Below are 144,179 nucleotides of genomic sequence, written 5' to 3'. Positions count from 1 at the left end.
TTTAGGTTGATGGGCAGGCCTGCCACTAGGGGCTTAGCTCCTGGATGATTCCAGCTGCCAGAGCTGAGCCGACCTTTCCAATCGACATTGGCAGGTTCAGGACTCTTCAGATAGGGCTGCAGGTCTGAATGGCAGCTTTGAAAAAAAAAAAAAAAGAGGTAGAAGAGAAGAAATCAAAATGAAATAAATAAAATACAAGAAGAGAAAGGACATTTCAGCATCAAAAGAGATTAAGTACTATGAGAGATAGGGACTTTGCTGACTCTCAGCTCTCATTGGTTGCCCCCGTCGCCTTTCCCTTGAGACACTGTAGTCTGTGTTCTGGGGGAAACAGAGGGAAACAGTCTCACTGATTTTTGTCAAGTGCAAAATGCTTAATATGGTAATCAGTCCCTTCTGAGGAAGACGACTGTGGAAGCTCAGCCCAGCAGCAACGATTATACAGTCCCTAATTGTCTCTGGTGTCAGCCCAGACCAAAAAAGATGAAGGCAAGCGGGGAGGGACCACAGAAGAGGAACTTTTAATCACGCACTATGGGGCATTCCGGATTTCTCAAGTGTGGGGGGAGACGAGCTGATGAAGGGGATCTGTACACAGCTTGGTTGCCACCTTGACACTTAGCGAAAAATGATTTTTCATCTTTGCTTTTGTTTTTAATTTCCACAGCTTGATTCCTCCAGAAGGAATTGGGCATTTGTGCAGAAACCTGCACAGAATCCTAATCTGCTGGCTACCTCCTCTGCCCAGTGTGGCTCACCCTAAAGGACAGAAAGCACAGACCCCGGCCTGGAATGACCCTGAAACTTGGCACAGATGACCTTGGCAGTCAGTGCTATCTCCTCAGAGGCAATAAAGAGAAGTCTGTGCCTCAGATGTATTTTGAACTGATGCCTTTCATAGAAACATTGGTAAGGAAGCCTAGTATCCACTTGTCATCCGCTTGAACTGGAAGCAAATGAAATGCTAAAAAATATGAGCCCAAAAATGACCTGCTCTGTTACTGGCTCGTTGTATGACCTTGGAAGAGGGAGGGAGAAATTATCATCAAGAAGGTAGACATGGGGAATACATGCAACTAGTGGGTGTTAGTAGGTAGACACACGTGGAGAGAGAGAGAAAGAGAGAGAGAGAAATAGAAAGAGAGAGAGAGAGAGAGCTGAACTCAATGCTGGGCATATCCAGGATTCAATACAAGGTCATAGCATCCTGCCACACAGTGATTATGGGACCGAGACACTACGCTGGGTGCTGGGTTAGAAAAAGATGAAAAATAAACATTACATATAGAACTGATTGTGAATCAAAGATGATTTTAACTGCTTGCATTACCAAGTGTCACGCCACGTAGTCTTCTTTGGTAGGCTCTCAGCCATGTCTGTAAATTGCCATTACCATGCAGCAGCAGAAGCAGCCGGCATTTTGACATGTTAATGATATTTTCCTACCATCACTGCTTCGGTACACCTCTGGGCTGTTTCACATCACTGGTGATTAAGGAAAGGAACACATGGGCTTGCAGTAAACATCGTGAGCTGCCGCCGCCTTAGACTATTCGAAATGTCTTCTGGATGAGAAACAAAAGGGCTGAAGGATGCTCTACCTTTATGGATCCTAGAAGACTCGCAGATGAAGCACGAAGCTCACAAAACCAAGATTCTGTCACAACAATGATTTGCTGTCACAAATACTTTTCTATAAAAAAAAAAAGGCCAGTCTCAGCTGAGGAGTGCATACATTCTGTGCACCTACAATGAAGCTTATGGAAGGAGATGGTTTAGGGAGGAAAGGGAGTTATTGTCTTTAATATGTCCTGTGGATCAGTGCTTGGGAAGTGATCATGCATAAGGAACTCCCGGGAGCCTTGTTAAAAAAACGCTGATTTATATGTAGCCAATCTGGGGATGTTTTTAATAGCCGTCTCCACCCTACACCTAGGACACGCAGCACCCTCTCTGCTCGAACACTCAGCCTCTTCTTGGATAGCCTTTTATACCCCACTTGTCCTGCCTCATCTGAGACTCTCACTCAGATACAGCTGGTGGATTCTTCTCAGCCTCCTGGAGACACATCTCCCAAGAAGATGATGAACAATGGCCCTTCAAGGCATCCATCCTTCCACAGCGGGTGAGAGACTGCATGGCTTCCATGGATTTACCGGCAAGAATTCTCTCTCGGCTGGCTGCAGTGCATTCCATGTTCAAACAAAGATGATGAAAGACCTGCCTATTTCCAGCCCTGTGCTGGGGATTGGCTGGCGGGCTTGAAAACACCCGCTCTTCTAGAGGTCGACAAGCTTTGGGGAAATATTTTTCATGCTGAGCGGGACAACGCAAATTGCTCAGCATCTGGAACAAATCGCTGTATGGCTACCTGGATTGCAGAGGAGCAAGCAAAGACTGACAACAGGAAAATGAACAGAGAGTGTGGGAGGGGCAGTTGCAAGGCTGTGGGATGTTTGCTGCCTCCCTTTTCAGTACTGAGGAGCCTAATTCCCTGCACAGCTGAGAGGGCAGGATGGATTGAGAGGCTTACTATGGAGTCCTGGGTACAGTCATACATCTCTTAATTTTGGGACACATTCCAAGAAATGTGTCCTTAGGTTATTTCATCTTTGTGCAAATAGCATGGAGCTTGCTTACACTAACTTAGAAAGTATAGCTTAATTAGCATACAGACTATACTCTCTAGGCTATTCTCTAATCTTATAGACCCAGTGGCATGTATGTGGCCCCAAACTCTGCATGAATCATATTAAAGCTTCAATCCCCACTAGGAGACATTGATCAGAGGCATCTAGGCACAAAGACTGTACCTTTGTCCTTATATGGATAACACTATTGATTTTTTCAGAGCAACATTTTGGAGTGGGTGGGCTTTCTCTTAGTCTATTTGATTGGTCAGAAACTGAGGTCTGGAGAAGTGGAGTTGATGTGCTGAAGGATGCAGAGCAGTGTGAACAACCTGTGACTGCTGGGGCACTGGCATGCTGTGCAGTGTGCAGCTTGTGCGGAGCCTGAAGGCAGCTCAGGGAGGCACTAGTAGGTCTCTTCTTGTTGGGCGTGGCTCTCTCTCACCATGCTGACCAGCATCCCTGGGCAGGCAGCCTGTGAAGATTTCTGCAGCCTGTCTGCAGGCTCCTCTCAATGGCTCACCCTCTTTCTCCTCTTCCTAGGAGTGCCTCCTTCTTCCTACCTCCATGTACATGGCCCACTTTCATTGCCCCTGTGATGACAGATGTCCCTTTGGTGACGAAGGTGACAAGGGCTCTACTGCTGAAAGTGGGCTAGCTCTAGTGACTGACAGGCCTGTGAAAGTCTCTTCTGTGGCATGGGACATGTTACAAATTCAAGTCAGGCAACACTCCAATTAGCAAAGCCCGAGTCTTGATAGTTACTAATGCCCTGCCCCTGCTTCCATCCCAGGCCAACAACCAGATGGGAATCACAAGGGATGAAGCAGCAGTGAGGACTTGGGCTGTCCAGTCTTGGTGCCTCTCGTTAGTCTTTCGTGAGCTGGTCTGCATCTTCTTCTGATGTTGTTCAGCTCTAGCATTTTACTCTGTTATTTCACCCCAATTTATTTCATTAACGTCTTTCCCCTTTTTCATCTTCTCCTCTGCCTAGTTGCTCTCCTTTCCTGCTGTCCCTGTGTTGGACTTAAAAAATTTCTTCCCAAAGATATACTCACTTCATAATCCCCAGAAACCATGAGTATCTCTTTATATGGAGAAAGAGTGAATGTCACCTTTTATGGGAAAATATGTGATTAAGTTAAATTTTTTGAAAGGAAGAGTTTGTCCTGGGTTGTCAGAGTAGGTCATCTTAGATGACTTTTTATCAAGAAGTAGAGGAAGCTTTGAGATGAGCACAGAAAGAAAAGGAAGAGGGCTGACACTGAGCAGGGCAGCCCCAGCCTCCAGAAGGAGAAGGCAAGAGACAATTTTTCCCTTGGAATCTGCAGAGGCACTTGGCCCTGTTGAAACATTGATTTTAGACTTTCTAGGTCTCAGGGCTATGAAGAGTCTATTTCTGTTGCTTAAGGACACTGCAAATTTATGGTGGCAGTTCTTAGGGTATTAGCAGAATCTCGAAGCATAGACATCTTTTTTAGACAGTCTCTGCTCAATAGTATTGAGGTGCTAACCCTGATCCTACCCTGAGGCCATAGACAGGGAAGAGATAGTCTGTATTACCCAGGGTCTTACTCTAAAGTCATACAGTGGGAGGAGATAGTCTATATTAACCAGGATCAGAGCCCAAGGCCCTGTCAAGACAGTAGCTATTCTATAGCGACATCTGTGCCCTTCACTTCAGCTCTGAAACCTCCTCCCCTTTTGTTTCACTCATATAGACTTACATCGAAGAAATGGACTTACAAACAAGAAACTCTGCCAGGCCTAGAATTGGTGGGGAATCTTATAACCCACACATCCTGAGAGTCTGTTCTCATTCAGAAAATAAGAGATTATTTTTTAACCATTTAGTTTTATAATTGATTATTTTGAGAAGGTTGAATATGCATAGAATGCTTTTGATCATGTTTACTTCCTTTGTCTTCTCTTGGCCCATCCTGATCCTGTCGATCTTCTATTTCCAACTAACTCACCCCATCTCTACGTTTTTTAATCTTCCTTTCCTTTTTTTTTTTCTTGCTTTGTGATCAATTGAGTTTAATGAAAGTGGCTTACACGAACATGGGAAAATTGTTATTTGGTGGAACGTGGAGAACTTGCCAATGTCTACACCACCGTAGAAAGTATAACCTCCCTCTCCTCATATGAGCGATTCTTAAGACATTTTTCTTGGCCTCAACTTGAATTAAAAACTCTCTCAATGATAGAGAGAGGAGGCAAGCCAGAGCCCAGGTTCCTTTTTTTTCCCAGTTAGTACTGACATGTCCTTCTTAAAATTAAATTTACATCCATTCTAGCCTTGGTTTTAGAGAAATAAATTGTTGCCTAAATACAAACACACTAAACCCATTTTTAACGTGTACAACTACAAATAAACACGATGTTCTTTACTACTGAACTCTGTTTCCTGGGTGTGTTTCTAGACCTGTGTAAAGGAATATTTCTTTCTAATATTCATCTCCAAAGGTCTGAGTTCCTTTCCCACTTCTTTAAATTCCATCTGATCGACAATCCTTTGATCTGGTCACTATATCCTCTTAATGTTTCACCCTCAAGTAGGGCTTCCTTTCTCTCTGACATCAGCTTCACTGCTGATTGTCTCTTCCTCTGCCCATCTTTGAAAGTTGTCACTTTGCTGGTTTGCCGACTTCCTCATTGTGGTAGCATCCTCATAGTCTATACCCATGACTCTCCAGTTAGCCAGGAGCTCCACAGTCACCTGGGAAGAACCTGCTGGAGTCCTGGACAGGCAGCAATCCCTAACTCCTCTGTTCCCAACTTCTTCTGTGACCTAGGCCGACTTTTCCTTCTTTGCCTGGGTTAGAATAAAATGTTACAATCACACTTTGCCACTTACCAAGAAGCACATTAAATTTATCAGCAGTGGTTTTTGACACAGCGGGACTGCTACACACCACCTTTAATCAAGATTCTTGTCTTCAGCTGTCCTGTCTTTCAGACAGCCTGGGTTCTTCACTTTGCCATCACAGGCAGAGCAGGAAGCAGAGATGGGTCCTCAGTCATTTGATTTAGGGATCACCCCAGTCTTAATCAGCCTCTGTACTAGCTATTCCATCAGGATTTTTTTTTAAAGCTTGTTCATCGATTCTGAAAACGTGTTGTTCTGAAAACATCAGCAGGTACCCAGACACTATCCCTGGCTCATCTGAGCAGGCTGCCCACACTCTTTTCATTGTTTTAATGACTGCAGGTGAGAAGGCAAGGTCCACACGACTGGAACCTGGGAAATTAGGTTGTATTTTTAGTTATTTTCTGTCAAGATGGAGATCAGAATTACTTTCCCGACTGTCCTTGTATAGGCAAAGGGTAGAATATTGATATGTCACCATTCAAACAGGTTTTTGCTGACTGTGGCTGCTTTCAGGCATGTGTGGAAGATTCCCAGATCTTCACTGCTGAGAATGGCCCTAAGTTTTGGGTCATGGTCATTACCAAATCTATGAACTATAGATGCCCCAGGCTTAGGCTTTAAGTTAAAACCATGATGTTTCTTCCACTAGACATAAACTGTTTCCCTTGATGCATTTGGTAGCACTTTCCCCAGTTTCTGGTTGTTGCTGAACCCTAGGTGGAGGGGATGACTGTCTTTCTCCACTTCCCTCTTATTCTTTATTATACCCCTTGGCAATCATCTCCTTGGGTTTCCCCCATCTTTCTAGAATCCTTCCCCCTCTGTATCAGTGCTTCACATGGCCTGGCATGGAGTGTGACGCAAATTCATCTCTCTTCTATGACATAAGAATCTTTGCATGCATTCTTACAGAGATATTGTGGACACTAAATACTTAATACTTCTAAGGGATTCAAGGACTATCTGGTATATAACAAACACTGCAGAAATACTGGACCCATCACTATTGTTACTATTCCTCAAGGGCTTAGCATCCTCCCTATACAACACACTGTCTTGTTGACAACTGGGTTCTCTATCCTGCTCAAACCTGTTCTTGTTAGAGTTTCCAGAGAGAGGGATGTGTAACACCAAAAGCTAGCCACACTCTTCTTGAATCTCTTCAATGGCTCCTCATTTCTCACAGGATAAGGCAGAGAGAGTTTTGTTTGTGCAGTTCTGGGGCTAGAACCCGGTCCTTGCACATGCTACACAAACGCTACCACTGAGGTACAGTAACCCAACAGAGTATCTTATCAAGGTGAATGACGTGAGATATGGGTAATAACATTCCAGCTTTGCCTCAAATTTTATGATTTATATTTTATGTCCCACATCTACTAAGTCATACATTGATCACTGGAGGAGGGGGCAGCTAGGTGCCTGAGCTTCTGAGCTTTTCCTGCAATGCCACCTTCATCCTCAATGTATTTCTTCAGTCTTGTGGCTATCTGTAGTCAGTGTAAGGCTTGACTCAGGTACAGACCTTCTATTCCTCTCTCATAAAGTCTATCTGCTTGGCTAGGCACTCTGGACTTACTGATGTTGAAGTCAATCAATTGTGCATTGATTGTGTTTATTTCTCCTGTAATTGTTTCTACTCTGTGTATCTGTATAGAGAATAGATGATACCTAAGACATTCTTTTTTCCACTTAAAATTTTTGAAATTAAATTTAATTACAGCATTTCTCCTTTTCGTCTTCTCTCTCCAAACCATCCCATATATCTCTCTCCAATTTTCTTCAAATTAGTGGCCTTTTAATTTTATTAATTATTGTCACGAACGTCTATGTACAAATACATAAACATATATTTTTTCTAAATGTAAACTGTTCAGTCCATATAATGCTAAGTGTATTATGTTTTCAGAGCTGACCATTTGGCACGGGACAACAAATAGGTTTGCTCTTCCCTGGGGAAGACCACCTTTCCCTTTCCTGGCCTTCCTCAATTGTTTATAGTTCTTTGTGTAAGGCTGAAGTCTCGTGGGCTTCTCTCTATCTAATTTCACATGTTCATTGGTGTCGTTCTTTCAGCTCCCATTTGGACAGTCGTATTGGTAAGACTGTGGGTATAGCATCTGATATTACTAGGATACACAATTTCGTAGTCAACTCCTTGATCTCCTAGCTCTTATAGTTTTTCTCCACCCTCTTCTGCAGTGTTCCCTGAGCCTTAGGTTCAGAAGTATTTTGTAGATGGGTTTGTTGAGCCTGGGCTCCACAACTCTGCATTTTGATTGATTGTAGTTTTCTGCAGTGACTCCATTTGTTGCAATGAGAAGTTCCCTTGATGTAAGAGCAAAGACTACACTTGTCTGTGAGTATAAACCCAACTATTTACAGATTGTTGTTAGGGATTCTGTTAGTCCTTACTGCTGAAGACACCATGCAGAAACAGGGCACAGAGACCCTTGATCTGGAACTGATCTGAAAGCCCTTTGCTGAGAACTAACTTTCATGATTCCAAAAGGCACCATGCAAGATTCGAAAGGAGTGAGACAACCAAAAGTCCTACCCAAATATGACAGTCATGAACCATATCAATGACCAGCATGGCATGATAACACAAAGGGCATTGCAGTGGTGTGCATGCCTCGTTGGTAACCAACATATCTCTAGTTGGACTTAAGAGCAGCTCAACAAAGGGGAGAGAATTCCTGGTACTGAACACCTACCTAACTATCCAGTGCTAGTGATGTCATGGTTATTGGAGGAGAATCTATAGCCAGTGATTTACTATACCTGCATAAGTCTAACAACAATCCATAATATTCTTGTTAGTTGTCTCTTGTGTCCAGGATTAGAACTTGCTCACTCATAGGAGCTATTGTCCTGCAACCCTGCTGAACTTGGAAGTGAGAGAGCAAGGTCGTTATGTCTATTCATGGATGCTGAGGATGGCATAATTCCAGGGACAGAATGCAGTATGGACAGTATCTCTTTGAACTCTGAAATGAACATAAATTTTAGCATACAAATGCGTTGAACCCAACTTCATATAATATTTGAGGTTAACTAAGGATACAAGGGTGAAGTGTTGACCTGCTGGAAACAGAGTGGGAATTTGAAAACACTGGAATGAGACATGCTTTCAGGGACTCAAACAACTGTGACCATGCTCCCCAGGAGCAAGGTTATAAAAGGTGAATTTCATCACAAAAATAGTCCCTATTCTTCTGGGAAGGGGTTCATTGAGTTTCCTGCCATTCAAAGGAACACATCTGCTCCTGGACAGGGAGACAAGACTTCAGGTCCAAGGAGAAATATGCCCTGAGAAACAGGTAACTATGCCTTTGGTTGCTAGAGTATAAAAAGTCAGGAACTCAAGTCCTGACAGCCAAGATAGTCAAGTATAGCCAAAGAGAGCTTATTCAACTCTCAGTTATCTGAGCAATCATGGGCAGGAGTGGGAGAAGAGAGCATTGTGCCACAATGCAATGAGCACAGCCAACAGGGAAACGCAAGGAAAAACTATTAGGACTGATATAGTTATCAGGCCTCAAGGCTAGAAGTCCTGGCCAGAGATGTAACCGTTCCAAACCTCAGTGGACATTGCTAAGACTGTTGACACAGGGCTTTCTCATTCTTAGATACCATCAGTAACAGAATGCAGCCTTGTTTTCAAAGCAGCCTTCCAGGGAAATCAAGATACATCGCCCCCACCTCATGGAATGTGCGCCAAGATCATATAAGGTATCCAGATTTCAAAGATACTTAAATGTTGGGAATATTATTAATGTGCATGACTTTTGCTTATCTTGCATTTAACTCTGTGAAGTTGTAACACTTGGCCTGTCTAAAACACCTGATGGTCTAATAAAAGGCTGAATGGCCAGTAGCAAGGCAGGAGCAAGGATAGGTGGGGCTGGCAAGCAAGAGTATATAAATAGAAGGAGAAAACAAGGAATATAATAAACAAGATCAAGGAGAGGAGGACACCAGAGGCCAGTCACTCAGCCACCCAGTCACCAGTCACTCAGCCTCCCAACCACCCAGCTGTTGGATGGAGGGACTTCTTGTTGGTTTCCTGCTGCTCAGTTCCGATATCACACAGAAAACCATATTATTTAAAACACTGGTTGACCCATTAGCTCTAGCTTCTTATTTGCTAACTCTTATATCTTACATCTTAATTTAACCCATTTCTATTAATCTGTATATCACCACGAGGTCATGGCCTACCAGCAAGTTTCAGCACATCTATCTCCAGTGTCTCTCTCCACCTTCCTTCTCCCAGCATTCATTCCAGTTTTTCCTGCCTACCTAAGTCCTGCCCTATCAACAGGCCAAGGCAGTTTCTTTATTCATTACCAATAAGAGCAACACATAGACAGAAGGACCTACCACACCACCCAGGCACAGAGCAAGAGTGAAAATAAGATATACAGAAGTAAGAAAAGGAAAAAGGCCAGAGGCAAAAGGTAGATGGGATAATTTAAGTTTAGAAAAGCTAAGAAACCAAGTTTAAGGCTAGGCTTTCATAAATAATAATGAGCATCTAAGTGAGATTTATTTGGGAGCAGGATGGCTCATCCCCCCCAAAGACAAAAGAGTAAAAAAGAGTAAAACAAGCCACCTACAACACTTAAATGAGTGGTTCAGGAAGAGGGCAGACAATTCCACTTGAGAGAGAGATCAAGACATCAACCTTGAACGCTATAGTCATAGCAAGGCTGCAGAAGATTCTAGGAGTCCATGGTGGACAACAAGAGGCTGGGCATGGAGCTTTGCCATTTCCTCCCAGCTTCTACTCTGAAACTTTTATTTGTGAGTCTGCAAGACCCTAGAGTGACTCTGCTCTCCTTCTTCTCCAAGCAAATCTGTCCTGCTTGCTAAGTATAATCACCCAGGTTTCCCTCAAAGGGCTTATTCCGGGGCTTTGAGCCTTTCTTTGCTAAAGACAGATGTCCTCATTTTTCAGGACTGGAGGTTAGTGGCAGAACCCCAGTCTGTCTTTCTTTGGAGTTCTTTCATGCTGGCTCTCTATTCTCTCCTGGATTGATTGCTCCAGAGAACAGATATTCCAGAACATCCCCTTTCTCCTCTTGTGCTCGGTCAGGAGAGCAGTTTATCAATGCATTAAAAAAAATCCTCATTAAGGCAAATTAAGGCAGCAAAGCTAGCAACAGAGGGCTTTTTGGAAAAAAATAGTGTTCATGAAATATTTATTAAAACAGCCATTGTAATAAATATTTGAAAAGCAGTTATTAACGTTAAATCATATCAGTGTCAAGCATACGTTACATGCAGTCTGTTCTGCTAATTGAGTGTCAGGGTCAGGAGCTCCCTCTCCTGACAGGTCATCTAAAGCAATGAGTCCATGGGCTGGGAGAATTCCTCCAAGTGTCCATTGAACACCGTTCCAGAACTGGAAGCAGCACTGGGGAGTCCAGAGTTCCAGAAACACAGGTTCTCAGAGCCTCCTACCCAGCTAAGAACAGCAGGAAAAACCCCACAAGGCAGATGGAGGGCTCTGTGTTCCAGCAATTTGAAATCCGTTGGAGATGACATAATTCTAGAAAACACCAGAATCAGTCCGTATTTACCCAGACTAGTGTCTTAGTCTCTATACCTCACTGACTTCTGTTTCTGTTTTCTTCCCCATTTCTGATAAATGCAATACGTCTGTTCACAACCGCAGTATGCCATGGCACCTGCACGGCAGCCCACATCTGCTTATGGAGGCTCACAAAAGACCAATATTCAACCTGCCTGCCCAGTCACACACACACACACAATCTGAATGCCACTTTTCCTCCCCTCACAGTCACCTGCTGCTGTTCTGGCCACATATAACCTCATTTGCATCTTACCATCTTGGCTTGGATTTTTCAGCTTTCCTTTAATGCAGAGAAGTCATAAAACTGGTAACACAAATGATGCTCATGCGTCACTGAACACAAACATGGTCACTTGCCATCTTACTATGGTCAACTTCCCAACCTGCCACCTGGCTTTGTCATGGCCCTTGTGCTCTGTGTTCTCTCTTGGTGGCGACATCGCCATTTGTCAGCTGCTTGTATTTTGTACACTTCTGCCAGGTCAGGCTGTTGCCCATGCTATTTCTGTAGCCTGGATTGCTCTTTGATCAGCCTTCGCAACTGGCTAGCCCTCTTGCTTCTCCAAGACTTCAGCCCAGGTGCCAATTGCTAGGATGGCATCTTTGGTATGGGATTTCCCTTGAAGACGTCATTTCAGCTGCTGCCTAACACTGTCGGACCCTAGACCAGTGTACATTGATTTCAACTATGTGTAAAGTGCAAGAAAAATGTCCCCTTTTGTAATTCCAGCACCTCACACAAAGCCTGACATATAGCAGGTGCTTAGTGAAGTATTTGTTGTGTGAATAAGTGAGTGGATGGCTTTCTTGGATATTACGCTTATAGCTCTTACCATACAAATTCATATTTATATATGACTTTGCATTCATCAAGATTATTCGTGGTACTGCTTAACTCATGCACAAATCCAAAGACTATAACAACCTCACATTATTATTCCTCCTAAGATGGTCCTTTGGGGTTCAGAAAGCTTAAGTAATTTGCTTAGTGTAGGTTCAATCCCAACTCCATCGGCTTCTTCATTTATGCTCTTTGCAGGTATGTCTTGCAGCATCCTCTGACTGGACTATTTGTGACTCCACTGCAAAGTCATCAGGCATATACCAATCCAGCTGCCCCAGCATCCAGCAGCTGTAAGTCCAGGGTCTTCAGTGGCAGCTGAATTCGCAGATGCTCCTGAGTTCTGTGTATGCCGGGTTTTTTTTTTTTCTTTTTACTAACATACAGGCCTTGATAGAGTTTAATTTATTAACTAGGCGAAAAAGAGACTAACAGACATAACTAATAATCAAATCTGATTATTATACCAATGCATGGTGATAAAATCACCAGCATCACCACTCTTGTGCTTTGGAATCATTTTTACGTGAATCATTTCAGTTGACACCAATACTGGTACAACAGTACCCTATGCTCAGGACAGCTTCTGTCCATTGCATGAGTAGTATCCATGGTTTGGATATACTGCAGGCAGGATGGCTCGCCTCCTGCGAAGGAGGTGCAGGATGGCAGGTATTCCCTTCATGCTGTCCCATTTCAAATGTAAGAATTGTTTTTTGGGGGAATTTTCTGTTACAAATTTTCAGATCACAGTTGACTGTGGGTGACAGAAACTGCAGGGAAAAATGCAGCTGAAGCGGGACAAGTGTGTAAAAGGAGGAGTTCTATTGGGTCTGTTTCTTCATAGCCACTCCCCTGTTTATATTGTACAGACTGCCCTGATATACCTTAAATATAGATCTATGGCAAGCTCCTGTATCTACAAAATGGGCAAAATCCACGATAGAAACTGGGTCTGCAAAGCAGGCCACCTACGAGCTTTGTACGGTTCAGTCAAGGAAGTTCTGAGGTAGTTGAGAAGGAAGACCTGCGGCCGTGAGCTCAGGTTTCCTGGCCCCTAACAGTCCTAAAGCTGGCAAAGATGTTATCTCAACACACCAGCAAATATAAGGCTAATAAAGCTGTTCAAACCTGATGAGGGGCAAAGCCAATTATTATTTTTCAATACAACATAAGCTGAATGATTTGCCAATGGGGCAAGATAATTATCGCAGGAGCCTTCCCAAAAGAAGAGAATAAATGCGCCTTCTGTAAACTACAGTCTCACGCAGAGCAAATCTGGGAAATAAATCTTGATGTCAGGGCGATAACAGATCGCATAAAATCAATATTGATTATTTGGAGAAAAGGCAGTAAAAACGTTAAGTTCCAACGCTAAAATTATACTAAAAAGCTGGGGTTTAAACACAGAGCATGGCTCTGGAATGCATATAAAGCATTTCCTGAGCGCCAGTGTCGATGTTTTATTTCCAGTGTCAACCACTCTACTTTATGGGACAGAGTGCTGCGTTTAGAGGCCTCAGAAGCAGAAGGCGGCGATGGTCCCGACGGCTTCTATTAATTGGGATCTCACAGGGTCTATAAATCTCTTACCTTTGTTTTGGACCCTGTCATATTTCTTTGTGGCTGTGGAAACAAGGATGGAGATATTTTCATCCTTCACGCTGATCTAAATGAGAAGAAACAAAGAGCAGAAACTGGCAGAAAACCCAAAGGTAAACTCAGCCACTCTAGATGTCCAGCTCTCTTCTAAGAAATGGGGACACCTCTGGAACTAGGAAATAGGCCCGCTTTTCCACGAAGCCTCCCGGGGCCGAAAGACAAAGAAAACAGTGACCAAACGGGAGGATAACAGAAGACAATGCGTTTATTCTGAAAGAGAAAAACGACCTGAAACAGATGAGCACAAACATGCTAAGGAGGAGACACACCCGGGTTCAGGACTGAGTGTGGGGTCTAGAGTGTGTGTGGCATGCATTGCTTTCTGCTGCAGCTGAGGCAAAGGGAAGGAGAGAAAAAGGGGAGCTCACTGAGCGTGTACTGCACAGGAAGGGCAAGGCTGAGGGGGAAGAAAGAAGATGGTCACATAGGCAGTGACACAGGGAAGTATGCAGAAAGCCTGTCCAGCTCTTGCTGTCAACTTGTGTTGCCTTACGTTTTAAATTTTTAAATTTATTTAGCATTTATTTTCTGTGTGTGTGTGTGTGCACTCACGTGTGCATGTCATGGTGTACACGTGCAGGTTCGAGGACAACTTGCAATAGTTGATTTCTTCTTTTCACCATGTGGAATATTTACCCATTATGCCATCTCACTGGCTTCTATTCTAGTTTTAATCAACAAATAATAATTGTACATATGGCATAGAGTGTAAGATTTTGAGATGTGTGTTCATTCTGGAGAGCTCAAATCAAGTTAATTAACATATCTTGTGTTTTATCCGCTTAGACCTTTGTGACGGGCACATTTACCTTCCTCCCAGTTAGCAGATTCGAAAGGTACCGTGTGGTATTATTAAGTGTCACTGCAGTGCAGTGCCGCGGGATAACCAGGGCTTATCCCTCCTGTGTAATGAAATTTTACCCTCGGGAAAACATCTGTCTCTGTCCATCCCAGGCCCCTGGAAACGGTTATGATGCTCTGCTTCAGGAAGCAGCGTCTTGCTCTGTCTCGATCACGTCACTTTTTGTGATGATCTACAGGCTCTTCCTTGCTGTTGCAAATGACAGAATTTCTAGCTGGATGCTGTTGGGGAAGATTATTTTCACATGTGTGACTTTTGTTTACGCTGCATTTGTTTCACTCTGTGAAGCTGCGTTTCTGTGCCTGTCTAAAACACCTGATGGTCCTAAGAAAGAGATGAACAGCGAATAGCGAGGCAGGAGCAAGGACAGGTTGGGCTGGCAGGCAGAGAGTAGAAATAGAAGGAGAAATGAGGAAGAAGAGGAGCAACAAGAGAGCAAGGGGAGGAGGACATCAGGGACCAGCCACCCAGCTACACAGCAAGTCATGGAGAAAGAAGTGAAGAAAGGTATACAGAAATAGAGCAAGATGAAAGCCCAGAGGCGAAAGGTAGTGGGAATAATTTAAGGTAAGAACAGCTGGCTAGAAACAAGCCGAACTATGGCTGGGAATTTATAACTACGAATAAGCCTTTGTGTGTGATTTATTTGGGAACTGGGTGGTGGACCCCTCGAAAAACCAGACGAGTAAAACATCACACAATAGGATTCTGTGTAGTATTCCAGTGTGCGCATATTGCCGTTTCTCCGGTACCTAATGCCCCAGTTTTCGAAAACAACCTTGGAGTTTATAATACGCCCAAACTTCTCCCCACCTTAACCGTGTGACTCAGTGATGCTTCCAATTATCAGTTCTATCTATGGTTTTAAGACACATTCTACTCAAGATCTATCAGTTGGGTACAGTCACGTGGTATGAAGCAACTGATACAAGCTGCTGAATCCCTGAGCTCAATTCATATGATCTTCTAGCCCTAGGCAGCTTCATTTTCTTCAGGGAAGTGATTCTATCCTGATAGTACATTCCAGTCACCTCTAAAAAACCACACTACTGAGCCAGAGAGATGGCTGAAGGGGCAAAGACACTTGCCACTCATGCCTGGTGACTGGAATTGGAATTCGCATGAAGGCAGAAGGTGAAAAGCAACACCACAGAGTCAGAAGACTCTGACTTTTGCCTGTGTGCTGTGGCATGCATTGCTACCCTACGTCATGTGTACACATGCACAATAACAGCAAATAAAATTGAAAAGCATCAGTGTGCTGTAGGATCTTCCACAGTGAGTAATTAGAAACTTTGGGTGGGATGTCAACACCAGTGTTCTTAGAGCCCTTGAAGGTGCAGCCGAAACCGATACAATATTCTAATCTAGTGCCCAACTAGACAATTTACACTTAATATTTATTTGTTTCTTTATCAATTTTAGTCAATCTTAATATGAAGGGTTAGAAGGCAGCTTATTAGTGATCTTATTTCACACACACACACACACACACACACACACACACACACTCTCAATACTTGAACTTTTTTTTTTTTTAATACTTGAAAGTACCTGTTCATCTACTTCTTAAAACCATACCCTCAGCCGGGCGGTGGTGGCACACGTCTTTAATCCCAGCACTCGGGAGGCAGGGGCAGGCGGATCTCTGTGAGTTCGAGGCCAGCCTGGTCTACAAAGGGAGTTCCAGGACAGGCTCCAAAGCTATAGAGAAACCCTGTTTCGAAAAAAAAAAAAAAAAGAAAAATAAAAAACCATACCCTCACATATACTTAAGCCCTTACTTTTAAAGCATCAACCCTCAGTGGTATTTACTCATTTATTGACTTTTCTATAGATATGAGGAAACCATGAAAGCCCTAAGTCCTCACTCATCCCTTCTCCCCCTCTTCATACACAATGTTCTTTCTGCTCACATTGTCGAGGCTGATAAATCATGTACATTCTAGTCTGGAGCTACAAACAAGGCTCTGTTCTTTTTCTGCAGATCTTTGAAAGCCAGATGTTGATCAACAGTGTTCCCATGCTGTGGCCATAGAAGATATTTAGTCTCCAGCTGAGGGAGGCCAGGCCTGAGGCTATTTCCTTCTTTCTGGGAGTCCCCGTGGGACTAGTCCTGGAAACAGGCATTTGGCTCCTCTTTTTTCTCTTCCCTCTTCTCATAGTTCCCTTTTAGGGTGTAAATGTTCGATGACCCCCTCCCTCAGGAGAAACAGCTTCCATCCGCTGGCACACCTTGCCTTGCTTATGCCTGGAGTTCTTTCCTCCACTCCCACTTGTCCCATCTGTTCTCCGAGTCCCTCACTTTCCTGCCCACCTCACATTGGAGTTCTGCCCTCTTCCAGCCTCCATGCCTTCCACTCTGTAGGCATCACAGACATCAGTGCTGGTGGAATGCCATCTGTGGCCCACCTAGGAATCCACTGTTTCTTGGATCACACGTTTTTTCATTCAGGGTTTGACTTTGTGATAAAATCCTTCTCCAAACAAGTTTTCAAGAAAGAAGTCTTGTTAAATAAAACGTTTCACCCTAAGGATGTTTCTAACCTACTGGTAGGGTTGGTCAGTTTTCCACCTGAGCACAGAATTTGGGATTAAAATATTACTTTCAAACCTGAGTCTTGGCACCATCACTTAGCTATTTTCCTACATCCCATTGCAAATGGGTAATAGGTAAATTACAGGATTCATCCTCATTCTCTGGAAGTCATTTGTTTCCTACCCCATTGGAACCCTTCTGTAAAGATTTATTTATTTGTTTGCTCATTTTAATTCTACTTTTTGTGTCTTGGGGCCAACGTTTTGTTTATATGGTGTAGGCTGGCTAGCCTGGAACTCTTTACACAGCCCCAGCTTGTCTCAGTTTTGCAGAAGATTCTTCTGCCTTAGCTTTCCAAGTACTGGGATTGCAAATGTGCCTTCCACCCCCGGCTTGTGATGCTGTTTTGAAGGCATGAGTCTTTCTCTTTGGGTTATGCTGGTTACTTGGAGAGCTTTTTTTAAGTGTAAAGACTCATACCCTTTAGCACGGGACGTTCTAATACAGCTTCCTTTTGGATTCTATCCTGTTTCCTTCCCGTTCTTCTGGGATTTGCATGCTTTGGCTGGTAGAACTCTGGGGCCAATCTCTAGCTCTCAGGTCTCATCACAGTTTACTTCCCCTCTTTGGCTCTTTGCTTCCTAATCTGGGAGCATCTTTCATAGTGGTTCAACATTTCCATGTGTGTTTATTGTTTATGTACTGGCCACTCTTCTGTGGGTATCATCTTGAGTATCTGCTTACATCCCGCCCTGACACCAAAATGATATTGGCCACAAAATCTTTCCTTCTAGTCTCTAAGCCACGTATTTATCTTTCTAAGTCCCTCTGTCCCTTTTCTGGAAAAATTAATTTAACACTTTTTTCTTCCCTCTGTGTGGGTCTCATGAGCCTTATCATAGTTCAATAGAGGAAGGGGATGGGAAAGAACCAGAATGAAGGAAGAGCACCCTAGGCGTAAATAAAAACGTATACTTTCCACCTCTTGACTTATTTCCATTTTTGCTGCTATTCTCTCTCTGCCATGCCTTCTCCTCTCAGCTCAGAGCCTTCAAGGTACCACGGGGACACCCTGGGCCTCCCCTCACCTGCTGACCAATGTAGTTGATGGCACTGTATACTTGCTTCATTAGTCAGTTTTACTGACTGCTCCTTTAAATAAGATCCTTTATTTGTTGGTGGTGTCCATATATTGACACTCCTCTCTACTTTGCCATTAAGTACATGTTGGCTAATTCCCATTTGTATATCTATACTTTGATTTTGGTTGCTCCTTGGGAGATATCAGAGGCGAATGGGTGGTATTGCCCCATTCTACCCAGCTAAAACGCTGTTAGACAGACACTCTTCAGCTCTGATTTAATTTTATTTTCTTGAATATCTCTTCTAGACAGAATATCTGTCAACAAAGGAAACAATTTCAAGGGTCCATTGCTAGATCTAAGCCCAGTGAAACCCTATGGTGATGGGCAGTGCTCCTCCTCCTCCTCTTCTTCCTCTTCCTCCTCCTCCTCCTCCTCCTCCTCCTCCTCCTCCTCCTCCTCCTCCTCCTTCTTCTTCTCGTTTTTCGAGACAGGGTTCTCTGTGTAGCTTTGATGCCTGTCCAGGAACTAGTCTTGTAAATCAGGTTGGCCTCGAACTCACAGAGATCCAACCTCCTCTGCCTCCTGAGTGCTGAGATTAAAGGCATGTGCCACCACTGCCCAGTGAGGTGTTCTTCTTCTGAGGGGGTGATCCTGCCAACCAGCAAAAAGGACATAGACTCAGAATTCTAAAGTCAGGTGGAACTTGGCAAAAGTTTGTCATTTAAAAACAAGGGAACTATTTTCCATAAACCTCGAGTCCTCTTGCCCAAAACTTATCACCAACAGCTCTATTTTCTGACTTCCTGCTGTCTAGTATTTCCACTTAGAAGCCTTCATCAAGTTAAGTTACCATTGGTTGATTAAAATATAATTCCTGGGCTGGGAATCTGGCTCAGTGGGTAAAGGACTTGCCATGCAGTCATGAAGGCCTAGCGAAGATTCCCAGAACCCATGGAAAACTGGGTTATTAGAGTGTGCATGTAAACACAGTATTTCTATGGCAAGAGCAGAAGCAGGGACAAGGGAATCCCTCTGAAACTTCTGACTGACTATCCTGGCATATGCAGTAGTGAACAAGAGATCTCATCTCCAAAAGGAGGAAGGCAAGGACCAACATCCTAGGTTGTCCTTTAACATGCATGCTGAAAATGTACCTTATATACTTATACACATGAACTTATATAGACATCCAAAGGATTAAAATGCATACATATGTAAATATGTATTCCAGTGGGTAAAAGGGCTAAACTTGAGCAGACACAATTTACATTTAAGCATGATCCTATTTGAGAAGAGAATTGAAACTTTTTTTTTTTTAGACAAGGTTTCTCTGTGTAGCCCTGGCTATCCTGGACCTCACTCTTTAGACCAGGCTGGCCTCAAACTCAGAGATTAGTCTACCTCTGCCTCCTGAATGTCATGGTCAAAGACATGTGCCACTACTGCTTGGCTGAGAACTGAAATTCTCAATAATTAAAATAAAATCAGAACATGGTTAGTAGGGTTCTGTGGAGATCTCACAGAGGACTTCAGCTACAGACAATTAAACTCTTTCCTGTGGTATAAACACAGGCATTTTAGATACCTACCACGGCAGAGTCAAGGCCTTCCGATAGCCCTGCCAAGCACAGCACTGTGGGCCAGAGACTTCGGCATTATACAGAGCATGAAGACAGCCTAAGAAAGGTTACCTCCCCAAACCAAAGGCATCAACCATAGTAACAAATCCAAGTCCAAGGGTCCTAGACTTCCCAAGAGATTTCTTTGTGCACAAGCGAGCGCATGCTATTTACAAAGCGAATCAGCCGAGTTAGCTGGAGACTACTTATTATTATTTTTAGCTGAGAAGAAGAAAAGATAATGAAGCCCAGCCCAGGCCTGACTCACATAAAAGCTGATGTAAAACAGATTTACAGCAGAGCACTGCGGTGCTTTTATGTGAGGCTGAGCTCAGGGGGGCTCATCCATCTCTGAGGAAGCTGAGGTGAGTGAGATTTAAAAGGCGGCCTTTCTTTGTTCCATAATGGGTTGGACACTTCAGAGTAAAAAGAATCAAAAGGTGTTAAGGATGATATTTATAACAGCAACATCGCACACCTATTTTGGTAATAGGCTTTAAGTACTTAAGACGGGGGAATCATCTTATATTTCATGTGCTTGGCTGTGTCTCTCCTTTTGTAAATTTGTCACATAGGACTGATGACAACACAACCCACAAAGAAATGGTGGTTAAACCAGAGTTGATGTCCAGGCTTTAGCTGGCTTACCGATCTAAAGGTCTTAAATTCCTATGTGAGCTCAGGCGGCACTCGAATGCATTGTTTGGGCAGAGAGGGGCTAACCTACACAATGCAAAAACCCTGCCAAGTAATTGCAGCATTTATTCGACTCTTCATATGTTTAGTCTATTAATCATGAAGTACTGAGAAATTCGACACTCTCCACATAGCCCCTTCTCTGTATTGCCTAAGGATGCAGATGTAATTATCAACTTTCGCAGTAGCTTTTGCAAAATGGTCTTTGCGTTCTATGGTGGGACAGAGTCTACAGAATCTTACTGAAGTCTGGTCAAAGCTGTACCTAACATCTCGGTGATGGGGGAGGGGCAGTGGGGTGAGGAGAGGTCACCCAAAAGTTGTTCTAGGGAGATAAAGTTGGGGGAAGAGCTAGGCTGCTCACATCACAGAAGGAGCCAAGAACTTTCTCATTCCTGTGCTCTGAAGGAAGTGCTGCAGAAGTCAGAAGCAGGTCGCTCCCTGTCAGTGAGCATGGGCTCCTGAGTCATTTCAGGGCACCCAAGCTTTGTAGGAAAAGTTGAAATGAGAACAACGCCAGTCCAGGTTGAGTGTGCAGCAGTTAGGTGAGAAACAGAAGACAGAAGACACAGAGAGGGGAAAAGTTGACGCGTTTCCCCTGCTCTGGTGTGAAAAGTTCATCAGGTGAGAAGAAGCCGAGGGAGCATGCGAGTAATGAATGCATCTGGCTGTCACACTCGCTCCCTTAATTCATTCCTCCCCCACCTACCCCTCGCTCCTGTCTTAGGTTTATGATGTGAATGTACATATTTTAGTATCTGCTTGGATCTCCAATTCTTCTCATGAACTCTTCGCGAGGGTCCATAGCAAGTTTTCTTTGGAAGAGTGTTAAGAATGAAGCAGATTCTGAGATCAAGCTTTCCTGGACCTCTGATGCCCAAGAACCCGTGGAAACTCTTCTCAGGGTGTTAAGACCTCCATAGCTTTGGCAATCTCTTCACACCCAAAGAAGGATCATCAGTTAGGTTTTTCCCTTTTGCAGTAAGTGTTTCCATAAAATTTGATACACCGAGCTTTCAGCTTTTGATGCAGCCCCACAAGTGTGCATTAATAAATACATTTCACAGTTTGCAAATGCTTCATACCATCTTCCTTCATTGTCACTCATAGAGCCAATAATAGCAGCAAAAGAAGATAGGAATGACGTATGCATTCATACACAGTTCCATCCTCTTGTCTGGAAGATTTCTGAGGAGACAAGAGAGCTATTAACCTAGCAATTTATGTGTATATCTCTCCAGGGTGAGCTGAGACCAGATGTTGCTAACACCAAATGAAGTACACACTTGTCAATTATCTGGCAGCTTTTGTTCAGTAGGGACAGCCTAGGATCCTCCGATCTGAGGAATGTGAGCTGTCTTGATCTAGCTTTATTCAGGTTTGGTCCCAAATTTTTCACCTGAGCTGCCCTTGGGACCTAAACGTGTCCCCTGGTGGCTCAACTCTGCTTTGTCCTATGCTACACAGATGACCCCTGCTTTGGGCCGTCTTCCTCTCAGCCTCATGAAGGCTTCACGTACAATCCCTGCAGTATAAATGACAGGGGGGACTTCATTAGAGTGATCGAATTTAATTATCCATTTTTAGAACTGAGGGAGGATGCAAGGCTAACAGCCCAACCCTCGCCCGCAGTGCTCCGGGATGCCTTCTCTGAAGAGCGGTGTGCTTGGTGTGTTCAGAGCCTGGTTTTCATGTTCCTTCTGCAAACACACAGAGATACTGCTCCTCTCCCCACTGCCAAGCTCACTTCAAACCCTGCTGCGTGGTGAGCCTGAATCCCAGGCAGTGAATCCCATCCATTAGATCTCACCAAAGTGCTTTATTTCGAGCAGACTTCCATTTATCTTGTTTTTGTCACCTACACCTTTATTCCCTGTCCCATAGATGACCAGGTCACCATATTGCCATCTTCAATAACTTAGCTCTATTTCTCTTTGAGTTATTTTTTTTTAAAGGGTGGATTTGCTAGTTTCGGGAGGAAAATAGAATCCTTTCAGTTTTGCCCCTATTTGAACTTAACTTTGTGCCTACGCACCTCCCACTGACAGCAGGGAGATGCGCAACTGATGACATTCTGGATGACCTTGTAGAGATGGGGAGCTTATGATGGTGCCACCCTTGCAAGACTTTGGATAAGTATATGATGTGAAAGCGCCAGGACACTTAAACACCAAACTGGTTCTAGTGATCTTGGATTATTTGTTTCTCCCCAATATCCTGCTTCATTTATCTACTGTGCAATGCCTCTGGAATTTTAGGAGATAGGAAAAAAAAGAAACCTGACAATTTCTGGAATCTTCACACACCTTTTTTCCCCCAATCCTTTAAAAAGAGTAGTCTTCTATGCCAGGTGGTGGTGCATAGCTTTAATCCTAGCATTGAGGAGGCAGGCCAGCATCTGAGTTCAAGGACATCCTGGTCTACAAAGAGAGTTCCGGAACATCCAGAATGACACAGAGAAACCTGTCTCAAACAAACAAAAAGAAAACAAAGTCTTCTCTGTCTTTTTCACACCTGGGATAATGGATAGCCTTATGGCACAAAATCATGAGGCCCACCCTCAGTCCCTGACCTGGTTCTCCAAGTTTCTAGGTGACATGCTCAACAAACTACACCTAACTGCTTAGACAAAGATGAAGGATGCATGCCTTGCTTGCTTTAGTTTTGTGATTGGATCCTCACAAACATAAAATCTTATGACAAGTCCTGTCAACCATACCTCAGAAATCCATCTCAAACTCATATCCTCATCTCTATGATTGTTCTAATTTCAGCTCTGCCAACTTCGACTTGGACCTCTGTAAGAGCTGCTCCCTCTCTTGGGTTCTATCATTAATCTACCTGTCTATACCTCTATCCATCTATCCTTTATCTATCTATCTATATGTCTATCTATCTATCTATCTATCATCTATCTATCTATCTATCTATCTATCTATCTATCTATCTTCTATTCTTCATCTATCATCTATTAATCAATCATCTACCTGGCTATCTAACTAAAAAAAACACTTAACAAAATACAAAGCTTTCCGTTTTAACAAAGTCTGGAAGTCATATGCTAAAAGCTGTATCTCATCATTCTGTATTCATCTAGTTTCTGAAACTGCTTATCAAATGAAAAATAGAAATAGTAAGGAGAAATCTCATGAAATTGGCAATTTTCACAACCATTTAACCTTCATAAATCACAGCTGATTATTGTTTGAGCCTTCATTTCTTAAAATCTCTATCAGGTAATGTGTAATGTGTACATAATCAAGTATTAGAAAAGTATAGTTTGCTTCTCTGCTTTGCTGGTTTGCACAAAAATAACAGCATCGTTTAGGTTCAGTCGGACCAATTTTACCTTTGCTAATATGTTGGGGTTGTTTTCTTAATAGTAAGTCAGGAATGTCTTCACTTTTTCAGCAGCTACTGAGCAGAGCCGTTCTGTGACTACACCATTATGAATTTACTTTCTCTCTTATTGATGGGCATTCAGGCTGTTTCCAATATTTTGACATTGCACTGTTGCAATGAATAATTTTTACATACATTGCTTTATAAGCATTCCATTCTTAGCTCCTTTCTTCTCTGTCACTCTTCCTCCAATCTATTCTGCAACAATCAAAGCAGTCTCTCAAGACACGAGTCAAGCTAAATTCAATGCTGTTCATATACTTAGGAGAGCACAGTGCATTCTATCACATTTAAATAAAAACCCTAATGACCCACACCAGGCCTGCACAGCTCCAGATGACCATGCTTCTGCCCAATTCTGTCCCCACTCCATGCTTGTCTCTTCTCAGTCACCACACACCAGCCTTTTGTGTTTAGCAAACCTGCAAGATTATTGTCCTTCTCGGGATAATGCACCAGCTTTTGGGGGGTATTTTCTCCTTGTGCTTCACACTGATGTCCTTCTGTCCTTCAGATTGATTGTATTGCAGTGGTGTGCTGGTACATGTTTAACTACCAGCTCTCTGGGAAAAGGAAGCCATGGCTTATAGCATTTGCCGACTTGTCTAAATACAATGCTGTGGACTATTTAAAGTCACCACTGTGATATCATGTAGCTCTCCCAAACTTGAGTCAATTTTTGACAATCTGTTCTTTGAAGTTGGTAGCTGGCTCTAGTTGAACAGAGCTTTAAATGTTAATTTCTCTGAATACCCCACTTAAAGTAACCGTCAATCAATATGAAACCTGTTCCTTTTATATTCATGGGAACCATATCAACAGCAATCGAATATTTCCTCGTTCACTTATTTACTTGACTATTGAGTCATTCTTGGCCCCCCTCCCACCCAGAACACATACTAATAAGAATTAAAGTTCCATCAGGAACCTTGTCTAATTTTTCTTTCAGACCTTCTGTTTCCTATGTTTAGATTGGCAACCTGGCACATAATATGTGCATAGAGAGTGTTTATAGAATCTGTATTTGAATGCATTTCAATCAGAGTTGAATTCTCCAATCTAATTCTGACCCCAAACTTTCAAACATTGTTCTTTATCGTTCACCAGAATATGTTTTAAATTTTTTTTTTACAGAACTCTTACAAATTCAGAGTCTTAATTTTTCCTAAAATGAGGATGCCGTGACTCTGATAGTTTGAGTTGCTGTATCTCTGTACTCTGCCACTGTAAGTTGTGTTCAGCTTATTTTATCCTCTGAAATACAAAAGAGAATCACAGCCCGCCATCTCTGCTCAGTTAGAACCACACTAAAGGTCATGTGGACTGCCATTCTGTGTGTTTGTGTGTGCATGTTCACTTACTTCTACTGAGCATGTTCTCTCTTCCTCCTTTTTATTGCTCTTTCACAAACCCTGTTAAAATCACCAGTTCTTCCTTGAATAGTTCCCTTTGGTTTTAATCACTACAGATTATTTCTATCTCCAAACTTGTACTATATCTATAGACAAGAAAATTTTATCTCTTGGTCTAAACACATGAGCATATACCTTAGATGTAGACAAGATATTCTGATGATATTATGAAACTGATATTCATTTCCTCAGGGGTGGTTGTGGTAATGGGATTATGTAGGAGACTCTCTTTATTCTTAGATAATAAGTGCTGAAGTATCAAAGGAGGAAGTGTCATGATGTCTACACTGTACTTGCAAATTATTTTTGATATAGGAGGAGCCAGAGAATGAGAAAAGAAAATGCAGCAAAATGTTCATAATTGGTATGTCTAGATGAAGAGTGTGTAGGTGTTCATCATTATTTTATTATTTCATTATTCCCATAAGTTTGAAGTTTTCCAAATAAAAAGTTAAGAAATAACCTGGTATATTTGAAATACCCATTAGGCTTTTAAATGTAAGGTCATGTGGTCCCCAACCTCCAAAATCTATAGTCTTATGTTCAGTAAGCCTGAATGTTTAAATACCCAATTGTAAATCCTTCTGTAAAGCTTCACAGATGGTTCTTGTGTGTAGTGTTTTCAACTGAGTTTCCTGACATTAGCCTGAGATGTGATTACTCGAGGTTAACTCTCAGGAGAACAGTAAGAAAAGGGGGATGGGAGATGAAAGATGCTAAAGATCATATGGCCAAAGCGGGAGACTTGCTTCAAGCTGATCCTGGGGGAGCGTTCTGAAGTAAAGCCATGATTCTGGTTCAGTTCCATCTCTAGGCAAGCGTTGTGGTTCAGATACAGTGTCTTTCCACCCCTGCCATGTGTGGAAGCCTTGGTCAATGCAATGTTCAGACTGAAAGCTTTTGGAGGTGATTGCTACACCAGAGTTCCAGCCAGATCGGTACTCATGATTTGATGACATGATTGAGAGGTGGTAGAAGCTAGGAAACATGTCCTCGTTGAATAAAAGATGGTTGAGGGTTTGCTCTGATAAATATACTTCCTTCCTCGTCCCTTCCTCCATATTTCCTGCCTAACTTCCATAAAGTGTGCAGCCTCCTCGGTCACACACTCCTAGTGGCATGCTGTCCTGTCTCATTATAGGCCCAGTAGACCATAGACTGTAATCTTTAAAATCTGAACCAAAATATATTTATATACTTTAAATTAATTAAGTTAAAATTTATATACTTTGCCAAAGTGGCTAACACATCAATAGACTGGTCTCCTGAATTCTCAAAGCAGTCGCGAATTGTTGAGATATCATTTACTGAGGTATCTCTGTGCTGGGGGATGGCATGATAGGAAACAGCGGTGAAGATAAAAGGTTTGGGCAAGGACAGTTCTCCCCAGTCTGCTATGAGTTGCCCACTAATGCTTTAGAGGGCTCAGAGGCTTCATCTAGACAGGAAGACCAGGTCACCATCTCAACAGGCTTTATAGCGTATGGTCAAGAGTTGAAAAGAATTACTTCTGTCCAAGTGACATGGGTTAGAACCTAATTGCCCCATATTTCCCATGTCTTATCTCTGTAACTTGAGCACAGGGATGGCAATATAACTGTGCATGTGTTCTGCAGAGGTTGTGACAGTACTGGAAACCCAAACGATTAGAAATTCTCTCTCTTACTGACTTATTTCATATTCTTAACAGAATGCTCTCGTCCATAAAAGAAACAGGAAAGAATATTCCCTGAGGCTGCTTTTGTGAAGAGGAGGGTATGAGAAGAATTGTAGAAGGCTTAGAAATATGGCCTTCGATGGCTCAAAAATTGCATGAGGCAACTGTTAGCACCCTTTCTTCCATGAAATTTGCTTTATTTCAAAATTGTACCTAGAGAAATGATCATTGGTCTCTTCAGGAAAACCCGAAATGATCTCAGTAGTGTCCTTGGGAGATGAGTCCGGGCATACTAGTAGCCAAATGGGAGTTCAGAGCAGAAGGGCACCTATACAAGGCACAACACCAAATTCTCACTGTGAATGTCTGGAGCTCTGTCTTCCAGGACATGATGGGCTTAGGTTGGACTTAGTGCTTATATTTGATCACACTCAAGAGGCTGGGGAGCTGTGGCATTTATGCCAACCACGTCAAACATTGCTTGAGGGCAAATTCTGTGGGATTGTGGGGGGAGATCTTTAATTTCCAACATTCTGGCTGATATTGTGTGATAGCAGAACCCTCTCTGGCCATCACCTTTGGGAGACATGTCATAGAAACAGGACAATGGTGTCAAGCAGCATTGGCAATGCCATGCCAGTTTCATCTGATCTGTACTAAATTTCTCTAAGCATCTGGCATTGGCCCATTTCACAGACCAGGATAATGGCCCCTTCCAAGCGAAAGCTGTTCGGTGGCTGGCAAAGCATGACCTCACCTTTGATATATCCTGCCCCCGAAGTCTGTGCTTGTGCTTCTAATTCAAGTGGTTCCCTAGAAAGCTGCAGCAAAGGGGACACCACAGGAACAGATGCTGGGGGTAACTATTACAGCCTTTACTGGTGAAAAAATAAGTAGCCTGGGGTAGTGCTCAATGAACACAATACCATGTGTCTGGAATTTAGAAATAGGATTAGAAGCAGGGTGTATTCTACTAAATAGTAACAGTCAAGAGGATGGTCTTCCTGACTACAGGATCACTCCCGCAGGAGCTATAGACCTGGAGTGCTTTTGCTGGACTGCCTTCAACCTCAAAGACACCCCTCATTCTGTCACTCTCGGTTCCAGTTTGTGTGAGCCCCAGTGATCACCCCACCATCAAGTCAGTGGGAAACTCTTCTCATTGCCATCTCACCAGCTGCCTCTCAGGGCCTAATAGTCATCTTCTGCAGGATCTTTGACTCTGTTCGATTGATTGAAGATGTTTGCAATCCATAAACACAAAAGAGAAGTTGGTGGAAGATGCTGAGGTCAGAAGATATGCACGTTGGAGAGGCCATCAGTAAGTTGCAAGCTCCAGAGCGCACACTTTAGCTACTGCAGAGGTTGTGTGTGACCACTGGAGGAAGCAATCTGGGCAGTGCTGCTGCCCACTACACTGTATATGTTCTTGGTTGACAGGGCCAGAGGGATGCAGAGAACTGGTTTGTGTAGACCAAAGTCCTAGGAAAGACTCCGTGGCTATGAAACAGCAGCTTGTAAAGCTGCTCATTCTCAATGCTTGCAAGAATCCTTGATGCTAACCCTAGAACATACAGCCAGAATTGTGGGAAGCAGGACATTACATTAGGCAAGTTTTAATCTTCTTGCTCAAATCTCACATCAGACAATTCTTTATCTCAAGATATAGAATTGCCCTGATTCCTGCCTGTAAGATTAAGTTTGAGAAAGCTTCCCACATGTCATCTGTAAATGACAAGCATGTTAACTTACTAATATTTATATTATGAACCTCCCATGTACACATTCTTAAAGAATGGCATTAAACATAATTAGACATGCTAACATTTTTTTTCAAGGTTCCTAATAGATAGACCATACTCCTCTTGAGGAGTAAACCTGGGTTTGGATGACATCACTGTAGATACAACTTCATTCTTCCTAGTTTTATAATCCTACTCTACAGCACTGTAAAGACTTAAACTAAGCAAGATGTCTAGTTGGGAACTTTACTGACCCATTCTGGGGGAGCCAGAGAGACCAGGTTTAAATCCTAGCTTCATCAAGTTTGGACCCACGACTTCTCACTTATTGAGCCTTAGGTTTCTTCCTTTCTTTCTTTTTTTCACCCGTAAAGCAGAGCTAATTATAATCACAGTTCCCATCTTACAAGATTGTTGAGACAATGGAGATCAACCATGTAGAGCGCTTAGTATTATGCCTGGCACACAATAAGGATACAATAGATGGCAGCTACCACTGAAATTTGAAAATTAATGTATGCCTTCCCTGTCAAATGTCACCTTCCCCGGGTGTGCAGGATTAATTGTTGCTTAAGTTCAAAGATCCAAGTCTCTTGCTGAGCAGAGGCACCAACATCCTTAAAGCTGACTCTGCAGGAGATCAAGTTTCACTGCTTTCCAAAGGCCTCCCTGACCCTGAAGGATGTCCCTTGGGGCCCCAGAACACTGCCTGATTGCCTGCAGGTGTGACCTTAGTCTGTTAGAGGTCATGATGTGGGACTCGGTGCTGTAGGGAAGAGATGAGAAAATCCTAAGATATGAGGAGGAGGGAGAAACAGTGCCCTGATGATGGAGGGATTTTCCTCCACCTCTTATGTCTTGTTCCCAGCTAGTGAAGCTGCCTCCCATGCCCTGGTTCCTACTCTCTTTAGGTTACACAGTGTATTGCAATTTTTCTGGAAAGTTTAATTCCTTCTGGCACAGAAGGTTGGGCACACAACCTCTCCCTGGTTACTTCACTTCCTCAGCCACTATGAAGGAGAACCGGGAGCCTGCCCCTTACTGACTAACCCTGTAATATCAGTGGGATTGTGATTCAAAGTATCTGTGTATTCATCTGTAATTTGGGGATACAACAGGATAGAAACACAGACGATCTAAGAAGCTGTGCGTTTGTATACATTTCCATACATAAGGAAAGGCTTATTTTGGGTTCTTCCGCTGAAGGGAAGTGGTATGGTAGAATTGTGAACAAAACAGAAACTATTTTGATATTTCATGCCTCAATGAATTCTGACGTTAGGGAACAAAAAACAAAAGGAAACGCTAGACAGGGTGAAAAGGAGGGAGAGAGAGAAGAGGGAGGGAAAGAGGAAAGAAAGAAGTGGGCAGAGAAAGTTCTCAGTATAATTTAAGGAAGCCCGCTTTAGAATTAGAGAGAACAAAATGAAGGGTGAGGAATGTAACGATTATAATTCTCATCTATTGCACCATCTAAAAAGACATCTATTTGAACTCCTGTACAAGCAGCAATTACCTGGAAAATAAATGTAATAAGAAACTCCTAAGTTGGCAGTAAAATTAGCATCACTGAATTTTAATTAATAGTCCAGCTCAGAAAGAATATACTTCTCCCTTTGATGGAAAACAAGTGGGCCTCATCTAGAGAGCAACCCTCTGTAGGTCAGTGGATGCAGTGGCTGTGTTTTCCCTTTAGTTTCCTGGAGATTTTCATCCCTGCAGGGTCCGGAAGAACCATGATGATAAGAGTATCACAGCTGTTCATATAAGGAAAGATGCTCGTCACCGGCCTCCTCCATGGGCCTTGGTTTCCTCATTTGCATGGCGGTCAAATAGTGTGGAGGAAGTGGGAAGATTTGGACCCAGAGCTTCTTGGGATTATTTGAGCTTTAATATTCTTTGTATTTGGCACTGGACACAGTGCTGAATGCTTGTTTAATGATTACCATAGCTTTGAAAGGAAGGAGAGGAAGGAGAGCCTAGGACAAGCCAAGCACTGCCCAAGGAGCTTGATAAGCTTTATGATTTGTGGCACGTCTTTGAGGGGGATCTTGTTGATCCTCTGCCATGTAGATAGCAGGATAGGGCTCAGTGCAGAGGTCATACAGGAGAGAATGAAATGATACAGTTCAAATGAATCCTATTGTTTTTATAGACAAGTAATGAAGTATCCTGCTGCTGGACTAGGGGATCAAGTCTCATTCGATTTACTAACTTTGAACCAATAAGATGACTTACAGACCAAGCCTGTCCAAGTGCCTGAGTTTGATCCCTGAGACTAACATGGCATAGAAAGAGCCAAATGTTAAAAATTGTTGTCCTCTGACCCCCATATGTGCAAAATGGGAGGGAGATCTATTATCTCTGAACCTTGAAAGTCCTTCAGGGGATCCCTGACCCTGTACCCCATTAAGCAGCACAGCTTAGAATATTTTTAGATCTCTGGTAACTTTTATTTATTCTTTCTTTTTCACATTCATGAACTCACCAAAGTCTGTTCTTTATTACTTTATTAATTTGGTGTTAGTGTGTCAGATACTGCATGAGAAACTTAATAATAATTGTTCCTTAATTTGCATTGTGCTTGAGAGTTCTCAAAGGGCATCCGTGTGAATTATCTTAGTTAATCCTTCCTGTGGCCTCTGAAATTGATGATTTGCTTTTTACAGATGGAGGGATGAAAGCTCTGAGAATCAGATAGCTAGCAGGAAGACTATTTGAAACTGACTCTGCTGTGTTTTCTGTTGTGAGAATACCCAGGATTGGGTAATTAATAAAGAAATAATTTGGTGCGGGAGAATTGTCTGTATTCTGTCAATCATGTTTTAAATAAACACTGATTAGCCAGGCAGGAAATATAGGTGGGACAACCAGACAGGAAGTAAAGGTGGGGCAATGAGAACAGGAGCATGCTGGGAAGGAAGAAGCCCATTCCTCCCCAGTCCTGCCCAGATCATGGAAGAAGCAAGATGTGTCCTGCCCCACTGAAAAAGGTATCGAGCCATGTGGCTAACATATACTAGAATAACGGCTAATATACATTATAAGAGCTAATATGAAGCCTGAGCTAATGGGCCATTCAGTTTATAACTTATGGAGACCTCTGTGTGATTTTCTTTGGGACTTGCCGGCTGTGGGAACTGGGCAGGACAGAAACCCCAACAAGCAGGCCCTTATGCTACAATAATTTATTTATTAAATGGTTCTGGAGGTCTGGAAATCAAGATCAGGTCTCTGAATCTGGGAGAAGATCATAATCTCTAGAGGAGGTAAGGTGAAGGTGAAGTGGACACATGGGCAAGGGACACATGGCAAGTGTGAAAGAGTTCATTCTGTACCAACATGAGCTTGCAAATCAACCAGTGTTCCAGGACACACATCCCCAGAACCTCCCATGTCTCTTTATTTTCTCACTTCCATGCAATCCGCCAAAGTCCTGGTCCTAACTGCCTTACCTCTGCCTTCTACACCAACCTCAGTCTCTGTCTCTTCCTTCTGCTCAGAGTGACATGTTGATTGCTCATTTTTATAGTTTTAGGGGATACCTATTATCTTGGATCAAAGTTATATTTCTCAGTAAATCTTCCAAAGTTCTCCATCATCTCTTTCATTAGCACTTGCAAATACATGTAAGCTTTTTTTATTGTCTTCCACTTTCCACATGTATTTGTTTGAATATGTGCTCCCAGAACACCTGGCTCATGACATGTGTATGGTGAGCACTTGCCACCTTAAACACATCTGTTTAATACTCATAGCTTTTACTATTGTTATTTAAAGTGCAAACCAGTATAGCCTCAAAGCATGTGAGAAATATGGCATCTCAGACATATTAAGATTGGCATATTACAGCGACCTGAGACAGCAAACTCCACAGGAGCAGGTACGGGGGAGCAACTACTGAGGAAGTGGGCTAGAGCCCAAGACTGCTGCCGTTGGGGGGTGAATATGGGACCTCTGAGGAAGTAGACCTGAGCCAGGACCTTTGTAGGTCTGGGACCTCCAGAGGAACTAGGTCTGAGCCAGGACCTCTGTGAACCTCATAGAAGAGAAAGTGGGAAGCACATTTGAACTCATTCGCCCAGGAGACCACTTGCTAAATATAATCCCAGTAGCACAGGCACTGAAAGAAACAATAATAAATGAGACCTCCTGAAACTGAAAAGCTTCTGTAGAGCAAAGAACATGGTCAACAAGACAAAATGACAGCCTACAGAATGGGAAAAGAGTTTCACCAACTCCACATCAGACTGAGGTCTGATCTCTAAAATATGCAAAGAACTCAAGAGATTGGTCATCAAATAATCCAATAAAAAAATGGAGTACAGACCTAAACAGAGAACTCTCAACAGAGGAATCTAAAATGGCTGAAAGACACTTAAGGAAATGCTCAACATTCTTAGCCATAAGAGACATGCAAATCAAAACAACTCTGAAATTCCATCTTACACCTATAAGAATGACCAAGATCAAAAACACTGATGACAACTTATGCTGGAGAGGCTGGAGAGGTTGTGGGGTAAAGGGAACACTCCTCCATTGCTGGCGGTAATGCAAGCTGGTACAGTCCCTTTGGATATCAGTTTGACGATTTCCCAGAAAATTAGGAAACAACCTTCCTCAAGACCCAGCAATACCACTTTTGGATGTTCAATTGTGCCACAAGGACATGTGCTCAACTATGTTCATAGTAGCTTTGTTTGCCATAGCCAGAACCTGGAAACAACCTAAATGCCCCTCAATCGAAGAATGGATAAGGAAAATGTGGTACATTTACACAGTGGAGTACTACACAGCAGAAAAATAACAACATCTTGAAATTTGTAGGCAAATGGATGGAGTTAGAAAACATCATATTGAGTGAGGTAACCCATACTCAGAAAGACAATTATCACATGTACTCACTCATAAGTGGTTTTTAAACCACTTATAAAGCAAAGAATACCTGCCCACAGATCACAATCCCAGAGAACCTAGACAATGAGGACTCTAAGAGAGACATGCATAGATCTTATCTATATGGGAAGTAGAAAAAGACAAGATCTTCTGAGTAAATTGGGAGCCTGGGGACCTTGGGAGAGGGTTGAAGGGGAGGGGAGAGGCAGGAAGGGGAGCAGAGAAAAATGTAGAGCTCAATAAACAGTAAAATAAAATAAAAGATTGGCATATTAAGAAGACTTCAGTGATTGGTATGCATGTTAAAATTAGAGAGTTGAGTGGCGATGATGGTCATGATGTCATTATTCAGGTAAAGGCATTACTGTGTGAATGCCTGAATTTGCATGTCTAAACTGCCCTCACAGATTGGATGACCTTGAATAAACTTGTAAAATTTCTGTAGCCTATATATATATACACATACATGTATACATGTGTGTATACACACACACACATCTTCCTAGGCATGGTCCAAGCAGTATATATACATTATTATTAATTACATAAATACATTTGAGATTATGATAAATAATTGGGAGATGAGAACCCCACGACAGCACAGTGCTGATTCACTGGGATGCACATGCAATGGCTGACACATTGTGGTAGCGGGCACAGCTGTGATTCAAGCTCACCTCTGTTTGGTAATAAAGGCCATTTTACCTTCTTGCTTCCCCACTATGCCTGCGCCGCATTGTTGGACTTGATCACATATTATTGTGAAGATCAAATGAAATTCAAGTTGTTCTGGGCTCGGGGCTCTGCAAAGCTGTGTACAAATGTTATTAGTTACTAATAGGTACGCCAGCTGCAATTGTTCTCTAATTGCCTTAAGTGTTTTACTTTGTTTCCTCGCTGCTAATAGCAGCTTTCTTCGTTGCCAGAGCACTGGAAGAATTTGAGGTGCTGCTTTTTAGTGCAAACAAGAAATATGAAATATGCACCGAATGTACATGCAGATGCTTGCTGCTGGCTGATTAGTGATGAGCCGGAGATGGAATGAAAGGAGGCAGAGAATTGGGGAGAAGAAGATAAATTGGCCTTTGATTTATCTGGGGGACAGGAATGTGTGAAAGGAAATTGATTAGAAGTAGGACCAGGGAAGTAAAAAGATGAACCTGAAGTGTTTCAGATTACTCAAGGAGGAAGTTGCAATTCTTGAGAATGATTTACACTAAAAAATCTAGGAAAGAAATGAGTTTAGGAGTTTTAGATGTGGCTTTCTCTAAAGTGTGAGAAGGACCCAATACCCCCTTCCCCCCAGACACACAATAAGTTGGACTTTCTTGAGCCATGCCGTTTACATATAAATATATTATTTACCCATCACTGTTGCAGTGGGGATTTTAAAATGTGGAAGAATTATGTGATCAAAGCATGATCTTAGAACATAGAAATCAGAGAATCTAGGCATTGCTTTCAAAGGATGATTTTAATTTGAAATACCTCCTGGAGCATCTCCTCTGATGTTAGACCTTCCCAATAGAAATGAGTGGCCACTGCCTGTGGAGGATCCAGCCCTCAGAAGAGGACTGACTTTTACATTCCTTACCATACCTTCTGAAGGTCACTGTTTTCAGTCATAGAAAGGAGAGGAAGCTGTGTGTGTGTGTGTGTGTGTGTGTGTGTGTGTGTGTGTGTGTAAAACCTGGGAAAAGAGATGTCAACCAGTTAGAGATGTCCAAATCCTGTAAGACCTTTGTCCCAAGCCAAGAATTGAATATTAAAAAAATAGATAAGAAATTAAGAACTAGATTGTGGCTTAAGAACTAAATACTGGGAGAGAATCCAGTGACAGGACATAGTGAAGCACCATGGAGCTAAGGGGTTTACGGTTTTCCTAACCAGATCAAATGGCGTCACATCCACATCATGTGCCTATAATTTGAAGACTGGTAAACCAAGAGTATGATTAGATTTTCACACAGCCTATAGCTAGTTAAAGAATATCCTGTGACCAAAGAGAAGTAAGGGCAGATCTTACTTGTTCCAAAGTTTCCAGAAAAAAAGATAGCATCCCACACTATGGTTTGGGAATTCAGCCTCCTACTAGGATAGTAATCACTAGTGGTAAAGGTCGGGACAACTGAACTATAATTAGAAACCCACTGTTATAAGGTGAAAACATTCTTAGTCAAGCTCCGCACTTTGATATTTAATTGTAGAATGCTCTGTAAATGTATTTAACCTTTTTCTGTGAAATAGAATAATAATAGAGCTCACGGTTGTTCACTTGTTAGGTACAATAATATATTAAAAGATGTTTATATCTGTTGGCTTGACTGTTCTTTACATTTGGCGTAGCAGACACAGAAACTTACAACATTCGTAATAATAATTGCTATGTAGCAATTCTTACTGAGGATCTTGTAAACATTGTCTAATACTTGGGCTATCTTTTTCATGTAAATAATATTTTTGTTCATACTTTACATAGGCTTACATAGTTCATACTTTACATAGGCTTTTGTTCATACTTTACTAAGGCTTAAATAAATTAACAGTTTCTCCCAAGGTAGCATAGCTTCCATATGGTAGAACCGCGACTTGAATTTCCATATGGTTATGTGTCTCTAAAGCCTGTATCATTTGAATTATCAGTGTTACCAGCACAGGAGACAATTGATCAGAATTCTTAAAAACATTGGATTAGGTTTATAACAGTCTGACTGAGGAATAGAACTACTGGTGAGTAGGGGCTTACATGGTCAAAATTCACTGGCCAGTGTTTTTGGGAGCTCAGTTAAGGTTGTATTTTAAAACAAAGAATAATTTTCAACATGCACATGCTCCATTCAGCAATTAGCACATGCAGGTACCACCAGTTAATTGTTCTGTCTTCTGCCTACAAAGCATGGCAACAGCAATAATAATAATAATAATAATAATAATAATAATAATAATAATAATAATAATAAAGACTGAACTCATAAACTCAAAATGGTCTAGAGTCCAGGGAACCTAAACCTGGGCTACCAGCCTAGGGTTTGGCTGGAATCTGAGCAGTGACTCTGGAAGAAAGGGAGAGGGAGGTCAATGAGCTACGCTGGGACAAGGCTGAACTGGCCTCAAGACATCTTTATTTAAGGCCCAGTTCCACCCTGCTTGGATGGGCTGCCAGCATCCTCTGCCTGGGGTCAAGCGGTACCTGCGGTCCTCCCAGGTCTTACAGCCTCGCCTCTTGTAACTGGGTGTGAGCAGAAGGCAGCAGAGACATTGGTGCATAAATGGCTGCTCTCACCAGGAAACAAAGGTTGGGACAGAGAAGAGGTCCCCAAACTGAGACTGGCCCCCAACTATCTGTAGAAGAAAGGGTTCAGGGACAATTTGCATGTGAAAACTGAAAACCAATTCATCCAGAGCCAATTTCAGCTCAGACCAGGGGGAAATTGCCGTTCAAATTGTTATTTCCATTGCCAAGTTTATTGACAAAAAAATGAAATAAAAAAAGCCTCTTTGTTTTATGTTTGTTTTTTTGTTGTCAATTACAAGAAAAATAAACAAATAAATAAAAAGAGAGATAGGGGGATTTATCCTCCTCAGTTGGTGGCATACTGGGTTTTGACAAGTCTTTTATAAATATGAAAGCATGTACCCTTGAGCCAGGATACAGCCTCCCTCCATGGAGGGCACCATGGCTCTGGGCCTTTGGATGGAATATTTCATCAGTGACATCTTTGCTTCTCCCGAGAGACTTGTCTCCATTTTAAAAGTCAGGAAAATAGGAGCCTGGTATGGAAAATGACTTTTCCAAGGGTAAAGACAAAGGTGCTAGCTTCTGACTGAGCAGAATTTCAAATCCTTTATAGCTGACTGAGATCTTTGTTCTCACAGAATCCACAAGCTGCTCTACAATATGGACCAGGAAGCCCAAGCTGCAGAACCTTTCTCAAAATACGGGCCCCTTCCTTCTCTCTCCTTACACGGTACAGTTTCCTTCTGCTGTGTTGTCTTCTTTCTTCATGGGTCCCCGGCTCTTCCTGCCCTGTCTCACTAGGGTCTGCAATCCTCCGCCATGTCCCTCCTTCTGCACTGAGTAGTGATTGTCAGTTGTGGGGTCTTACAAGAACCCAGAAGCCCTCCCACAACTGCCTCTGACATGGAAATAGAGGAGTAAATGAGTAGTAACTCGTGTGTCGCTGCATGATAGAACAAAACGCTCCACCGAGGAATTAATTCGCAACGTTCCTACATGGCTTCTATATGTGAGCTTGCTCACGACATCTGGAGCGGCAGCCACCTGGAAGCTCTTTGCCGTCAGCATGATGCCTGCCATGCTGGCTGAAGCTGAAGCCTCAGGAGCAGAGGGACAAGGGGAGTTGTGGAGTGTGGGTCACCCTGTCAATGACAACTGGAGACACACACATTTCTTATCCCTGAGTGGTCTCTGTGCCTGAGCAGCTCACGCATGCCTGCTCTGCTTCCCACCAATCTTGCTTGTGACCAAACCTCCGTCCCTTAGAGAGGCAAGAGGCATCAGCAGGGATGTGGCTGTCTCCCATCTGTTTAACAACAATGTGACAGCTCAGGGTTTGTGCTCCTGGAGGGAAAAGCGCCTTGGGCTGAGAAGAGCTGAGAAGGGGCAGCTTGGGGCAGCGCACAGGCTGTGTCAGGACATGTTCCAGCAGGCTGCCGAGATGGTGGAAACATGCAGAAAGCGCAGAAGAAATCCAAGCCGCCACCTGCCAACGTGGGGACTGTTACTAACGGGCCATCTTTTGGCAGATGTTCACTATTTGAGGAGGTGGGGAGGGGCTGTTGCTGGCAGTGATTGCGTCCTGTGCTAGAAGCAGCTGGTAAGGTGCAATTCTCCCATTGGGGAGGAAATTCCCAGGCTTGATGCAGCTTTGCTAGAACCATCAGTATGTGCTGAATGAAATGGTTCCTTAGCTACTCAGGAAAATTGTACAGTGCCTTTAGGGACAGCAGGCTGCACACCAATGGGGAGTGTTTCACCTTTGCTTTCTCTGGGGCTGTTGGCTCCATGGTTCAGCACTCATGTCCAAATAGCTGGGTCACTGGACATAGGCCAAACCTATTTATTCAGCCTTGGGCATGGTGGCAGTGGCTGTCATTGGAAACTCCCCCTTTGCCTTTAGTCTAAGGTTTCCGATTTGCAGAATGGGGAAAACAAGGTTAGCTTCTTGTCATAGTTGGTTTGGGTTACTCTAAGAAAATCCCTTAGACTAGGTAGCTTACAAAGCAATGGAGTTAATTTCTTACAATTCTGGAGGCTGAAAAGTTCACAACCAAGGTTCTGGCAGGCACAGTGGCTAGAGAAGATCCAGTTCCCAAGTCACCTGTGGGCTTCACTGCCCTGTGTTACGTATGATGGAAAAGCATGACCTTCTTTATCGGACACTAATCCCTCTTATGAAGTCTCTCTCTTCAGTGCCAGTCATTTGTCAGGGGCTCTATTTCCTCAGGTCATCACCATGAGACTCACACTTCCGTTTGGTACCCAAGGGAGTGTCCTGGGAGCAGAGATTAGACATCTAGAAAGTTGCCTTAATCTTGCGGTGATCCCGTGTAAGTTTGGCCTCTGTGTTTCTATGTGGAACTGATAAAAGTGGCAACCAGAAAGGCAGACAGGAACACTTTCCTCCCCACCATCACTTAGAGATGCCACTGAGAATGTGATCCTTCCCATGAATACGTCATTTGTAAGAGGTTTTAAAATTAGAGGTAGAAATAAACACTAGACAAAACACAGGTTGTCCTATTTTCAAACAAAAAACAAAGAGGTAGACATTCATCCCAGGGCTCTCCCATTACTGACTGTCATGTGGCTTATATCTTTTTCCTCACAGGAGAATATCTGATGTGAATATATACACTGACAATCAGAGCAGACAAACAGGTTCTCAAGTTAACATTCTCTGCAGGGAAGTCTTGTGCTACTAATACCAAATCACGGCAGGATAGGTGGATTCTGGCTTTGGGCACCCCATCACTGTCTTCGAATGAGCTGGCCCAGTTTCTCCTCCACAACAGACTCACATGTTGCCTTCAGAGTCTGTAAATTTTCTCACTGTATATGGATATATTTATTTTTGAATTGATAGATTAAAATTATGTGTATGTGTAGTGCCTTGAAGCGCATGTACATTGTCAAATGGTTAAATCTGGTTAATAAACTGATGCATCATCTCATCCAGTTATTTCTGTGGTGAGCACCACTGACTTCCATTGCTCCAGTTCGCCAAGAATAGGATATATTGCCAGTGACAATAGCTGCCCTTCTAAACTACGCATTGTACTCATTCCTCCCACCTCAGGGGCGTTTTGTACTCTTTGAGCAACATCTCCTCGCTTTCTCTGGCTCTGCTAGCCACCCTGCCACCTCTGCCTCTGTGCTCAACTTTCCTTAGCTTTTGCCTATGGGAGATCATATTTTTTTTTCCGTCTGGTCTCTTTTAGTTGATATGATATTCTATAGCTTCATCCACGTCTTCTACAAATGACAAGATTGTCTTATATTTTAGGCTAAACAATATCTACATTATCCCCTGTGTGTTCCTTTTTGCACACATATATTTTTAATCTCTTCTTTTCCTATACATCAGTCAGTGGACACTTTGTGTGGCTGGACCATCTGCAATGAGCAGGGTGGCATGTCTTCAACATTTCAATTTTCTTCCCTTCTCTGTCTACCTAGTAGTGGGATTTCTGGGTCACATGCCAGTTCCAGACTTGAGAATTTGATGAATCTCTGTCCTTTCTTCTCCATGTACTGATTTATATTCTCAACAATAAGGGTGCCCTTTACACTACATCTTTCCCAACATTTGTTAGCTTTTGAATTTTCATCAAAACAGGCCAGTAAGGAAAGATGAGCATAGAAAGACCCAGAAAACAGTTTCAACTCAAAACCCTGATTTGTCCACCAATGATGTGACTAGAAACAAAATTTCCCTCTCTGAACCATGTTGCCTGTTGCAGTGGAATGAGAATCCCAACATCACGGGAAGGGCAAGAATGCCACCCGGTGTCCTTTGCTTGGCACATGCCAGGCACTGAGTAAACCTGTGCCTGCAATCCCAGGAGTAATTGGCACCTTTCCATAAAGGGTGGAGAAAAAGGACCTGGAAATATAAGCTAATTTTCTATTTAGTTTTGTAAGGGGAGATGGTTGTTTTTAGCCCTGCCATGCCTGAATTGCAGCCTGAGATAGTTGGTACATTTGCTGAAGAAGTGAAAAATAATACATCTGCCCCACTAGGCACCTGGGACATGGAAAAGAATTCATTCAATAAGAATCAGCCTTCAAATGAAAAGTCAAATGTTTGGAGAAACCTATGAGTTATAAAATCTGAGACACAGTTTTCAGGATGTAAAGATTACATAAATATGAAAATGGTTTTTACGTCCTTTAAAAATATTTGGAAATTCCTCATAAAGACACTTAAGCTAGAAGAGTATAATCCTATCTCATCAAATACCAAGTGAAGGGAGAAAAGGGCTTTTGTGGTATATTTGCTAATATGATAGACTCTTTTCGGAATGAGTCAAGATAAGTGGGTGACTTCAGGATCAGAAGCATGTGGTGATGTAGATCATCATTCAAGAGGAAGCATCTCACTGGATGCTGTTTCTTTTGAATCTTGAGATGTCTGGATGTATTGATTAACTATTCAAAGCAAAAATAAATAAAATTAAACTTTAAAATAGAAATTGTATCTAGTGAAAATCAATGTAGTTTCTACTCATTTCTGAGAACTTATTTAAATATGTGCAAAGCTCTGTCACGGTGAAAGTACTTCAAAAATGTAACGTCGATTCAAGTTAATACACAAAGAAAGTCTTCTTATTATCGTCCTTGCTATGCAGTCACACCGGCCCTTTGACTCCGGGTGGAAGGGCATTACCTGGGTGGATTTGCTGTGTTTCTTTGGGTAGTAGCTCACAGTGACTAGGGCTCGACTCTAAGGAGGCTAAGCTCTGAAATATGTCCCACAGTTGACAAGATAGCATCTTTCTGTTCGAGGGCACCCTAAGATTAGACCCCTTTAAATTCATTTCTGAGTAGAAGAACATCGAAGAGCTCCCAGGTAATGGGGATGTTTTATTAAGCAGGGGATAGTGGCGATGGCAACAATGTGAAGAATTCAAGCTATATACCAAGTCAGTGTTTTCCTGCGGCAGAAGTAGTCTGACCAGGGGTGGGAGACGTGGCAGGTTTTGTCAGCAATAAGCCATCCTCCCATTCTCTTTTCTGCCCAGAGTTTTTTTTTTTTTTTTCTAGTCACATTCTTCAAATCTCAGATTTTGTGAGCAGAGCTGATGCAAACATGAAGGTAATTGAATGGGGTCGAGGCATGCCTAACATGCCGACAAGGGTTCAAACCCAGTACCTAAACACATCTCAGTGTCTTCAATGGGGTCGAGGCATGCCTAACATGCCGACAAGGGTTCAAACCCAGTACCTAAACACATCTCATTGTCTTCAGACATTTACTTTTCTGCATCCATAGGCCAAGAGCTTGTGATATTTTAAGCAGGAGAAGATCTTCAAAGAGTGGCAGGTGGTGAGGGGAATGCGGAGGACAGAATTCCGCGGAGCATTTGTGTGCAGGGATACAGAACACAAAGGCACGGCCCTCTTTCTTAAGAGCTTAGCTATTACTAAGGCTGGGAGTAGAACGAGTGGTGTTTTAATTCCTGCCGAACTGTAGATATGTCTTCTCTAATTTCCTACATAAGATTCCCAGGCCTCCATGGTGTCAGCTAGGTTGGAGTAATAGTTTTAATAACATACACTTGTGGAACATTCTATATTTTTAACCTAGGTCCCATGCTAATTGTTTTATCCAATAGACAAACAACCTGGTGGGACAGGCTTATCTCCATTTTCTACATTAAGAGACTGGACCTAGCCTCGAGTGTCTCCCTCAACATTACATACTGAGGGTCTTATTACTTCTCATCCATGAATAAGATTTTTGGGATGTGAGGTGTTTATGGTTCCAGGTCTGATTAAAAAAGGAGAGGGGCTTCATATTGGAAGGGACTTTTTCACAAATTGAATTGTATTCCTTGAAGAAAGTTTTCACTGAAGCTCAGACTGAAGCCAGTGCTGAAGCCAGTCCTCACGCCATCCAAAGCCAGTGCTAATAGCTACCTGTTAGTTTCACTGGTGCTTACCTAGCAGGAAGTTATTGGCAAATATCATGTGTTTACCCGGTAATTACACACCCATGCAGATTACTCACTAATTATGCACAGCAGGTGCAAAAGTCATTAGCACAACACAACTCTGGCACTGGGGGTAAAAAAAATAAAATAAAAGACGGTAAACCATTCTGTATTGATTTACAGTCATTCTGTATCATCTGGTAATTATTTCCCATATCTGGGGTTATTTTTGCTTCAAAACCATAATGAAGTTCTATCGAGTATCTACAGAAGATCACTTGCTACGATAAGCCAAGAGCAACACCAGGCCCATGATGGCATAACTGTTGCCTTGTGCTCTGCGTGAAGTGGGGAATAGCCACACTAGGAGGGATTCTTGGAGGTCTTAAGCCAGACCTACCGGCAGAAGAGCTTGCTCTGAACTGCCAGTGTGCTGTCTACCTGAGTCTGTCTACCATGAGCAAAGTTAAAATCCTAGACCAGCCTTCCCAACTCCCAGCATGTTCCTGAGCTGCTGTGTGTTCAGGGAATTAAAACTAATTTTAATATTAGCCCTAAGCAAAGAATAATTAGAAAGATAAATCTTTGCAACTCTCTCCTGCTAGGCCTCTCCACCACCACCTCCGCCCCCATCCCACCTTCTCCCACAATGTGTTAGGAAGCCAGATAGGAATGCCTTGAAGATTGTTTGTAACAACGCTAAACACATTTGTTCAGCTAATTAGAAGCTGAGTCTTGTGTCAAGCAACCACCAGAAGGGTGACACTCTTAGCTGATGCTAAGAGAACGGGGCAGCTCCTTCTAATCTGCCCCTGCTTGTGTCTGCAGACTAAATACAAGTCCCTCCTTCGTTCCCAAGCAGTCCCTGACTTGCATGACCATGAGCACATACAAAGCCAATGATAAGACAGTCCTTCACTGACTAATGCTCCCATTGCTTCAATGACCCATCGTCATCTCTAGAAGTAACTGCCGATCTCACGGAGCTTTAAGTTGCCCGTTGGGTAAGAAGACAAGTAAGTGTCAGGAGTGGAGCAAAGAGGGACCATGGAGGCAGGATGATGGGCATCCCCAAAGGCAGGGAACAGGTCTGCAGTTGACCAGGGACTGTGCTCCTATCCTCCCATGTCCAACTATAGGTTGTGGTGATGTTTTATTAAGAGGGGGTATTAGTGAGAAGTTTGGGATTTTGTTGAATCTTGCCCTGTGCATTGGATCGCTTGGAACCTTCTGTTTCACGGTTGGAACTGAGCTCAGCTCACAACAGGTTCTTTTAGTTCCTACTTCGTGTTCTTTAAGGAATCAGTGGAGAATCAGCGCAGTCTTGCCTTCCAGTTCACTTGGCTCCCTGATCCTCCTTCAGTCTTATGGACGACTTTCTCCTCTTCAAAGCGCTAAGCTCTCCGCTGTCAGGCGCATGCTCGCAGGCTCTGCAGCTGATGCTGGAGAGAAAGGAAAAGACAAAACAAGAGCAAACAGCGGACAAGCCTGCAGCCACAGGATATGTCGTGACAGGTAGGGCCATCTGCTGCCTCCCAGGTCAGACATAAAAGGACTGTGTCAGAATTTGCTGCAGACTCTGACCCCCATTTCTCCTAGCTCCAGTGTCTCTGTGTCCTCAAGCCTCATGCCCAGCTATTGTGCTTCTGTGCGGACACCTCACGAGCTACTGACAGCAGAGCAGACTCCTGAGCCTTCTGTTCCTCGCTTATTTCCCACAGCTTTTCTACCCTACAACTGTCATCTCTGGCTTTCTTTTTAAGACTCTGCTCTTTATTTTGCAAGGTGTTAAAAATGGGGAGGAGGGGGTGGGCGGGTGGATCTTAGCTCAATTAAGGAACTATGAAGTGTCCTTGTGACAACACCTACCCATTCTCAGCCTTGTCCCAAGTTCAAGTTCTAAACCTGGAGAGCATGGCCAATCCAATCCAACCTTTTCCTTGGCTTGTTCTTGGTGTTCAGCCCCAGGATTTTTGTCCTGGGTCTCTCTGTTATCTGCAATGTTTCTGATCTCTAGTTAACGCTCTGAAGATGTGCAGGAACTCCCTGACTCCATGGTCCTAGAGATGGAGCCTTTGGTGTCTCAGGCAAGGGACTCTGCACAGGGCATGCCTGCACACAAGCTGGAGGCAGAAGGAGGGGTGCATATAAACACTTTTATGCCAGCTCGCTGAGCTTCAAGCACTTCCAAAGTATTTGCAAGTATGATGTGTAGTAGATTCATTCATTCCTTGTGCTCTCCTTGCCTTGAATGTCTTTCCTTGCTTTGAATGTTTTTCTCCATTCTTCTTTTAATGGTGAAGAAATCTCGGTCCTCATTCATGGATCAGCTTCACTGTTAAATCTATTTTTGGACACTTTCTCCTATGACCTGAGTTGGCTCAATTCTTCCCTTTGATTCTCTGTTGTCCTTAGCCATGAATGAAACAATAGCAGAGTGATTATTCTGTAAGTTTCCAGGCTTCTTTGAAAATCTGACCCATTTCTTTTAATATAGTTAACATGAGGGTTGATAGCAAGACATCAAGGAAGCTTGAGTATACCCATCTCCTATAGCAAGTCAAATGCTTCCCATTTATCAGAGCGGCCGTACCATTCCCGAGTAATACAGGCATCCCTTGGGAAAGGATTGGCATCTGATAGGACCCACTATGTGCCAAATGCTGCTACCTGTTGTTTAATTTTTTCCTTTTGGGTGCTGTAGATGCGTGTGCTCAGTCTGTGCTCTACTGCTAGGAGATGAGGAAAGGCTTAGGCAAGCGAGGGTAGCTTAGATGACAGATTCCAGATTTCCCATGCAAACCTCTGCTCCTCTGGCTATAAATCACATGCATTCTCAAAGCTCTGTTGCATGCCTGTGGCTGCCATGAGAAAGTTTTGTTCTGTTGTGTGCGTGTGTGCGCGCGTGCATGAGTGCGTGTGTGTGTGTGTGTGTGTGTGTGTGTGTGTGTGTGTTAGAAACAGCACTGAAGGGAGTCCTGTTTTCCAGGAGTAAGTACCCTTTCAGATTTCTCTGCCACTTTCCATCCTCGAGGGGGAATTTGTCCCTCTCCTGTGCAGAGGCAGCCTGACCCCGAGGGGTCGAAGCACGTCTGTTTTCTTCATGTGTTATCTCTTCTAAGTGTTTGATTTCACCCAACAGTTTCGGACTGAGATTCAGCCTCTCCATGGTGCGTCATCTTCGGTTTTCTGAGAGAGCTTGCAATCTGTTCCGCAGGACACGTCCTCCTGGCTTGGGTGACACCGTGTGCTCATTTCAGTAGGGAGCATTCACAATGGTTGCCTGAAAACAGCTTCATTTCCCAAGCACTTCTTCTGAGCCGGCCCACCGCTCCTCTCTCTTGTTAAAATGGCACTTGCTTGGCTTTTCAGCCATACAAAGGTTTGATACGATCTATTATGGGATGCTTTAATTACTGTTGTTTATTTATTATGATTGCATTCGAATGACCACTGAGAGCCAACGGTGACTTGGCAAAGGGCATCCCAATAGTGTTAGCGGAAAGGCAGCAGGCCTGCATTGCAAAGTGGAAGCTGTGGAGTAGCCCGAGGCAAGGGACCATGCTCTGGACCAGTGTGACTGGGTTGCTCAGTCATCTCTATTAAGAGAAGGGGCTTTTGGGTGGAAGCTGCTTAAGAGCCTTCTCAAGTGTTGCTGAGCACTGGATGGGGTTGTCTTAAGGAAAATATGCTGTACAAACTTCCTGTACAAAAATAGCACCAAGCCCATTTCCTGTGTGCTCTCCAGCAATGATGCTGGATAGGCGTCGCCCAGTCCCCACTGTGATCATGGCCAAGGACCTGGTGAAGTGAGATGTCCCCACCAAGACAGCATTGTTCTCTACCGGGCCACACATTCTAAGCAGCCTTGACGCATAGGACTCATGGATTGTAAGATTCAATACTTTGCCAAAATTTCTGTTAGAAATTAGATGGGCTGGCCTACCATGATTCAGACACCACCAATGAGCCTAGAAGACTTCAGCCCTACGCTGAGTACAGCTGTCCGAGCCTCTTCTTTGGCAAATGGGGCTTGGGAGGAGGCAGTATTAGCTGCATGGGGTTTTAAGATCTAGTTTCTATCTTTATAGAGCTCAGAGTCAAGTGGGGAGAGACAGGTGAGCAGAGAGGCAGAAGCAACCCTTGATAAGTGTTCAGAATTTGACTGCACCCTCCTCGGTGCTCCGATAACACTATGCCATTAACAAATGGTCCACGATAATATTCGGAGGTACAGAAACAAAATGTCAGTGCCTCCCCTGCTGTGGGAATCCTGTGTTTGTTATCAGGAAGGAAGAACTGACAATCAGCTCTTTGAGGGAGCAAGAGCTCCATTTGTTCCCTGCTTCCCCGTTTCAAGGCTAGCTCGTGTCACTCTTCCGTCAGAGAAGCCATAGCGTTTCTCCGTTCAGGGTTTCGGGCTTTGATGGAAACGATACTGGGGTGGGGGGGGTGGGGGGGAGTAAATCTGCCACAAAGGAAGAAAACATCACTGACAGAGAGGACGGTGAGGAGCAAAGACAGAGCAGCAGTCATGGATGAGCAGATTGGCAGCCCTGGTGGGAAGAGAGCAGCCTCCGGGAAACAGGATTCGGGCCCGGAGCAGAATACTGGAGTGATGGGTGGGTGATGGGGAGAACAAGGGCAGGGTCTGCTCCATGGAGGAAGGGAGGAAGCTGGCCTTCTGTATGCAAAATGGCCAGGAGCCAGGCCAGCACGGGGAATCTTCAAGGGGATAAATACTCGGAGATTTCCAACCCTTTTGGGACAAGTGCCCGGGAAAAAGGCCAAAATTCCAGGGAACACAGCCAGGATGGGGTTATTATAATCCCCAGGAGGACTCATTTGCCAGCTACTAAAGCAAATGCCAGCCGCACCCTGAAATGGAGGCTAGCTATTTTGGAGCAATTAGCCATTGGTGCCTGCTGCTGACTTTGGAGAAAATCCAGTAGCCAGAGGGGGAGTGAGGAGAGCAGGAAGTCCAGTCAGCTGTGGGGAGACGACTTTCTCCTCCATACCTCTCCTCATGTGACTCCTCCAGCAAATACAGTGCGTCTTGCAATGCCCTGGGCTTCCGCTCCTAGATGCCCTCAGGATGACAGGGAGCCACTACAGGCCACACAGATAGAGAAGACTCCAGAGCGGCCACACGCAGGAGGGCCAGGCCAAGCCAAACCAGACGACTTTCTCCTTCAGTATTCAACCTCGTCTGGGGGATGCTTGAGGGCATCTGCCTTTGAGGGACAGGAAATCAACTATTATAAAAATTTTTTGTATATGTGCATTTTTTTTTCTGGTGACAAGTTCTAAATAGTTATGAGAATTTTGAGGATCTACAACTTTTTGTTCTGTGTGGCTTTGTTTTATTTTTAATTATTGGTTTGTCCCATTCTTAGGTGCTTACCACCCTGTTCCTATTAGTGATATCAAAATGAAGCTCATATGCAGGGCTTCTTTAAAAGCAGTACAGTTAGAATCTCGAAGCTAGTTGGTGGTTGCACACACTTGTAATTCCAGCACTCGGGAGGCAGAGGCAAGTGGATCTCTATGAGTTCAAGGCCAGTCTGGTCTAAAAAGCAAGGTCCAGGACAGCCAGAGCTGTTACACAGAGAATCGGATCTTGAAAAACCATTAATAAAAAAAAGAACCTTGACACTGCCAGGCTCCTCCCACGATGGTGATGCCACTCAGACTCCTTCCCCAACCAAGGCTGGCATCTCGAGATGTTCTGGCTCAAAGTAAAGAAGGGATGCACTCCACTCCATGGTTCTCCAGGTTGTTGAGATGTAGCCACTGAGGTGGGTCCACACTCATTAGGCTGACCATGAACCTCAACTGCCCTTTGAGGAGTCTCCATGGTCCTTTGCCAGAACTACATGGAGACGCATGCTTCAGGAAGCAGACCCAGCCAGCTCTGTGATGAATGTTGAAAGAGAATAGCAGGGAGGAGGCCTTAAGATTTCAGAGGGAAATTTGGATAGCTGATCCCTGCAGGGCTTCACCGTGGAAGTCTCCACTCCAGAGACCAAAGAAGGGACAGAGCTCCTCTTGCCTGGGAGTCGGATCCATAGGAGGAGGGAGACATTCATCCCCAGGGTGGGTGCTGGGTGCTGTGTGCTAGGTGTTTCTGAATGCTGTGAGGTCTCTCTGAGAAGAGAAAGACGGGTGTGAGAAAGGGAGAATGGCCTAGCTGTATCGTTGTGCTGTGATTCTGCAAGAAGCACTCTGTAGCCCCACCCGCCCAGTAATGCATAGGTGTGCATTTTGTCACATTCCCGATTGTGCCCCACCAGCCCAGTCATGCGAAGGTGTGTATTTCTTCGCACTCCTGATTGGGCTTCCTGAAGACTCCCGAGAGGTGGGTATTTCTGAAGTACGTGTGTGGTGGTTTGAAAGAAAATGGCCCCCAAAGGGAGCAGCACTATTAGAAGGTATGGCTTTATTGGAGTAGGTATGGCCTTAGGGCTTTGAGGGCTCATATATGTTCAAGCCACGCCCAGTGCCTCATACCCCTTCCTGTTGCCTGCAAGATGTAGGACACTTTACTACATCTCTAGCACCATGTCTGCCTGCATGCCACCATGTCGCTCCATATGACAATGGACTAAAAACATCTGAAATTGTGAGCCACCCCAATGAAATGTTTTTCCTTTCTAAGAGTTACCAAGGTCATGGTGTCTCTTCACAGCAATAGAAACCCTAAGACGACGTTGCTCTTGGGAGACAACACCAGTTTGTTTTAAATGTTTTTCCTTCAAACTCTGACTGAGCTGAGACCTCTGTCTGGGGGTGTTCATCCTCCAGAGAGGTCCCTTATCCTGAGAGTCAGGTAACGATCCACCATTCCTTCACGCATCCTGCCTTGTTGTCCTTTTCTTTGGGGAGTTATTGGAGATTGAACCTAGGAACTCACAAAGAAGTGCTTTATTATTGTCCTCCACCCTGCCCTGTCCCTCCGCTCATGGTTGTGTGTGAACCTTGCTCCCCTCCATCCTCTGCGCCTAGGGGCTGGTTTGTGTGCTGGACTCCTGCATCCAATGTACCTGACATCGGACCCTTGAGTCTATCACAGACTGGGTATCACTGGACTAAGTCATGTGACTGCTTAGTGTCACTCTCTTTCCCAATGTTCTGCTCTTTCCATAAGACATTCATCAATTGTACAGAGAAGAAAGAGACTGGTGCTCATAGTCTATGCAAGGAACAGTCAGGGTTGTGCCGTTCTGTGCTCTGAAATTGAGACGCTTATCACATCAAGTGATTTCAGGGTTATCTATTTGCTAGTTAGAGATGGGGATATGCTTGTTCCTCCCTCAGGAACACCTCTGGTACTTTTTCTGCCGGATTCCTAATCAGAATAAGACTCTGGCCTCAGATCATGCCCAAGACTAACTATCACCTATTGGTGCTGGGGCTGCATAGTTAGATGTCAAAGTTATCCTGTTCACCCACGTTTAAGAGCCAGACGCTAGTGGGTGAATGGAGGGACCCTTGGCTCAGGCCAGCCCTGAGAACCTAGGCTTCCTGCCTGCACTGCCTCAACCCGCCAGCAGGGGGCCTCTACTAATGAGAAGGGACCTGTTGGCAGGCACAGCTGAGCTCTGCAGCTCCTAGGGCCAGGTGCTGACAGCGCGCAGGACCTGAGCCAGAGGGGAAGGACTCTGATCCAGAGAGGAGTCTGGCGCGCCACAAAGAGGCCTGCGAGGTTGACAGGAAGTTGGTAGCTAGCACAGGAGCAATCTGCCGCCCTCGCTAGTGAGGTGGGGGGTGGCTGGCTTGCTGATGCTTTCCGGTTCCATCTGAACATCTCGATTTGCTGCTAATTGAGCAGCCTGACACCAGCAACGTCATGTGATCCTTAGCCTAGATCAGAGACTCTGCTCCCCCTGGCTCACTGGAAAGCCAGGAGGACCAACTGCAAGCCGGTGGTGCCAAAGAGAGCTGCCTGGGCAGGGCCTCCAGTGAGTGGAAATCCGAGGCATTGGCGGCTGGCCTGAATAAGGCTTGGCTCCCTGCTCGGTTCCACAGGAGCGCTCCAGCTGGCTGATCTGATCTTCTGAGAGGCAGTGGTGATCAGGGCATCAGCAGGGTGCCGCTTAGACTAGGCTTGCTCCTAGGTTATCTGGCCTAGTATCCAGGCAGCTTCAAGGGTGGGCGTGGTTTCCTCAGTTTATGAATGGTGAAGTTCAGGCCTCCAGAAGGAGAGGTTGCCAGGTGACAGGTAAGAAGAAGTAAAACTGGGATGTGACTTCTGTGGCATTTGACTATGGAGTCAGCTTGACAGCTTCTAACACAATATTAACTAAAAGAAACCTCCCCTCCACCATGGCCTTCTGTGTTTGCTTATTTAAACTTAGCCTAAGGTTCATCTCTATAGTCACAGGTGGCGGCATTTACCTCCTTTTAAGGTTGAAAAATATCCCATTGTGTGCAGGCACTGCAGTTTCTTCACCCACTCCCCCATCCAGGATACTTACATTGTTTTTGTGTCCTGTCTGTTGAGTACACCATTCCTTGCCCCGGGGGGTCCTTATTTCAACTCTTTTAGGAGAAGCCCTCAGGAAAAGGCATCCAGGAGCACAGGATAGCCATGACTTCACTTAAATGAGGAGTGTCTGAAAGCGTCGTACACACAGAAGCAAAGAGCCTAATGGCGGTTGCCAAGGCAGAGGGAGGACGCGAACCGCTTCTGGTGTGCCTGCCGCCTGATGAATAAGCACTAGAGGTCGGCTGTGGCCCACGGCACCTTCAGATAATGGCGACATGTTCCACACTTGACAGTCAACTAGGAGGATGCATGCGGATTATCCTCACCACAACTGAGAGCAGTTTTAAAAAAGGAAAGACGGAAGGAAGAAGTAGAGGATGGCCCATCAGCCGAGCCATTCATAGAATTCCTTAAAGCTTTTTTTTTTTTTTTCTAAATATAAGGAGGGAAGATTTAGAACCCCGGAGTAGTAATTATCTAGTACTCATCAGATGCTTAGCAGTCTAAAAACACACTTTTACATCTATTCCTTCTGGTGATCATAGCTATTCTCATGAGGGAGGTGCTTCGCAGCTTTGCAGAGGAATATAAGCTCCAGCCTAATGGTTAGGAGACTCCTCGGGTGACCCGGATGTCCCAGGTCAGATCTAAGCGTTAGGAGGCTCTCCGGATGAGGCAGCTGTGTCCAAAGTCAGAGTCTCCTAAGCGCTCTCCTGATACCATACGGCACCACTGCTGGGATGAGACACCAAATGGATCTTGGGTTCTGCGTTGAAATTAAGCCACTCGCACCCCTAATTTGATCTGGCAGGAACTGGTCAGTCTGTTCCAGTCACCGTGCTTGCTGCTCTGGTGCCAATCTTCAAATCCATTCGTTCCATTATCTGATTAATCCAGTGGATTAAGGCAGTGTGTGGATGCTTTGATGTAGCTTGAGTCTCTCTCTCTCTCTCTCTCTCTCTCTCTCTCTCTCTCCCCCTCCTTCCCTTCCTCCTGGCAGGCTAAGAACAGAGAGGCAGGGCACACAGGTGAGGCAGAGCTTGCATCCCTGCAGAAGAGAAGATGAGAAAGGCTACAGAAGTGAAGGCAAAGGGCTAGAGTCTTTCACTTTTTTTTTTTTACTTTCAGTTAAAAAAAAAATCAATCCATGACCTTAAAGAAGTTTATGAATTCCTAGCTTAGGAATCAATGCACATTGATTTTTGTGCCTCTGCATGAGCTGCACATGTACACTATCAAGTGATGAAAGCTGTATTTTGTTGGGCTTCTAGGGAGGATAAGCAGGTGCCATTTCTACCAGATTGCTAAGAGTAGAAATGGAAACAACAAGGAGGAAGAAGGAAGGAAGGAAGGAAAGGAGGGAGGGAAAAAGAGGGAGGGGAGAAGGAAGGAAAGAAGGAAGGAAGGAAGGAAGGAAGGAAGGAAAGGAAGAAGGACTCTCCAGTGTATTCTGTGTTGGTCTCGGCCTAGAGCTTGAGGCTTCTGAAGGCTGCAACCGCTAAGCCAGAATTCTAGACACGGCCAGGGATGGAATATACTCATTCCTGCAAGCTGCATCCTGATCCTGTCTCTTGGATCCCCATTTCCATAGCACCAAGCACTTCCCACACTCCCCTTTTCTGGAGCAACTGCTTTGCAAAGCACAGAGTTGTGGAGTAGAGATTGTTAATAGAAAGAAAGGGGCGGCTCAATACTCAGACCCAGAGATGCAGTGTGAAGGCACCATCTAAGCCACAGTAGAACAGCACCCATCCCCTATAGAACAACATCCATCCCCTATAGAAGAGCACCCATCCCCTATAGAACAGCATCCATTCCCTATAGAACAGTAACCATCCCCTATAGAAGAGCACCCATCCCCTATAGAACAGTAACCATCCCCTATAGAAGAACATCCATCCCCTACAGAACAGGATCCATTCTCTATAGAACAATATCACCCCCTATAGAACAGCATCCATCCCCTATAGAACAGGATCCATCCCCTATAGAAGAGCATCCATCCCCTATGAAGTATACTTTTCCAAGCGTCACTCCACTGGACCATTGACACTGAAACCAGTCAACATGTGCATTCTCAATCTCATCTACAAAGGAGTGAGTGCTCAGAAAGTCTGTCATTTGCTTAGGACAAGTCCATGTGGACACCAGCAGTACTGGCATCTTGTTCACTCCTTGTCTATTCTAGGGTGGTTCGTTTAGTATCAAGAGGACAGAACAGTTCTGTTTGTTGTATGGTCTTTTGATTTCATTCTGAAAATAAAGCTTGCTTTGAGTCAGAGGGCAGGGCTAGCCACTGGTTGACCAAAATTAACGATAGAGGTTTGGGGGACTGTGGACAGATAGGAGATAGGAAGTAGTAGGGTGGGGTTGAGAGACAGGGTCTCAGTCCTTTTGGAGAAAGGAATGGAAGAGGAAGGAAGTAGCTGTCTCCTTGGTTCTCTGATCTTTCAGATTCTTACCCCGATATCTGACTTCCGATTTTTTTATTGATAAAGAATAATTAGATAAACGCTTCATCTGTTGAGATCCATCCTGTGGGATAAAGAAGAATAGCATTTCATATATAGAGGCTATGCCTATGTGTGTCCATGAAACACTAGATGGTACAACTGAGTCAATGGGAAGAATACATATGCCTTCCCAGAAGACACTGGAGTGGAGACACAAAGCAGCAGAAAATGAACAGCGTAGTTTGGAATGCTGCTGAGGTCAGGAACTTGGCCTCCCGTGGAATGCCAGTACCAGAACTGCCAGCCCTGAACAGAGGTCACAAGGTCACATGTGGAGAAGCAGCTCAGCCTCTGGGGAAGGACGTTGGCAGATGATTCTGAGCATCACACGCTCCTCTGTCCTCAGATGATCTTGTCATCTCCACACCCACTCCCAATTCCTGCTCTGATAAAATTTCTAGCTCCTATGCTGCCAGTGCTATTTTCCAGGTCTGGAAGTGTAGAGACTTTTCCCCTCCATCCCCTCCATCGTTCATCTGGCAGCTGCTCTGAGCTGTTTTTTTTTTCAATTGCAGCAACTTTATTAAGAGCGATTAGACCCATGGTTACCAGTTGTCTGCAATAATTCCTTTGTTTTGAAATTTGCATTGTGGTCAAAAGATGAGGGCCCCTCTCTTAACAAGTGTTTAGGTGTGCACTGTATTATCGTTAACTTCATTCTGTTATACAGTAACTTTGCTAAGCATAGTGTCGTTCAGTGAGCCTCTAGAAGTTTTTCCACAGTTCATGTCTACAGCTGTATGCATACTGAGCAGCAGCCCTCTTAGGCTTTTTGGTAACCATGGCAACTACTACTCCACTCTGACTCTGTGAATTTGACTTCTTTTGGTACCTCACTTTCGATAACTGAGAGCTCGCAGTATTTGTCCTCTGGGTGACTTATTCCAATTAACATAATGTCCTCTAGGCTCGTTTGTGTTGTCAAATACTGTAAAAATTTCCTGCTTTTAGGGAGGCCAAAGTATGTCCTGGGATGTGTATATCTACCTTATTTTTTTGTGTGTCCATTTGTCTGCTTCTATATCTTGGATGCTATGAATACTGAGATAAGCATGGTAGTGTGGATAGCTCTTGCAGACTTTGATTTAAATTTCTTCGGATATATAGCCAGAAGTGGGATTACTGGATCATATGGTAGTTCTATTTTTAATTATTTGAGGATCTTACATATTCTTGAATCTTGATTCAAGCCCCTTCTCCTATTTCTACCACCTGTCTCCTATATTGTTTTATAAGCATTGGCACTCCTTCCCTAGAACTTGGATTTGTTTTTTCTAAACGTGCGTTTTTTTCTGTAGTTACCTATTTGGAGTATTGACTGTGACTTCCCCACTTCCCCTCTGTGAACTAGCCAGAACCATGGGCATGAGGACGTGATCTCATAAAATACGGTTCTCCTCCTGCTCTTAATTGCTAGTGCTCCCGAAACCATACACAGCCTGGTGGGTAGGACTAGCTCAAAATGATTAGCATCTGTAGCAACTTGATTAGATAGGAAGCTTGAACAAGGATTCAAAGGGACTTGTAAACAGGCAGACACAATACACACCTGAAATCAGTGGACTTCAATTCCCAGACACTAGCCTGGTGAGTTGCCAATACACCTTGGAAACGTTGAAATGTCATACAGAAATAGAATTGATTCACTCCTCTCCCTATGGCTGCCCTCCCCTCCCCTGTCCTAGCCACAGGGGTAGCCAGAGCTGCTCCCTGAAATGTGTTCCTGGACCTTTTACTTTTTTTTTTTTAACTGAACATACTTCAGGTCCTCTCACGTGTGCAGGTTCAAGGTCACATACTTTTGTGAAGTCCAAAGTGATCTGTGCCACAGTCATTCTCAATGGCAGTTCTGTGTTCAAGTCCCTAGTCACCAATACAATTTCCGCTCAACCTTAAACCTCTCTGCTTGAACATCAGTTCTTCTAAAAATCTCTGCCTGAGTGCCCAGGCTGACATCCAGCTATTCTGAATCCACGTCACTTTCCTGGGCTCGGCATTCAGCACATCGGGTTATGTGCCAATGCCATGATTTCCTTGGGAAAGGATGGATCCAGGTGGGTGGTTGTCCACCAGGTCATCTGTTCCGCTCTGCTTCACAGGGGGCATGTGGATGCTGCATCCTGTTGGTGTTTAGAAATGAAAGGTCCCCCTATATATAGGCTCCTGTATTTAAACTCTTGTCACCAGCTGATAGTGCTGTTTGGGCTTTGTAGAACCTTCTGGAGGTGGAGCATGCTGAAGAAAGCACATCACGTGGAGTGGGTTTTGAGGTCTAAAACATGGCTCCATTTTCTGTTTTTTGTTTTGTTTTGTTTCCCCTCTGTATCTTGGCTGCCAGGCTTGCCTCCCAGTCCCATTGTTGTCCCTTTCCTGCCATGACAGACTTTCTTCTCTAGAACTGTAACTCAAAATAAACCCTTCCTCCCCCAGTTTGCTTTCAGTGTGGGGGCATCTATCACAGGAACAGGACAGTGACTGATACACGTCCCTTGGGGTGGTTGGCTTCCTTCTGCACTGGCAGATAGTTAGAGGCTTTGCTCTGAAGCTGCCGATTTCACACCAGTGGATTTAATCAACTGAAGATTGGAAATATTTGAAGAGAATTGCATAGGATTTTTTCCTCTTTCCATCATTCCCTAAACAATGCAGCATAACAACTATTTACATATAATTTACATTGTGTTAGGTAGAATAAGGAATATAAAGATGATGCAAAGTATATGGGAAGTGTGTATAAACCCCCACAGTATGCAAATACTGTTTCATTTCATATCATAGATTTGAGCATTGCAGATTTTGGTGTCTATGGGGGGGGGTATGTCCTAGAAACAATTCTCCATGGGTGGACACTTGATGGGCCTGTCCCTTAACCTCTTCCTGAAACTGTCTGGCATTGTCACAGTTGCTAGAGCCAGCTTTGGGACACAGGAATGGAAAGTCTCAAACTAGAGAATATTGAGCTGAGAACCATCAGGCGACTTGAGGAGTGTTCATCTTTATGTTAGCTTTATTTGAAGGACAGATTGGAAAGAGTGAGCATGAGGCTGCTCAGAACTATGCTGGAGCTGTAGTTATAGATACTAAGTTTCTAGAGTGTAGTGTAGTTACCAAGTGGCCAGTACCCTGGAAGGAGTAGCCCATCTTCTGTCTATAGGCAGAATACAGCAAATAATCAGACCTAGGGTTTCCTATGACCAGAAACCAGATGGTCCATAGTGCTGGCATTGCTTCAGAGCAACCTCCTTCCACTGTTTGATTTTTCATTTTGTATATGAATAGATCCATAAGAAAGTTTGTATGGATAATGTATGTGTGTGTTTGAGTACTGTATATGTGTTTGTGTATTTTCTGTCAGTCTCTCTTTCTGTGTGTGTGTGTGTGTTTGTTTATTGTCTGTCTGTGTATGTAGGTATGTGTGTGTTTGCATATTGTATGTCTGTCTGCCAGTGTTTCTCTGTATGTATGTGTGCATGTGTTTGTGTATTGTTTGTCTGTCTGTGTGTTTGTGTATTATCACTGTTTCTCTTCTTATCTGTGTATGTGTGTTTGTGTACTGTTGGTCTGTCTGTCTCTTTCTCTCTCTCTCCCTGCATGCGTGTGAACGAAGTAAAGAGATGGTGATTGTTTCCTGTCTTCACTAGGACATGTGTGCTTTGTTTCGACTAGAAGGAAGCATCAGTTAGAGAATGGCTCAGACCAGATACAGCTTTCCAGTATAAGCCCAAATACCTAGAGATCAGGGAGGGGCTCACACTGCCAAGCCAATTCTTAATCACAATATCCTGCCACATAAAATGGTCTATAAATATGGGGCAGGGGATCCCTAACAATTCTTGGCAATATTTACAGAGAGCACACACCTGAAGGGCAAACAGCATCTTTGGGCCAGCAAGGGATGAGATGGTGAAGAAGATGAAAGACAAAATGTAAGGGTTGTGGCTGGAGGTGAGCAAAAGTCGTGTAGTGTGGACAAGAGGGAATCCTAGAAAGATGTCAGGGGTTCTAGCCTTATTCTGTGGAAAATAAAATTGACTCAAAAATGCATTAACTATGAAAACAAGTAGCTTAAATTCTGAATGAATGAGTGTCTCGTAAACTAGTTGTTCTGTGGATGATGGGTAAGGCAGCTGGAGGAATCATCAGAGGCAAATCTCCCAAGTCAGCAGCTGGAAGCTGTCCCACGAGGCACTTGTCTCTGTTGGGAATATTCTTTTTAATTTGTATTCCTGGGGGAGTAGTTAAAGGATGGTGAACACGAGGCACTAAAAAAACTATTTATTGGTCTAGGCTTAGGAGCTTCTCATGCTTAGAAATTTCAAAATTTTGGTCTGAGTAATCTTTATTGTGAGGTCATCTTGAGAGTTTTAATGGCCACCAGGAGCCCCATTCTGTACCCTCTCGATGCCTGCAGTGCTCTGGTCCTCACTCTAGGAACCAAATATGTCTTAGGTCACTAAGGATCCCTGGGGGACTGAATCAAGACTGGTTGGGGGCCAGACTCTTGAGGGCACCTCGTACATACTACTGGCTTATTTCCCACTATACCAGGAGTTTTTTGCCTTTCCAAACAAGATTGCAGGCTAGGACTAGGTCTCGGCTTGATCCACATCCCCAGGAGCCTGCGACTGCTGGAACTGTAGTCTCCTCGATTCTCTGAGTGGTCTATCTTCTGAATGACAGTCACTGTTCATGGCAAATAAGGAAGAGGGCTGGACAGTAGAGCTATCCTGCAGCTCTGTTTGATGGCTGTTGTGAGTTCAGGAACTTCTGCAAGCCCCGCCCCATCTCTCTAACTCCTGACAATCCAGGTCATCTGTGATTAGGGTTTCTAGTTTTACAGCAAGTCACAGTCTTCTGTGGGTGGACGTGGGAGTCAGTGTGGAACTGAAAGAGAAGAAGCTTAAGAAATGATCCTTAAGTTGATTTAAATCTTAATAGGAATGTATTCAGCAGACCCTAAGTGGAAGTGCCTATCCTTACCAGCCTCCATTTCAGACCAACAGTAACAGGGGAGACTTGGCAAGCAAAGGCCGTCTGGATACCCCATCTTGCTGGTATCAGAAAAGACACTTCGTATTAATTAGACTTCCAACTGCATTCATGATTGACTATGTGGATAAATAGTATTATGTTAAAATTATCACCACGAGTAGCATTCAATGTTTCTGTCTCTAAATAAAGGAAACCAGGCCTAAGAATCTAAGTATGTCTAAATGGCCATCATGGGTATATGTATTACTGTTTTACCAGATTAGTGCCTTATCTCCTGTTACTTCAAAGTGTGGAGTGGTCTCTAGGTAGGTCCTGCAGTCTCCATACCTCTGTATTCATTCACCCAGGTGGCACCCTCCACATTTATCCATGTGAGGCTGATCTTTCTGCTTTGTAAATCCATCCAAGCCTCTCTCCCTTTAGTGCTGCAAAGGCTCCTGCTCTGAGCCTCAAGAGAGAGTTTAAGTTCCTTGTAATTATTTTCTTATTAGGAGTTGCTTCTCTTCGTTGTCACTTCCATAGTAAGGTGATATTCTAATCATGTAAGAATCTCCCCTTTCTAGAAAATGTCCCTAGTTTCCCCTTCTCTGTCTACTCTGATTGTCTCTAAGGACATCCTGTATGGTCTACAGAAGCACCCTGTATCCTACCCCATGGTAATGACTTCTTCACTAACCTTTGGTCTCTCAGAGACAAGTCCTCAATTTGCTCTCATTGCAATGCCTGGTACAGGGGACAGGGAAGAAAAAGTCAGGAAACAAGTATGTAACTGCTGTCTAGCTAGCTGTATCCAGTAAGCATTGCTGGTTTTGGTCACTTAATTTTTCTCTTTATACTCTAGCTTAGATAATAACCTTGTTCTCTACCAGAAATTTCCTCAACCAGATCTTCAGAAATGAGGCAACCATTTTTATGTTTGTCACTTAATTTTTATTACTTTCCTATGGAGAATTGATTTATTTAATTGGGTCCTTCCTGGTCAATGGCCTCTCCCCATTCAAATGCTCAAAAATCAAAAGGAGTAAAGTGTGAAAACACAGTGGGTCCTGGGGTTAAAGCTGAGGGATCGCTTCCGCCCTTGCCGGAGCTGAAGGCCTGACCCGATCCTAGCCATCCATGGTGTGCCCCACGAGCTCTAACTGTTGAAATCTTGTTGCTGTGGTGTCTCAATCAAACCTCTTCCCACTTATCCACTGCCTGTTTTACATGCGGAGCATCGCTGTGGCTATGGATTTGCTGCTAGACTGACAGTGGCAAGTGTGTCCTCCCCCAGGAGGGCAGGGAAGACAAAGAAACCTAATGTGGTTGCCTTGCCTGGAGATGGGTCGGTGGTAGTATTTCAAGCTGTGCTGAGCTGGGCATCCTTCAACGGGAATGACTTGTTTATTAATTTACTTCCTCTCCCCACTCTCCTGGCTTCACAGCTGCAAATGCCTTTTGATAACAACTGTGGATGGCAAAAAGGTGTTAGAAACGTGGTCGGAACAGAAGGTTTGGCATTCTGCTCAGCTGTGAATGACTCCTGGGTGGCGACAGCAACGCAACAACGGAAGCCGAGAAGGCATGAGAACACCGCCTCTGGACCGTCAGTCTCTTCGGCTTGCTCTCAGCGAGGGTTATCAGGGACACTGTCAGTGCTGAGGGGACACATGCTAGGATCTTAGGAGAAAGTATCTGAATAAGGAAGTAAGCATTCCTTTTCTTGCCTATAGAGGATTTGTTAACCAAATGGTGGTCGAAATACTGATCAGGGGAATTAATGAGATTGTACAGCAGTACAAATGAATCCAGTACTGATGCTAGCAGTAATAGGTTGAGATTATTCTTTTAAAATCATCCAATTTAGTATACTTTGTCTCCAGCCTAGCCTTAGGAGGAAAGAATGGGATAATGTGAGCAGGTTTTTTGAGGAAGATGGTGCTGGCTAACCCCAAAGAAGAGTATGTTCACATTGCTGAAATGCAAGCTGTGTTGATGTTTTCCCATGTTTAAGAGAAGGGAGGTTGTTTTTCAGCACACTTTAGGTAGGAAGCCCCAGTTTTACAAGGCAGGCTGCAGTGGAGAGTATATATACGCCTGCTTCTCAGAGAATACCCAAAAGGTAGGTGGCAGATGACAAGTAGCAAGGGCTGGTGCTGGGCAGAGATGGAAACAGCTGTCTTTAGTCACAAGAAAAAAAAAAAAGGTAGGAGCCATCTATGAGGGAGAAAGGAAAGAGAAGGGAAGGGGGAGGTGGAAGGGAGAGACAAGGGAAAAAACTCTAAATTATTGAGATTGGTAGCTGGGAGCTTTTGAGAAATCGAGTGACATTTATTAGATTCTAGTAGCATATCATCTATACATTCTTGGAGAGGCTAGGGACCTTATAGAGAACAAAAAATAAACAGATCATTGATTAAATCACAATGACTGAGCACAATATTTGGAGCTGGCATTATGAGAGATTCTAATGCTCCATGTTTGCAGTCTAGAATTCACTGCTACTCCCTTTGGGGTGCAAATAAATTTGCAGGCCATTCTAATTTTTATATTTGATGCCTAATCTTGGTATTGTCCCCCTGTCACCGCGAAGACCAGATGATGTGCTAGAATGCCAGCTTGGATCTCAGAGATGAGTTTGAGCTTCTGCTGGCCCTGCAATTTGCACTCTAGACCATGATACAGTCCCTACGTCCCTGTCACGTGTGTCTCTCCTTGTGTAACACAATTTCTGTAACATCTGCTGCACAGAGCTATAAGGACTCAAATACATGGAATTTGCATTTTATGGAGGAGAAAGGAAATGCTTCTCCTGCATTTTGTTAGGTAAGAAGAAAAAAATCCATATTGGTTTAAACAAAGAAATATATACCATGGTGTCAAATAATGGTACTAACTGTACCAGAGTCCTAAATTCAGAGAATCTGACCCAAGATGAAGTCCTGCTCTGAACACTTAGCCTGGTCACAGAGATTTTAACAGTCTTCCTTGTATCCACGTCTGAGTCTGCATGAATGTAGAGATGTAATTGTCTACCTGGAAGATGGTTTAGCTATCAAGGCAGTACTCTTGAACGATGGGACAGGCAGATGTAAAGTATGAGATTAAAGGGAAACAAGAGAATATACACAGGGTAGATAAGAAGAAAGCAAGCAGAAACGTGCGTGCCTGTGAGTGTGTGCTCCTGTACATACACGCGTGTATGTGAGAGAGAGACAGAGACTTGAGAAGAAAGGGACGATAACAGGGAAATGAGATAAGGCATAGAAATAAAGAAATGCTTTACAGTTTTTTTTCTTTTGTCAAATAAAGGACATACTCTGACTTAATGGTTTTCAGTGGATTCCCAGTGGGTGTTTGAGCCCTGAGTTTCTTGCAATGCATTAACCAGACTGTATAAGGAATTGGCTCCCAGAAAGGCATGGTCATTTGTTCTCAATTCTGTGTGCTCCCTACCCTCCTACTGCTCTGATGTCAACTTTTGACATTTTCCATCGGGCAATTTATACACTGTCACCTGCCAGCTTTCCCATAGTACTCATGTTTGTTTGATCTCATACAAACTCCCGTCTCCTATCTGTTGATGAAATAATAAATCTGGGGACCTTTGAAGATAGTGCACTGTAGGAGAGCACAAATGGAAATGTTTTCCCCATACTTAAGCATTCTGAACGCCGAGTTCCCAGGGCTCATGTGGTCCACACTGTGCATGTCCTTTGCACACATTTCGACACATCCATCAAGCAGGAGTCCCTGAAAGCCTGTAATTTCCCAGGCAGTGTAGGACAGACCACATCGGTAATGGAAGATTCTTGTAAAGCAGTGTGATCCCACACAAAGCTATCTATTTATTTGATTTAAACTGTTTTAAGCACTTTTGATTTCCTGGTGTGATATCAAGAACCTCACATAATTTAACTTGAAGACATAAACCTGACCTTCAAAGAACTCCAAGTCCCAAATAGCATGCTTATTTGGAATATTAATATGGCTAAAATACTTTCTGGATATCTCATCACTCTCGTTGAAAACCTCCAGGGACTCAATGGGATGATGAATACATTTAGATGCTCAAGCCTGGTCTTCAAGGTCTTCCCCAACTTGGGGCCAGAGACCTTCCAGCCTGACACCTGATGCTATCTTTGTTCAAAAAAAAAATCATCTATTCTGACACGCTGGGCAGATAGGCAGCTCTTGAACTTTCAACTCCCTTGCAAATGCAGCCTCTCTAATCACATACAATTGACTTTTGACTTAATCTCAAATCCTACTTCTTTCAGGCATCCTGTCATCATTCTTTTTATGTGTTTGTTTGATTTGTTTGATTATATTTGTCCTCAGGGCAAATTTAGCTCATCAAAATTGAACTCAAGTTAAAGAGACATCCCATATACCATAGACCTTGGAGTGGCTGTATGAGAAATGTCCCTGATAGGCTCAAATATTTGGAAACACAGTCCCTGGTTGGTGGTGCTGTTTGAGGAGGTGGATGCCTCCTAGAGGACCAGCCCTGCTAGAGGATGCCAGTTACTGGGGAAGGGCTTTGAATGTTTATAGACTCACCTGAGTTCCAGTTCTCTCTCTCTGCTTCACATTTGTGATTGGAGATGTGATCTCTCAGCTTTCTGCTCTGGCTCTCTGCCGTCACCATTATAAGTTTTCCCTTTGGAATGATAAGCCCGGATAAACTCTTTCTTCCATAAGCTGCTTTTGGTCATGGCATGTTATTATAGCAACCAAAAATATCTCACGCATGTCTCCACCTGTGTAAACTCTCTCCATTGTTGGTAGCTCTCCCACGCGTTGAACAAATAGTGATACGTCTTCATTTCCTAAAGGTTATAATCTGCCTTAAGAGTTCACCCTTGCAGCTGCACATTTTATTGTTGGACAATCCTAGGCATTTGCCCAGCATTATGGCACAAAATCGAGAATTTTCATTGCTCTAGAAATCCTGTCCTCTGCCTATTGCCCACTGTCCTGATTCCTGATAGCTACTGTTTCTTTTTTTATTGTCCCTAGTTTTACATTTCTCAAAATGTCATATAGTCACAACTATATGGGATATAGATATAGACCGCTTTATTTAGTAAGGTGCATTTAACTTTTTTCCATGTCTTTATCAGACCTTGTGAGCTCATTTCCTTTTAGTGCTGAACAATATTCTATTGTCTGGATATGACACACCTCATGGCTCTTTTCAAAGTCCTGGCAATTCTTAGTGCCCACGGTTGCTCTGTGTAAGCAGCAGCTGGTAGGTGTGGATCTCTATTTATGCATAAAATAATTATAGTAAAGTGAAAATTTGGTTGCTCATTCACACTAGCCCCAATTAAACTGCTCAGGAGTCTGTGTCGCTAGTGGTTGCTGTGTCAGACCATTGGGGTTTGGAATTTTCCCAGTTATCATAGAAAATTCTTATTAGATTGTTTTGTCCTAGACTTGATCTTATCATTTAATGAGCTCGTCTGTTGAGAGTATGTCATAGGAAGGCATGTGATGGTCTGTGTTGGTTGTCAGTATTAGGAGATCCTCGGTGAAGCAGCGGAGAGGACTGATAGGCAAGAAAGAGTCTGCAGGAAAAAGTCTGAACTGGATGTGAGCTGCACCATCCAATGGGTCAGAAGCTGGGCAGAGGAACACTAAAGGCAGAACCAGCCAGTACATGTATACATGGCTGTCGTTGCTTCTGAGTGGGTGTGGCTCCTGCTGCTGCTGTGGTCAAATGGCACCAGGCTTTACCTTCTTCAGCCTTTCAATAACCTAATCTCAGTACCAGAGGCACTTCAGAGAACTTGCAGACCTTCAGAGCTGACGGGGACTATTGGGATTTCCAGTTCCATCCAATGAGCCGCTGAGTTTTTGCTCCCCAGTATCCGGATGGCCATTGGTGGAGTACCCAGTATACAAGCCAATAGAAAAAAATTTCATTATGATATGTCATATATCAATTATGTTACCAGAGACTAGAGAACTCTGGTTAATACAATACCCTGATATATATATTCCATTTAATACCCTATAAAGATGGTGCTATTCCAAAGCCCATCGTGACTCCAGGAATCAGCTCTTGTATGACTTCATTTGCTCAATGAAACCTTTCATATTGTTGCCTTAGGTTGTCTTTGCTTCTAGTCATTAAATGTATGAGTTGAGAAGAACCTGCAGAACTTCCCTCCCTGGTGACAAAGCAGAGACATGAAAATGTGGCTCTTGTGTCTATAGATGTGAAGGTAAAAGGCGCAGAGGTGATAGACAGTCCCTATCACCTAACTGCTGGTGAAGGGCAGCTTCATTGATTTGGAGAAAATAGTATAGAGCCTTTAAATTAGAATGTAACTAAACTCAGTGTGTGTGTGTGTGTGTGTGTGTGTGTGTGTGTGTGTGTGGTTTCAGTTTATGAGAATCAAATTATATATCTACATGAATCAAAGGGTGAGCCGAGGCCGTTGTCTATCTTCCTATGAAGCTGTGAAAGGTTTATAAGACAAGATAAGACAAGCCAGGCATTCTCGTACATTCCTGAACCACATTTTGGCCTGTTCTGAGAAAGACACGGGGCAGATAAGAAGTGTTGCTAAAAGAACAAGGCTGCTCGCAAATCAATACCAATAACTTATTCATTCAGCAACATTCAACAGCAATTTATTGAGCATAACTCTATTCCAAATGCTGAGATAGGCAACAGGGGTCCAGAGGTGAGTAAGAAAACCTGGAGTAAGGTGTGCAAACCCAAAGTTAGCACTAGGAGGTTGAGGGCAAGCTGTGGAGAAGTCACCGGGTGGCTGGGGAGAGAAGAGGCAAAGCAAGGTGTCATCTTGAGCAAAGGAAACTCCTGAAGCTGGAAAAGCAGCTTCCTCTGAGAATTCCTGGTAAATGCTAAGCCCAAGATCAATTTCTGACTTTTTCTATGTATGGGAGAAACCTCCTGACCTCAGGAGAAGGTTCCCTTGATGTACAACCAACTGTGGTTTCATATTTGCAGCTGAAATTTACACATGGCTATGACCTCCCAACCCTCTTAGACAGCCAGGGTTCCCTTCCAGTGCCTATTGGAGCACATCGCCTGATTTTCCGTTCCCCTGAAGGAGAAGAAAGAAAATAAAAGCATGGGCAGGATCATGGTGGAAAAAGTGACAGATGGGGAGGGGATACTTCAGTTAAGACTAGTGAGGATACCTAGTAGGCTGCTTGTTTGTCCCTCAAACCAAGGTAACTGGGAGCATAGCAGTTGCCTGCATTTCCCATATTCTCTACCTATGCCCCCAGGAATTCATGCCCTGCCATTACAGGGATGCCCTGAATGACAAAGTCCCTGGTATCGTTGACTACTGAATACCAGGCTGGCTTGAATGCTCTTCCACATGGGACGAGCACCTTCTGGCACATACTGTGACATCTTTGTGCTGATGGAGCACCAGCCTTTCCGGTTCCTAACTATGATGGTAACTGGCCTCTGGAGCATCTTTCCTACCTGGGCCCCATAAGAATTCATTGATTCCCTTCCTGGCATCTTCCTTCCTGTGTCCTCTCCACAGTGACAGTGCCTGTCTTTCCACTCTCATCTTTCCTTATAACAGCCACCACCCTATTCCAGGTTTTTTGTTTTTTGTTTCCAATGACCTGGCACCTAAGCAGAGGACAGAATCTTTTTAATCACAATGTTTGAGCCCTACCAACATGGCTTTTTATTGTTCCCGGGTTCACTTCCTGGCTCTCTACCCGTGTCCTGCTCTGTCTATTCTCAGCACTGTGACCAAGTGACCCTTTTAAACGTAAGTTGCATCAAGTCATTCTTAGCTCAGAACTCTTTAATGGCTCTCCTTCATTCAGAGAGTAGCAGCCTTTTACAGAGAGACAAGGCTTTACACAGCCTGACCTCTGACCTATTGCATTCCCTCTTGCTCAGCTGGCTGCTGCCAAAATGGCCTTCTACAGGGGCCTCAGACATGCTGGGTGAACTCAGTCCAGGGCTTTGCTCTCACTGTTCCTATGCCGGACACCCTCGTGTCCTTCAATGTAGATCAACCAGGTTAGATGTAGATCTTGCAAGGAAATAGATGGGGAATGTCACCTTATCAGAGTGGCCATCTCAGACCACCATTCTCCTTCTTTCTGGCTGTTCCCAGTCTATTCACTAGGTTTGATTCTTTAGAAGATCTCCAGACATATACAACAGGCACAGCTGAATCCTCATGTTCCAACACTAGAAATCTCACTTGCAATCAACCGTTGGCTTCTTCTCATATTTCAGTTTTATTCATCTTCCCTCAGTGTTATCAAAATGGCCGCCAACCACTCTACACTTAGCCTCCAATTGGCTGCAATGCTAAGAGTATGCATGATTTGCAATGATTTTTTTTTTTTTTGGAAGATGCAAGCACTGTCTCTCAAAGGACCCCCCTCGAGAAGTAGTTTGTTTTACACCACTCTCTGTGGTGAGGGGAAAGATCGCTTGGCATTGCCAGACCATTCATGTATCTCTCTGGGAAGCAAATGGGCTGCAGTCAGTCTCTCTCACAACACAGGGCCTGTGACGACTGAGAAATGGTTCCCAAGGAAAACTCCCAAGGAGGTGAAAAGCTCTATTTCCTGGACTCTTGCAGCCCTTCTCATGTTTGTTTCTGATTCTCTCTACCTTGAGGCCATCTTGTCTGTGTCTTACAATCACTTTGAGCTCAGAAAATATATCTGTGATCTGTTGCCCTTCTGTCTGTAAATATTTAGAGCTTAGATGCTAATGTTCAAACTTCATGGACTAGCATCCAAAGCTCACCACAAACGGGCTTGACCTTATCCTTCCCACCTGCTCCCTGTAAGCTCCATACCTGCCTCCAGGCCCAACACTGCCTAATCCAGCCTTCCACGCTTTTCAGAGTGTGCTGTTCTCATCTTCCAAAGCAAAGTTTATTTTCTCTTCTATTTGAGAACTTCCTTCCATGCCTGAACACACTTTTGTGGAAGCCTTTAGTAATAGGCACTCTGAATTTGCTCATTGGAGAAGCTTCTTTCCATTGTCGCAACTCTACTGCAGGCCTTCTGAAAGTAGAAAATTTTGCATATTCCTTGGTGTCAAAAACAAAGGCTAAGGAAGCAGGAAGCAGTAAATCATTATTGATTGTGCCTATGCCATTTTGTCTAACTTTTTTTCATATTCCAAAGACCATGCTTCCTTTGCTAAGATGACAAGAAACTCAGTGAGTTTTTTGTTTGTTTTTTGACAAGAAGAAGTAGTCAATGAGTCAAAGACTCCTCACATAGTTTACACACACACACACACACACACACACATACACACACACACACACACACACACACACACAATTTCCATCTTCCTGTCTCCTTTCTTACAATTGGGGTTTCTGTCCCTGTAAGGCTGGTGTTAACTCCAAAGTGTTTCTGTTTCCTTCCATTCTCTAGAGACAAATTCTGTGGCTCCCATTTGAACTTCTTAGGCCCAGAGGAAGCGTGTGAATCTTTAGAGATGCTGAAGGGTATGCTGTCTATATCCTTCTGTCCCAGACTACCTCCAGCTCTGAGTTGGTTCCTACTTTCTCACTCTCTTGGATGCTACTGCACTGGAGTGATTATTGCCATTCAACCCCAAGAGCTCCCCAGGTCAGTTACCAGCTACGTGATCTTCAGCTGCTCTGTGAACTATCCCAGCCTCGTCCCTCTATTCCAGTAAAATAAGGTTCTAATCTTCTTTTCAGTAATTGTACAAATAAAACAGATAGGGAATGGACAGAGCTGGATACATACTAGGTGCTCAGTACACAGAGAACCAACCAATTTCCAGTTTCTGCCTGACCTAGACTTCACCTCTTTGTTTATAGCTGACAAGTGTTGCCATTTAGTGTCTCTTGGGTGACAGCTGGGAGGGGCTGAGCATGATGGGCAGTTGGTAAGGGTCCAGTCCTTTCCTGCTCCTGAAGAGCAGAACCAGGGTGTTTGCTCTGATGGGTCCATCATCTCTCTGTGTGATCCCACAGCTCCATCCCCACACATTATCTGTCCTGCATCTCCATGGCTCCTAAGGGCAGAACAGAAATTCTAGTCACACCCTGCCAGGTCCTTGGTCACTGTTCCTACCAACTCCTGTTTTGGCTTGGGGATTTTCAGTTTGATTAAGCTTTGCTTAATCACCCCCATGTTGAGCAATTTTTAGACTGCTCATTTGAATGGGTGTGTTAAAAGGAACAGAACTAGTATTCCTATAGAAAACAGTATCATTAATAGCACAGGTACATTTTATATACACATAAAATGATTGGTTCTCTGTGGGTGAAATTCTATCACCAGGACAAACCTGAGACCTGAGCTATAAAGTATTGAAAACTGGAGGACAGAATACAAAGGATTAACTACAGGGAGACCTCATGTGGGAAGCCTGGTATGTCTGAGAACATTACTGTGGATGTCTCTCCAAAACTTAGGTTGTGTGTAAGCCACTGAGAAACTCTTTCTGGGATGCCTGTGTCCTAGAGCATCATGAGAAAACATGCTGATGTGTGACAAGGTCTCAGAAGTCAAAACTATTCATCTTTACTTAGCAATGGTTTCTTCCTGCACAATTAATAACATTCCATGGAGCTGTTGCTTCTCAGTAACACTATAAACGATACCACTAAATACAGTGCTATGCTAGATTCTGTGTAAAGATATGGTTCATTGCTCAAAAATATATTTGAACATCATTGTTATGCAATGATACAGATCCTTAGGAAGCAATGTATAGAAACACAGAATCTAATTCCATCCATGTTCTAGTGGAGAGACACAGAACATATATGTACACATGTAAATATTCACCAAATCATATGGGTGTGAGCATGGTGGGCCATGAGAGCTGCAGAGAGAGAGAACAGATAACACAAGTATCATTCAGCTGTCTTTTTACCAGAGGAGAATCTGCCAGGGGCTATTCTCCCATGTAGTTTATGTGGAACCAAGAAACTCTTCTCTGTGGTCCATACACACTTTCCTTTTCCCAAACATCTGCTCCCAATCCAGTTGGCCACTACCATGTATTATAGTTTGGCAACAGACTAAGAACATTTAGCTGTCTGAGGCCTTCCAGTAGATCAACTCTTGAAGAAAGTAGAATCAACAAAGAGCAATAGAATTCTTCTTTTGATGCTGAATGTGACTCATTTCAAAGGCCATCCAAGCTGTCTTCCTTTAATTTTTAATTGTTGTAAGATAGATACACATAATGTGGAATTTACCATCTTACTCATCTTTAAACACATAGTCCAATAACGTTAAGTACATTCATATTGTTATGCAAATACTTTCCAGAAGTCTTTTCTTCTTATTGAACTGAAGCTCTATACTCAATTATTTTCCATCTCCCTAGCCCAACCTCTGGTGACCCCGCCATTCTACCTGTCGTCTCTAGGAATTTATACTCACGGACAACATTGAAGTAGACTCACATGGGATTTGTCTTCTCATGACTGTCTTTGTACAATGGCCTCAAAGATGTATTAGAAGCCATTATACCAATTTTTTTAAAGCTGAATAATATTCCATTGTATTAATGAAGTCTTTTTTTATTTTCTCATTGACCTGGGCATGAGTAGATAGATTGTTTCTACTTCTTTACTCATGAGAGAAATGCCACTGTGGTGTGATCTTGGAACTGGAATTATTAGATTATACCATTGGATAATAATTTCTGGGGAACTGTCATACTATTTTCTGGTCCAATGCCACAGAGAATCCCTAGGAATCCACAAGGAGGACCCCAGCTAAGACCCTGACCAATAGAAGAGAGGGGGATCCAAACTGGTTTTGCCCTGTAGTCAGACTGATGACTATCTTAAATATCACCATAGAATTGTCATCCAGCAACTGATGGAAACAGAGGCAGAGACCTGCATGGCAGCACTGAACTGAGCTCCCAAAATCCAGTTGAAGAGTGGGAGGAGTGAGACTATGAGCAAAGAGGTCAAGATGATGATGGGTACACCTACTGAACCAGTTTACCTAACCTAATGGGAGCTCACCAACACCAGTCAAACTGGGCAGGAACAAGCATAGGACCAAACTTGTTTTCAACAATGACAAAACTAAGATAATACCTACCCCCCGTTTCTCTTTCTTTCTTTCTTTCTTTCTCTCTCTCTCTTTCTCTCTTTCTTTCTTTCTTTCTTTCTAGACAGGTTTTTTTCTGTAGCTTTGAAGCTTGTCATGGAGCTCACTCTGTAGACCAGGCTGGCCTTGAACTCACAGAGATCTGCCTGTCTCTGCCTCCCGAGTGCTGGAATATCTACTTTTTAAAAAGGCCCATCTGGGTTAAGTGTTTACCTACTCAGGCTTCAGAATTACAGCTGGCCAATGTCAGTCCTCACCTGCTATGTGTGTGACCAGGTTTCACAGCCAGACTTGCAGGTGGCACCAACAGTGCTGTCACCCACAGAGTGGCGGTGAGAATGAGAGCTGGCTTTGGGCTCCATCTCTTACCAAAAGTTGAGCTTGGAGAAGTAATTACATTTATAAAAACACAGACAGAAATGTATTCTTTGTCTTTTGATGTTCAATTTGAAAGCCCATCTACCGGAACAACCAGAACTTTTAGTGTCCCCTGCCCTCCGATTGTCATTGCCATGCCTATCAGCAATGATCCAAGGCTCACGGCAGGCCACACGTGCACCCAAGTGTTACCACATCTGGTGCTCTGAGGCTAAAATTCATCTGTATTCATATCCTGTTGGGGGAAAAATAACCAGCCATTCAAGTCATCTGGTTGGTTAAATGCCCTAAGTGTTTGAAAATGAGAAGAAAAATGTGGGTGTTTCTTTCTCTCTTTTTATTTACTTTTTCATCTAAAACAGAGAACAATGAGGCTTGTGGCTAAGAATGCTAAGCAACAGCTCCAGTCAGGCTGGGTGGTTTGAAAGATTAACTTACCCCCTCGGAGTGTTCAGCAGCCAGCAAGAAGCCTCTCCCAAGCCAAGAAATTTTATAATTAAGTGATAATTGTTTTTTGGGGAGGATTTTCCTCCACCTAAATAGCCCAGGGAAAGATAAACAGCTGCAAGAATCAATAAGCATCAAGGTCATAGGCTGAATTATTTACTGGTTCTCTGCTATTTACCTCAAACTTTCATCTCAACAAGGAAAAATTGTGTCTACTTCACAGATGATTTAGAACGCACCTGGTTTGGTGCCACAGTTATTGTTGCCATCCTTGCCCCTTGAAAGATGGAACAATATTGCACCCCTCTAAGACAGCCTGCAGAATGCAACAGTCTGCTGAGAAGGCTCATTCGTGAATGGGTAGGGCTGGGGGGAGATCTACACCAGTTCCCTGATCTATAGAAAGAAGGAAGATAGGAGGGATTTGAATGGCAAAGACTGAGTCATGTGCCCCAAGTACTCTAGTAGCTCTTGTCACATGGCCACAGATATCCCTAAATATTGCTTCTCATGGCATGGACTCTTCTCTATGCTAGGGACCTTTTTCTTTATCATGCACATCATCTCCCAAGCTCTCAAATCTGTGACTTTACTGTAGAGAAGTCGTCTCAATTTTCTGTGCTTTTTCATTGAGGAGTATGCACAGCGATTTGCTTCCCCACGAGTCCGGAGTCCTCTAGTTGCTCTTCTCCCTAAAGCTTCCAGTGTGAAATCCTGCTGCTCTATGTCTTTCCCTTCAAACACTTGCCTGTACAGATTCATGGTCCTCAAACATTCTCTTTCCCATCAGGTTAAACTTAGCAACAGGTATGACTAATACGGTCTCTGCTTCCAGAATGATCTTCTGTCTCCACCTGTTGGGCTTTACATGTGGAATGTCTCCCACAAGCTCCCAGTTCTTGACCTCCTGATTCCTGACTAGTTGTGTTGTTTTGGTAGGTTATGGGAACTTTAGGAGGTGGATTCTCGTTAGGAAGTGGGTCATTAGGCCTGGATCTTGAAGTTATAATCCAGACCCACTCTCTTCTTCCTGATTGGGGAAACAATATGACCAGCTACCTCATGCTGCCGCCGCCATGACTTTGCTACCATAACCGACTATCCTCTTAAGCTAGAAGTGAAAAAAAACCTATCTTAAATTGTTCTTGTCAAGTGTTTTATCACAGAAAAGAGAAAAATAGCTCACAGAAGAACATAGTAGCCAATGCCTTTAAGGCCCAGTGATTTTAACTCCCTGGGTCCTTTCAGTGGCCACAAGACACGAAGTTTCTAAGTTATTTGAAATTAAGACTCAAGCTTAAATAGCATCATAGTGATCATTGATTGCCTAGAAAATAACATAATAAGTTTTTGTGTAGTGGTGAAAGTACCTCATGAGTTACCTTGGTCTCTTGAGAAGGAGAGAGTCTCATAGAACATGTCATTCAGTAGAATGTCACCATGAAATTGTAACTGAGCCTGTCTCAAAAGTGTCTTATTTGCCTCTGATTGAATTTCATACATACAAGAAATAACTGTGCTGCTTGTAGAAAAATCACACACTGTGTGTGTGTGTGTGTGCATGTTTTGTATGTAATTTAAGTGGTATTTAAAAACATGGTGTGTTAGGAAATGGTTATTTACTTAGAAAGATATTACTTTAAGCAAAGCTGTCCATTTCCATGTATTATACTATGAATCAATTTGTATTCAATCCATTTATACAACTTGTTCATATAACATTTATACTCAGAATATCCACTTTTTTGATGGGTCCTCATTTTTTTCTGTAAGCATAGGAGGTGCTGGAAGAAAACAAATGCTTACAAAGATCTATTTTACATTTTCTTGTTCTCTATTAACTCTAAACCATGTTGAGTTTTATTTCATGACCTTTCAAGGTCAAGTTGATTGGTAACACTGAGTTGGTTAGCACACACCTATCAAGATAAATGGTGTCAAAGATTGAGGTAGAAAGATACTTGAAAGATGTTTATAAAATATCAGGATACAGAACCGATTTACCCTGTCCATTTGGAGGCTAGATTTCTGTGGAGAAACTCAGAAGCCCCTGGTTTCTCCTTCAGAGGTCTATTACTTACCCTTATGGCTTAGGTGTTGGTGGTGGCTCTGAATCCAAGAACAGATATCTGGACCAGCATTCTCTAGGTCCTCTCCAAGAGTGGCCTTGAAGGCATTTCTTGATCTCAACTGAGGGTACAAATCCCAATGATTCATTCACTTTCTCTTCATCTGTCTCTTCTCCTCCTCCAGCATCTGCTAATGAACTCAGAATCAATCTGTCTGATTTCTGGAGGAGTTTGAGGACTTTTCACTAGTCGTACAAGTGTTCATAGGAAACCAGACACGCTGATCAGTTCATTGTGAACTCTCTTGCTCTCTCCTTGCATCTCTGTTATTGATTAAATGATGCCATCCCGGGGCTTGTTCTTCACAAGGCAGCTTCACAGAGTGCCAAGTGTTAGGTCTCCTCACTCTCCCAGCTGTGATTCTCCAACCAGGAACCACAGCAGGGCTTAACAAAAGGAAGGCAGCCGAGTGATGGTAAGCAGCCTCTCCAGAGATTTCTGGCTCTAATCTGAGTTAGTGTTTATCTTAAACAAAGATTTTCTAGAGATTGGGTAGTGCCTGTGAGATCCCGTAGACTGGCTGTTTTGAAAGACTCACATAACCCAGTAAGAATTCTGTTTGGCCCTGCTGAGCAAACTCTGGTCTCTCACAAGACCTTTGTTGATCTAATCCTAGCACACATGGGCTGTGGGGCTGTAATGTCTTTATATTGACTCCTGGGAAAAGAAGCCAGAGACGAGCAAGAAAGAGCTAGAAACAGAGGCAGAGGAAGCTGGGTGGAGTAGAGACAGAAAGTCTGAACTCCAGGGAAACCTGGGCAGGGGACTGGGTAAGTGATTAGGTGATTTTCTATAACATCCATCTTCTTATTCAGGCCACCAACAGAAGCCTAGGGAGTTGAGGGGCTCATCCCAAGCTGCATAACTTGACACTTGCCTCTATCTTTATATACTGTTCTCTTTTAAACATACTTAGAGCTATGGTTATAGCTCATGTGGTAGAGGGCGTGAGGTCCTGAGTTCAATCTCCAAGACTACTGAAAATAATCAATAACAAAAAAAAAAAAACCCAAATGAAAGAACCATATTTAGTTGTTCGAAGAGGATCTCTATTGAGACTGTCAAGAGACTACTATATTTTAAAACAAGAATTTGACTCTTTCATTGACCACGTTAATAAGAGTGGAAGATTTTGCTTGACTCAAGGTTTAAAAAGTCAAGATTTAAAATGTTGTAAGCATCTTTGTCCTGTTTTCTTTGATAAGGATGATATAAGGACTGTATGAGAAATTGGAGTTGTTGTAGATAGTAACCAGCTCTCTACAAATTGAACAAATTAGTTTAGAAATACCATCCTAACTAGAATCTGTTGTGAGCTGCTTTTACAAAAAGAGACACACAATAAGCAAAAATAAAAATCTCAGACCTTTTATCTTGGTGTTTCTTAGCCAGTGGGAAGATAGACAAAAGTGAGTGGTTCACTCACCAGTTTCTATTAAGGTACAACCAGAAAGGATGGTCATACCATGTCATATAGCCAAGTGGGACCGAGAAAGTCAACCTGCAACTGGGTAAAAGATAGAAGTTCCACCCTCAAAGGTAAAAGGTAGTCAATTGGTAGGATCTATTCCATGTAAAAGGAAAGAATCAGATATGGAGCTACATGTAACATAATAGTCCATTGTGGACTGAAGCAACAACTAAAGAAGAAAGAAAGGACACAGGGGCACTGAGACAAGTAAAAAATGGAATTTCAATGAAGACAACTAGCCACCTGGAATACAAAAGGACTGTTTGATTTTAACTGAGCTCAATAGGACTTAATTATGACCAGTAGGGATGATGCCAGTAGCAACAAACCTGTAAGGAAATTAATTTTAATTGGGTTGCATTTGAAAATTAGTCTTTTATTTTAAAAGAAGTCAGTAAATCCTGTCCTATTTTGGCTGACATTATGTCAGCTTCTTGATCATCGGTGTTTGCATGATACACATTTAAAAAAATATATGTTTCTTTGTATTTAAAGAAGACTTGTAGACAAAATATGATTGGTTCTTGTCTCTGTGTTCAATCTGAATACTTTTGGCTTTGATTTGCTGGTGTTTAGATCATTTACATTTAATATAATCGTTGCCTTATGTGCTCTTTAATCTTATCGTTAGCATTTGCTCTACCAGTTTGCCTTTCTGTTGCTGTGATAAAACACTGGCCAAAAGTGTTTATTTCATCTTACAGGTTACATTCTATCTCAAAGGAAGCCACGGTAGAAACTCAAGGCAGGAGTTGGAAGAAAACAGAAACAATGGGAAAATGTTGCTTATTGGATTGCCTGCCCCCATGGTTTGCTCAGCTTCTTATACTCCCAGGCCCTCCTGCCTAGGGTAGCATGACCTACAGTAGACTAGACCCTCCCACATTGGTTTTGTTTGTTTTTCAAGACAGTTTCTCTGTAGCTTTTGGAGCCTGTCCTGGAAATAGCTCTTGTAGACCAGGCTGGCCTCGAACTCACAGAGATCCTATGTTATAAGCAATTAAGAAAATCTTCCACAGATGTGTCCACAGTCTTACCTAAGCTAGGCAATTCCTCAACTGTGGTTCTCTCTTACCCGTGACTCTCAGTTGCTACAAGTTGACAGTTGAAGCTGTGGCATCTGCTGATTTTGATTAGCTAAAAAATTTCCATGTTGACATTTCTGCCAAGTACTTGTTAGCTAAATAGTGTATATTGTTTTTTTTTTTAGTGGTTGTTCTAGGGCTTACAAAATGTACTTATCATAGACTACCTTGAAACAGTAGTTTAGTGTCTTTCTTGTAATGAAAGATCTTTAAATGGAATGCTTCTAATTCCCCTTAAATCTTTGTGCTACTATGATCAAATGTTTTACTTCTGCATACATTATAAACTCTCATTATATATTGTTATTCTTTGCTTTGATAACTCATTTATACTTATTTTTATTAGTGTGATGTGTGTGTGTGTGTACTTTTGTGTCACAACTCAAGTGTGGAAGTAAGAGGACAACTTGCAAGGGTCGATTCTCTTTCCACACACGATTCCAAGGGATTGAACTTAGGTCTTCAAGTTTGGCAGCAGGAACCTTTACCTAGTGATCAATTTCTCCATCTCACATTTATTTAAATTTTAAAGAGAAATTTAAAAAGTAAACACTGATCTTTTAAAGTGCTCTGAACTTCTCTGTGTACATCTATGTTTCTGTCCGTTGTTATTTTTCTTTTGTTCTTAGTGCAAAGAGCTTCTTTGAATATTTTTTGAGGGATGATTTACTAGTGGTAAATTCTTTCTACTCTGTTCTTCTGAAAAGAAAAAAAAAGAAACATTCGTTTTGTCTTTAACTGCTGTTTTTGCTGAATATGAGATTTTTTTTTCAGTTCTTCAAATATGTTTTCCTGATTTCAACCTTGCATAGTTTCTATCTGTATATAATATGATGTCTTTTCTGCTTTTTCTCCTAATAGCTTCTAGTGTTTTGTCTTTCTCACTGCTCTGGGGTTATTTGATCACGGTGTGTATTAGTGAGGTTTTCTTTATTGTGATAGGCTTCAGTGATCTTAGGCCCTCATTTCATTTGTGAATTTATGGTTCCCATCAATTTTAGGAATATTTGTGACACCAGATTTTTAAAAACAGCCTTTTAATTCATCTTTCCTCCATCCCTGCTCCTGCTGTTGTCTCCAAATCGTCTTATTTTCACTCAGTGTGCTTTGTTTTGTGTTGGCTCTATTATTATGCCTTTGTATTTACTATTTTCTGTTGTGTCTAATTTGATGTTAGTTTTAGCCATTGACACCTCACTAAAAATACACTATATTTCTCATTTTTAGGACTGAGGTTAGTATACTTTGGACTTCTCAGGTTTTGCAAGTCTCTTTTGCATAGTTTAATACAGAAAAAAAAGGCTCATGGAGATTTCTAAGACTCCTTTCTACATAGGTCCCTAATTTCTGGAAATCCATTCTACAATGTCCAACTGCCACAAGCACCTTCACTTCCATTTTGTGTTCAAAATTCATAAAGGCCGCCAAGCTCTGTTAGAGTTCCCCAGTCTCACTACATAGTTCAGAAATGTTTCCTTTCTTCAGGATTCTTCACATTCTCCTCTCTGCTGTCCAATGTCTTAAAAGAGTCGAATCAAACACTTCCCTGAGTCACCTAGCTGTTTATTGACAGATAATCCCCATATTTGTTATCCACCATGGCTAGAAGCTGCAGTCTTCCTGTCCCTTCAACGGGGACCTATCCACATAACTCCATGTCAGAGGTTCACACACAGACTTCTGTTAGGTAGCATGACTTCAAGATAAAGCACTTAATTATTCAGCTTCTAACCAACAGTTGGACAGTAAATGAACAAACACCGCTGGGTTTGGTAATCTCTGACCTATTTGAAAAAAAAAAAAGATGCTTCTTTTGGTCCAATGATATTTGACAAGAAATTATCCTATGATAATCTTTGTAAGCTGAACTTGTGCCCATTTCTTTCCGTATTGTACTCATTGATTTTCACATTCACCCCGGTTTTGAAGCATAGTATACATCCTGGAGGGTGACTTGTGGGGGACAATTGTCTCAGGGACAGCTTCTCTGGGCGCATGTAGGCACTGCATTAAAGCTGGCTACGTGGCTTTAGGAACCCATCAGTTGATGGATGTCTTAAGAAGCCATTCAGGTTGTAGGTGAAGCAAGTATCCACTCAGCATCAGGCTTTCACCCCTCAAGGATGGAGCGTGGATACAATGGGACATTGTTTGGGTAGGAAGTGATGGGGAGGGGAAGAGAGGGGTGCCTGTGCCCATGAGAAAGTGACCAGGCTATGCTGGAAGGATATCTTTATAAGCCTTTACACATTGGTACACAGCCATATTTTAGTGTACTGAGGATTTTAGAAATTTTAAAAGTAGGCCTTGTATTGACAAGGGATACTGCTGTGGTTTTAAGTGGAGGCCAAACACAGAATTTTTCTGCAGAGAAGCCAGTAGAACAAGCTGCAAAACCTGGAGGACATGGCTTCCACGCTGTTTTGGGGAATCACTGAGGGAATCTATATGAGTTTATGCTACATAGACAAAAATAATAACTGTGTCTCTTCCCAGTACTTGGAACTATATAGATATCAAGAGATTATTGTTATGGCAAGCAGTTTTATCAGGTAGTTGAGTAAGCTTTATTTAGATATCAGAATGTAATTTTAAGGGGACACAGATTTTTTTTTCCTTTCTAACCAGGCTAGAGTTCTCTGTCCCTCAAAAGAAGCTACTATTGTGGATCGTATTGACATCTATGAGCTGAAACAAGAGGAAAAGTTATCCGAATTAGTTTAGGTAAGGCCAAGATATAGGGAGACAGTCCTGATTCCAAGCATAGATTGTAGGCATTCCATCATCCCATCAGGATGGATTGCCATTCCCATTCCTGCAGATCGGAGCCCATCAACTATCCGTAGAGTTGAAGTTCATCTTTTTAACTTCAAGAGTGCCTTTATCTAGCTGTGCTTTCTCAGAAAGCTTGCTTTAAATTTTTACTCTTTTTTTCCTCATTCTGAAAAAGCATGTACTCCTGTTTTGAGTTCATCTCAGTTCAAATTCTAAAAGAAAATAGACTTGTACTGCTCTTTTCTTTGTTGTTGGAATGTAGACTATCTCAGCGTGTGATGCCACCGGGCTTTTAGTTGTGGTAGAACTGGCATTGAAATTGCTTTTCATTAATTCAAGAAATATCTGAATGAGCCTACGAGTCTACTGGGTCATGAAGACACAGAGATGAACAAGACATACGAGGTCCTTATTTACATGTAACGCACAGCCTGGTGACAGATATTATACCAGAATCACACATACAAATGTATTTTTACAGTCCGGGGGAGCAGTCATCCAAAAGTGTTCAGAATGAACGTTGAGGGACTAAATCTGCAAGTCTATGGCTAAGAAATGGAAGATAAAACCTTAGGAGGCGTCTTAGTTACTTTTCTATTGCTATGATAAGCCACTATAGTGGTTTGAATGAGAATGCCAGATGCCAAGGAGGCAGACTCAAGCAGATCCCTGGGGCTTGATAGCTAGTCAGTCTAAGCCACTTGTTAATACCCAAGTCAATGAAAGACCCTATCTCGAAAGCCAATAGGAATAGTACCTGGGGAACAGCACCCACCCCACACATGTGTACCCAGATGTACCTGAGCATGTGCACCTACCCCAAATCTCTGGTTCTGACTTTGAGATCCTATTTTTTAATTTCTTTGACTTTATAATTAAAATGAGAAGCAGAAAGGGGATAAAGAACAGGCAAAAAACCAATACCTGATCCATTACTGTTCATGGGTAGAGTGTGCTGATTTTAAACTGAATTAGTTACAGGTGGAAAGAGCAGCTTTTACAAGAAGCCCTTAAGTTCATAATTAGTGGTTGCACTTGGATTTGTTAGTATGTTTTCCTGTTCAGACTTGCATTGTCTGTCTATAGCACCATGGAAGGATGGCAGACACAAAGCCCTGTAGTATTCAACAGTGGACATCACTTTTTCTCATTTCCCATCTGGTATGTCTGCAGCCAGGCAGTAATGCAGTTGGAGAATGGCTGACCTGGAATGGCTTCAGGTGGGGAGACCTGGCACTTGTATACATGGCTTTGTCTCCATCACACTAGCTTGCTCTTTTCTTGTATAGACACATGGTTTCAAGAGAGCACATAGGATAGAAAGTCCCTTGGTCATGGTCAAGATAGAATTAGAAGACTGTCATTCTCACTGTAAAACTAGACCTAATTCCAGGGGTGGAGAAGTGTGCTTTACTAAAGGGTTGTATTATTTATTTATTTATTTATTTATATTTTATATGTATTTGTGTTTTCCCACATGTATGTCTGTGTGAGGGTGTCAGATTTCCTGGAACTAGAGCTATAGACAATTGTGAGCTGCCACGTGGGTGCTGGGAGTTGAACCGAGATCCTCTGGAAGAGAAACCAGTGCTCTTAACCTCTGAGCCATCTCTCCAACCCCCTAAAGGGGTTTTTCAGTGGAAAAAAATACAGAAGAGCACGGCATGATTGGCATCAACGGGTCTGTGACCGTGTGGTCCGGTTTCCACATAGGGTGAGCACAGACTCCAGACACCAGTAACTGACATTATACCTTCAGGGCTGTGGATGAAATACTGCCTCTCTCCTTCAAGTGACCAAAACAGACACCATTAACTGATTACTAGACTCTGCTGATGAACTTGGATGTGACTTTAGAATCTTTCAGAATTGGATTTGCTAATTGAAATCGATCAGTCAACCCTGTCATTAAAGACAGTGGGAAAGTAGCTCAAGAACCACACAGTCTCTCTAGAGGGCAGTGGATATATACCATTTGGTTAATGAGAGGTGATTCTGCTCTCTGAAACATTGATCGTGACTCCCCTATGTGTCACTGAGGCTCAGGTATGTAGCCCGTGAACATCTATCTATGCAACCGAAATGCAGAGAACATCCAAGCATTCGTTAACCAAACATGCTCACCCCCACATACCAAAGACTGCATATGGGGTTCTCCAAGCTTCTCTGGAGTAAAGCACAGAGTATTTGTTACTGTGAGGGTTAGCAAGCATAAGAAGTGTGGTTACAGTGATAGGAGGCTGCAGGAGAAACACAGAGGAAACCTGAATGCATTTAGTAGCATATTGGATCTGAATTCAGAGGGTTAGTGACATCATCTTTTAGATGCTCACCTGTCATCTTGAAGACAAGAAGTAAAGGTACAGGGAATTGGAAGCTATGAGGGAGGATGAAGATGCCCTTCGTGCAGCCATGATGACCTCAGCAGCTGGGCATAAGAGAGGCTCTGCAGGATCAGAGGGCATAGCAGAACAGCAGTGGAGAGCCGTGGAGATGGACTCCAGAATTCCTGACACCTCATTCCCAGTCATTTGCTGAGGTTTGTATCTGTAACAACAACACAGCTTTCAAAGGATAAGTATGGAACTTCAGAGAGGTTCTCCCTCTGGAGTGTCTCCATGTCACATATCATGGTGGAATTTTAGACACTCCAGTCCTCAGTGATTGCCACCCCATTCTACAAAGAGCCGGGATATGTGAAGTCAATTGCCCAGGCTCCCATGGGGAGTCTGTTAGAGGACCAGTATGTGACTGAGCTGTGACAGTTGCCAGGCAAGGAGGTGAGAGCTTTATAAAGAGAACAGCTGTAAGGTAAGCGCAGGCTTCAAAGGGAGAGATGCAGGTTTTGGTTACAGAGGATGCCTGGAGCAGCTGCCACTAGATCATGGGCCTGTCATGGGTCTGAACTACTTTTGTTTGCTGACACTTGTAAGGGTCCCCATTGTATTTTGGTTAGGTACACAGAACTTGGCAACTACAATTGTCAGTATTAGGTGGCTAGGGGAGGGTGCCTACTGGTCAGGGGAGAGGCTTTGGGCTCAGATGCCCAAAAACCTCTATAAGGGCCAGGTGGGGAGGTTTACAGGGTGCCTGAGATTCCTAAAGGAAATCAGCAGCTCATCAAAGGAGCCACCAATAGGGGAGCTTACGGGCCAGAGCAGGCAGAGGATCTGAAGGTCCATCTCATCAGCTGACGGCATCATAGGGATCTCCCTGATGTCACAGACCTGGACACAGACCTGGAACACAGCAGGCCATGCCTCAGAACCATTCACACCCTAGTAATGAAGCCAAGACCACCAACATCCTAAAAGCCAGCAGAGGCTGATTCCAATATGCTCTCCAAATCCTCCTCTCTAGGGGCTGACATAGACCATATAAATGGGGAGTCTGAGGTCAGGATCAGCTTGAGAACACCATGTGACAATTCTTCATTGCCCTTCCGATGACAGAAGACGCAGGCCTGGATTTCTGGCCACTCCCACAGAGGCATCAAAATGAGGGACCCTGGGAGCAGAAAGCTGGCAGCTGGGAGGTCGGAGCTCTGACTGATTTATATGCGACGGTAGATGGAGAAGCTCACCATTTTTCAGTGTTTCTCGACCTCTGCTCACTCATCCTCCACCCTGAGTTCTAAGAATTCGAGACTTCCGAAGCAGGGTCTGATGGACTTGAAATGCTGGCTTTTGAATCAGTTAGTTGCTGTTTCTTACTGGATGGGTCCAGAAGAACATGAAATTGGCTGGAATTGTGCGGGAGATTTGAATCAGACAAGTCAGAGGACTTCCTGACCTGAAGGGCACAGATCGGAGGGAATGAAGCTATTTCTGTCATATTCGCTCTTTTTCTCCATACCTTTTCCTCGCTCTTTGGATCATTTCTCCTTTCTTCTGTGTTTTGCTCATCGATTGTAGCCGGTGCTGAGAGAGGTGTCATTACCATGAACTTGCTCATGACTGGGAGGAGGGAAGTGGAGATGCTGTCCTCCTGTGGCTCCCAGAGAGCGGAGATGACAACCTTATGTTAAATTTATGTGTTCTCATTTTTGTAGAGTATGACTATATTTCTGTACATTTTATTTCACCCTTTAAACATTTATGTCCCTGTGTTATGATTAATTAAGTGTAGTAAAATGAAGTGTTTGCAAGTTTTTTTTTTTAAAGAGAGAAGATAAAAAAAACCCTTCATTTCTCTGGAGCCTTTGTATTTCATATTCTTTTTATTCTTGCCAATTTCTATTTCTCCCTGCTCTTGTCTTCTGTTTGCCACCCCTCTTTAACCCTCTTGTTTTGTTCCTCTAGGTCAGTCTTTCAGTCCCAGATCCATTAAATCATTGGCTGAGCAACCTCAGATCCAGCTCTGTCCTTTCTTTTCTTTACTGTGCTTTCCTCCTCCCCCTTCCATTGTCTCTTCTCTTCCTCTTTGTCATTGTCCACTTCTTCCTCTTCTCCTTCTTCCTCTCTCTTCCTCCTTCATTTGTGCCATCTCCTTCTGTTTTTTATTAGATCAGATCCTTCCCACAATATATTCTAAAATGAAAACAACGATGACCGATATATCTGTCATGTCCTGAGGCAAGTTCCAGAATCCTGTAGAAGTGACAGGAGGTTTCTTTAGGACCAGATTGCCTGTTATATTGGGCATCTGAGAGTCACAAGACAAGTAGAGAATTTGGGGCCATCTCTAATCTATAAGCAGGTGTGTGTGTGTGTGTGTGTGTGTGTGTGTGTGAGAGAGAGAGAGGGGGGGGGGAGAATATGTGGGGTAGCCAGAAGACAACCAAGTATTCAGGGATATTTTTCTTTTGGTATCATCAATTTTGTTTGTTTGTTTATTTTATGACAGTGTCTCTCTTTGGCCTGGAGCTTACCAACTACATTAGATAGGTTGTCCTGTGGTTTGCCTGCCTCTACCTCACCGGCACTGGCATTACAATTATGCCATTGCACCCAGATTATGGTAATTAAACTCAGGCCCTAGATCCAGGTGTTTTGTTGTTTGTTTGTTTTGGTTTGGTTTTTTTTTTTTTGTAAGTGCAATTTACTCCAACTGATAAATTACTGAAACCCTTACCTTCTCCATCCAGTGTCTGTCAGAAGAAAGACTATACAAGCCTCCTTTTAAAGATGCCTTGATACGAGGTTTGATTGATTGACTGGAGGCTTTGGGAAAGGACTTCAAGGTCCTACTGAACAAGGTGTTCCGGGATTCTCCAACTCCAAAGGGCACATGGCTTACCCGTGGATGCTAGCAACACATTTGTGCTGTTTCGTGTGCTGTCAACTTCACACAAGCTGGGGTTATCTGGAAAGAGGGAACCTCAGGTGAGAAAGTGCCTCTACCAGATTGGCCTGTAGGCAAGTCTATGGGGGCATTTTCTTGATTAACGATTAATGCCAGAAGGCTTAGCCCACTGTGGGTGTTGCCAACCCTGGGTAGGTGGTCCTGGGTTTTATTCAAAAAGCAATCTAGTGAGTCACGGAGAGAAAGTCAGTCAGCAGCGTTCTGCCATCATCTGCTTCTATTCCTGCCTGCGACTTCCTGCTTCTGCCCTGACTCTGCTCGATGACAGATTGATTGGATGCATAAGTCAAATAAGCCCCTTCATCCCCAATTGCTTTTTGTCCTGTGCTCTTCATGGCAACAGAAAGCCAACTAGGACAACCTCTGAAGAGCAAAGATGGTTCAGGGGCCCTGGAACTGCATTGGAAACAATGCCCCCAGGCAATTTTGAAGCACGTGGTTCCTGGACTTCACATCCATAAAAACATTGTTTTTATAACTAAAACTTCCTTTGTTCTTGAGATGGAGGCAAGGGAGACAATTGTGAGCCCTTGCCTATACCCCCACAAGTACCTGAGTACCCACTATAAGCAAACTTCCGAGTGAGCACAACGAAGCAAGGAACTCAGGCTCATGCCTCTTGTTCTCCATCTGTCTTTAATGTTCCTTCAGGCTCTGAAGATGGGGTAATTTATCCATACCAGAGTATGAACATATGCCCAACTCTCACTTGTACTTTTATAGGTCTCCTATCCTGGGTGTTGGACCACAAAAGACACACATATGTGAATCAAGGCAAAAGAAGGTGACCATATCAGCGGTGGCCATAGCAGCTCTAGCAGTGTTTGCAGGGACAGCTGAATGAAGTCTAGACTCCAGAGCAATGTCCACCTCAGAAACGTCCTGCTGTCTGCTCAGAAAGGTTGTTAAGTGCATTTCATAGCATGGCGTTTCTTCTAAAGTTCTTTGAAAATAGGAAAGATATCAGGCCTGCCTCTTGCCTTTGATCAGAAACGGTGTTTGTATGCTTGTCATACTGCTTCTGAACACAGTTGGGATCTCAGAGCCCAGCCCCGAGGTTGCAAGTGAACCCCCAGTCCTTGCCCAGCTCCCACTGGGACCCTCGCCTCCTGCTCTTTTTACAGCTTCCCGGCAGCCATTCTGCTGGGCTTGCAGGAGATCTGCTTCCTGCCTTCCTCTCTTAATTATTGTCTCAGCTGCAGAGATTAGGGAAATGTCCTTGCTGAGGGTCTCTGGGAAAATATTCTCCTTCCCTTTGTTTCACCTGCAAACTGTGAACACTCAGCCTGGAGCAAGGCTGCTTGAGGAGCTTTGAAGACCGGCATATTCCTGAGAGACAGGAGGCTGTGGTAACACCAGCTCTCCCACTCGGGTCCTCTGCATGTGCAGCTGCCAGGCAGTGGCTTGGAGACTGGAGGTGTGTGTGTGTGTGTGTGTGTGTGTGTGTGTGTATGCACAAGTGTAGGGGGTTCTGAAAAAAGGTAGAGAGTAAAAGCTTTCATTTAAAGGAAAGTGATTTCTGAAAGGGTGTCTTTAGATCACCTCTTAAAAATAATTGAAGAGAAATATATTCAAGATCCTTTATGTAAGAGTCCATTTTACAGTGTTATGTATTTAAATTGGCTAACTATCAGTATTGTTTGGTATAAGTCAATTTGAATCTTTGTGGGTGTGTATGTGTGCACATGGGCGTGTGATCGATGTGTGTGTGTGTGTGTGTGTGTGTGTGTGTGTGTGTGATCACAAGCCATCTCTATGCTGAGCCAGTAGGAACTCAGAGATAGCTTTTTAATTTTATAGAATGGTGGACTTGAAAATCCCAACCATGTCCTTCAGGTTAAAAATGCTGGCCCAGGAAGACAAGAAATGTCTTTGCTCTTCTTCAGTAGCAGAAGGGCAGGGCCCAGAAAGATGCATGAGTCTTGTGCCCACATGTGGACTTCTGAGTTGATTTAGTGTGTGTTAAACTGGAAGTTCCATGAAAATCGGGAGTTCTCCTGTGTGACATTGTAATGATTCCCCTGGGACCAAACAGTAGCCACAGTGAGAACAGGTAAGAATGACAGATGGCAGACATTATCAACAGATTCATTTATTCATTTGTGTCCGTCCATTTGAACACGCACACATGCACACACACACACACACACACGCATGCACACGCACAAGCACACACACACACACACATACATCTAAATGCCTCTATGCCTCTTAGGGGTATTGCATAGTACTAGGGTAGAGGAAGGAATTATGGGCTAGGGTTTTGAGTGACTCCCTGATTATCACAGTGATGCTCTGATATGTGAATTTTTATCTCTGTATCCCATAGATGAAATAAAACCTTAGAGACATGAGATGATTGACCAAACCTCATACAAGCTGTGATTGTAGCCTTGCATTGATTCCACATCTTCCTGGCAACAAAGCCTATACTCGCTGCCCCCTGCCTTCTATGTCGTGTCTTGCTCCATGCTTCTACCATGTGCTGTACAGGCATGTCTCAGAGAGGAACACAAAGCACAGCCCGGGTGTACATCATCTTATTGTCCAGCCTGACTAGAAGATCCAATTAAAATTCCAATCCCATTGGAGAGCCAGGAAGTGGGTTCTGTCCAACTTCCATGTCTCCTACCCGAGTGTGCTTCCCACTGTGACTCTTGCTTTACATTTCTGCCGCGGATGTATCCTCACTGTCACCTGCCACCTCCATCAAGCATGCCTAATCCTGACTATGGCCAGCTAGTGCTTCCTTTGCAGTTCAAGGTCTCCCAGGCATATACAAGGACTGGGGCACTGCATGACCGCCCCAATTCCGGTATGTGTGCAAAGGTAACACGTCTCACTACTTATCACCTAACAAAAAGTCTTTGGGAAAAAAATAAATTAAACCCAGATTTGGGGTGAGGAAAAATCCCCAGCAACCCCTTTCCTCTGAGTTAATTAATTTGAGCACTATTTTCAGGAAAGACGTTTCTTAAATCCCTATCGCTGAAAGCAATTTTCTTGCCACAATCACTCAGTGTTCCTGACGGAAAAGAGCATCATCGCTGTTTGACAGAAGGTGACTAACAGAGAAAAGGCGAAGGGAAAGCAGATTTCCAGCCATTTGGAGGAGCTAAGGATCCTTCGAGGAGAGCCCCACCATCCCCAGGAGGCTGGCTCTGGGGTGCACAGTTCTCTGCAGACAATATGACAGTGGGTTATTCATGGTTCTCTCTCTCTCTCTCTCTCTCTCTCTCTCTCTCTCTCTCTCTCTCTCTGTGTGTGTGTGTGTGTGTGTGTGTACAGGAACCTAATGTGTGTACTTATGACTGTGTACTAGTGGAGGAGGGACAGATAAATTCTTTGCATCTACAGCTTATTAGCCTGGGCCCCATATATAGGCTTGCACAGATGGACTGCTGTACTCTCAGGGGGTACCACATCTAATTTGCCTGTTTTCTGCCTGCTCATCCTTTAAAACCCCCAAACAGCTGGGCTCTGTTGGGTGTTGGTAAAAAGAGTTGCTGGTGGGAAGCCATGATGGAGCCTTTTCTGCATCTAGACGTGGAGATCAAATATAGGATCTGGGGTGGTTGGTGGGGCTGGAGAGGTGGCTCCATTGGTCAAGGGCTTGCCGTACAAGCAAAACAACCTGCTTCATACCTACACACATATTTTTACACATGAATACACATACTCAGACAAATATTGTGCGTGTGCGTGAGACGGTGTGGAACAACAATCCAGTTCCTCTCTTCTTGAAGACAGCCAGAAAACCATGTAAGCACCAGTGCCCTTAGCCATTAGTAGTAATAACAGCCCCCATTCATCATGTAATCAGCCACCAGACACAGTACGTTCTGTGCTTGCATACATTATTCCTTGAAATTCTGTCAACAGTTCTAGGTTACTTCTTAAATCACTACTGTACAGAAAAGGAAACCAAGGCTGAGGGAATATGACTCTCTCAATCCCCACACACAACCAGGTGTTGAGCCTCAGTCTTAGTAAAGGTCAACCTTAGCTCATCCATTCTAGAGGGTCTTTTATCACTCTATGCCTGACGCACAAGGAGTTATGACCCTAGAATGAACCTGACTTAAGGACCCCCTAGAGAAGATACTACTTTCCTCTATGGTTGAAGGTATTTTAGACTTGGGACAGGCAAGACACTGTTCCTCCCCAACCAGAGGGACAGAAGCTATTTCTGAGGAGCGAAGAGCTGTTCAGAGTCCCTGGAGCATCAGAGAGACATCCCAGAAGCCACCTGTGCAGTGAGCGGAAAAGCTGGAACCTTGGCACACCCTGGTCTAACCAGCCTGGTGTTTGCTGGCATTATCTTTGAGCTTCAAATGATTCTTAAGTAAATTGAGGATAAAAATATTCGCCCCTCCAGGTTTTGTGAGCGTTAAATGAGAAAATACGTTTAATGGCTTAACAAAGATCTGGGTTTGAAGAAGGGCCCAGGCAAAGGTAGCTGTTAGCAGCAACTGGTTCCTCTTCCAAGTGCCATGCAGCAAACCTATGCAGCTCCCTGCACATCTGCATCTGTGAGCATCAGAGCTTTCTGCTGAACTTGTGTGTCTCGAGCCCCTCCAGGCTCTGACCCTTGCCACCTCGTGACACTGCCCATCCTGGTGCTCTGCTCTGAGACTCAGATTTTGTTTTTGAAACGGGCAATCCATGGACCGTGCCTGCTGGGGTGAGTAAAAGGGAAGAAGAAAACCTGAAACTTCCCTGTTCCTGTGATAGGTGCGGTTGATCTCATCGTTAGGATTACATGGCTAACACCTTGCACCCTGTAGAGCAGTCCCAGGTTCCCAAGAAAGCCTGGCTGCAGTCTCCTCCTTGCCTGGAGATGAGAAGAGGAGCACGATTCGATTCCTAGTTCATTAGAGGAGGTGCTGTGCCGCTGAATGAGTCCCATAGGACTCGGGGACAGCTCTAAAAATTGTTTTAAGTCAATCTGCAAAGTACAAAGCAAGGACAGAGAACAATCCTTTTTTCGGGCCTCATTTGTGCTCACGTTTTAACTTTGGACCGGGCCTAACCTCCATCTCAGGGGAAGCCTCTCTGCGAGCAGTGCTAAATCACACGGGCAGAAGCTGGCCTGGGGTCCTGACCCTTCACCTGAGCAGGATTCATTATCCTTGCACAGAGCTTTGGAAAACCTTTAGCCTCTTCTCCAATCTTATCTGTCACCTCAAATTTTAGAAATATCCCTCAGTAGTGATGATGATGATGATGATGATGATGATGATGATGATGATGATGATGATGATGATGGTGGTGGTGGTGGTGGTGGTGTTGGTGATAACTCATCTGTGTATCAGACAAACCTGTCTCTGGGTGCACGTACCATGCGTACACATAAGGAGCTCAGGGGATAACTTTCATTCCATCTTTGGGTTCCAGGTGTGATACTCAGATGCTCAGGCTGGCGTGGCAGCTGCCTTGACTCCCTGAGTCATTTTGCTGACCTTCGTTCTATTTGTGTTTTTTTGGTTTTCACGCTCCAATTTTTGTATATTTTTCTTCAAATGATCAATCCACCTACAAGCACTCGTACACCTCAGTGCCTGGTAAGAATCGCTTGGGAGACAGTCTAAAAAATTCCTTCCACTCGAGACCTGTTTCAGCCCAACCACAGAGGAAGGCATAGGCTGGTGGGAGAAAAGTCCTTGGTGCAGATTTTTGTCTTTAGAAGATTGCCTTGAGGTAACTCAAAACCTCAAGTCGAGAATTGCTTTTCTAATAATTACTAAATATCTAACCCCCCAAAAAAACCACTTCTTTTTTTTAAAAAAATTAAATCTATAAGTTTTCTTTTTTCCTATTAATGAAAGTATTTATCACATAATATATCCTGATTATGGTTTCTCCCTGCTCCACTCCTCCCAGTTCTGTGCCACCTTCTCTCCCACCCAGATCCGCCGCCTTTCTGCAGGGAAATAGTAAAATAACATAATATAAAACAAAACAAAACAAAGCCTAGCTCATTGGAATAGGAAACAAACCAACCAACCAACGGAGAAGAGCCCAGGAGAAGACAGAGCTACTTGTTCACATGCAATGGTGCGGCTTGGGCAGTATGTGGAGCCACTGGCAGAGGGACCAGGATCTAACCCTCATGCATGAACTGACTTTGCAGAGCCCATTCTCTATGGAGAGATACTTTACTCAGCCTAGATATGGGGCCGGGGCAAGACGGGGAGCTTCGCCCCACCTCAATGAGGTGAAGGAAGCGACTTAGTTGGCTTCCCAGGGGAGGCCTTAACCTCTCTCAGGAGTGGGGTAGGGTGGGGGAAGCAGGAAGAAAGGGGGAGGAACCGGGATTGGTCTGTAACATAAATAAATAAGAAACACTAAACTGGAATCCATAATAAAACAAAGGACCTGTAGGGTAAAAGGAGAGAATAAAATTATATACAATTAAAATAAAATAAAACATTTTAAATTATGAGATAAAAAAATTTTTAAATGAGAAAGGAAAGAAAAGTCCTGACATGGCATTATGAGACAGGGACTCTCTGAAGATGCCATTGAGTTCATTTGCTGTTGACCGTCTAGAGGGGCATGCTGCTCACCTTTAAGAGTAGTTTGTTTCCCCAGTGAGACTCCCTTGGAGGGAACTAAATTTTCATTTGCCAGTAGTTATCAATTGGAGATAGTTTCTGGGCTAGGGATGGGGGCTTGTGTCCACTTCTCTTTCTATCTGGTGCAGACTCATGCAATATGTCTTTGTGAGATCATATGAGCTTTGATAATGTTAATTTAGAGAGGGTCTTGTTTTCTTGGTGTCCTCCATCTTTTCTAGCACCTACGCTCTTTCTGTCTCCTCTTCCACTGGGTTCCCTGAACCCTGAGAAGAGAGAATCTATGTAGACACCCAGCTTAAGAATGCCTGGCTATGGGTCTCTGTATTTATTCCCATCTGCTGCAAGAGGAAGCTTCTCTGATGATTGCTAAGTCAGGCCCTGATCTGTAATTATAGCAGAATACCAATAGGAGTCATATTATTGCTTCGTTTCTGTTTTGTTTCAGAACAAGAGCATTTGGTTTTAGCCTAGATCCATGGTCTATCAGGTCTTAGGTTCTTGGTCACCCAAGCAATGTCAAGTATTGGTTCTAGCTTGTGAAGTGGGCTTTAAGTCAAATCATAACTTGGTTTGGTTGGTCATTCCCCTGAGCTTTGAGCCACCATTGTACTAGCATATCTTGTGGATGGTGTTTATGCCCCTCCTTTGGTAGTGGGCAGAGCATCCTCCTATAACAAAGATACTATCATGTAAGTAAGAAATTCTATATAGGCACAAACTTGACTTCTCCATGTTCAATGAGATGTATATGTATTGTCTTCAGCAATAAGACCTTGCTGCTAGTATGTGGAGAACAAGCTATAGCCTTGGCAGCAGCCTGGGTTATTTGGGAGTTCCTATCAGACCCCTTTGACCAGCATCTCAGTTAGATGCAACCCAATTTTGGCACTAGAAGCTTCATTTAGTAAAAAGAGATGGCCGATTGGGGCTCTGTCTCCCCTACTTATTTGATGATTTCATGTAGATCACCTTCATACAAGATATACATTAGGAAGTCTCAACTGCATTTTGTTTCCATACTACCCATCAAATGACCATTGATTTTTGCTGTTTCTCCCCATAATCCCTCCCCCATTCCCCTCTAACCTTGCACTCTCCACTTGATCCTCCTGTTGCAGTCCTTCCCCCATCCATTCATAAATATCCATTCCATTTTCCTTTCCTGGAGAGACCTATCTATTGTCCTCCCACCAGTCCCTAACCTCTGTAGTTCTACAGATTGTGGCTTGGTTAACATTGATTAAACAACTAATATCCACATATAAATAAATACATACCGTTTTTGTCTTGCTAGGTTACCTTACGCCTGATGATTTTTTTTCTAGTTTCAGCCATTTAACTGCAAATTTCATGATTTCACTTTTTAAATGGCTGAGTAATAGTCCATTATGTAATTTAACACATTTTCTTTATCCATTCATCCCTTGAGGGACATCTAGGTTATTTCCAATTTCTGGCTATTATGAATAGAGCAACAATGAACATGGTTGAGCAAGTGTCTCTTTGGTAGGATGAAGTGTCCTTTGGTTATATGCCAAAGAATGATATAGGCGAATCTTGAGATAAATAGATTTCCATCTTCCTGAGGAACTACCACACTGATTTCCACAGTTGCTGTAAGATGCTTGCATTCTAAACAGCAATGAAGGAGTGTTCCCCTTATTCTCCTTGATTTTCCTCAGGTATCTTATTGCTCTAGCTCAGACTCTAAGTGTAGTGAGATTTCATTTGTATTTTAATAAATAAAGCTTACCGGAAGATCAGAGAGTAAAACAGCCCCACTGGTCAGTCTTACCAGGTAGCAGCGATACACATCTTTAATCTCAGTGGCCACACTAGTTCGCCATAGAAACAGGGCAGTAGTGGTGCACACCTTTAATCCCAAGCCTAGAGAGGAATATAAATGGGAGGAGACAGCTCTCAGATACAGTCTCATTCTGAGATTCCTGGAGGTAGAATTTCCTTTTCAGACTGAGGTAGAGATAAGAGCCAGTGTCTGGCTGTTTTACTCTTGTGATCTTCAGATTAAACCCCAATATCTGTCTGTTTGTTTTTATTAATTGTGCTACATCCAAGTACTATATTAAATAGGTATGGAGAGAGTGGACAACCTTGTCTTGTTCCTAATTTTAGTGGAATTGCTTTGAGTTTCTCTCCATTTAAGTTAATGTTTGTTATGGGCTTGCTATAAACTGGCATTATTATGTTGAGGCATGTCCCCTGTGCCCCTAATATCTTTGGGCTTTTATCATGAAGGGTGCTGAATTTTGTCAAAGGCCTTTTGAGATGATCATACTTTGTTTTCTCTTTTTGTGTGTTTGGTTTTTTTTTTTTTGATTTTTTTTATTGAGAAAAGGAGAAAAAAAAAACAAGTTTCCACCTCCTCCCAGCCTCCCATTTCCCTCCCCCTCCTCCCACCCTTCTCCCCCTCCTCCCTCCCTTCTCCCCCTCCCCCCACTCCTTTCCCCCTCCCTCTCCAGTCCAAAGAGCAGTCAGGGTTTTCTGCCCTGTGGTAAGTCCTAGGTCCTCCCCCCTCCGTGCATTTCTAGGAAGGTGAACATCCAAACTGGCTAGGCTCCGACAAAGCCAGCACATTAAGTAGGATCAAAACCCCTTGCCATTGTCCTTGGCGTCTCATCAGCCCTCATTGTTCGCCATGTTCAGAGTTTTATCCCATGCTTTTTCAGTCACAGTCCAGCTGGCCTTGGTGAGCTCCCAATAGATCAGCTCCACTGTCTCAGTGGGTGGGTGCACCCCTCGTGGTCCCGACTTCTTTGCTCATGTTCTCCCTCCTTCTGTTCCTCCTTGGGACCTTGGTAGCTCAGTCCAGTGCTCCAGTGTGGGTCTCTGTCTCTATCCCCATCCATCACCAGATGAAGGTTCTATGATGATATGCAAGATATTTGTCATTATTGCTCTAGGATAGGGTCATTTCAGGTTCCCTATCCTCAGCTGCCCCAGGAACTAACTGGGGACCTCGGTTTGGGCACCTGGGTGCCCCTCTAGGGTCAGGTCTTTTGCCAATCCTAAAGTGGCTCCCTTAACTAAGAATTGTGGTTCCGTGCTCCCCTGTCCAACCTTCCTTTATCCCAATCCTCCTGTATGGTGAATTACATTTATCAATTTATATATGCTGCACCATTCCTACATCTCCTGGGGAACTGAGCAACATTTCTTTTGTTTCTTTTTTGTAGACCAATTTGAAGAGCATTGGCATTGAATTAACTTTTCTTTTGAAAGTCTGGTAAAATTCTTCTCTAAAGCCTTCTGGTCCTGGGCTTTTTGGTTGGGAGATTTTAATTACCACTTCTATTTTGCTAGGACTTATATGTCTATTTAATTGTTTGTTTGATTTTGATGTAATGTTGGTGAGTGTTATTGATAGGATAAAAGGCTAAATTATTGAATCTACTTTTAAAAAGTGACTACTAGTTTAAAATGTTTTACATTGGATTGAACTTTTGTACACTGTATAAAAATTTTGTGTATTGAAATTGGTTTGTTAGAACATACTGTACATATATTTCTACTCTTGTTTGAGGTATTATACCTATATAACTCATTTAACAATGTAATGCAAATTTCTTGTCCTTGAAAAATTATTATTACCAACTGTTTAGGATGATAAGGAAATACAGGTTAGTAGTTAATCACCTAGTATAATCAAACTTGTAGTCACATTAGGTATGTTTTTAAGGTTAAAAAAAGATATATTTTAGATAGACAAGCCATCTTTAAATACTTCAGAGATCTATAGATTATGTCATTTAAGATGTTTTAATAACCAAGGTTCATTTTTATGACAATGAGACATGTCTGTTCCTGACAGCACCAATCTACTTTAGAGAAGATAATGGACATTGAAAAAAACTCCACATGGAATTTTTTCCACAAAAAAGTAAACCACTAGGCAAGAAAATGCCTTTGCCTCAACTGCTGACAACATGCCTTCCTAATTGAATAAGTAGGGCACAGAAGAAAGTGACTGCCAAACATTGTCAAGACAAGGAGGGACAGCCTTTCTGTCTACACTGCTTCACAGAAAATTCTATCAGATATATTAGGCCTGTAGGCCAAAGATGGACACCCCAAGGTTAAAAAGGAACTTGGGTGATTGTCCAGGCAGCCAACTCTTTCTGTCATTACTCACATTTTTTTTTTGGAAGTCATTTGCTCGCACTTCCTGCTTACTCAGTTAATATTATTTTCTTCTTGGGTCTTTGAGGTAGTTGAAGACTAGATAGTTATAATCTTGTTCATGAGACTCAGAAAATAAACTAATTAAAGAAATGTAAAGTATATAATATTGAGAGCTATCAAAAAGATAGTTTTGGATGGTAATGTAAGATGTTGTAGAAAGTAAATTAGGTTCAAAAATTTGGACTCACCAAGATAGGATACATATGGAAATTTTCTCTGAATTTGTCAAATGCAAATGTACTATACACTGATGATGTATTTGTTAACTGTATATATTGTATGTAGCAATTATACTTATTGTATGTAGTTCTGCTTATATTATTTATAGCCTTCTTTTTCATGTTATACAAAAAAGGAAAATGTAGTGATATATTGCTTGTATTTTGATAAATAAATCTTGCCTAAAGACCAGAGACAAAGCTAAAGCCACTAGAGGTCAGGTAATGGTGACACACACCTTTAATCCCAGAATTTGGAAGACAGAGGCAGATGGATCTTTGTGAGTTCAAGGCTACCCTGGGCTACACAAGAACAATGCAGAAACAAATCCTAGTTCCAGCCATTGCCTGCAAGTTTCATTGTTTTGTACACCTGAGAAATACTCCATTGCGTAAATGTAGGGAATATCTTTTTCTATCCTTGTAGTCAGATGTGATGATTATCTTTGATGTTAAGGTGTGTTTCTTGGATACAACAGAAGGATGGATCCTGTTTTGTCATTCATTGTTAGTCTATGTCTTTTTTCTTGGGGAATTGAGACCATTGGTGTTAGTGTTGATGTTGCTCATGGTAGTGGTGATAGTGGTGGTGGTGAGTGTGAGTGTGTGTATTCTCTTTTGATTTGCTAGTGTGGGATTATTTATTCCTTGCGGTTTTGAGGGGGTGTGGTTAACCTTTTTAGGCTGAAGTTTTCTTTTTAGTGCTTTCTGTAGGACTGGATTTATAGGTAGATATTGCTTATATTTGGTTTTATCAGAGAATGTCTTGTTTATTCCATCTATTGTGATTAAATATTTTGCTGGGTATAGTATTCTAGCCTGGCATCTGTGGTCTGTTAGAGTTTATAGAACATCTGTCCCAGCCTTTCTGGTTTTTAGGGCCTCCATTAAAAATCAGGAGTTATTCTAATCATTCTCCCTTTAGATATTACTTGGCCTTTTTCCCTTGCAACTTTTAATATTCTTTCTTTGTTCTGTATATTTAATGTTTTGATTATTATGTACTTGGGGGATTTCTTTTTGTAACCATTCTATTTTGTGTTCTATATGCTTCTTGTACCTTGATATGCATCCCCTTCCTTAGGTTGGATAAATTTTCTTCTACGATTTTGCTGAAAATATTTTTTTCTGCATTTTTATCTGGGTTTCGTCTCCTTTCTCTATTTCTCTTATTCTTAGATTTGATCTTTTTATAGTGTCTCAGATTTCCTGGATGTTTTGTTCCAGAAAAAAAAATATATATGTGCTGTAACATTTTTTTTTGACTGGGGTATCCATTTCTTCTGTCGTGTCTTCAATGTCTGAGATTTCATACTCTATTTCTTATATTCTGTTGAAGGCTTACCTCTGAGGTTCCTGTTTGAATTCCTAAATTTTTTGTTCCTAGATTTCCCTCGGCTTGGGTTTCTTCCATTTCCACTTTCGGGCCTTGTACTATTTTACTCATATTTTTTTCCACTGTTTGTATTTTCAACGATTTCTTTAATGGATTCATTCGTTTCTTTTTTAAGGACCTCTGTCATATTCATAGAGGCTATTTTAAGGTTGTTGTTTTGTGCTTTAGCTATGTTGCAATACTCAGGGAGTACTGTGATATGGCTGCTCAGCTCTAGTGGAGGCATATTGTGTAATGGTTTAGATAAAATGCTGCAGTTCCCTGGTTCCCTGAGGGGCGGCAGTGGACCATGAGGGGCAGCTGGGTTCCACAAGAAGCAGAGGTGGATGAGAGACAGAGATGGATAGGCATGCCATACAGAGTTTATTTATTGAATATAGTTCATTCAGTAAAAGGGAAGGGGGGAGAGGGGAGGAGAAGAGATGAGAGGGGAAAGAGAGAGAGAGAGAGAGAGAGAGAGAGAGAGAGAAATAGTGGGGAGCAGAAGAGGCTTCATCCTCCTCTTCCAAACAGAGAGCACAAGCTGGAAGAAAGGAAGGGAGAGAGCACAGGTTGGAAGGAAGGAAGGGAGAGCCCCTTGTTTGGTGGAAGGGAGTAGTGGGTGGGACTTGTCTCTTAAAGGGACAGGATAGACCACTACATATGGTCCTTGCTGTTATTAAGTTTTTACGCTGGCATCTAGACATCTGGGTTTAGGAAGACTGTAATTCTGGGTGCCGATACCTAGTATTTCCTTGTTGGGTGAGTGTCTTTTTTGTTGGTTTCTGTAGTCCTCTCTGATTCTGGAAAGAGTGTGGTAGCTGTGTGTTGCCTGGTAGGGAATTCTTCTGCTATCTTGATAGGTGTTGCCATTGGGGATTCTGGGTAAAATGTGTTTCTAGGTTTTGGGAGCTGACATTTAGGAATGAGAGTGGGCTTGCAGGGCAGGGGGATTGGGGACTGAGGGACCCACAGGAGGGAGAAAAGCAAGGTGTTCCACCAGGATCTTCTTAATCTGGGAATGAGAGCAGAGAGAAAGGGGGGAATGAGCAGAATGATAGGGGGTCTTCTACAAAACTGGGTACTGGACTGGAGGGTTGGTTATGGAACAGAGGCAAGAGAGTGAAGAACTGAAGCTAGCTTATCTGCTGGCCTATTTGTTTCTCTGGAAGACATGGCTGGTGGGTTCCTAGAGAATGCTTGCTGGAGTTAGGGGCTGAGAGTACAGGCTGAGTGAGGAGGAAGTTTGGAGGAGATCTGTGTGATCCATCATCTGGAGATGGGGGCAGCGAGGAGGGCAAAACTGCAGCGGATGGTCTGCTCTGCTACGGAGCTGGGGCTGAGACTGGAGGGATTGGGCGAAGTGGAGATTTGCAGTTAGCCTGTGTGTTTCCCTGTGCAGCAGATGTGAATCCCTGCTGGTGTTGGAGGTTAGGATAATGGTGAGGAAGCAGTGAGGAGAAGGTCTATGTGGGTCCTTGAAGATGAAGGTCAGTGAGGAAGGAAAGGCCCCAGAAAGTCATTTTCTACAGAGCTGGGGATGAGACTGGAGGATTGGACTCGGAGGGATGGAGTGAGCGGTGAAGGTCTGCAGTTAGCCTACCTGCTTCCCCAGGTGGATGCAAAATTCTAGAACAATATTTGCATGCACCCATGCAAGAATGCCAATTAACATATATAAAATTAACATTCGTATATGTTAATCATGTGTGCCTTATAACGTGTCTACCATGCAACAAATGCATGCAATGAAATATGTAAATGCTATAGTCAACACACATGGCATGTAGCATTGATATACACACAGATTAACAAATGCATGCCAGCACACTAACATATAGAAATTATATATCAGCAAGAGAAACAACCCCTGAAAGTTTAAGAAGGTTTCAGAGGAAATTGTCCCACAGAAATTCAATGTCAAATATAAGCAGTACCCTCCTAATGTTTCTTGGACCTTGACTCTTAGATCCACAGATGCACATGCAATGCAATACCAGGCATTGTACTCTAGATGCATGGAAAATGTGGGCTTGCTTCTCACTTAATGCTTCTTTTTCCATCCCATCTCTCTCCTTCTCTCCTTTTTCTTTTCTTCTCCTTCTTTTCTTTCTTTTCCTTTCTTTCTTTCTTTCTTTCTTTTCCTTTCTTTCTTCTTTTATCGTTTTTGTTTTTTGAAACAGGGTTTCTCTTTATAACAACCCTAGCTGTCCTGGAACTAGCTCTTGTGCACTTGTAGACCAGGCTGGCCTTGAACTCACAGAGATCCACCTACCTCTGTCTCCCTAGGACTGGGATTAAAGGTATGTACCACCACCACCGGGCTTCTGTCCCACCTCTTCCCAGCAACCCCTGTTGACATGTATTGCCTCATGGTGTCTTCTGAGCCTTGCTAACTTCAGAAATAGCTCCTTGCTAGAGATCAGTGTGACGGGGCAGAGCCCTCAAACTCATGTCACCTGTAAGCTGATGTAACATGCCATTGGGTGAAGCATGAAGTAGCATCTTACAGGGACGAAGGTGACCCTGTCTCCTGTTGGGTACAACTTCAGCACACCTCTGTGGCCACAGGCTCCTCAGTCCACCCACCAGGTTCTGAGCACTTAATGCAGTATCAGTTCCTGAAAGCTGCACGCATCAGATCAGAGCTGTGTCAGAATGTAGAGTCTGTTCCTGAAAGCTGCACGCATCACATCAGAGGTGTGTCAGATCCATTGCATGGTAATCAAAGCTTGTCCCTGATTCCATACACAAAACCCATTCTTACATGTTAGCAGATGTTTAACACTTTAGTGGGACATTTTCTCTATTACCATTTACATAGTGGCAGGAAGAGGAATCATTAGTGAGTGACTAGGGGTGAATGTATGGGCAGAGAGAGAGGAGAGACTAGAGCTAAGCAAAGTGGAGGCAGAGAGCTCAGAGACTCAGCAGGTCCCCCCCCACACACCCCGTGCTGGGTTCCCAGTGGTGGGAGCACCTTAGCTGAGTGTTCTCAGGTAATTCTGAAAACTGTATGTAAGTCTGAAAACCCAAATGGGAATAAATATACCTGTTACAGGTGTGTGCCTTGGTTTGTACCTATGTCCTTCAGCCATCCCACAGTGCTGGGTTTTGCTTCTGGTTATTGCTGTGGTTTGAATATGTCCTCTCAAAGTTTCAGTATCCCAGATCCCAAAAATTTACTTGTTAATGGTTTTTGGGAACAGATTCCTTGGGAAGCAGTTAGAATGAGATAAGATTAGGAGACGTGGGTTCCCAAGGTGGTGTCCATGGCTTTGTGGCAAGAGGAAGAGGGCACTGAGCTGGCACACTCTCTGCAGTTCTGTCATGTCCTCTCCCGCCACGAGGCAGGAGAAAGGCCCTCAGGAGATGTTGGCATCACCTCTCTCTTCCCAGCCTCAAACACAGGAAGGCAAAGACACTTTTTATAATTTACTGTATATTTAATATTTTATTATAGCAATAGAAACCAGGCTGCCATATTTGGTGAGATGCGCTAGCTTGCACTCACTGGGAGCTTCCCATGGAATTCTCTCTGTCTGATGTCAAGCATCACACTTGGTATCCTACCTTGACATCCAGTGCTTCAGGACTCTGGACAGATCACCCAGTGTCTCTGAACTTCCCTGTCTTTGTCTGTAAGACTGGGGTAAAACAGCACCTGCTTGAGATGACCCTTGGAAGGGATAAAATTGGAAGCAGTAACAGGTATTCAGCATTGAGTCCTAAGCCTGGTGCCACTTGCCACTTGGTAAACCTCAGCAGATGCTGGAAAATAGAAGGCGTTTTTCCCTACTCCCTTAATCACAGGGTTCTCCTTCTTTTAGTCATTCAGCTGAACAGCTCCTCATGCAAAATCAGCTCTTCCCAAGGCACTTGGGCCAGGGAAAAGGCTACCCTTGCTTATCACTGGAATTCTTCCTAGCTCCTCGTCCTGTGTGTGGCTGGAGAATTCAAATAAACACAGACATACACCTACCTTCTTCTGCATGCATGCGTGACAACAAAGAAAATGAATGAAGGTTAATTTTTTTTGGCCCTTTCTCATGATGATTCATCCATAACGATTTCTACTGGTTATATTTTCTTCTGTGACAGCACCAATTTACTGCGTTCCTGCAAAGCCCATTTTCTCAGCATGATCTAGTTGTGTGGTGGTTTGGAAAGTAATTTACTGATAGTTTGCTTCAGAATTGCTTACAAAGACAAAGGGGTTCTGTTGACATCAAGGTGCATTCCTTATGGGCTAGAAAAATAGGATAAAACAATTTAAAAAGTAAAAACATAGTATTATCAACACTTTGAACTCAGGTTGTAAATCACACACCCTGAGTCGAGACTGGTCTCTCCTCCTCTTCACTCTGTGTCTTACGCTGGGGAGCAGCAATGGATTGTTTGTATGGATGAATTGGTGATATGTCCCGCTGGGAGCATGCTTCTGTATTTTATTATAAGCCCCACCCTCAGGGTGCCATTGTGTGCTGCTCTTCCAAGTGTGTGCTCACACTGTAGAGGACAACAGCTAAAAGACCCAAAATATGGAGGGTCATGGATTCCCTGCTTCCCTGGATGCTGTCTTCAGCTCCAAGTCTCGAGTGTGTTTTTATTTTATTTTGTTTGGTTTTCATTTTTTTTTGTCCTTGGACCTTCTTCAGCCTTGGGGTATTGATTCCAGCTCCAACTGCCTATCCTTCTTTTCTATTGGAGCCAGAGAAATACTATGGGATGCCTTTCACTTCCTGCTTTTGGGCAGAAGCAAAGAGCCTGCCCTGCTCCCCTGTTCTCTTTCCAGGTAGGGAAGAGCCTCAGCCTCACTTCATAATCCGCTGAAAACCGCGCGCTTCAAATTAGACTGGATTTGGGTTTCATCTTGGTCTGAGTCTGCATACATTTGTTACTAGTTTTGCCCAAGGTTTTAGACTCACTTTTAAATTAATAATGATTTTAGGATTTTATAATGGGCAAGGTTTATGATCGTTGGTCTAATCCTGTAAGCTTAAATCCTAAACCAACATGAATTACGCTCAGGAAGGCCTGAGCAGCTGTACAGATCTTTGATTTCCTGAGCAGCTGACACAAGGAGGGAGGAGGAAGAAGAAAAAGCAGCCATTGTGAGCATCTCTCACTGACTGAGGCAAGCTGGTGAACACTAGTTCTAGAGAACGAGGCTTCCAGGACATAACAGATTACGTTTGCTGATGGTAAGTTTGTTTAAGTCCCACTTAAAACATTAGGTTTAAACAGGGGAAGGGTGGGAAACAGAACAGAGCTCTGGCCAAGTGAAATGTTAAGATTACTAACTTTCTGGATGTTTCATAATTTCTTCTTGAATGATTTTCTCATCCATAGGCATCTCTTGAAGACTTACTAAGTGTTTGGCAGTTTGCGGGAGGCATCTAAAGCAATTGACTTTCCTGTGTCTGGGACCAAAATACCTGACAAATACAACTTAGAGAAGGGATGATTCATTTGGCCCCTGCTCTCTCAGGATTTCAGTCCACATTTGTCTGCTTCCATGGATTTGGGCAGGACATCATGTATGGAGGAATGAGCCCGGAAGCAGAACTCTTCATTTCACAGTTGGCGGGAGGCAGGGGATGTATGTGAGAACCCCGGTTGTATCCTACAACGCTATCTCATCATCAGCCCAGCCCCCACCTCCTACTGGTTCCATAGCATCCGAAGATAGCATCACTGGCACACACAGCATTCAAAACATGAGCCTATGACAGAATCATCAGATTCAAACCATAACACATCAGTAGTTAAATGTGGCGATATCAAAGGTCTCAGCAATAAGATTCAAGATCGTGCTGTCTTCTGTCCTTGAGCTGGCGTGTTGGAGCTGAAAAGCAGTTGGGTTTCCCCAGTGAGGCTGACTTACTGTGAATAATGTTCTCATCCACTCATGCTGCCCCTGACATCTCAATCTTCTCCTATGTCTGCCCGGCAAACATATTATGAGAAGATACATGTTTTCTTCTAAACAAAAGCACCTGGAAATAATTGTGTCACTGGACTAGAGAAGGTCAAATTTCAAAGGAGACCAAGTTTCAAATAGTGCAATCGAACCTGTGGACCCGTCTCCCTTCTGTTTGTCCTGAACCCTGAACACATGCTAATTCATACTGTTATTTGTAGCAACTGGGTTCCAAGAGCAGAAAGGTACCCTTCTGCTTCTCACATCCCAGAACTATGCAATCAGGTAGAAGCTCCGTGATTCTCCACATGCAACATTTAAGATCTCAATTGTGTTGCTGTGAACTTGCCCAGTGCCTGCAATCAAGGCCAGCACTGATGCCCTCGAGTGGCCTGGAGACACAGTGCTGAGAAGACTCCAACCGTGACCATGGTTGTCACGGAGCCCCTTCTGGGTCACTTGACCAAATTAAAGGACTCCTCATCCTTGTCTTCCATTCTGAAGGCTGCTGAGCTCAGCTAAGAGGCCCTGGGATCCTGTAGAGGAGGCTGACAGCCTTCCTGATCTGCTAGGAAGCCCAGGAGAGACACATGTCTAGTTAATAATAGAACTAGCTACTTGACAAGGCTCTTTTAATTTATTAGAGGGACGCTTCAGATAGCAGGTTAGAACTGAGAGAGAAAGAAAGATGTGTGAGTAGAGTTTGGGGGATTTGGGTTTTGCTTTTCTTTTTCTTTTAACTTAGATTCTAACATCCTTAAAACAGTTCCCGTCTACACGTGTTTAACCCTTTCAGGCTCTGCTGATGGTGACCAATAAGGGAAAAATTATTCAGATTGCCCCCCCTCCACAAACTGACGACCCTTCCCCCCAGTACTGGGGCTTGCAGAATTTGTCCTTGTACAACTGGAAAGAGTCTTGAGGGCAGCCCCAAATGGGCAGCATTGGGTTGAACATGCACTTCTATTAATTCAGAATGAAGGACGCATGGCAATTTGAGTTTCAAGGACAACCTCAGAAACCTGTCATCTTGAAGTGTGTGTGTGTGTGTGTGTGTGTGTGTGTGTGTGTGTGGTGTGACTAAAGAATTTTTACCAGCTGAATTTTGGAAGCTTGTTTGCCTTGCTTTATGAAGTACTACAATTCCCAGATTGATTAAGCAATTTCTTCATTTTGAACATCCCAAACTGGATGTTCAAAGATTTTGAAAGATCTCCTCAACACCACCCAAGGACAAATGCTCACTCTACTGCTTTTCCCTCTTCTTATGACAACAGGCTGCTTTCTTCTCCTCAGCCTCCCTCCCATTGGCTAGAGGAGCTGAGGCGAATGGAAATTAGCACAGATGTTTTATGACGTTCAAGCCCTCGCAATGGTGCTCCCCAGACTGGCTTATGGCTGCTCCCCTGTGTGTTCCTGTTCTGTCTCTTGTAATTTTTCCTCCCCTTTCCTTTCCAAGTGGAGATCTTTGCCCTTTTCAAGAAACATCATAATACTCAGCGCTTATGCCATGCTTTGCACTTTCAAACCCCAAATGATCGGTAATGAACTTATCCACACAAATCGCGCTCCTACTGCGGATCAGCCATTGCTCCATTGCACAGAAGAGAAAGCGGAGGTCCCAGTGGCTATCTCACAAACCCAGAGATGGATAACCCTTATGGAAACCTAACCCATGCCTGTTTTCAACCTTGGCTTTCATACTACACCGAGTCTGTAGAGAAACGCAGGCCTGCTCAAGCGCGTGAGATGTGGGTCCCACTTGCAGTGCTCTCGCCTTACCGATCACCCACATCAGGACTCATGACTGATTCCTAAGCCATTCCTCTTCTGTGTCTACCTTGGGCCATCAGAGGCGTGTGCGCTTATCACCGTCATCAGAGAACAGCTGTCTTGTGGCACAGTCGCCTAGGCTATATTTTCTTAGCTTATTTACGGCCATGTCACATGGAGGCAGAGACAACAGCCTTCCCGTGGGGGAGCCATAATAAGTTTATTGCCTCACTACAGCCACAAGGTTTACCCACAACTTTTTGATGGCGTGAACTTGATGTGTGAGACGTGACTGGTTCCTTTGAAGGCCACCTTAGTTTTTACTCAATACCCTAAAGCCTTTCTCCTAATTGAATCTCTCTTGATCTCAGAGTCTTTCTCACAGGCAGATTAAGCTTTGTTATTAATCTCTAGCTTTTCAAGTCAGGATCTTCCTTCCCTTTTGGAAGCCAGGTGCGGTCTTTGTCCCCTTGGCATCTTTGAAAGCCTTACTCGGCTCTCCGTTAGTTCTCAGAAATGGACTTTCTTCACACTAGAATCCCATCAGTTTCAAATGATGATGTCAAAAATCACATGTCTTTTCAACTCAGAGGCAATGGTTATTTGATTGTTTTTTAAAAATTCACTGGGTTACTGAGCATTCTGCCCAGGCAGAGTAAAAGGTGCTTTTTTTTTTTACTGTAGGAAACATTCCCAGCCCTCTACGATACCCGGCCCTTTGGGGACCATGGCTGAATATATTATGTTGTACAGGCTTCCAGGAACGTTCAATTTAGGCGAGCAAACAAATCTTACATCCATGAAACCTTTAGAAAATAGTAAATGACAATATGATCAAGAGGCAGAGCTGATCATAAAAACCATGTGTAAAATGCTTGGGAGAGGAAGATGATTAAGGGTGGGAACCGCGCGGGCCTCTCCCTCCAGTGTTCTGGGTGGAGCTGGAGCAGGGAAGGATAGGGCTTCCATGGAGACAGACTGCTTCGGATTCAAATGTGAGCTTTCTGCTGTTGAGCGTCCATGTGATTTGGCCAAGCTACTCAACTCCTGTAAGCTGGGCTTAGTTACCAGTCATGAAGGAAAGGTAGTCTGTCCAATCGTGCCTGTCCCCAGGGCTGCAAGTTCCAAGAGAAGAGAGTATTGTCTTTTGTTCGGTGACTCCTCCCCCATCATTGGCTAGAAGATCAACAAACAAACAAACTTGCTGAAGTAATCAACATCACCAAATTTTCATTAGTGTGCTACCGGCTAACATAATGTATCAAGAGCCTAACACTGCTCGTCATAGTAAGTGTACCATAGCAACGCCATGGACCCTGGCCAATGTGCTTCTCTTCTTACAGCTTCATTTAAACATTCTAGATAGCAAAGCTCTGAATTCTCTCGTTCTTGTAGCAATGGGCTCCCAGCTCTTTTAGAGCGTCTGTCAAGCCTGTAGAGAACTGTGCACATTTTGCCTTATTTTACACACTTCCCCATCTTGCTACTTAGAACTTATTTCATGTACCCCACTGGGGAATCAAACCCTGATACACCTTAGGCAGGTGTTCTTCTATCGTGTGAATCTAGATGATGTCACCTGTGAGCTCCTCCATAACTGACTTTCAGGGTCCTGAGAATAATTGGCCTCGGATCTTCTGTCGAATTTGACTCCCTGGCAGAGGAGCATTTGTCTGTGCATTTAAATTATTGACAATTCCAAATGGGTCGAATCTACATTACAGCTTTGTAAAGAGATAATAAATGAATTTGGGATCCAAGCTTGACATTTGGAGAAACTAATTCTTTGTTCTCCCACGTTCTCTTCAAACAACGTGCGACTGAACACTCCCACCTAACACCAGGCGTCTAAGGCACTGAGTGCGTACGGCTGGATTCAGACACTAATGGGAGTGCAGGATGCCCCTGTTTTCACTAGGTTGATTGATTTTTAGTTTATTCTTTTTCTCTCCTCCCTTCCTCTTCCTTGTCTCCCTTCTGCTTTCCTTTCTCCTGCCTTTTGTCTTCCTGTTGTCAAGGGGAAAATGGACAAGATTGCTTTAAGGGCCGCTGGTTGTAAATACCACCTTACAGTCCCGGGGTGGGGGGGAGGGGGAAGAAATGAACAGCTGACAGCGGAAGAAACAGAATTTGTCTGGTGTTCCTTAGTTCTTCTCTCCCGTACCTGTAATTTCACATGACACTTTTGATTCTTCATTTATTTTCTTTCATGTGTTTTATATAAGCCCTTCAAACTTTTCAGACTGTGAGAGATATGAAATACACTTCATACCCTCAGCTCAGTAAACACACACACACACATATACACATGTGCACATATACATGTAACAAACAAAAGCAAGGTTAAATAATGTTTAATCTCACTGTGGAGGGTGCACTCTGACATTTTATATTCTATTCTGTCTTTTCTATTTCATCCTATCCATTCATTTTCATTAAAAAAAACCCACTGGGTCATAGCCACTAGATTTATTTCATAACTAATTAATGAAGCATAATTGGTAATTTGAGAAACTTTCTAAAAAATAATTATTAACTCCTGAATTAGTCCCGTCTCTTAGTGGTCTTTTATTCCTACCTTATCCTAGCATATTCTTGATTGGATTTTTCCCTTGAAATCTAAATGATGAGACTGCTAAAATGTACTTAAGAATGTGAATATGCTTGAAATGATTCCATGGAAACAATCACATTAAATTGCATTAAAAGTAAAAAAATTAAAAAATCCTACATTTCATTCAATGCTTTAGAAATTTTGTTATTCAATTCTGTTAGAATCTACATCATCACTGGAATGGAACTCCTAGTAGGCCCATGGTTTCTCTCCTCTCCGTTAGAAGTGTGTTTATAGCAGTCATTCAGAATGACTCTGCACAACAGAACATAGGAGCATTCCAGAGGACCAGACAAAGAGGACTGGCGCTATATGTGTGTGTGTGTGTGTGTGTGTGTGTGTGTGCGTGCGTATATATACTTTTTCTTTTGGGCCTCTAACCAGCTCCCAAATCACAACACAGAGACTTATTAATTTTGAATGCTTGACCTTATGCTTGTTTCTGATAGTTTTCTTTCTTTAACTTAAATTATCCTGTTTGTCTTCATCTACGTTTTGTCTTGGGCATTCTTATCTTCCTTTCCTTCTGCATATCTTGCTTCCCTACTGTCTCTGTGTCTGGATGACTGGCAGTTGCCCCAGGTGAGTCCCTCCCTTTCTCATTCTCTTCTCCTCTCTTCTTCTCTCTCTCCAGCCTAGATTCCTCCTCCTATTTATTCTTTCTGCCTGTGAGCCCCTCCTAATCCTCTCCTGCCTAACTATCGGCTATGTAGTTTTTTATTAGACCCATCAGGTTCCTCAGACAGGCAAGGTAAAACAGCAATACATCTTTACACACTTAAACAAATACAGCAGAAACAAATGTAACACATCTTTCCACAGTTAAAGTAATATTCCATTGCAATGGGTCCGATATCAGACCGGTTCTTAAGTGAGACATCTTCTTGTTAATTCACAAAGCAACTTGAGTTTGAAAATTAGAATGTGCAGTCAAGGAATTGCTTCACAATTCTGACCTTGATTTAACATCAACCATATGCCAGCATGACAGCCTCCTCTCTTTCCCACTGCAGTGCAGGGATAGGTAGCCTCTGATCGGGACTGGCAAGAGACTTAGGGAGAAGGCTAGAGATGGATCTGTGCCATCCTTTGGCATAGAGGGATAACTGTAGTAATAAGGGCAGCGGGGCTGCGTCCCCAACACCCCGGCTGCCTGCCCGGCTAGCTTATGCCCCAAAATAATTACACGGACACTGTATTCTTTTAAACACTGCTTGGCCCATTCTCTTCTAGGCTAATTCTCACATATTAATTTAGCCCATTTTTAATCATCTGTGTATGGCACCCCAAGGTGCGCTTACCAGGAAGATTCTAGCCTATGTCCAGCCTGGGTCGGAGCTTCATCCCGGGAGCGGGGCATGGTGTCTCTCTCAGGCGTCTGCTCCGGAGAGGAGAGCTGTGGCGTCTCTGACCTCACTTCCTCTTCCTCCCAGCGTTCTGTTCTGTTTACTCCTCCCACCTATCCTCTAACCAATAAAATGGGCCAGGGCAGTTCCTTTATTAGCCAATGACCTTCCTCCACCATTTCCCCTTCTTCGGTTTAAACAAAAAAAACAGCTTTAACTTTAACATAGCAAAATTACATATAACAAAAACAGTTACCAAGTAAAAGTTACAATAATCTTTATCATAACTAAGGAAAACTAAAGCTATAACTAACTATTCTTAACTCCATCAGAGACTGCAGAAAGATACAATACTACCTAAGCAAACAAGAAAAAAGCAACTTTTAAAATTCTAGAAATGACAGAGACATCTTGCTGCCTGGACAGTCACCCAAGGTTCCTCTGTACCGTTGGGGCATCCATCTTCAGCCTTCAGGCCCATGGTATCCAGCAGACATTTCCATAAAGCAGGAAAATTCAAAGTCAGTTCAGTCACTATCTGTTGTGTCCTGCAGAATGTCTCGCAGACTCTTTCATGAATCAGGAACCCCGAAAGATCATCTCACCTTAGGCAAGTTCAGTAGTCCTCTCTCTGCGGGTTCTCTGTGTCCAGTTTATGCAATAGTCCAGGCAAGAGCAGTTTCTTGCCCAAATGGCTATCAAACTCCATAACGAGCCTCTTCGACGCCCATCTTCCTCTTGAAGTAGATTGGTGCTGCCAGGAGCAGAGTGTCTCATTGTCATGAAAAGTCCTCAGTTATTAAAACATTAAATGTCCTATTCTGTAATCTTTGAAAGACATGAAGAATGTCTATCTAAAATATATCTCTATATATCTAGAAAATCTAACTAACATGACTACAAGCTTTACTATTATCAATGATTATCCATTAACAACCTATATTTCTTAATTATACAGTACATATTTAAATGAACTACACAATCATAATACCTTAATCAATATCAGAAATACATATACATATAACAGAATTGACCGTAAATCTCTAGCAAAATCTATACTAATGCACATTATTCATACCTATATCATATCCCCCTTTAAATGTAAAAGAACATTTATAAACATTTTTTGGGAATATGGGCGCAGTTTTTTCTCTTCAAACTGCTTCCTGCTGAATGGGGGCGTCGTTAATTAGGTCTTTCATGGTATAACCTGTGTGCTAGTTTCATCTCAGTTGGCAGTTGAGCGAAGCAATTTTTTGAAGGCGTGCACAGGAACCATTCAGGAGGACATGGTCCATCATACCAAATCGGAATAGAAGAAATGAACAGCGTCTCATCCTCTGTGAAAACAAAATAAGAAACTCTTTTCCAAAGCATCATGTCCTTAGATCCAAATTTCAAAGTCAAGGCATCAAAATATCTATGTCGGATTAGTTCAGCAGCATTTATAAATAAATATCTTTTAGCAGCTGTTGCTCCTTCCTCAGCATTCAAACAATTCAAAGAGAGCATTATAGCATACAGTATCAAGATTCTCTGTGTATTTTCCATCTTTGTACAGCTTTGTTTTAACCTCTATTTTGTTTATTTTTACTTTTAACTCTTTGCTTTTTGAGACAGGTTCTCTGTGTCTTTGACCTGAAGTAACTCTGTAGACCAGGCTGTCTTTGAACTCTCAGAGATCCACCTGTCTCTGCCTCCCAGGCATTGGGATTAAAGGTGTAAGCTACTACACCTTGAACTCACAGAGATCTGTTTGCCTCTGCCTTCTAGGCACTAGGATTAAAGGCTTGTGCTACCACACACAACAACTCTCTTCCTTTTTTTTGTTACTTTAAGAACTTTAAATTTTAGTCTGCATATATTTTTAACACACTTCAAACCATTTAGAAATTTTCTCTGTCTTTGAATCTCTCTTTATTGTATATCTCTCTTTTTCTGACCACATGAATCTTTAATTTACCAAGCAATATCAGTAGGATTAAAGGCGTGGTTTTGCCGGCTGGATCCAGCCCATTCCTTAGCTTTCCAGCCTCATGGCTGAGGTACTGGCTGTAGCCAGCAATCGAGCTTCAGCAGCCTGTGCTTGCAAACTGCACAAACCGCCTGTGTAAACGAGTCAGAGTTTGTCCTGGCAGGACAGCCCAGAAAGCCAGCATTTTTAAACGGCGCAGCTTTTTTCCTGCTATGGCTGAAAACCGAAAAGCATGTGTTCAGCTTTTCGTCAACACCTTTTAAGTGTTTCGTGGCAGGACCTCTTAATGAGCTGCAGACTTTGCAGCTAAAGCTGAGTCAGGAAGCCTCTCTTAGATGAGGCGCTTGCTTGCCTCTGGCAAGCAGAGTAGACCCGAGAACACAGCGAGTCTAGTTGCCATCAAACAAATTGTAGCACTTTACTCCAAATGTTCTATTCAAAAGCTCTGTCTCCCGCAGGAGCCAGACAGAGATCGCAATGGCGGCACAGCCCCAGGAAGTCGTGCTTTAAAATGACACAGCGTTTTTTTTTTGTTTGTTTGTTTTTGTTTTTTTGTTTTTTTTTTTGCTACTGTTGCCGAATCAGGAAATCTCTCTACAGCACACCACCAACAAACAGCAAAAATCTGTGTTAAACTCTCTCTCCCTTATTTTTAAGCCTTCTCAGGTTTTTTAAGTGGGTTTAGTTGTCCACACGTCTGGGCGCCATCTGTAGTAATAAGGGCAGCGGGGCTGCGTCCCCAACACCCCGGCCGCCTGCCCGGCTAGCTTATGCCCCAAAATAATTACACAGACACTGTATTCTTTTAAACACTGCTTGGCCCATTCTCTTCTAGGCTAATTCTCACATATTAATTTAGCCCATTTTTAATCATCTGTGTATGGCACCCCAAGGTGCGCTTACCAGGAAGATTCTAGCCTATGTCCAGCCTGGGTCGGAGCTTCATCCCGGGAGCGGGGCATGGCATCTCTCTCAGGCGTCTGCTCCGGAGAGGAGAGCTGTGGCGTCTCTGACCTCACTTCCTCTTCCTCCCAGCGTTCTGTTCTGTTTACTCCTCCCACCTATCCTCTAACCAATAAAATGGGCCAGGGCAGTTCCTTTATTAGCCAATGACCTTCCTCCATCAGATAACAAACTGTCAGCAATGAAAAAAGCACATTTATCAAAACAGCGACACAGGAGGCCACCAACACTGTGATGCCATAGCCCCTGACCAATGTGCTCCTCTTAAGCTCTAATAAGAACACTTCTGGGCAAAACTCCAGCCAAATTTGGCCTAACACGTTTTTTAACTCTCCTTATAAAAGAAATTTTAATTTATTTTTTGGTAATTTCAGACATGAATACACTGTTTTAAAATCACATCCACCCCTACTTCTCTTTCCAGTCCCACAGACATACACTTTCCCTTCCCAACTTTTCCTCCTTCTCTCTTCGTAGCATATTGAGATCAACTACTGCTGCCCATATTCATATGGGTTTGGGTACCATCCACTAGAACATGAACCACCTACCATGGGCTGCACAACTGAAGAAACTGACTTCCCATTCACCAGCAGTCAACGGCTACAACTAGAGTCAGGGCATCTCAGGGCCCTTCTCTAAGTTAGGTGACTGGGCTGATCTTATGAAGGTGTTGGGCAGGCAACCAAACAGCTGTGAGTTCATGAGTACAATGGCCTTATCATATCCAGAACATTTTACTTAACAGAGGTTTTCCCCTACCTTTGGATCTTACAATCCGTCTACACCCTCTTTCATGATGTGCCCCAAACATGAGTGGCAGGAAGAGAGGTGATATAGGTGTCCCATTTAGGTCATAGCATTACAGTCACTTATTCTATGGACTTTGACTGTGGCGAGTCTCTGTATTTACTGTCAGCTGTCCGATGGAAGACGAGACCAGCTCTTTTCCTTGAGCATGTCCCGCATCTGGTCAGTAGAAGAAATGCCCTGTAAACAAGGTGGCGGTGCATGCCTTTAATCCCCACACTCCGGAGGCAAAGGCGAGCAGATCTCTGTAAGTTCGAGGCCAGTCTTGTCTACAGAGCAAATTCCAGGACTGGCTCCATAGCTACTGAGAAACCCTGTCTCGAAAAACCAAAATAAATAAATTAAAAAAAAGAAAAGAGTTCTGTGGAGTTTTTATTAATTCCTTGATAATCTCCAATGTCTACCCATTTGTTTTAAAAACTTCTACTTGCTGTATCCTGGCATATCTGCTAAAATTTAAAGTTCTTATTTTTTTCTAATTCATAAAAAATCCTTAAAGAAAATGTAACAGAATCATTATTATTATTTATTATTATTTTATTATACTGATTCTCTGTTCAATCCAATCTCAAATTAAATAGAAATTGCATTGGTGTGACTAAATTATGTCCTGTTTTTGAAACAGATTTATTTATTTATTTATTTTACTTCACAAAACTCATATAAACCATTTTTCAGAAAAATTCTTTTATACTTAGGGTTCCTTGTTAAAATAACAGCCAAACAAAATCTGTAGTCCCCTCTCTCCTATCTTCACAGGTGAAATCCGAGAGAGAGACTTCTTAGCCTTCTGCTCATGAACACAGCAGGACTTGGCCAGCCCAGGAAGTTTCAAGACAAAACTCTCACCTCTAAGTCAGAAATCAGACCTGTTCCTGGGAATTCAAACTATGGAGTTTGAGGAGGGGGAGAGGTATCTGGTCTGACCATTTCAAGCTGAAGGTCTGAGGTTTGGGAGTCTTGCCCTTGGTGGCTGTGTCCCCTGGACTGGAGGCTAGAAGCCCGAGGTCAGAGTCTGCCTGCAGCTTTGTTGTCTTCGGAGGCTTGCTTCTCGCTTCACATACTGCTGGCCATCTTTTCAGTGTGGCCTCACATGACGGGAAGTGGTGACAGAGCTTTCTGAAATCTCTTTTATAAGGGGCACTAAACCCAGTTATTTATAAGGGTTTTGCCTTCGCGGCCTAACAACTGATCAAGGGCCTACTTTCCAATACCATTCCATTAGAGGCTAGGATTTCAATGTATTTGAGAGGCCCAAATATCCAGTCCATAACAACAAATGGGTTTTCTGCCATAAACAAAGAGGAACTAAACCAGGAAAATAGGGAGGCCATCCTGGTTCATTTCAGGCCGGAAATGATGGGATTACGGAGGCCTTGAAGAGGCGTTCAGAGGACCTGTGATCACAGGTGCTGTGTGTGTGCCTAAACCCAGTGTGAAGTTCACCAGGGAAGGGAGGCACACAGCCCACAGGTGCCAATTCTTCTGTTCCTGTTGGCCCCTCTTTCCCAAGCCTGACAGCCACCAAGGAAAAGACAATCATTACCTGGCTTTCATCCAGCAGTTACAGTGCTGATATTTCCCCACTTTTGTATCTCTTATGTCAATCAGAAGATTCTTATTATTAAACACCACTCCCCGAATTTTGCTTGGGGCCCAGGGTTTAGGTAGGCATTATCCAAAAACATTTATAGACTGAAAAGTGTAAGCTGTGGGAGAAATAGCTATTTAAAAGAATAAATGACTTCATCTACTCCTGCATTATAAGGGAGTCCGGACTTTGTCAGGGAAAATGGCTCTTCATTTAAAAACTAATTAATAGGCCTATGGGTTAGGCTCCTCCCCTAGTTTGTAGTAGGGGATTAAAACAAAAGATAATGAACTCTATTTGTCCAGTAAGGTACAATCATCCACTGTGTTGTATTAAAGTAGTACAGTCCAAAGTAGAGTTTAAATTTGCCTTTCTTGAATCCTTGTTGGTTTCTGAGAAAACAGCCTGTGGTTCCTTAGTACTCAGGACTCAGAGAGTTTCTAGATTCCTCTCTTCCTTATACATAAACCACTCTGCCCTTTATTGCCAGCCTTCTTCACCTCTCTCCTGGATTCTATCTTTCAACAGGCTTGTTTTCCCACCAATGAATGAGGCTCCCAGGGCCACAGTCTAAGGGAACCCATGTGACCTCCTGCCTGTGTCTCTACATTCCTCACACAGCTATTGTCTTCCCTCTGAGGCCCTAGAGGAAGGAGGGGATGCTTGCGAATGGGGCTCACCTGTGTTCGCCCATGTGATTAAAAGGAGAAAAAAAAGAACTAAGCCTGTGGTGCTAACTCTCATCTGGAGGATTCTTGCAATTACTGCAAAGGAAGGGAGTCTGCATCCTGAAACCTGGGTAGACAGGAAAGAGGAGGCACTTTGTCAGTAGAGGGTGAGACCCAAACCACATAGTTTCCGGGCAGTATCCCAAGCCAGGAGAGAACTTGTGCTTCGAGAGAGGCCATAGTTGTGTCTGGTACTGTATACAATGCTGTTTCTCTTGTATACTAAAATTTCCCTCTCTTGTCTCAAAATCTTTATAAAGCTCTGCTAAGTCCCACTCCAGATATCCGTTAATCCCTGAGGAAGAGGCTGGTGGGATGAAGGGCAGAGCAGAGCAGCAGCCAGCAATGGAGAGAAAGGAAAATGAGAGAGGCAGGCATTTGGGGACTGTACTGCACTCCCAAAGAAAGAAAGGGCCACCTTGGAGGGACGGGAGGGGTGGGGGTCCTGAGATGACAAAGAATGATGGTGAGGCTGAGTCACAGGAGATAAAGGATCTATCTCCAGTAACACAGAGGTTCGGAAGTCAGCACGGCACACGTCAGGCTTGTTTGTGAGAAGGGGAGGGTGTTCATTATCCTCAGCTCACCCCCTTCACCCCAAGGCTGTCCCCGTCTGATTTGCTCCAGTCAGCAGCAAAGATAGCATCCTCTAATGACCTGCACAGAAACTGGCCAAGGCAGCACTTTTTCACGAGGCTGGTCCTCTCCTTCTTCCCTCGCTCCCCTCTCCCTCCTTCCCTCCTCTTCCTGTGACTGATTCATTGATTTTTGTCGACACCTCCCAGACAATCTTTCACTCTCAAATCCCGGTTTTCACCTAGCTCACTTTTCCTCTTCCTGGTTAACCATTCCTTAACAGCTCCAAGAAAGTCGTTTTCAGTCACTTTTGGCCTTCCCTCCTGGTCTCCCCTTCCTCCTTTTTCCCCCCTGCCTGCCTGTTTCTTCTCTTTTCTGATTGTGCGAAGGGAACAATAAAAACTGGCTTTAATTATAGGGCTAAGCACAAGTAGTGCGAGCTGTCCACCTGCCCTCAGCACAAGGCAGGTGGTAAGTTCTGAAGTGAAATGAAACACGCTGAAGAGTTGAAGCCATCAGCTTCAACAGCCCTTGAGGTAACCCAGAGCCTCTCCCGAGAGCCCCACATCGTCTCCATTTACCTCCTCATCCTTGTCCAATTAATCTTTCCCTTAAGAATGAATGTTCGCGCAATAAAAAGAGACATTTCATCTTATTGTCCTTCTGTTTGGTTTAATTATGGATATCTGGCTGTTATTGTTTTCTAGCAACTATATAATACTGCAACTGCATTTGGCTGAGACGAGCTTTTGCGGGTGAGCTCCAGCTCTATTTATAACATCGTTTCTATGGGAAAGTTTATTCCAGGTCCCCAGTAATGTGCTTACAAATGAACTTTTTGATTATAACTTGGAACAAAGCGTGTACACTGGGGAGAGCTTGATCACCATCATGGCTCGTGATGGCTGTGTTAGTTCATGGTTCGGTTAGCTCGTGTGTTTCCCTTGAACGTTCTCCTCCCTGTTTTAAGGAAATCCCCCAGGGTGAATGGCTGAAATACAGAGCCACTTAGAGAGCTTCATGCTTTATGCCAGGGCTCTTTATGTGTTGGCACTAGGACCCTGCTCCTATGTGAAGGGTGAGTCCCATGCAACTATTTATTGTTGAGGAAGCAATAGCCCATGTAAGAGATTCAGAGGCCATTTCCTTCTTGGCTGGCACTGGACGTGTCTTATGCTAGCAAATACCCAGATTCTCTGCCTTCTTTGGGTCACAGTGAGATCCTCAATTAGCTCCTCAGACCCTTCACAGGTCTGGTAAGTTTAAAAAGGTGAAAGCATTTTGAAGGGTAAATACAATAAGAATGGCACGCGCACATCCCTTTCACTTAGCAATCCCTGTGACTTAATCGGTTGCACTGGAGATGGCCAGTGGAGGGTATTTTCCTAACATAACAGGAGTTTTCTTCACGAACTGGAGACTTTAATCTTCCAAGCATTTACCTCCAGTGATGATCATCTGGGGAAAGAGAAGTTGCCAGGGCAATGCTGCCCTAGCCCCTCGCTTCTAGAATGAGTCCCCCGTGGAGAGTCATTTCCACTTAGGAAGAAATGTGATCACCTCATGCTTACTGTGGTGTTTGGGGTGATTTGAATTGCAATGTGGTGTATCCAATCCACAGGGCAAAGAAAACCGAACCAGCATCATTAAAGCTTGAAGAGTTGAAATAAGTGGTGTGGGCTGAGCTTCCATGGTGACAGGAGAGTCCTCTACTTAGAGCAGAATACAGGAAGCCCTATGAAAAATTGGTCTGGCAAACCAGTTCTTTGTGTGAACATGAGGAGCATATGTATATAGGTGGAATTTCCCCCCTACCTATCACTGCCTTTTCTCTTGTAGATTTGTTGAAAGGCCATTTACTTTACCATCAGGAGACAATGGGGGCAAGGGGTATCTTATGAAGGGTAGAATTAGTTGGGGAGTCTTCTAAATTCTTGCTCAACTCTCTCCTAAGACAAGGAGCCCATTTGCCCAGGGCTATTGTCAGAGGGTTATGTCCATAGCATTAGCAGCTCCTGATAGATGGACACATTTGAGGCTGCTTGGCAGCACCGCCCTTAATAATACTCTTCTTTATAAAGTGCTGGCTCTTAAATATTTATGAGGCTTTGCAAGACGGGTTCCCATCCCTGCCAGCGCATCTATAAACACTGAGCTTGGGTGCGAGTGTGCTGCCCAAGCCTGCTGTGCAGAAGGTAGGTGGGTCTTTGTACCTGATTTCTGGATGAGGCTGCTGAAATAGCATATCTCTGTGCGGGCAAAATCATCACCTCTGTGGAAGGTGCCACAGAGATACTGGCTACAGAGCCATAGTGGGGAGGACCGGGGGTGGAGGGATATGCTTTGTTCCCAAGGAAGAGCCAAAGCGGGCTCCCACCATTATAATCTCTTAAATATTAATAAGATCCAAAAATTCAGTCATAAAAATGAGCAAAACTAGAATTAAAGGAAGAGCAATGGATGAGGGAATATGTTTGCAGGGAACGTGAAAAATTAGATGTCCATCTCTTCTTCTGAGAAACCCTCAATTTAGGTGGCATGGGCCATCAGCAAGCAAAGAAGATCTGCTGGGACCTGTTAAAGCCACAGGGAAGTCAATGCCACTCAGCCGGAAGGTACCTCCTCCTTGAAACTTCCAAGGTCTGGGATGGGATCTTGGTTTCTGCACTTCTTACAGGTTCCTTCAGTCATGGATGCTGTAGCCCCTGGCCTATACTGACCCACCTGGATGATCAAGGGCTGTGTAGTCCAATAGAACTCTCTGCAATGGCGAGTGTTTCTTGTATCTACGCTACCCCATTCTCTAGCTATGGGAATGCAGCTGGCACAACTGAGGAACTGGAGTTTTAATTTTACTCTACTTGATGAATTTACATGTGAATAACTATATATGACTAGCTGCCTATTGGGAAGCCTCTGCCAGTTGGCTTCCCAACTACTTCTTATCCGTGAAAGATGACGCCTGGAAAGGGTTTTAAGTTTGAGACCTGGCAGGAGACCAGCTACTCATTCCGCAACATCCTTACTCTTGTCCTGCTCTGCACAGAGCTTTGTGTACCAGTCCTAAACTGGGATGCTAACCCACTCTGCATCTGTCTTCTTTCCATCCACCGAATATTCTGAAATGTTACCTCTGGGCGTTTGACGGGCCAGTCCCAGTGTTAGCTTCCTCTAGACATTGCCACAGGTCATAAGTTCTCAGTCCACAACAGCATCTCGATCGCCTGTCTTCAGACCCAACCCCACACAGCAAGGAGTCTTCCCTTTCGATCCATCAAAACATGCTTTCTCCTTAAATGTCATTGCTAATGGCCCTCCATGACATTGGGGGGCGGGCACAATACCCAGAGAAGAAACTCAGGCTCCAACTTCACACAAACAGAAACTCAAAGCTATCTTACTTCTCTCTTCTAGCTTGTGTGATCTGGGACAGTTGCTAAGCCACAGTTTTTTACCTGGGAAAACAGAGTTGAAACTGTATGCCCCTGCCAACAGTATAAAGACTTACGAAGTGTGTTCAGTAAAGGTATCTGCTGATGTTAAAGAGGACAGCCATGAGTGGTTCGAATGTGCAAGCTTCCAAGGCACGTTAAAAATCTGATTGTCATTGTGGCAGTTTTATGAGTTGGGACCTTGAAGATGGACGCTAAAAAGAAATCCCACCCTAGCTCAGAATTGAGTATAATAAAGGGTTATTTATTTAGGGGTAGACTCACAGATCACAGTCCTCAGCTCCAATGGTGAACAGCAACTGAATCCCGCAATCAGAAGAGAGAGCTAGCGCTACATCGGCATTTATAGTATAAGAAGCCACGCCCAAGTGGACAGGTAACTTAAAGGCTACTGGCTGTAGGACTTCCTACAGCAGGACCTTCAAAGGTAACTGACCCATGAGGTCTCTGCTTTCATAAATGGACTAATGCCACTGTCATAGACTCAAAGAGTACATTTGGTCTATTTCACAGGCTCTTCCTTTTCCTCTTGCCTCCCACCAGATGATGCTACATCAAGAAAACTTTTGATGAACGACAACTTTTGGGTATTGGATTCCCCAGTCTCCTGAACTGTCAGAAAGTAAAATTTCCTTCATTATAAATTCTCCAGTCTCAGGTGTTATGGTATAGCAGCATAGAATGGACTGAGATAAGGATGGTGACAATACAATTTCATGCTTTATTTCTTCAGCTGCCCTCCTTTGGCCCTATCTCCAACTCATTCTCACTTACTCTTTTCCTCATGAAATCTGTAACAGAGAGCCCCAAACAATCAGAAACCTAAATATGTGGGATGCAATCACTGGAAGAAATTTTTGCTTTACTAGAGCACACACAAGGAAAACCACAAGAGTAAAAGAAAAATTTTGGCAATATATGCAGCCTTGCTAATCATCACACAAATGAAAAGAAAACCTCTGTGCAAACCATTTAGGAGTCTGCTATCACAATTTAATTCTGCACTGGTGGCACTGAAAATCTGAGCAATAATATTCCAGAAGTCATTCTGGCAAGAGCCATTCTTGCAATGGACAAACATTGAGTGTCTACTAAATTCCAGACACTATATCAGGCTCTGGGGATTCGGAAGCCAGTAAGGCCAAGTCCTCATTCCCAAAAGCTTGTCATCACAACAATCCATCTAAATCTTCATTCAGAGACCCCCCCCCTCATCAACAATTAAAAAATATTCTTTTACATCGATATGTATTGCTATGCCATCTATTCTAATGTGCAATGCCTATTTACCTAATTTCTAAACAGTAAAGAAAGGTTTAAAATGAGAATAATTTGCCAACAAAGTAAAATTAACATGGACTAAACTACACTATGAGAAAGCTATGTAGACATATGATATAGTCAAACAGAAGGAACACAAGGGAGTATGGACAAAGCTTCACTGTGGACACTTACATCTGAGCCCCACGAATGTGTTGCGGAGTGAGGGTTGCATTATGATATTTATCAGAGCAGCACATACACACTGTATTCCACAAATGTGCCGCCTCAGACCTCATATTTTCTGGATCAGGACACTGGGACAGAATGCCAGATTCCTGATGTCTTCCAAGCCAGGTAGGCTTATGACAGACACCTTTGCTGCCCAAAGTAATATAAGTGGGAGAGCTAGAGGAGCCTTTTCACTGAGCACATTATGAATCAGTCTGTTTAATGGGAATTTGCCCCACCCATCTCATCCTGCCATAGCAACTAGCGTGTGCCATCCGCTAGAAGGGGGTTCCATCAACTTGGATTCCAGATGAAACTATCCACTTATTTTTAAAATTCCATGGGTGTGCATTTTGTGTGTGTGTGTGTGTGTGTGTGTGTGTGCATGCTCCATTGTTTTTCTTTTTCTTATCTATTTTTTTTTAATACAGAGTTGGCATTAAACCTGGAATTTACCAGTGAATGCTGGGGCTCTGATCTGCCTGTCTCTGTGGTCTCTGCCTTCCCAATCCCTGCATCACTAAACCTGCCTTTTATATTGGTGCAGGGAATCCCAATCCACGTGTCATCGTGCCTGCCTTTTACATGGGTGATCTTCCCTGGATCTCATACTTGCTCAGAGAGGATTTTACCAGTGACCCATTTCTTCAGTCCCAAGATCCAGTTCTTGACTAACATTCCTCCTCCCAAATAGCCATAGACAACCTGGCATGTGCAGGTTGTGTTTTAGGAACAAAACATTAAAAAGGGGGAAAAATGAGAAAGAGAAGAAACTGCTATTTTTAGCCTTGAAGTGTTAATAGCCAGTATCTTCATAAACAAAGATAAGCATACTCTTTATTATCTTAGAAATGGTATAAATAGCCTTCTGTCTTTAAAATTGACCTGCTATGGCCTTGTGGAGTCTTGAAACAGACCACCATCTGGGAAAACAGATTTCTGTTGGCACTGGGGAGTTTGAGCAGCACCTGATATATTCTAATTCAGGGCTTATAAAACCTTTTAAAAAGACTTATAAAGTCTCTCTAGCCCTTTCTACACTTCAGAATAACAAAAAATGCTAAAAAAAAATAAATAAAAAGGAAAGAAAAGAAAACCAAAAAACTCATCAATACCATTATTGCTGTCAATAATTACAACATAAAAAATAAACAAAGAAAACATAAACTGATGCAAAACTAAGAATAATAATCACGTCAGCAAATATATACTCAGGAAAAAGTAACCATATTTTCAAAAAATGAGTAGTCAAGGTGCCATTATTTTGTGTTTTACAAATCTGCTTAATTCCCCAAGCTAATAGAATTGGGTGTATTCGCACACATGCTCTTGATTTCCATCTGTTGGTGAGAGTTGTTTTGACCGGAGGATGTAAGAAGCTGGTATCACAGCTTGGACGCAGGAAAAGGAGAGGTCATCCTCGGGGCCTTTCAGGAACATTGGAATTTCTTCTTCAATTCAACCCAACTTGACAGGGGCCAAACTTTACCTAAAGGTTAATTGCAAGGCAAGATGTGACCCCCTGTCTGAGCCTGCCAACAAACTCTTCCCCTTCTAAATAAAACCACACAGCTTTCCTCTGCATCCTGAAGGAGTTTCTCTCCAGGCACGATTTCATAGCATCAGGCATTGGATATTTGGAAAATACTGCTTTGCTGAGCGAGTCATACATTCTAAAAGCTGACACACTTCATTACACAGCACGAAAAGAAGAACGCGCTCTATTAATGTATTACTGATCACATCAGATAAGGCCTTCAATATCGGGAATCTGTCAAGCTTTCAGAATTCCTTTTTTAATTCTATTTTTTTAAAAACTCAGAAACACACATTTTACCATTGGCAACCAATATTCTCGGTTGTTTTCTTTTAAGTGACAGGCTTCCTTGCTCATTTTTGAGAAAAAGCCTGCCAAATGCCCAAGTCTGAATAACCATAGTTTGTTTGGAATTTGTTCTTTCAAGCAAAAAAACTGTGTTCCAAGAAAAAGGAGACTAGTGAGCTCACAACTCAGTCTCATGTGAGCTCTCCTTGGCTATAACCATCAGACTTGGGATCCAACGGCCTTGCTTACCTGTGCAACCGCCTGTCACACAGACCAGTGGAAGGGCCTGCCTTTAAGGCTCTAAACATTCCTTTCTTTTGTACTGTTTTATCAGAAGGTATTCTTATCCGAGCTGGCTTCTTTCTTTGCCCTTGCTGTGCCTGTGTGACAACAAAGACTCCTCTGTGGCTGCTGGCTCAGTGGGGAACCGCTGCCTTGATTTGCATCAAGGGGCCAACAGTTTTACCCACTATTACTTTCAGATCATCAGTACAAATGTCAGCAGAGTTAAACAATAGCATTTGGAGTATAATTATGAATATAATTGTGACCTATGGCCCCCTGAATGCTGTGCAGGGCTCTCGGGGAACCTGCAATCACGCGTGGCTGTTCTAGTCTGCTGCATGGCAGGATCTAGCAGGAAAGCCAGCGAAGGCCTTTCTCGCTCCTCTCTTCTGTTCCTATGTGAGCCCGGGAAAACACTTTATCTGTTGTCAGTTCCAGTTTCCTTCTCATTGTTTTATTTATTCATTCGACAAATATTTGTTGGTTCCTTTTATGTGTACTGTCTGCATGTGAGTATGTGAGGTCCTGGGGACATAGTTGTGAAACAGCATAAAAAAATCCTTACACTCATTTCCTAGTCTGGAGGCGATCAGGACAATACTTGTGTGTGCGTGGTGTTTGGTGTTATTTAGACAAAGGCAATATTTAAATATTTAATACCTAAATGAATGAGCAAAATCATTGAAGCCGTCTAGATGTGCTGGAAACTTCATCTGGAAAGTGGACTGCACTGTGATGCTTTGATAAAGAGAAAGGAAGGAGGTGGCACAGCCTGGAGGGCAGAGAAGAAAGACTCTGTTCTGACGGAGTGGAACTGAAGCGGAGGCCTGAAAGAAGAAGCAGGTCCAGGAAGTTGTCTTCCCCACGGAAATTCTCTGTGATGTTGATAGTGATTAACAGGGTTCTCCAGAAACACCTTTGACTTATAAAATATATGCAACCAGACATGGCGGTGCACACCTCAATCCCAGAAGCACCAGGGAGGTGTAGGCGAGAGGTTGCAAATTTGAGGCGAGGCCATATAGCAAGTTCAAGACCCGCCTGTGTGCACATGCATGCATGCACACATGCACGTGCATATACATACATGGCATAACATTGCTTTGTTTATACCCTAATGGGTCACATGCAAGAATTTAATGTCCAAGAGGATATGTTGAGAGGGTGGAAATTTAATTCTACCCTTTTAGTTAGAAACAATTATCTTAGGTGTCCTCAGGTAGGGTCACGATGGTCGAATATTGGTAGCTTTATGAGAAGTAGGGAGGGGGTAAAGTGTGAGGAATAGAAGGAGGGAAAGAGAGAGGGGGCAGGAAAAAAAACCCTGTCTCAGTGTCTGGACACATGATGCCATACGCTGTCCCAGAAGCCTCCTCCCCACAAGGAGGATCATCCCTGGGACTTCAACCCTCCTGGCCTATGACTAAAAGTCAACACTGTTGTCTGGAGGGGGGTGGGTGACACCAAGGGTCCCTATAATGATCCAAGGCTTAAGGTCTTTACTTATGCTATTGTAAAATCAATTCATAGTGATGAATGAAATGCTTGAGAGGTAAATAATATCAATATGAACTCACCTATTAAGGACATATTTTCTTTTGGGCAGCGTTGCAGAACATTTTTCCTGTCATCTCATTTAATGTTAACAATTTAATGAAACACTATTATGTTTGTGGTAAAGCAATATTAGAACCCCAAAACCAAACTGCTGAGTAATATCAGAAGCAAGACTCAAACCCAGGCAGTCTGAATCACGAGGTGTCAAGCTTCCTCTTAATAAAATTACAAAGTACTTTATATTTACAAAGTTCTTAGGAATTCTGTCCATGGGACTTCTGTTATCATTACTACCGATAAAACGATACTATAAAAAGTGTACATATCTAAGTAATAAAAATCGAGTTGGTTTAAAAATACATTGAACAAATTATGGGATGTGTTATCTATCGAGAGTGAGGAGAGGGGTAAGTGCAATGGAAGGAACAAGGCTGAAGAAACTATGAGAGTGGACTGCTTCATTCGGCCTTGATTTGAACCTGAAATGAAAGGTCAACCACTGAGAATGTGCACGGTTGGCTTTCTCCAGATGCTCATGCTTAGCTGTTTTGAGAGGAGAGATGCTGAGCTGTGGGGATGTGAGTGTCTGGGGGAGCCTCGGGATGCCCCTTTCAGGCCAGCTTGCCCTGGCTGCCTTAGAGGGCTGGGAGAGCTTCCGCCCACCCCTTCCTCGAATCCTTCCTTCTTCCTCCAGATGCACACTAATCCTGGCCTAAGGAGAGCCAGGAGCAAGGTCTGTCTGATTTCCCGAAAGGCATCTTTCAGAGAGGATGCTTAAGTGCCCGCCTGATGCCTACCTGGGCAGCCAGCATGCTCCGTAAAGACTCGGTTTTTTATAGGAGTGCTTTGTTTCTCACCTCGTTCTAAGAAGAAGGCAGTGGGAGCTCATGGGTGTGCTTGGTCTAGAATTCTTGTTCTGAGAAACAGCATTTAGAGAACTGTCTTTTTCTGTGCATCCTTTCAGTTTTATTTCATCTCCGAGGATAGATTTCTAATCTTTCTTTTTATTGAGTTAGAAAACAGGGTCTGAGAGGAAGCAAAGTGACCATGATCTGCACAAGAGGGCAGAGAGAACATGTAATTTTCAGAGTTTCAGCTGGGGCCGACACATGGCGCTGAGAATGACGGCTGAATTAGCACAGCAGCATCTGGGCCTTCGGAGCTCATTTTGACACTCCACTTTCCGTTTCCTGCCAGCATAGGCAATGAAGATCCCGACACTCTGATTTGTCAAGAGATGCATGTCTCTGTTTTAGAGAGTATTGGTACAGACAAAACCAGAACCTGGCTATTTTAATCCTGCTGTGCTTGGGCACCACCTCGGCAGACCACAAACAATAGCAGCTCTTTCAGGTAGCATTCAGAGACCCAGGTAAGCAGACAGCACTTTGGACATGTGGTGTGCACGCTAAGCGGATCCTGCTGTGGCCATGTGGGGCTAGCCCCTGCTACAGATGGCAGGTACAGCATAGGCTCCTGATAATTCCCGCATCCAGAAGAGTCCACACTCCTAAAATAGACATGAAAAGTTCCTCATTGCAAAAACTGAAATTTTTATGGGCATTAGTAGTGAGTTGTGGTGGCAAATGAGTAAGCGGTCAGATGTATGCCAAAGAAAATCAGTAGATTTCCCATGGGAATTGAATCCTCAAATTTGAGAGGCAGGTGGATATCGTGTTCAAAACCAACCGGGGCTTTATCGGGAGATCCATCCTCAAAACAAAGTAAAAGACAGAAAAGATCCCAGCCTGTAAATTGTTTCAGTGTTAATTCTTTCCTCCCTTAGCTCCAGATAATCCCATTTTCATGTAGCCATGATCTGTCATGACAAGTTTTAGGTGTTGTTTCCCACAGGCGCCTTGTGTGTGGGGAGGGTAAACAAATAGAAAAACAACAGGTTTTACAGGTGTTACAGAACACATCATCGGAGGTGCAGCAGAAACAGCGGCTTTGATCAGGGGAAATTTAATTTGTGAATGCCAGGTTCTTAGAGAAGGATGGGGGCATGAGAGGTATACTACAAAAACAGCTGGATAAGAAATTAATGTTGGTGGAAAGGTACATTTTACACAACTGGAGAAAGGAACAAGTCTTCTTTACAATTGTTTCCAGGGAGACCTGGGAGTACAAATCAAAACAACGTGAACCGTATGGATTTTAGCAGCGAGGACCCCCTCGGCTTCCTATCATCCCAGAGGTAATCGTAGCTGGATGGAGGCTAGAAAGACAACTTCAATATGAGGACCACAGGGGAGACTTATAATTTCCTTCCTCAAGGGCAGATTCACTGAGAACAGTGTATATTATGTTGCTTGTACCACAACTAACAAGAGTTTGGTGATGTTGATCGTTTCAGCATCCCGGCTGAGGGGTGATTCAGGGTGAACAGTGTGCCCACAGCATGAAACCTGAAGGCAGCTTTTGATGACTTGACACCTCACTGTGTTGCTGAAAGAACTGGAAGGCTTGAATCTTTACGGGGTTCCTGACGTATGAAAGAGGACAAACAGGGTTGGAGTGAGCCGAACACGGGACAAAAGGAAGATGCAGAAAGTTTGTTCCTGGCTCATAGAAAATATCCTGGAATCATGGCTATAAGCAGATCATTCTATGAAAAATGAAAAGACCAATAAATGCAAATTCCATCTCAAAAGTCACTGACAAAGGCAGAAGAATGGAGTGGATCAACAAAACGTTACAAGGCACAATACAGTGGCTTTGTTCTTTCTTTATCCTGCGCCTCATTAAGGTTGTGAGGTTGCATCTGAGTGTAGGCTAGACCAGGGCTCTAAACTGGAGTGGTCACAATAGTAGAAACCTAATAGGTGATTTCTAGTAGAAAGCCGGCAAAGGAATGTGAAGATAACATAGTTACTATAGAAAAGATAATACACAATTGTGCATGTCCATACATCAGTGATGTGCACAGGCACATTCACATAGTTCATATGATTTCTGTTTATAGAGAGTAAATAAGTCACATCGGTGACCAGGCTAAATAAAAGTATCTTGCGGCTATGCAGGAATTTGCAGTAAGGGCAAATACACTTTGGATCATCTCTGCCAAGCTGAAGCTTCATATGTGATTGCCATTCATGCGCCTAGATCAATATAAATATGGATATTCTCATCTGAATTAGGCAGGAAAAGTAAGACAATTTGACAACCCCCTGATGAGACACAGCAGCTTCCATCCTGCAGAACAGCCTGAAGAACTGAGTGCAACCTTGGTGGGCTAGGAGAAAGAACACAGTAGCCTGGAAAATGCAGATGCCTCAGAGATGTTCACTTGACAGAGTGAAGCCTGTTCCTCATACGGGCTGTCATCTATTGGAGTTTTAAATAGGAGTCTGCTTTGGGGTGTTACTTAACTCGCTGGCTCACAGCACTCTGGTGGAACGGAACGGGGCAGCGTGGTGAAAGTAGGCTGTGATATGCGGGACACGGGCCTGCGATTCTCCTACACGACGGATTCTAGGCCTCCTGCATCGCCATGCTTGAACACACAGCTGGGAGTGGAGATGTCTGTCAATCAAATGGGGAAAATTAAACTGTGCCAAAGTTGGGAACCGAGCAGAAAAGAAAGAAGTAGATTCTCAGTCTCGGTGGGGGCTGGATCCTTAGCATACTGCTCCAGGAAACATGAGCAGGGCACCCCACTTCTGCCCCATCAGCTTTATCGACATCACCTCTCCTCCACATCCCTAGCAAAGCAAGGGGCTGATACCCAAAGTAGTGTTCTCCTTTTTGGGAAGGATAAAATTATATAACGGTGTGAGTTTAGTCTGTGTTTGGAAGACATGGTATTACTTCTTTGATAAGTAATACTCTTCAAGTAGTCAAGTGGAAGCTGGGGACGAATATTAGATACAGGCGCACATTATTCTATGCAGTGGGGTAGTCTTGAGAATGCTCATGCGTTGGTTTGATGGTGTTTTGTTTTGGAAGCCCCAGGGGAACTGGCTATTTAAAGGATCTTGATGGAAGATCAAAAGATTCTGCTATGATGAGAATGAATCACCTCTTAGTCCCCCATTTACCCATTCTATAAGTTTGTGGGTTTTGCATACTAAGGTTTGGTTTTATTGCCTTGCCTAGTACTGAGGCATCACAGTTATGAAGCAGAAAGCAGGACTAGGAATACAAGTTTTTGCATAATCAAATTGTATTGACCCTCTTCAGTAGCGAAGTGTCTGTACTAAAGGGTGTGGCATGTGCATGCATTCGTATTCGTCATCTGTGTCCTGCATGGACAGTATCATCAGACGTGGCACACTGCAGATGCTGCATACAACGTACTGGTAAAAATTCCCATGCGTCAAATAGTGGTATAGAGTAACTGTGTAAAGTCCACCTGCAACATACTATTTAGAAAAATAGTGTCTTTTTTTTTTTTTACACACACACACACAATCCACACCGACTCGGGTTGACTTGTGGAATTTGTATTGGCCAATAAGAAAACACCATGTGTGATATCAGTAGAAGCTGAAAAACCTCCCTGTGTGTTGGGCTAGTTGTCTTTTGGGCCCACCACCGTGAGAAGGGTGAGGTTACCCTGGTATGTAGGCGCACGTGAACAATTCACTTGAATTGCCCCCGCAGATGCCACGAGTGCCCAGGAAGGCAAGTCACTGAAGAGCATACAGTAGCCCAGCAGGTCACTGTGATCAGCCAACACATCTCAGAAGAACCACCAAAACCTGTCAATATACGCATGCTGCATTATCAAGGCGACTTTTCACACAGCTATTGATAACTGGTACACAAGCCAAGAATAGGGAAGGAGCACTGTCTGAATGACTTAGTCAAATCTGGGGACAACAAAGCCTCTAACCTACTTGATGACTTGAAGAAGATGTCCCCCACGGTCTTGGAATTTGAATACTTTGTCCCTAGTTGGTGGCTATTTGGGGACATTTATCAGGTGTGCCTTTGCTAGAAAAAGTATGTCATTGGGAGTAAGTTTTGAGAACTTAAGACGTATGCCACTTTGAGTTTGCTTTCTGTTTTCTGCTTGCAGTTAAAAACGAGAGCTCTCTCATAAGGGAACACCCAGATCTTCCTGGGAAGTGGAAATAGAAGAGATTTTGTGAGTGGGCTGATGGTGGGTGGGATGATGGAAACATGAGAAATAGGGTTGGGGGGCACCAAGGGTGAGAGTTCTGAGGGGGCATTTCAGGATTGGGAGAAAGGCCGACATAGGGGAATCTCCCAGGATTCTATGGGGAGGACCCCAGCCTAGACTTCTAGTAATAGTGGATAAGTAGCCTGAACCGGCCATCTCCGGTGACCAGATTGGTGCCTGGCCCAGTTGCCACCACAGAGGCATCACCTAGCAGCTGATGTAGGCAGATGCAGAGACTCAGGGCCAAACTTCAGGCAGAGTTTGGGAATCCTACAAGGAGGAGAAGAAAAGAGTGTAGAAGCCAGAGGGGTCAAGGACATTATAGAAAAGCTCACACAATCAATGATGACTCACAGGGACCCACAGAGACTTGAACCGACAACCAGGGAGCCTGTTTGGGACTGATCTAGGCATTCCGCATAAGCTACAATTGTGTAGCTTGCTTCTCTAGTGGAGCTCCTAACAGAAGGAGCAGGGGTTGTCTCCGACTCTTTTAGTAGCTCTTGGGACCATATTTCTCGTACTAGGTCATCTTGCCCAACTTTAGTACATGTGAGGTGCTTAGTCTGACTGGAACTTGATGTGCCATGCTTTGTTGATACTCATAGGAGACCTGACCTTTCCTGGATGGAGACGGAGGAGGAGAAAATTGGGTGGGGGAGGGGAAAGTATGGGAGAGAGACTGGAGATTGGCTCTAGACCGGATGTTAAATAGATGAATTAAAATAAATGAGAACTCTCAGTTGTTCCTACCTCCATGGCTAATGCTTGCTGCCTTGCCTTCTCCGCTGTAACAGTGACAGACTCTTACTTCTGTAAATCCATAAGCCTTTTCCTAATGAGTTACCTTGGTCTTGGCATTTTATCACAGTAATAGGAAAGTAACAAATGCATCTACTGATAACTAAGTCTATAAAGAGAAGCATCCAGTTGAGTAAGGTTTACACAGGAGAACAGTTGAATAATACAGGCTCTTGCTGAACAGGGAATCTGGTTTTCCGTATATTCACAATTAAAATATTTGTAGCACACATTCGTGAAGCTGCCTCAGTGAGATTAGCGAGGTTTTATAGCTATGGATGGCTACAGGCAAAATCTTGTTATTGATTCCACTCTGCCCAGGCTTTTCCTTGGCAGCTTGTAACAATGGGCTGGTTACCATCTTCCATGACAATAACACCTACCACCAACAATGGTGTGCAGGCTTCCTCTATATTTATCTATGTCCAGTTAATGATGTTTCGGGTCTTGAAAAACTCCTGCTACTGGTGTCAGGTTATCTTTTGGCTGTTCCTATAAAGTCACAAGCACACATCTTACATTGCATGGGACGGAGCGTGTGGCTTTAGTCTCAAGGACAATCGTCTGTTGCCCTTAATACTTGCATAAAATTGACCCTTGTTGAGCTCAGTTCCTCTGAGCCTGGCAGACCCCTGTGACCTCCTACCAGTACTACAGTCTTCCTTCTAAACTTAGTCTATCCGCTAAACTGATTTTTTTTTTTTATGTCCTAGACGAGGCTTGTGTGACTGTTTACCTCTCAGGCAGTATGTTTGCTGTTTGAGTGGTGTTGCCTACAGAAACCATGCCACTCCAACTACGGCTGCCGCTTCTACCTGACCCTGTCAGAAATGCAACAGCTGTACATGGATGGCTACCCTTTGCCTTTGTTCCTGCCTAGATCCAAGGGTTTCTCTTATCCCTTTTAACTCCCTGGTCAAATGCTTTTCATTGTGTACCATCCAGTGGGTTGGCAGTGGTTCTTGCCCTCATTGCTTCAAATGAGAAATTTGATAATCATCCCAGTAACCCTATTGCGATGGTCAGTTTTGCATGGTGACTGAAATGGATCATGGAGTGTCCAGTCATTTGATCACACATTGTTTGGAAATCATCTGAGAGGATGTTCTTAATGAGATTAACATTTGACTCTGCAAACTCAGTTAATCAGACGCCTCCCTAAGGTGGGTGGGTCTTAGTCAAACATTTAAAGGCCTGAATAGAACAAAGAGTCAAAAAAAAGAAAGAAAGAAAGAAAGAAAAGAAAATTTCTCTCTAATCCCTTGACTTGGGGCATTGGTTTGGGTTTTGTTTTATTTGTTTTGATTTCTGTTTTTATAGACGTGGGAATCAGACAAAACAAGCTTTTGTTAGATCTAGAGCCTTTGGCTTTTGAAAAGAAACTGTATTTCTGGGTTTAGAGCTTCCTAATGACTGATCTTGAGACTTAGCCTCTCTAATCACATGGGCTAATTCTCTGTCTTTTTGTTTTCTCTCTCTCTCCCTCTCTCTCCGTCCCTCTCTCCCTCCTCTTTCTCTTACACAGCTCCCCTTGGTTCTATTTCCGGTGACTGCACATCCTTTGGAAGATATTTATTCTGGAAGAGCGCAGCACACCCCTTTCTTATTTCTCTTCTATTCTGACAAATGTCCCTTTTCTCTTACAGTTCTAGCACAAAGGAAAGTGGCCATGCCTCTTATGCACCATCCAGGCCATACATTCAAATTATTATAACTCTTAAAAGAAGAAAAAAGAAAAAACCTGTCAGCCAGCATTCTGAAAACTCTCAGAAGCTTTTGACCAAAGATAAGTGAATTTTACTTAAGAAAACATTAGCCTGGAAATGGATACTCCTTACTCCATTTGTTGGACAGAGCTGTGAAAAAAAGGGCAATGCTTTCAGGAAAAGAATTGGAAAACACTGAAGAACAGAGGGGCACAGAGTACTTTGAGAAGAGCGCTATCCACAGGGCAGGGAATGGAGAGGAGTTAGCCACTTCACCACGCTGTGTGCTGGGGAAATAAGTTTAATGCAAGCAGTGCTGAAGAGAAGACTTGATGATGCCGCTGCGTTGGGCCTTAGGTGGTTTAAAAATAGAGAAGCCATTTAACCTAAGGCTAAGGGGTAGACTGTACCCTACATAGGATAGGCTATGTGTTCCAGATGCCAAGAGAGCCAAGAGAGCGAGCTTCAGGATAATTGGAGCTGAGGCAAGAAATAAACAGTCTGGAAGCTCCAAGGAACCAGGCCAGGGTGACGCGATTAACAGGAAGCTGTGAACTGGTGATTTTCTTACATGTATGTCATTCTACTCTGGCATTCTTTGTGACACCACAAAGCTGTGTACCTGTTTACTGACTGTGTGTGCAAGAAAGGGCAGTCTCTGGAGAAGCTATGAAATTCAGCGGGAAGGGCATTAAGTACACAGACTACGGGGAAGGTTGACACGGTCTCTCTGAATCCCCCAATACTGCTTGGGATGATTTTATGTTGTATCTTCTCAAGGCTGCATAGCATGCCAGGAGTGTCAAGGAGAGAAAATTAGGGGGAGAAATGGTTCGTCCAGACCATGGGGATAATCACCAGGGGAGCAAAGCTTTTTGGAACCCAGATTCCCAGTGTGGACTTTGATATGCCCCTACTCCTGATTGCCAATGCTGTCTGTTGTTTGAGCTCGCTGTGAGAACACTGGGAAACCCCACTATAAGCCATGCCCCATTGGGAGATGCCTGCAGCCAGGAGCTATGTTCCAAGCCTTCTGTGCTTGTATCGTAGGAAAACAAAGAGATTGGCTGGCATGACTCCTGGAGATGCATAGGCACTGGAGTTGGAAGGCAGCCTCTGCAGACCCAAGAGCCAGGATAGGCCTCAGTGACAAACAAGGTGACCTACAGCTTGTCGCCCTCGTCCTCACAGCTATGCACAACAGCACGTCTCTGCCCCATCAGAAGTACTGGCCTGATCCCGGCTAGTGAGAATGCTGTTTCCCTCTTCTGTGATATAAGAGAAGCCTCCTAAAAGTAGAAGAAAGAGTGGGGTGGGAATCTAGATTTCACGGAAGTGTTCTGTGAACACCAAGAGTTGTCTAGGTGGCAACCGCACTGTTCCTTCATGCTAGCTTGTTCCCCAAATTGCAGAGAGATTGTGTGTGCACAGTTAAAGGAATTTCTGAGCTCATGGAAACCAGTATTTGTTCTCTGGGATGTGTTTTCTTGGGACAAGCATATCTTGAAACATGACAATAAGTGTTATGTCAAGAAATATGTATGCACATGTCACATTTGAAGGTGCTAACATTAAATTTGAAAGACATAAGATAAAAAGTTGAACAAGTTATTTACTACAAGATAAATCAGAGCCTCTAATACACTAGTCTACAGTGTAGCATTTTATAAAACGAGGATGTTTGGTCGCAACCTACATAAAAAGATGCCTTTAAGTATAACTCAAGAGTTTCATTAAACAATATTACACTTATATATAATGACCTCTGGTGCTTCTTACTCTAATTTATTTAAACATATTTATTGAGACACAACTAATTTTATGACCTATTAACTGTTTCTGACCTGCTACTTGCAAATCCTGGTGTAGTAAAAATCTATACAGGGTCTGACGGGGATAGTTTTTGAGATCTCTTTAGTTTATTTAAATTCTTCCTGGTATAGCGAGCAACCCACAGGACATGGTTTGAGACATGTAGAGCTAGCCCAAGCCCTTTCTTTGATAGTTCAACAATTGAGAACCAGAAAGAGTACTGTGCTGGCTGGTTTCATGTGTGAACTTGACACAAGCTAGAATCATCAGAAAGGAAGGAGCCTCAGTTGAGGAAATGCCTCCATGAGATCCAACTATAAGGTATTTTCTCAATTAGTGATCAGTGATGGAGAACCCAGCCTATCGTGGAAGGTTTGGTGGTCCTGGGTTCTATAAGAAAGCAGGCTGAGCAAGTCATGAGAAGCAAGCCAGTAAAAAGCTCCTCTCCATGGCCTCTGCATTAGTTCTTGCCTCCAGGATTTTGCCCTGTCTGAGTTCCTGTACTGACTTCCTTCCATATGAACAGAACTATGGAAGTGCAAGTCAAATAAATCCTTTCTTCCCCTACTTGCTTTTTGGTCATTGTGTTTGGTTGCAGCAATAGAAACCCTAACTAAGACAAATACTCCCTTAGTTAGGGTTTCAATTGCTGTGGAGAGACACTGTGACCTCAGCAACTCTTATAAAGGAAAACATTTAATTGGTCCAGGCTTGCAGTTTCAGAGCTTTAGTCCCTTATCACCATGGTGGGAAGCATGGTGACAAGCAGGCAGACATGGTGCTGGAGAGGAGCTAAGAGTTCTACATCCTACAGGCTGCATGGAGAGAGAGAGAGAGAGAGAGAGAGAGAGAGAGAGAGAGAGAAGAAGAAGAAGAAGAAGAAGAAGAAGAAGAAGAAGAAGAAGAGGAGAGGGGAGGAGAGGAGAGGAGAGGAGAGGAGAGGAGAGGAGAAGAGAAGAGAGAAGAGAGAGAAGATCAAACTACCACAAGTGCATTACTTGCCCAAATCACATAAATTAGTGTCAGAGAAAATGCCAACACAGGTGATCTGATACCAAGACTGACTCACCTTCTCATACTGATGTCATCTTCCTTAGTTTTGCTTTGAAAGGTAAATTGTGCAACCCAATGTAAACCCTATATGCTAGAGAAGAGGATCACGCAGTACATGTCAGAGAGCAAAGTAGGAAGAAATGACATGCGAATGAGATTCATTGCCTCTCTGTGGCCATTCAGCTTCTACAGAAACACACAGTACTTGTGATATGACCCAGGCCATGACACATGATTAAATAATGCTGCCATCAGAAGGAACAGGAAATAAAGAAAAAAAATAGACTCAAATGAGTGTGTTTTGGTGGGCTGTGAAGATTTGGGAGAGCATATAATTTTAATAGTTCCTGTTATTCAACCAGGACTTCCATAGATATAGAAAGGAATGGGTGACTGAGGAAGTAACGAAGGTGAGTGAGGGGAAGACATGGAGGAGATCACACGGTCAAGGCACAGAGAAGATCACATGGTCAAGGTAGGGAGGAGATCAGGTGAAGGATACCCAGTGAGGAAGACTGCTAGAGAAACTGCCACATTTGGGAGGGTAAACTAGGAAGGTAGACTAGGTCTGGAGTACAAACTATCACATTGATGTTATTTTTAGGCAATGTATAATTAAAAAAAATGATTCCTTTCAAGGGCAGTTAAGCTTTTGAGAAAGGTATGCTTCAAGCTGGGATGCAAAGAGATAGAGCAGAAAGGACTCATTTATGAAGTTACTCCAAGAGTTTAAACAAGAGATAACAGAGGCTCCAACCATATCAGTAGCTTGGACATAAGAGAGTTTGGTGGAGGAGATAATAACGTGGAATTGTGGGTCTTTAGGAAATGATCCCTCAGACAAAGATCACATGACCTGAAGAGGGCTAGGCAGGAAAAGAAGTTGAAAGACAACAGTAACGTATAGATTTACCATGCAGCTTTGACAGGAAGAGATGGAGCCAAGAGACACATGCAACATTAAGAAAATTGAAAACTCATGTTTACCAGGTTCCTTTCTGACTTGAAAATTGCTCATTGGTCAGTCTGCTCATACTCTGGGTGAGCAACTGTTCCTGAGGTCATGTTTGACTGGCTTTAGCAAATTTTCTGACTCCTTTGGCATGAAACCTTTGGCTCTGAGGTCTTTGCACAAAGGGGTTCTTTCCTTGGGTGACAATAAACACCAGGGACTTCATCCAGCACTGGGAGACATCTTGGCATTTCACAGTATTTCACCCTAACACAGCCTAGTGATAGTAATAACATGTGAATGTCAGTGAACAGGAAGCATGGCATTTGGTAAAGAGCCAGAAGTCTTGAGGTCAAAAGGTCACAAAAGGTTATCAGAAGTAAAATTTCAAAAAAGAGAAAGGTGGGATAGTAGAAAGATTTTAATATTATGAGTTCATCAATGCTTGAACAATGATTCCATGGTATCCACACACTGAAATATTATTCAGGCATAATAAAGAGTAATGTCACATCATATGTAGAAGTAGGAATGGTCTTGGATAGAAAACATTGTGCTAAGTGAAGTAATTTAGACACTGAGTACAATATCAATTTTTTTTTCTCATATGTGGCTGTCATGATGCCCATTCGAACATAGTATAATGATTTTAGAGGTTAGAAGGAGTGGTTGGGAGGTTGGGATGGAGGGAGGTTGAGTAATAGGTATCCAGTTACGAGGAATCAGCCTGGTGCTCTCCAGCACAGTGGGCTGACTCTAATTGTTACTTGTACATGACTGTCTAGAAGAAGAGGGCTCCAAGGCCCCAGCACAAAGTCGCGATAAGGAGATAAACTGTTATCCTGATCTGATCAGTACCGATTGTATTAATGCAGTACCACATTCTGCCTTATAAACATGCATACTATTACATATTAATCACATTTTTAAAAGCTATTTAAGAAGATGGTACTGTTAACTACTCATCATACACTGCACTCATATTGAATTATCATATGCATTGCTTTAGTTGAAAGAATAAACAGTAAAAAGACTGGAGGGTACTCAATATTCCAGCCAGGCTGGCTATTCTTTCTGGATTGTCCTCTCTATTTTTAAACTACTAAAATGATCCTCAAACGCTCATTTCAAAAATAAAAATATTTTAAAGAGAAAACAAAGATAGATACAGTAAGGCTGAAAATAGACAACCATTGCACTCAGGGGAGATCACGTGACGCAAATAAATCTTTAATGAGGGCTGCCTAACATACAAATTCATGTTCATTTAAAATTGAGGAGATACTCAAGTCAGGGCAACCTCTCAAATTACTGAAATAATTTAAAGCAGTTGAGGAGCAACCTGGCTAGTGGGAGGAAACTAAAACCGTGCTTGTCAAGATTGTGCAAACTTCCATTTAAAATATATTAGCTTACTGTTTTTAGTTTATTCAATCCGTCAACATTCTGGACACTGTCAATCACTGTCTTCTTTTGGAAACTCGTTATTTAAGCAAATTTTTAATTTCTCTCTCTCTCTCTCTTTCTCTCTCTGTGTGTGGGAGAGAGAGAGAAAGTGAGAGAGAGAGACACCAAGACAGAGAGTGGGGGAGGGAGATCAAAAGCATACCATTGGTTCAGTTTTTGTGAAGGCAGACTACCCAGGACACTGCAACGAGATAAATAGGCCAGTAACACAATCAGAGTTGCCTGAGTGTCTTTGCTATGTACCCACCAGGTCTCCACTAGCTGCTGATATCTTGACTTACAACACTATCAATTGTTTTGCTCAATGGGTCAACCTAGGAGTAAGTGGAATCACCATTATGCATTAGTTCAAGTTCTCTAGTGGAAACAGAACCAATAGAATGAATATATATTACAAGAAGGGGATTATTAAGTTGACTTACATCTGTGGTTCTCAACTTTCCTCATGCTGTGACTCTTTAATACAGTTCCTCATGTTGTGGTGACCCCAACCACAAAAGTATTTTTATTGCTACTTCATGACTTTCATTTTGCTATTGTTGCTAGTTGAAGTACAAATATCTGATATGCAACCCCTAGGACACCCCCAAAGGTCTTGAGACCTACAGGTAGGTTGAGAACTGCTGACTTACATGATAGGTGTGAGGTATTTCAACAACGGCCTTCAGGATGCTGGAGGGGTGGAGATACTGGTGGCTGTTGAGTTTACAGAGAGCCTCAGCAGATCCAAAGCAGTGCTGGAGACTGGAGCTCCTTAGAGGGCAGATGGTGTCCATTCCAATCTGGATGGGAAGACAGAAGATGCTGGAGTCTGATGTGAGCAGAGGACAGTAGAGCCTAGGACCCACACACTCAGGAAGAAGAGCAGGTGACCAGCAACACTTGCTTGCTCTGACCACTTGCTGGATGGTGCTGCCCACTTTTGGAGAGGGTGTCTCTCTTAGTTAATTCTCTCTCAACTCCCTCAGGGACATATCCCAAATTATACCCAAAGACCAGTCTTCGGTGATTTTAAATCCCTTTAAGATAACAATGTCAACCATCACACTTTGTGACCTTTTGTATCCAGCTCTTAGTACTAAGTTGTTTATGAGAATCATTCGTGTTTGCATATAGAAGTGATTGATTTGTTCTCATTGTATAGTATTCCAATCCATAAACTTTTAAAGTGCTGTTGGTATTAATAGGCACTTGAATTGTCTCCAGTTTGGGCCTACACTGGATACTGCTGCTGTCAGCAATCTCAGACATGTTTTGACAATCTTCATAGATATTTCTAATAGACATTTACCTAGATATAGAAATTTTGGATCATACATTCCTCCAGTAGATATTATAAAAACATTTTTTAAAATGATTGTGAGGATCTGCATTTCAAAAATGTGTGTGTGTGTGTGTGTGTGTGTGTGTGTGTGTGTGTGTGATGGTTCCTGCTGCTCCAGTTTGATAATCACCTGTGACACTGGTGTTTTCCATGGAACACACAGTGATGTGTCATTGTGCTTTAAGCAGGTTGCTCCCCAGCTTGCCTCAGTAACTCAGCACAAGCAGCTGTGACGTCACCAGCTGCCAACACAGTACCCTTTAAAAGCCCCTTCATCACTCTGCTTCTCTTGTTTTCTGACTCTAGCTCTCTTGCTTGGTCTGTCTCTGCCTCTCTCAAATATCCCTGTTCTCAGATGGCCTTTTGCTCCCACTCCAATAAATCTCCCGAGTGAGATCTGTTGGATGGTGTCATCTCTGCCGCATTTCTTGTCTCTGACCTGCCAAGGTATTTCACCGCACAAACCCTAACAGTGGTTCTGCCCTTAAATCCTACCACATTGTCTTCAGACTCAGAGTTCCTTCATGGCTAGTAGAATGAAAAACTTTCTATATGCTTAGTCTTCATTTATATACCGTCTTTTGAGAAGAGGTAGTTCAAATCTTTGGTTCATTTTACATCCTTTAACTTTTCAATTTAAAGATATTATTCACATATTCTGAATATGAGTCCTTGATCACTTACTATGTTACAAATATTTTTTTCCTTTTTTTGGCTTTAGTTTTCTTGAGTATATACACAAATGATTAATTTTAATATATGACCTATTTTATCAATATTTTTCTTGGTTAATGTTTATGTTATTTTTAAAATATCTGTCTAAATCAAAATAGTATTCTTTTATCTTTTTCTTTCACATTAAGAATTATATCAATCTTGCTCATGTTGTCCCTCCTTCTTCTCTTCATATCAACCTTGGGAGCTCAGTCCAGTGCTCCAATGTGGGTCTCTGTCTCTATCTCCATCTATCACCAGATGAAGGTTCTATGGTGATACGCAAGATATTCATCAGTGTGGCTATAGAATAAGGCCAGTTTAGGCACCCTCTCCTCTGCTGCCCAAGAAACTAGCTGGGGACATCTCCTTGGACACCTGGGAACCCCTCCAGAGTCAAGTCTCTTGCCAACATTAAAATGGCTCCCTTAATTAAGATATCTACTTCCCTGCTCCCTCATCCAACCCTCCTCCATCCCAACCATCCCATTCCCTCAAGCTCTCCCCATCCTCCCCTTCTCCCTTCTCTCTCTCCATCTCCCCTTATCCTCACTCCATCCCCACCCCTGTGCTCCCAACCCCTGTCCAGCAATATTGTCCGCTTCCAATATCCAGGAGGATAACTATATGTTATTCTTTGGGTTCACCTTCTTATTTAGCTTCTCTAGAATCAGACAGCGGGACTGATATAATGGGAGATCACCAAGGCCAGTTGGACTGGAACTGATGGAGCCATGTGATCAAACCGGACTCTCTGAATGTGGCTGACGGTGGAGGCTGATGGAAAAGCCAGGGACAATGGCACTGGGTTTTGATTCTACTGCATGGTCGGGCTTTGTGGGAGTCTAGTCTGTTTGGATGCTCACCTTCCTGGACCTAAGGGAAACAGGACTTCCTATAAGGTAAGGAACCCTGACTGCTCCTTGGACTGGAGAAGGAAGGGGAGGGGGAGTAAGGGAAGGGGAGGGAAGTAGGAGGAGGGAAGGAGGTGGAAATTTTCAATAAAAAATAAATTAATTTAAAAAAGTATTATATCAATCTGAAATCAACTGCAAAAATGGTGTGAGGTACAAAGAAATTTTTACTTTTTCAACCACCAATAGTAAGTTCAACACATACTGTTTCTTGGATATCTTGCCTTTGCTTCATTCCACCGCAATGTCGTCTTTTAAAATAAACCAAATGAGTCTATCCATATGGACTGATCTCTGGACTCTTTATGCAGTTCTTTTGTATACACAACACTTCTTAATTAGTGAGGCATTATAACATACAGTAAATGTGTCACTTAAATTCTTGTTTTGAGATAGCTTTGGCTGCTTTAGCTCTTTGAATTCTGATAAAATATACATCAATTATCCAATTTCCAACAAAATATATTGTGGATTTGTTGGTTCAGATTGTATGGGATTTATGTGTCAATTAGGGGAGATTCACCATTCTGACATTTTAAAACAATCACCAAGGAATAAATACACTATCTTTCTCCACATATAATTTCTCTTAGTAATAATTTTTAGTTTCTTATACGTATTATATAATATAATTTTGGTTAAATTTATTTCCTCATGTGTAATGGTTTTGTGTGTGTGTGTGTGTGTGTGTGTGTATGAACATAGTCCTTTCATGTCTGATGTTTTAGAAAAGTGTCAATGATATTTTCTAAGTTGCATAATCTTGCTGTTTGTAGCATAGAATATAATTAATTTCATGTAATTAATGATGCTTTGAATTGTTATTCCCATAAATAGTTATAATAGTTGCTTTTTGTATATTTTAATTTTATAAACATTTATTTATTATGAATAGAGTGTTCTGCCTACATGTATGCCTACAGGCCAGAAGAGAGCACCAGACCTCACTACAGGTAGTTCTGAGCCACCACGTGGTTGCTGGGAATTGAACGTAAGACCTCTAAAAGAGCAGTAAGTCTCTTAACCTCTGAACCATCTCTCCAGCCCCTTATATATTATCTTACACCCCTAAGTTAATAATTTCTTATACTTCCTATGAATGAGGATGTCTTTATTTCTTCCTTCCCCATAAAGATGTTTCCCTTTTTGACTTTCTATATAGGTTATGGCTAAGGTAGTAACAGTGAATATCCCTGCCTTATTCTGATCTCAAAAGAAAATTTTCAAATTCCATTAAAATATATCACCCCTTTATACAATTGTTATCATAATTTAAAAGCTCCCTTATATATTTTGTAAGAGTTTTGCTTCATTTTCTGTCATAGATAGTTGTGGAACGTTATAAAACACTTTAGATCTGGAGCGGTGGCTTAGAGTTGAAGAGTGAGTGGTTGGTGCTCTTCCAGAGGAGCTCAGCTTGGTTCCCAACATCCATGTCAGTTGACTCATAACCACCTGTGGCTCCAGTTTCAAGAATTTCAACACCCTCTTCTGGCTTCTATGGGCACTGCATATGTGATATGTATCAATATAAACGCACACATAAACAAAAAGGAATAAATACAAATTTTAAAAATGTATACAAGTAAATGAAATGATAAAATATTTTTCTTTTTGGCTACAAATTTTCTGGATCACCATGTGGATGCTGAGGAAAGAATCCACGGCCTCTGCAAGAGTAGCATGGACTTTTGGCTGCTGATCCATCTCTCCAGCCCCATCTTACCTCCTTTAAAGTGGGTTTATCAAGTATTTCACCAGACAATGCAAAATAAGTAACAGAAAAATTTAACTTTGTAAGGAAAAATTTTTGTATTTTATTTTTATTTGAAGAATTATGATTTCATGGAACATTGTCTTTTGGTTAAGACTATTTTTATGTACTTATTTGGAAAACTGTATGTATCTTAACACAAAGAAAAATAATTGATTTTTAGAAAGAAAGAAAAAAAAAACCGCTTTTGAGTATGCTGTATACCTTGGGGATCACAATTCAGCTAACCAGTCATATTGGTCTCATGAAATTTTTTTGGTCCAATTTGCTTATTGAATTGGTAACTTCAGGGTTAGATTTTTGTTTTGTTTTCAGTTAAAGGATTTATGTTGGATGTACGTGCAGAAAAAGAACTGTGTGGTGAACTTTCCCAACTCTTCATTTCCTGAACACATTAGTATAATCATACAATATACTCTGATTACATTTCCCCCCAAAATATATTTATTTTGATTTTATGTATATTGGTGGTTTGCCTGCATTTGTTTCTGTGCAACACATGCCTGCGCATGTAGTGTCCTCAGAGGCCAGAGGGCAATGCTGGATTCCCTGTAACTGAATTTATAGACTGTTATCAGCCACTGCATAGGTGCTGGGAATTGAACTGGTTCTTTGGGAGAGCAGCCAGTACTCTTAACTGCTGAGCAACTTCTATCCCATCAAATATATTAACTACGCTTTCAAGTGCATTTCCCCAAAAACCCCAACCAGGTCTACCTTATTTGATTTTCTGGGCACATTTTTCCCTTTTGGCCTAATCTTTTAATATGCCTAGTAATTAAAGAGAACACCTGACATTCAGCATAAAGAAAATGAATAGCTGTGGATGGTGCTATTCTTTTTTATAATAATTCACCACGCTCTCTGATGGCCATAAGAATAGAAATAGGCCAATCACACCAGAACTGACCAACAAAGGCAGATTTCCAAAGCCAATAAACTTTTGAGTCCTTATTATAGGAATCCAGCACTTTAAGATTTTGAGACTTGGGATAAAATAGATGTCCTAAAAACTTCATTCCATTAATTGCTATGTGGATGAATGTCAAAACAGAAGAAGAAACACCTCCAATGGGTAATCTCCCCCCAAAACATTTCCAAGCTGTGAATTACATTCATGAACTAGAGGATGGAGGATCATAAATGGCAGAAAGCATCTGGACCATGTAGACTGTACTACTGATGGCCATTATGATCACTGGAGCAGACTTGATGAGGTGAAGATGCAGAGAGAGCCAAGGCCGACCATGGATTCTTTTCCAGTTAAGTAGTGTTGGGAGACAAAGACAACTCAACTACTGACTTACACTACATGCTTAAAAACATGGGCTATGGATGAGAGGTCCAGAGGAAAAGATATCAGGTTGTATTCTAGCCTGAAGGCAGGTACAAATTTTATAAAGTCACATAGGTAAGCCAGCTACCTATAGTGGCATCTGTTGTGTAGCAGGAGAAATTTGGAACAAATGAAAAAAAAAATAAGAACAACTTGAAAATTCTTCCTTTTGAAAAGTCCAGGTATGAGTTAGTTTTCCTCTAAAGTTCAAAGGGACTTTAAATGAACAAACAGAAGAAATTAAGCTTTAAAAAAAGTTTTGGTTTTTTTTTTTGTCGTTTGTTTGTTTGTTTGTGGGAAGAAGCTCTTCAAATATTGTCTTTCCCCTTTGTCTTCCTGATCCTTCATTATCTGCAGGACCACAAATCATAGTAATAACATATTCCTTTTTAAAATACTTTCTTTGAGTTTAAAATAAATTTATCCTTTTCCCTTTCTTTCATCCCTCCAAGCCCTCCCATATACTTTCTTTCTCTCCTTAAAATTCATAACCTCTTTTTTCTTTAATTATTGTTAAATCCAAATATATAAAAACAACCTGCTCAGTCTCTGTAATGCTACTTGCATGTGTTTATTTTTGGAGCTGACCATGTGTTATTGGATAACCTATTGATGTGTTCATCCCTGGAAAAAATGATTTCTCTTACTCTCAACTGATGTGGGATTCCCTTCAGTATGCTGTGATTTATGAATTGATTAATAAAGAAACTGCTTTGGGCCTATAGCAGGGCAGAACAGAGATAGGCTGGGAAAATTAAACTGAATGCTGGGAGAAAGAAGGCAGAGTCAGGAGAAGCCATGGAGGCCCCAGAGGAGGAAGATGTAAGCGGACAGCAAAAACCTTGCCTGTAGGCCATGAGCCTCATGGTAAAATATAAAATAATAGAAATAGGTTAATTTAATATATAAGAGCGAGCTAGAAATATGCATAAGCTATTGGCCAAATAGTATTGCAAATATTCTAGTTTCTGAGTGCCAGGTCTGAGCTGCTGGAAATGAATGAGCAGCCTACCCCAATACTCAGTATTTCTTAGTTGCCTGTAGTTCTTTGTGTAGGGCTGGGGCCTTAGAGGCTTTCCCCAGTCCACTTTGGCATCTCTGTTGGTGTCACCCCTGTTCAGATCATGTTTGGGCAGCCAAGTTGGTGAGACCTCATGGGTGTAGTAGTTCCTGACAATCCTAGGAGACACATATCATAGCAAACTCCTACTTCTGCTGGCTCTTATAATCTTTACCAACACCACTTCCACAATGATCCCTAAGCTTTAGGTGTAGGAGTTTTGTTGTAGATGTACCAGTTGGGACTGAACTCCAAAACTCTAAATATTGATTGATTGTGCTTTTCTATAATGGTCTCTATCTATTGCAAATAGAAATTTCTTTGATGAGAGGTGAGGACACTTATCTGTGGGTCAGAATACAAATATATATATATATATAATTTAGTTCAGAATTATAGTGGTTTAGAAAAGTAGCTGTCGTGTTTAAGATGAGAATGGCCTCCATAGGCTCATATGCTTGAATGCTTCATTCCTAGTTGGTGGAAGTATTTGGAAAG

The sequence above is a fragment of the Microtus oregoni genome, unplaced genomic scaffold (genome assembly GCF_018167655.1).
Source record: "Microtus oregoni isolate MIOR12 unplaced genomic scaffold, Mior012 000008F_ref0000371, whole genome shotgun sequence".
In the NCBI taxonomy this organism is placed as follows: Eukaryota; Metazoa; Chordata; class Mammalia; order Rodentia; family Cricetidae; genus Microtus; species Microtus oregoni.
Note: the sequence above shows the minus strand (reverse complement) of the source record.